The sequence below is a fragment of the Patiria miniata genome, unplaced genomic scaffold (assembly GCF_015706575.1).
Source record: "Patiria miniata isolate m_02_andy unplaced genomic scaffold, ASM1570657v1 HiC_scaffold_29, whole genome shotgun sequence".
In the NCBI taxonomy this organism is placed as follows: Eukaryota; Metazoa; Echinodermata; class Asteroidea; order Valvatida; family Asterinidae; genus Patiria; species Patiria miniata.
The window spans coordinates 11,806,517-11,950,695 of record NW_024037068.1 but is presented as its reverse complement, the minus strand read 5'-3'; the positions used below and the strand labels follow the sequence as shown (position 1 = coordinate 11,950,695).

The following is a 144,179-nucleotide window of genomic DNA, read 5'->3' as shown; positions in this document are numbered from 1 at the left end:
TTGTTTTTCAACCAAGTGTTAAAGTTTGCTGAATTTACCTTCCCCCTTTTTTTATCCCTGTGGAATGTTTTAAAAGAAACTTCTAGCCAATTACCGAAGTTTGCCGCGTTGTATAAAACAGTTTTCCCCTCGTTTATATACTTCATTACAGTGTTTTACGCAATTTTCTAAATAGCTTAAACTATACCGTTCATGGTCTACCACGCAGGGGATAACACTATCATTCACTCGATGGTCTATATCATTATATTTAGCTACAATTTCGTTATAAATATCTAGGGGATCAACGGGGTTTTTTACCCTTTCAGGCTGTTGATCTTCTTCTTCCATTTCATTGCTTGTTAGAATTGGTAAAGATGGTGGCTGATTGAAGTTTGGCGTTACAGACAAAACTTCTAATGCCATGTCGTGGCGGTGTTCCTCCAAGTGGTGTTTCGCAATCTCCCACTGTTGCATCATGCTGCCGATCTTTTCTCCAATCCACTTTCTAGTCTCGTTGACCATACTATTTGCCAAGATTAATGCCCGAATAAGCGGGTCCAGGGCCCGCTTATGGGCTCCGGAAATAGTTTGATTCTGGATGCATATTTGGCAATGTTACATGAAGTTGTGACCCCCTCCCCATTCGGCCCTGGAGGACCACGCTGGTATGTCAATATTTCTGGCCATCCAGCTCCTTGACAATTTATTATGTCTTTTCTCCAACTCTAGTGCAGTTGCTGCTGCAGTCCTTTTTGTTCCAGGTCAGGTTTTGTAGCCCAGACCTGAGGGCGGATTCTGAATTTTCCTGAAACCCATGGAGCAAATTGGTAGTTGCCTTGTCCATAAATGACACGCTGCATGTCAAGGTACTGCAGTTTTCCAATGTCATGTAAATGATTAATCAACTCGGGCAGTTTTAAAGGTTTCCAGTTTAGTATTGAGCTGTATTGTATGGCTCATACATGTAGCCTCACAGGGATTGTTCTTCCAGTTCATGGGTACAGAATTCTTACTCAAACGGGGAGCAACAATACAGTGATGTAACAGTGGCACCAACCTGTTCCTAAAATAGGAAGCAAATAATGGTAACTCTACTTTATACATTTCACTGACGTGTACCACTTCAGCTTCAAACTCTACAATGTCATTAGCACTGAGTGGGCCATTGGATCCGAAGGAATCTTTCAGTATCTTTTTAGGTCATTGGTACAGAATTCTTACTTGAACAGGGAGCAACGACGTAGTGACTTAACAGTGGCACCGACCTGTATCCAAAATAGGAAGAAAATTATGGTAACTCTACATGTACACTTCATACATTTCACCGAGATGTAACAACAACAACCACAACCACCACCACCACAACCACCACCACCACAACCACAACAACTGCAACCACAACCACCAACACAAATACCACAACAACCACAACAACCACAACAACAAAACAACAACAACAAACAACAAACACAATATAGAGCGCCAAATCCATTTAAATCAAATGTTCCCAGGCACTTTACAGATATGATACAATAACTGAAAGAATAATAACAGATACTATTTAAGATGAGGTATACCACTTTGGCTTCAAAATCTACAATGTCATTAGCACTGAGTGGGCCATTGGATCCGAAGGAGTCGTTCAGTATCTTTGATTTACATTTATCGTCCCACACCAATTTTTATTAGACTAAATTCTTCTCATAATTTTCCTGTAAATGTCTGGTACACAAAACAAAAGTTGCTTCTGGAAAGCATATTGCTTTGTCACATTTGTTAAAGCTTTCTCTTCATCTCTGAGCCGAGAATTTAATTATTATCCAAAATGAGTCTTGCTCATTCTTATGTCTAGTACGCTCTGCAGATGGGGGGAAATATGATGTGTACTATAGCTACCATCCCAGTGTAAGTAAGCTGGCCCTAGCATAATTGGTGAAGTATGTGTTGCAGTCCTAACAAGATTTGGATATTGGAATACAAGTGAGGTTACAAAACAGGATCCTAAATTAAGTGTTCTGTCAATACTACTCTTGACTTATCGTTGTTGCCAATATATTTACCATATCTTTTACTTGCTCTTTATTATGCAGTATAATTGATGGTGGTTTACCCTTGCCTCGAATGATTTCTTGTATAATACATGTAGGTCTGTCACAAATCATATGAATGACTGACTGCACATCAACCGCAGTGTTGGTTCTTCCTTTTTAAGTGCAGCCATGACGACAACAACTGGTGCCAATTTCATGGACATGATGGAGCTGCCAATCACAAAAATTTGCTAAGCCCAAAAAAGTCTGGCTTATAAAAGCAGCTTATTAGCCAATACTCAATGTGATTTTCATGCTAAGCAAACAACAGCTAAATACCAATCAATAGCAATATACATCACATGGAGTTTTGGCAGGTAACCTGCTATTGCTAAGCCAGACTTTTTTGTGCTAAGCAAATTTGTGTGCTTAGCAGCACCGTGAAATTGGTCCCTAGTGGTTCATAGTAGGCCTGCAGGGTTTGATCGGCAGGTCTCTCTTCTTTGCTTACAGCATACAGGTACTACATATTTTGAACCTTCTTCTTCAGCGGCTGGGTTATTGTTCCCGAGACCTTGATAAATATTCCTTGGTTTACCATTACTTACACCTTTCCCTATTTCATCATAGGTTGGCTTTATTGACCTACATGACCTGACATAATTCACATCACCATGTTTACGATTGCTTTGGCAACAAGGTGCTCTTGTTCAGTGTATGCAATGTTACCCTTTGCACTAAGTGGCTTGACAACAGCGGTGGATTTAGGCTTAAGTGGATTTAGGCTACCCCAAGTGTCTGGAAATCCTCACCCTGGACATTAATGTTGATCCGCCTCATCTTCTTCTTGACCGACGAAACAGACAGCATCTTCGTTCGCCTTGGTTGGCTTGTTGCAGATCCAATGTCCTTTGGGGGAGGAAGCGTAGAGGGACGCAACTGCGCTGTTTCTGCTGAAGTTGGTTTGGGTTCTTCACCCGCATTGGTCTTCGTACCAGCCTATGCAGCTCCGGAGGCACAAACCTTCCAATGGTATTTGTATGGTTGGAGGAGCATTTTCCAGGAGTTGGTGAAAGCATCCTGGCATGTCTCTCCAGATGGCCCCTGAACCACTACATCAAGTAGGGAGTTTCCGTCCCAATTTAAGTGAGTGCCATCCCTGGCAAAATGCTCAACACTGAAATTCATCGCTGCTGTCAAAGAAGTGACAATCAAGCTGCCCACAAACGCTCCCCAACTGAATGTTGTGACACATTCGTGAAACATCCAAACTTTCACTGTCCTGCCGAGGAAGCTTAGCATTTAGAAAGAGCTCACGTACTGTGGTGATGAGGTAACGGAATTTTCGCAAGTTGCTTTGCAGGAAACCCCACTCTAGATCATTTTTCCCGACATGAATCACGACAGTGTCAGGTGTAGTTGTGTATATGTCACGACACTGAAGCAGATACTTTCGAAGGCCCGAAATTGTAGTACCACGATGAGTCACTACCTGCACATTAACTAACTTAGTAGTGATGTTCTCTTTGAGATACTTAGTTAGAGAATCTCCAAGGATAAGAGCTTTGGCCTTTCGTACATGTCGTATAGGCTCCCGAAATGATGGCGCTGGCTGTGGTGGGACTGGCCATGGTGGTGGATGGCCTGACCTAAAAAAAAATAATGGAAGATAAAAAAAGGAACTATAAAGTTTAGCAGAAACTTTATCGCAGACAATGAACTAACCAGTACTTCATTACTTTACTGTACATGTACAAACTTTTTATGATTTTTTTTTCTCTGTGTATTTTTGCCCAAGTTCTTTTTATCTTACAATTGTTTTTCAACCAAGTGTTAAAGTTTGCTGAATTTAACTTCCCCCTTTTCTTATCCCTTTGGAATGTTTTAAAAGAAACTTCTAGCCAATTACCAAAGTTTGCCGCGTTGTATAAAACACAGTTTTCCCGTCGTTTATATACTTCATTACAGTGTTTTACGCAATTTTCTAAATAGCTTAAACTATACCGTTCATGGTCTACCACGCAGGGGATGACACTATCATTCACTCGATGGTCTATATCATTATATTTAGCTACAATTTCGTTATAAATATCTAGGGGATCAACGGGTTTTTTTTACCCTTTCAGGCTGTTGATCATCTTCTTCCATTTCATTGCTTGTTAAAATTGGTAGAGGTGGTGGCTGATTAAAGTCTGGCATTACAGACAAAACTTCTAATGCCATGTCGTGGCGGTGTTCCTCCAAGTGGTGTTTCGCAATCTCCCACTGTTGCATCATGCTGCCGATCTTTTCTCCAACCCACTTTCTAGTCTCGTTGACCATACTATTTGCCAAGATGAATGCTTCTTGGCTATACGTTATGTCAACTGTCTGCGTTTGGTAAGCCATCGTCTAAAAAATTTTAAAAAATAAAAAAATTAAGCATTTATACTCAACTCTGAAGCGTCCCCTTTAAGTTTTAGACTACACCTTTAACGCACCTTATAAAAGTGTTAGTTCAAAGGAAGGTCAACCCTTGTGCTGGCCAGACTGCACAGAGCTTGCGATACAGCCAGACGCAGTTGGACTCCCATTGTGCATGAATTTTGTCACACGCAATATAATAGTGTATTAGGGGGCGGGGAATCATTGGGAGGGGGAGATGATGCGATTTGGAATAGTGCCTGTCCATCTCCCTACTAATGATGTGCCGGTAAACAAATTAATGGTGTTTCAAGATGCAGTGTCGGAGGAGACACATGTTCACTCCAAGATAAAGTGTCTCGTCACCGGACATTATCAGCTGCAAGGAACTTTTTTGTGGCAGGTACGCTGATGGAGCTTGTAGGAAAGTGGCGTGAGGTCCAGGGCCTGCTTATGGGCTCCGGAAATAGTTGGATTCTGGATGCATATTTGGCAATGCTACATGAAGTTGTAACCCCCTCCCCATTAGGCCCTGGAGGACCACGCTGGTATGTCAATATTTCTGGCCATCCAGCTCCTTGACCGTTTATTTATTATGTCTTTTCTCCAACTCTAGTGCAGTTGCTGCTGCAGTCCTTTTTGTTCCAGGTCAGGTTTTGTTGCCCAGACCTGAGGGCGGATTCTGAATTTTCCTGAAACCCATGGAGCAATTTGGTAGTTGCCTTGTCCATAAATGACACGCTGCATGTCAAGGTACTGGAGTTTTACAATGTCATGTAAATGATTAATCAACTCGGGCAGTTTTAAAGGTTTCCAGTTTAGTATTGAGCTGTATTGTATGGCTCATACATGTAGCCTCACAGGGATTGTTCTTCCAGTTCATGGGTACAGAATTCTTACTCAAACGGGGAGCAACAATACAGTGATGTAACAGTGGCACCAACCTGTTCCTAAAATAGGAAGCAAATAATGGTAACTCTACTTTATACATTTCACTGACGTGTACCACTTCAGCTTCAAACTCTACAATGTCATTAGCACTGAGTGGGCCATTGGATCCGAAGGAATCTTTCAGTATCTTTTTAGGTCATGGGTACAGAATTCTTACTTGAACAGGGAGCAACGACGTAGTGACTTAACAGTGGCTCCGAATATCCAAAATAGGAAGAAAATAATGGTAACTCTACTTCATACATTTCACCAAGGTGTAACAACAACAACCACAACAACTACAACAACCACAACCACAACCACCACAACAACAAAAACCACAACAACAAAAACAACAACAACAACTACAACAACTGCAACCACAACAACCACCACCACCACCACCACAAATACCACAACAACCACAACAACAAAACAACAACAACAAACAACAAACACAATATAGAGCGCCAAATCCATTTAAATCAAATGCTCCCAGGCATTTTACAGATATGATACAATAACTGAAAGAATAATAACAGATACTATTTAAGATGAGGTATACCACTTGGCTTCAAAATCTACAATGTTATTAGCACTGAGTGGGCCATTGGATCCGAAGGAGTCGTTCAGTATCTTTGATTTACATTTATCGTCCCACACCAATTTTTTTTAGACTAAATTCTTCTCATAATTTTCCTGTAAATGTCTGGTACACAAAACAAAAGTTGCTTCTGGAAAGCATATTGCTTTGCCGCATTTGTTAAAGCTTTCTCTTCGTCTGAGCCGAGAATTAAGTTATTATCCTCAATGAGTTTTGCTCATTCTTATGTCTAGTACACTCTGCAGATGGGAAAAACTATGATATGTATTACAGCTACCATCCAAGTGTAAGTAAACTGGCCCTAGCATAATTGGTGGAGTATGTGTTGCAGTCCAAGTTACAAGATTTGGATGTTGGAAAGCATATTGCTTTGCCACAGCTTGCTCTTCATCTGAGCCGAGAATTAAATTATTAACCACAATGAGTCTTGCTCATTCTTATGTCTAGTACACTCTGCAGATGGGGAAAAAATATGACGTGCATTATAGCTACCGTCCCAGTGTAAGTAAATTGGCCCCAGCATAATTGGTGAAGTATGTGTTGCAGTCCTAACAAGATTTGGATGTTGGAATACAAGTGAAGTTACAAAACAGGATCCTAAATTGAAAGTTCTGTCAATGCCCAAAGCTGTCCTGGATTTATCATTATTGCAAATATTTTACTTGCTCTTCATTATACACAGTATGATTGATGGTGGTTTACCCTTGCTTCGAATGATTTCTTGTGTTATAGGTCAGCCATGAAACAAGACTGACTGACTGCATATCAACATCAGTGTTGGTTCTTTCTCTTCAAGTGCAGTTGTGACAACGACAACTGGGGCCAATTTCATGGAGCTGCTAAGCACCAAAATGTACTTAGCACAAAACGTCTATAAAAGCAGGTTACCAGCCAAAACTCAATGAGATATTTATGCTAAGCAAGCAACAGCTAAAATAGCAATCGCTAGCAACATCACATGGAGTTTTGGCTGGTATACCTGCTATTACAATAAGCCAGACTTGTTTTGTGCACAGGAAATGTTTGTGCTTAGCAGCGCCATGACATTGGCCCCTGGTGATTCATAGTAGGCCTGCAGGGTTTGATTGGCAGGTCTCTCTTCTTTGCTTACAGCATACTTCATCTTTTGAATCTGCTTTAGATTTTTGGGAGGTGTTGCTGGGTTATTGTTCCTGATGAGACCTTGATAAATATTCTTCGGGTTACCGTTATGCACACCTTTCCTTATTTCGTCACGGTTTGAATTTGTTGACCTAACATAATTCACATCACCATGTTTACGGTTGCCGTGGCAGTCATAAATCACCAAAAAGGCGAAAGTACGAGCAGAGTTTGGAATGAATACAAATACATACGTACTGGTACACTCCCTACGAGCCCACGCTCACCCACGGTATCACCGAAACATGCACAATTTGTGGTGTGATAAACCATTCGATTCAATATGATGCATCCTGTACATGCATGCTCTGTCCTGAGTTGGGGAACCTATCTCGGTCGCTGCAAGTCCAGTGCTGGTGGAGTACTTTGAAGTGGTTTCTCGTCATAGTGCTGCCGATAAGGCAGTTGTTGAGCCTGGGAGTGTTTACCAGTACTGACGATAGGAGGGCCTTTTTGACAGCACCCATGAGATAGTGAATTCCCAAGAATGCCCTCATCTCCTGAATTCTCAGCATGTTTTGCTTGGCAAGGCGGGAGCTGTACATGTTGGTACACTAGAGACCTGTATTCTCCGCAATGAATATAGCACGGTTCATACCCACAAGCATAATACAGCTTTTCTATATGGTCGATGCAGTCATGGTCTTTCACTTATACCTGTATCCCTTGGGGCATGTCGATGTCATCTGCAAAAGAGAAGCACAATATCTCAAAAATTAAAACTATTAAATACACAGATACCCAAAGATGATAAAAACCAGACAAGTGCATTAGTGATTTCACAGGATGCACTTTGTCAAGGTCGTGGGCCGGACCTTGCGTTGTATTTGCTCAGCCATGCATAAATAAAGTCCTGGATTGATAATTCATTGTTTATTTATTACAGTGACTGTACTGTTGACTCTTGTGCCTCTTGCAGTTAAGTGATGTTCAGTGGTTTAGTCAACTTTCTTTCCCAGTTCCTCACAGTCGATAACACATTGTTCCCCAAAAAGTTTTGCCTGAAAGCTTGTGCCACAACATCATCGACGCCTTTCGATTCTGTGTGTGTAATAAACACCTCCCAATGAGATGGGAATTTGCTCATTGGGTGAGCCAACCCATACTTTTCCATGCGCTGAATTGTTATTGTTAGGTGCACCTGTGAGATTGACAATCTGCCCGATAGCAGGATTGTTTGTGTCCTGCAAGGACTTTTGACTGCTTGTGTTCATTACGATCGTCTTTGATATCTTCATGCCGTGGATTTTCGAGGCTATCTTTACATAATAGTAGAAGGTATCGGTTAACTCCTTTGGACCCTCTCTGAATCTGTGACGAAGAATCTGTCACTGTCACTGGAACAGCTGCAGAGAAACGGAGGGTTCACCCTTTCCTCCACCTCTTGTAGTATGCTGGTGGTAGTAGCACATGTTTAACACTATCATTCACTCGATGGTCTATATCATTATATTTAGCTACAATTTCGTTTTAAATATCTAGGGGATCAACGGGTTTTTTTTACCCTTTCAGGCTGTTGATCTTCTTCTTCCATTTCATTGCTTGTTAAAATTGGTAAAGGTGGTGGCTGATTAAAGTCTGGCGTTACAGACAAAACTTCTAATGCCATGTCGTGGCGGTGTTCCTCCAAGTGGTGTTATCGGTTAACTCCTTTGGACCCTCTCTGAATCTGTGACGAAGAATCTGTCACTGTCACTGGAACAGCTGCAGAGAAACGGAGGGTTCACCCTTTCCTCCACCTCTCGTAGTATGCTGGTGGTAGTAGCACATGTTTGCATAATGACGATGTTCCCCAGTCACTGTGCATAACCACCCTTTACCAAAATGTCCAATTCATTCCAACTGGATATCAAGGTTTCTTCTTCTGACCATTCTGGGTATAAATCAAGTGAGTAAACATGGGCTGTCCCATTTCCCCGTAGCACCTACTGACCAGGGTGCTCCCAAAATGAACATCCGCACATGCCTATAAACTGCACCATATTCTGTAACTAGCGGCCATCCCATAGAATGCGAGCTTCTTTCCATTGGAGTATGTCTCAATCATGTGACAAACAGCTCTTGTCCACGTTATCTCTGAATGCACTTACTGTCTGACAGACGCCGATGTGATGGTACAGGCTGAACAACCTCCCTGTTGCCCCCTGCCACCACATTTCCACTCCGACCCCTGCCTGCTAGAACTTGTATACCCTGGGGCCATGTGCATACAGGACGTTTGCAATAATGTTGCTGGTCTTCCCATTCCATACCTCTTGTGCATCTCGTGCAGTGAGATGTCTTCGTTTGAAGGGAAAAAAAGACAAACAACATGACAGCACGGTCATTGAATTTTTTATATTTATATATTATTTTTTGGCAAGAAAAACGGAGAAAATGTATGCACAATTGTTTCTTGACATCGTAATTGGATTCTGCTGGCAAATACCCATAGGCCATCCAGTACTCTTGTTTAGTGTATGCAATGTTACCCATTGCACTAAGTGGCTTGACGACAGCGGTGGATTTAGGCTTAAGTGGATTTAGGCTAGCCCAAGTGTCTGGAAATCCTCACCCTGGACATTAATGTTGATCCGCCTCATCTTCTTCTTGACCGACGAAACAGATGACATCGTCGTTCGCCTTGGTTGGCTTGTTGCAGATCCAATGTCCTTTGGGGGAGGAAGCGTAGAGGGACGCAACTGGGTTGTTTCTGCTGAAGTTCGTTTGGGCTTCTTCACCCACATTGGTCTTCGTACCAGCCTACGCAGCTCCGGAGGCACAAACCTTCCAATAGTATTGGTATGGTTGGAGGAGCATTTTCCAGGAGTTGGTGAAAGCGTCCTGGCAAGTCTCTCCAGATGGCCCTTAACCACCTCACCAAGTAGGGAGTTCCCGTCCCAATTTAAGTGTAGGCCATCCCTGGCAAATTGCCAACAATGGAATTCATCGCTGCTGTCAAAGAAGTGACAATCAAGCTGCCCACAAACTTTCCCCAACTGAATGTTGTGACACATTCGTGAAACATCCAAACTTTCACTGTCCTGCCGATGAAGGATTCCACTGCACACCAGCTTAGCAGTTGGAAAGAGCTCACGTACTGTGGTGATGAGGTAACGGAATTCTAGCAAGTTGCTTTGCAGGAAACCCCACTCTAGATCATTTTTCCAGACATGAATCACGACAATGTCGGGCGTAGTTGTGTATATGTCACGACACTGAAGCAGATACTTTCGAAGGCCTGAAATTGTAGCACCACGATGAGTCACTGCCTGCACATTAACTAACTTAGACGTGATGTTCTCTTTGAGATACTTAGTTAGAGAATCTCCAAGGATAAGAGCTTTGGCCTTTCATACATGTCGTATAGGCTCCCGACATGATGGCGCTGGCTGTGGTGGGACTGGCCATGGTGGTGGATGGCCTGACATATAAAACAAATTATGGAAGATAAAAAAAGGAACTATTAAGTTTATCAGAAACTTTATCGCAGACAATGAACTAACCAGTACTTCATTACTTTACTGTACATGTACACAATTTTTATGTTTTTTTTCTCTGTGTATTTTTGCCCAAGTTCTTTTTATCTTACAATTGTTTTTCAACCAAGTGTTAAAGTTTGCTGAATTTACCTTCCCCCTTTTCTTATCCCTTTGGAATGTTTTAAAAGAAACTTCTAGCCAATTACCGAAGTTTGCCGCGTTGTATAAAACACAGTTTTCCCCTCGTTTATATACTTCATTACAGTGTTTTACGCAATTTTCTGAATAGCTTAAACTATACCGTTCATGGTCTACCACGCAGGGGATAACACTATCATTCACTCGATGGTCTATATCATTATATTTAGCTACAATTTCGTTATAAATATCTAGGGGACCAACAGGTTTTTTTACCCTTTCAGGCTGTTGATCTTCTTCTTCCATTTCATTGCTTGTTAAAATTGGTAGAGGTGGTGGCTAATTAAAGTCTGGCGTTACAGACAAAACTTCTAATGCCATGTCGTGGCGGTGTTCCTCCAAGTGGTGTTTCGCAATCTCCCACTGTTGCATCATACTGCCAATCTTTTCTCCAATCCACTTTCTAGTCTCGTTGACCATACTATTTGCCAAGATTAATGCTTCTTGGCTATACGTTATGTCAACTGTCTGCGTTGGGTAAGCCATCGTCTAAAAAAAAAAGAAAAAAAACAAAAACAAAAACAAATTAAGCATTTATACTCAACTCTGAAGTGTCCCCTTTAAGTTTTAGGCTACACCTTTAACGCACCTTATAAAAGTGTTAGTTCAAAGGAAGGTCAACCATTGTGCTGGCCAGACTGCACAGAGCTTGCGATACAGCCAGACGCAGTTGGACTCCCATTGTGCATGAATTTTGTCACACGCAATATAATAGTGTATTTGGGGGCGGGGGATCATTGGGAGGGGGGAGATGATGGGATTTGGAATAGTGCCTGTCCATCTCCCTACTAATGATGTGCCGGTAAACAAATTAATGGTGTTTCAAGAAGCAGTGTCGGAGGAGACACATGTACACTCCGAGATAAAGAGTCTTGTCACCGGACATTATCAGCTGCAAGGATTTTTTTTGTGGCAGGTACGCTGACGGAGCTTGTGGGAAAGTGGCATGAGGTCCAGGGCCTGCTTAAGGCCTCTGGAAATAGTTGGATTCTGGATGCATATTTGGCAATATTACATGAAGTTGTAACCCCCTCCCCATTTGGTCCTGGAGGACCATGCTGGTATGTCAATATTACTGGCCACCCAGCTCCATGACCATTTATTTATTATGTCTTTTCTCCAACTCTAGTGCAGTTGCTGCTGAAGTCCTTTTTGTTCCAGGTCAGGTTTTGTAGCCCAGACCTGAGGATGTCTTCTGAATTCTCCCCGGCACCCATGGAGCAAGTTGGTAGTTGCCTTGTCCATACATGACACGCTGCATGTCAAGGTACTGGAGTTTTACAATGTCATGTAAATGATTAATTTATTATTTTTGGCAAGAAAACGGAGAAAAAGAATTCTTGTTCAGTGTATGCAATGTTACCCATTGCTCTAAGTGGCTTGACGACAGCGGTGGATTTAGGCTTAAGTGGATTAGGCTAGCCCAAGTATCTGGAAATTCTCACCCTGGAAATTAATGTTGATCCGCCTCATCTTCTTCTTGACCGACCAAACAGACGGCATCTTCCTTCGCCTTGGTGGGCTTGTTGCAGATCAATGTCCTTTCGGGGAGGAAGCATAGAGGGACGCAACTGGGCTGTTTCTGCTGAAGTTGGCTTGGGCTTCTTCACCCGCATTGGTCTTCGTACAAGCCTATGCAGCTCCGGAGGCACAAACCTTCCAATGGTATTTGTATGGTTGGAGGAGCATTTTCCAGGAGTTGGTGAAAGCGTCCTGGCAAGTCTCTCTAGATGGCCCTTAACCACCTCAGCAAGTAGGGAGTTCCCGTCGCAATTTAAGTGTAGGCCATCCCTAGTGCACTTGCTGCTGAAGTCCTTTTTGTTCGAGGTCAGGTTTTGTAGCCCAGACCTGAGGATGTCTTTTAAATTCTCCTGACAACCATGGAGCAAGTTGGTAGTTGCCTTGTCCATAAATGACACGCTGCATGTCAAGGTACTGGAGTTTTACAATGTCATGTAAATGGATAATCAGCTCGGGCAGTTTTGAAGGTTTCCAGTTAGTATTGAGCTTCATTATATGGCTCATAGCCTCACAGGAATTGTTTTTCCAGTTCATGGGTATAGAGTGCTTACTAAAACGGGGAGCAACAACATGGTGACGTAACAATGGCACCAATTTGTATCTAAAATAGGAAGCAAATAATGGTAACTCTACTTCATACATTTGAGGTGTAACAACAACAACAACAGCAACGAAATGGAAATTTGATTATTAATTTATTATTTTTGGCAAGAAAACGGGGAAATGTATGCACAATAGTTTTGTCACATCGTAATTGAATTCTGCTGGCAAATACCCGTAAACCATCAAGAACTCTTGTTCAGTGTATGCAATGTTACCCATTGCTCTAAGTGGCTTGACGACAGCGGTAGATTTAGGCTTGGATTTAGGCTAGCCCAAGTGTCTGGAAATCTTCACCCTGGACATTAATGTTAATCCGCCTCATCTTCTTCTTGACCGACAAAACAGACGACATCTTCGTTCGCCTTGGTGGGCTTGTTGCAGATCCAATGTCCTTTGGGGGAGGAAGCGTAGAGGGACGCAACTGGGCTGTTTCTGCTGAAGTTGGCTTGGGCTTTTTCACCTGCATTGGTCTTCGTACCAGCTTATGCAGCTCCGGAGGCACAAACCTTCCAATGGTATTTGTATGGTTGGAGGAGCATTTTCCAGGAGTTGGTGAAAGCATCCTGGCATGTCTCTCCAGATGGCCCTGAGCCACCTCACCAAGTAGGGAGTTCCCGTCCCAATTTAAGTGTAGGCCATCCCTGGCAAAAATGCCAACACTGGAATTCATCGCTGCTGTCAAAGAAGTGACAATCAAGCTGCCCATAAATGTTCCCCAACTGAATGTTGTGATATACACGTGAAACATCCAAACTTTCACTGTCCTGCCGAGGAAGGATTCCACTGCATACCAGCTTAGCATTTAGAAAGAGCTCACGTACTGTGGTGATGAGGTAACGGAATTCTCGCAAGTTGCTTTGCAGGAAACCCCACTCTAGATCATTTTTCCAGACATGAATCACGACAATGTTGGGCGTAGTTGTGTATATGTCACGACACTGAAGCAGATACTTTCGAAGGCCCGAAATTGTAGTACCACGATGAGTCACTACCTGCACATTAACTAACTTAGTAGTGATGTTCTCTTTGAGATACTTAGTAAGAGAATCTCCAAGGATAAGAGCTTTGGCCTTTCGTACATGTCGTATAGGCACCCGAAATGATGGCGCTGGCTGTGGTGGGACTGGCGATGGGTGGTGGATGGCCTGACCTATAAAAAAAATTATGGAAGATAAAAAAAGGAACTATAAAGTTAAGCAAAAACTTTATCGCAGACAATGAACTAACCAGTACTTCATTACTTTACTGTACATGTACAAAATGTTTATGTTTTTTTCTTACGAAAGCAAATGTGCATTCGGAGAAAAGGACATACTCATGAATTTTCAAAAATCAACCCACAAATCTGTTCGGCAGTTCTGTGTCTATAACTACTTATTTTTTAAAACTTAAAACAAAAAGAAATAGCTGCATTTACTTTCATTGATAGTGGTCACATGTACATGTAACACTTGTTCAAAAGTATACGCTGTAGTAGTCTCCAGTTTTATCACACATTCCGAAATATAAAAAGAAATATTAAACATGTCTTCTTTGGGCTATTCTCATGCACTGTATTGTCATGATTGTCATGCACTCACGGCGCCTCAAATAATTTGGAAAGTAGGCAACAACTATATGTAAAACGTGGGACTTTTTTTGGTTTGTTTAACATCCCGTTCAAAAGTGTATATTAAACGTTGATGTTGCACGTGGCAAACTGTGTCTTTGTTACAGTGTTGGCCCAGACCAACAACTCAAAAGACACAAATCTGCCGAATCGCTAATACAGTTTAATCAACAACATCACAACTGGCTTGACCGGAAAACAGCATAACTTTAAATTGCAAACTGCAGACTGTAAACTACCATAAACCATAGGCTAAACAGCAATCCGTACGCTAAACCGTACACTGTAAACCGTAAACCGTCGTAAACCGATTAGCTGTAAGAAACCAAACAAGTAAAAGAATACTAAATATTGCATAACACTATATAGGCGAAGAAATAAATAACAATTAATTGCCTTTCAGATCACAGTATGTACATGCATGACCAATAAAGAAAGATTTGATGGAATAAAATGTACTCTAATTAATCCTAATTTCATGGGGTGAGAAAGATGAATTAATTGAATGACCAATTATATCAGAATAAATCAAATCCAGAAAGGATCTATTTCTGTGGACATATCAGTTTGCACAAACAAATTATAATGAGCTCCTGAAGTACACAAACATTATGGCTAGCACAATTATTCTTGAAATATCTGTCAAACTTCTAAATCAATGACAATATTAAATATAGAGAACAAGAATGATATCTATATTAACTGATTAAAGTAAAGTATATTATTAACTCACCAAAGGTAACAGCACACAATTGCCACTCTATGGCTGCTTGACCACTATAGCACACACATACAGGGGTACATGTATGTAGCACACACATGTACATATGTTCACTTCATGAACTCATCTTGGCTACTGAGCCACACCTAAAGAAACAAAAACCTATAAGGCAATCCAGCCAGGCACTCATGCACGCCAGGAAAGTACTTAATTTGCATGACACAAGATTGCAATACAATGCTCTACTCTGGGTCTTGCATTTGGGCTTTCCAGTACCGGTGTTCCACAGTCCTGTTCTGTGATCAGTCCAGTCCTGCACCCGATTTCACGAAGCGCTGCGACGCGTCGCAACTCAAGTTACGACGTGTAACACGTCGCAACTCGTCCTATATCTTCCATTTCACTAAAGTTGCGATGTGTTGAACGCGTCGTAAGTTCCTTGACAACGGCTTAAAACACGTCGCAAGTTACGACGTGTCTAGTGGTCATCGCAAAATAAGAAGAGTAATTTCTAAGCCAGTTTTATGCCACAAACAATACATTAACGAGATTATAATATCGAGGCAATGTGTGTAAAGTTGTAAATAGAAAATTCATTGAATAATTATGAATTAGACCGGAATATTTAGAGTTGAAATTTCAAAGTAGCTATACAGTCCAATGAGAGTTTGTTTTCCTTCAAAATTGCATCGCACGGCCGCCATTTTGTTTTACGTTTTAACAAATCTCAAGCTGAGATCCGACGACTGTTTGTTGAATATCAAACGACTATTTACTGTACGCTGACTAAAGACATAAAACAGTCACCGAGTTGTGCTATAAATACACCTACGACGCGTCGCACTTACGGCGCGTTTAGTGAAATGGATTGCAGGACGCGTCGCAGCTGCGACGCATCGTAGAGATGCGACGCGTCGCATTGCTGCGATGCATCATAAGTTACGAAGAGTTTCGTGAAATCGGGTGCTGGTAAACGTATCGCCTCTCTTGCAATGTCTTGATCAGAATGTCATCCTTGCATTCTGCCAAAACTGTTATCGTACGTTTCAGCCTGTAAATCTACAATGCAAAACATCAATTACTATTTCATGCAGTCTTATGAAGGCTGCAATGTCAACAACATGCTAAATATCCATAATTACGATACTAGTCACACGATTCTGGTTCTGTACACTCATTCAGGCATTCATGGATACGATTCATATCACACTTACCATTACCAATGCGATTTTTAAACCAAACTTATATGTGATGCAATCAAGCAAAATGAGTCATTTGTCGGGAACTTTCATTTGGAGATTCAGGCCACAATACATGTAGGGCCACTTCATATCACATCTCTTGAGATTCCAACTTCCATAGTTTTTTAACTAAAGATGGTACCAGCATGCAGTTTTGACAGCAGTAATGCTGAGATTGTGCTCTTTACAAATCTGTAAAAAAAAAAATTGACCAGGGTCGACAAAGGACTCGTTTCGCTTAATCGCATATATGTGCTTACCTGCACTCTGTCCATTGCTTCTGCCTCTAATTAATTTCCTTGGTGTTCCCCTGTCTTGGAGAATGAACTGTAACTTATGCAGTTGCGCTGCCAGTAACTGGTTTTACCATTTACCACACATGCAAAACACAAGTCAGATGGGCGCAGTCCACTTGTGCCAGTACCCGAGAATCAATTGTACTGTTGATAGCGACAAAGATTAAATGACCCATATACTAGAAGTAGCTGGGTTAGGATGCATTTCCGGAGCACGCTTCTTATATGGGGCCATCCTTCTGTTCAGTAACTTTGCTGGTTTTGATTTCTGCTTAGCTGCCGCTGACTTGATACCTGATTTTCAATCTTTTTCTCATCTTCACTGTTCTCAGCAAGCTCTTCTGTCTCGTACTCATCAACTACTTTCTACCAGTGTCCACTTGTGTCCGCTAACTTGATCCACTTCTTCCTTGTGTTTGAAGTCTCCGATTACGGATACCAGAACCTGTGTAGAGTCACTTTTATTCAGCTTTGCTATAACCTTCTCTACTTTGCCCTTCTGTTTCTTTTAGAATTTATATCGAATACGGTTTCCTTTGAATTTCAGAAGAAAAAAAATCCTACTGATGCCCCTGCCTTTTAAGCTTGACAATACTATTATTTACCTCTCGTCAGTTTTCAGCTCATGCCGTTTGCAGGGAAGGCATAAATCAAAGTTTGTTTTATTGGGGCCATCAAGAATGTCATCCAAAAGCTGCCCACATGTACATGAACATGTATACCAGGCATCATTTATAGTTATGAATGTCTAAGAGTAAGAGTTAAAACACTTCCCACTGTTTTCACATACGTGAATGGCTACTTGCTTTGACATGCTGCCCTATAAGAAATCCAACTGTCCCTGGAAATTTAAGGAATATGATAGGTCTGAGGCTATCCTTTACATAATCCTTGAAGGCATCAGCTAACTCCTTCATACCCTCACTGATTCTGTGACGAAGAATCCGCCACAGCCATTGAAACAGCTGCAGAACAACAGAGGGTTCACCCTTTTCTTCACCTCTCGTAGTATGCTAGTAATAGTACCACAGGTTTTCATAATGACAGTGTTCCCAAGCTCTCCTAAACAGCCCGAAACTCTAGTCCGACGCAAACTTGGTATGTCCGGATGGCATAAAGTTCAGTGTTATTTTCTTTTGGCAGCCATGCAGCACTCGCCAGGACATTACAACAACATGAATTTGTTTACATTTTGGCCTGATCAATTGTCACAGTGGAGGTCGGCTGATTCTTCTCACCAAGGCCTCCCTACAACTGTTAATTTATGTTGTGACACTTTTTCTCCCAGTTCACGTGCCAGACTTTCATTGGCGGGTTGTAGTGCCTCCATATCACTTTGTGAAGTTGTTGCTGTTGATCTAGGCCCTAGTGGTTTTGACTGGGGAACTGTGTATGCCGTTTCCTCCCATGTGTGTAAAAGTTCTGGGCTACGGTGGAATCTCTTCATCAGGTCCCGTCTCTTGACATGCATGGGTTCCCACTGTTTCCGGAGAGATTTTGCAGTGGGGAGATCTGTCACTTGTACATTCATACATTGGGCAAGCCACAGCAGAACATCATCCCATGTTAGCACAGAAGACGACTTCTTCAATTCGTGAAACCCTGGATGTGCTTGTTCAAAAGAACAGAAGGGACGTCCTCTAACTCTCTACCAGATTTCAATGTTTCGAGCTGTTCGAAACATGCATGGTTTCCCACTGTTTCTGGAGAGATTTTGCAGTGTGGAGATCTGTCACTTGTACACTCATACATTGGGCAAGCCACAGCAGAACATCATCCCATGTTAGCTCAGAAGAAGACTTCTTCAATTCGTGAACTGATTCTGTGACGAAGAATCCCCAACAGACACTGAAACAGCTGCAGAAGAACAGAGGGTTCACCCAATGTCCGGATGGCATACAGTTCAGTGTTATTTTCTTGTGGCGGCCATGAAGCACTCGCCAAGACATGTACAACAACATGAATTTGTTTACATTTTGGCCCGAACAATTGTCACAGTGGAGGTCTGCTGATTCCTCACCAAGGCCCCAGGAGCTAAAGAAAAGGTGTATCATAGAGATCACTGATGTGGAGCCCTAAGAGAAACACATATGCTCTTTCATCAGGTAATTGACCTACTGGGGATGGCCTCACAGCACACCCCGAAGATACGCACTCCCCGAAGATACGCACTCCCGTGATGTTGGGAAGTAGATGGGGAACTCTCTTTGTGTCATGTATCATAATAATTTCTATCAATTACAATAATTTCCTGCCATCTTGGCCCTTCTTTAATCTCCCCGGAATCCACATTTCTGGATGCAACTCAAGTGGGTAAAACATGGATTGGCCCATTACCCTGTGACCAGTGGTGCTTCCAAAATGAACATCTGTACATGCCATTAAACTGAACCTTATTTTGTTACAGCGGCCATGCAACAGAATCAACAAATGCAATTTAGTGGTATGAACTTACTGACAATCACTTCTCCTTGAGGAGAAGTCCACTGACTATACCTTCATGGGCCAACACAGTAGCATCTTCTACAAATGGGTGTAAAAACAAACTCGTGACTGGGTCCTTGACATCAAGGCAAAGCCTTGCAAGGAGGGTATGGGTGCTTCTCTCTCTTGGAGGTAGTTCATGTCTTGAAAAATGAACTGGCCAAACTGAATATCCTGAAGACTTAAACACTGCGGCACCATCAGTTCGCTATGTAACCTTCTTTCTCATACATACCTTCTTTTTAACTTGAAATCATTTATTCCTTGAACTCACTGCTTCTTCTTTCTTTACATCAGTATGCCCAGGCCTGACAAATGAGGTGCAAAATATTTACAAAATTAATGATGTTCATTTAAATACAACAGTTAATTTTTTTTCAAATACTGTCCTGTGTAACAAGGTTTGCTTCATAACCATCTTTCTTCCTTTTTTTCCCTTTAACTTGCCATCATTTATTCCTTTAATTCACTGCTTCTTCTTTTTTACATCCATATGCTCAGGCCTGACAAATTAGTCGCAAAATATTTACACAATTAAAGATATCCATTTAAATACATATTCCCCAGACCAAAGTAATGATATTTGTTTAAATACATACCGGGTATTGCCCTGACCAAATTGTGTCTTTGTTACTCTGAGGAACGTGAAAGCCCAAGGATGCACTCTTACCTATCTGAAACAATGGTACAGGGCGGTCATTTGCCTCTACATGAATTCCACTTTTAAAGTGGAATTGCCTCAGTGCGAGACCTTACTCACCACCCCAAGGACTACCAGTGATAATACTAGGCCTTGACTCAGAGTCAGAAACGGTGTTATTGTTCATGTTGCCGTGATGCAATTCATCTTGTACTTGAGGAGGATGCACATCCAGGACTGCTGGCTGGGTCATTGGGACCACCTCAGCAAGATCCTCCTCCAGGGCCGGGTTGGGGTGCATTCGGCATCGCCCTCCACGACAAGCTGGTGGCTCTGGTCAGACCTCTTCGGCTGAGGGGCTCAACCTGCATCTTCCACAGGTCTTCGAACCGCTGTCCTCTTCTTGTACAGCATGTCTTTGTAAGATGTCAATATTCTGTGAAATAAGTCAGTGTTCCGTCGTAAACTGGGTTGACGCCATGCAAACTATTTCACAATTTTTCAGAAGTTGTGCGTATCGATGGATGTGTTTTTCCAGATAAATGGTCATGAACATATGAAAGGCGGATTGCCAAACCTTGAATGAGTTGATCCGGTTTCGGGATGGGCTAGGTTTTTTGAGAACCAAGTTGTTCCCTTCCATTGCAAATGTTAGATTTGACGGCTCAGACCGGGAAAATACCGCATGTGCGGTATCGTTGTACAGTGGCGCCAAATCCACATATTGCCCTGACCAAATCTTGCTTGTCTTTGGTACTGGGAGGAACGTGAAAGGGAAAGGATGCGCCCTTATTACTCATCTTGAACAGTGGTACAAGGCGGTCACTCGCCTCTACGTAAATCCCACTATGCCTCAGTGTGAGAAGTAATACCTTACTCATCACCCCCAGGACTACCAGTGTTACTAGGCCTTGACACATTGTTCATGTTGTTGCCGTGATGCAGTTCATCTCGTACTTGAGGAGAATGCACATCTGGGACTGCTGGCAGAGTCATTGGCACCACATCAGCAGGATCCTCGATCGTGCGTGGCCACGTTGGGGTGCATTCGGGATCCCACAATGCACAAGGTTTGCTACATAACCTTTCTTCTTTTCTTTGCTTTTTTCTTGTTCCTTTTTTTTCCCTCCTTGCCATCATTTATTTCTTTAATTCACAGCACAGCCCCCTGCTGATGGACACTGGCATGCAGACTCCTTCCCGCTGTTTTCCTTTCTGGCCCCTCTTCTCGCTATACTCTGCCATGCTGTCCAGATGACGCTGCCTGTAGTCCCGCCGTAGGTTGTCCTGCCATTTATTGCAAAAGGTGCAGCACCCACACCCGAAGAAGACTGGTGGCCCGTGGACTATGTCCTCGTGGACAGATTGCACTGTCTGAATTGGTGGTCCCTTCCTTACATGTAGTCTGTCATTTGAGTCAATTGTTGATGCATTAACCCGTGGCTCTTGGATTTTCTGTTCCTTGGTGTAGGATTAGTGCTACTACACCGTCTTCAGAATCGTCCAGGTTGCTGAGCACATTAAGCTCACTGTCGCAAGTATATGTTGGCCTTACTGTCAAGTCCTTACACATCAGGGGCTTCATTTCCTTCGCCCATTTGAAATGGCTGGGCGAATTGCGTGTCCTTGAAGAAGCCTGTACATAGTTTCTATAGGACCTTTTTAGGCTTTTCACCTTGTCCTCGCACTTGTCTGAGGGAATACCTATTTCTTTTTCTCTTTTTTTTCTACATCGGCTTTTTGCTGAAACTGACCTTGCTGTTAGCGGTATTTTCATGATTTCTCCAACTCTGCGCTTTTATCTAATGTACAAACAAGGTTCGATGAAACAATACAAGTAAAAGCAACATTTTTTGTCATACTTTGTTACATTTATATCAGAACGTTTAAATGTAGTTATATCAGTAGACACCGTTTAGTATAAACCACAAAAGAATGGCACTATTTATTCCTTTACATGTGTATGTTTGTAGTTCGATTTCATATTTGTCACATGTGCCACACACGACTCAATCTGGAATAACAGCTGAAACTTGCAAAGGAAACGTTATATTGCAAACCAACATTGTCCAAATTATTGTCCATGCTAGCTAGCTTGTACCGGTACATCGCATAGCCCTTATTTTAGGAGCTGCAGCTTCCTTATTTAAAAGGCCGTTAACATTTTTCCAGAAGAAATATTTCATTCTTTCATACCTTTTGAAGAAGTCCTGGTCGTACATGATCAAAATTAAAGCTAGTTCAAAAAAAGTGAAAAAATGGAAGAGAAATATATGAAGATTAATGTAAAAAACACACAAACATTTCTGGCTACTTGCATTCATGCACACTACTTTAAACTAAATATAGTTAAAACAAAATCACTGCCACAATGAAAGCATTAGCAAAACAGGTTAAGATGTATCTGCTGAATTTTTGGAAGCACCTAGTTATTGAGGAACTGAAGTCAAGTATCAAGAATGATTCTATGGCGCATTAATTGTTTGTAATATAAATAACAAAGGACGGTATTTAGAATAAGCAATATTATTAAGGGAAAATATAAAAGTATGAAAAAACTACTAACTATCTAAAGGTTAAAGAGGTATTTAGCTAAGCTTTGAGGGAAACAAAGGCACTGATTAAGGGAAATATATACATGTATTGAATGAGGTAAACATAAAAATATAACAAAGTATAGCGCACATAAAAACCGAATGTCAAATGAATATGTATGCGAGTATAGTAGTCACAAAGTGAAGAACAAACGTGAAGAAAAGTAGATATCTATGTTATTGTATTTACATTAAGTAATGAGATTATGCATACGTTTTAGGCATGGTGAGAGCGACGTTTCATTAGTATTATACCTGTTTGTTGGGCTATCGAAGCGAGGAAAATATGTGCGGTGGCAAGACGAATAGGTTTTTGTGGGTTTCACTGAAGTGCGTCAACAAGCTCGAACAAGCGCAACAACGGTCGTTAATTAGGAAAATAAATGTTGTTTTTTCTTTTAAACATGAAAAGTAGTTTTACGTGTTAAAGACAATAAAGAACGTGTTTCGCATATCAATTAAAGTTGAAATTATTGTAAAAATTTGGTTTTTTTAACGCGTAATTTACGACATATTAGTCGAGTTGTGTTGGCAGCTATTTTGTTTGGATGTCGTTGTACAAATCGCGCATGCGTAGTATGGGTCTGTACATTTTTCGCATGCGTAGTAGGGCTTAGCTATTCGTAAACAACATGGCAGCCAAAACTAATTGATAAATTTGTTTTTCTATTTCGCGTTAAATAAAGCAAGTTTTTAAATATAGTTTACTGTATTGGATATGCCGACAATTGTCTTAGTTAAGCAAAAGAATGTACACATTTTGTTTAAACTTGTTGACGACCGTTGAGGCTTGTTGATGTCGGTTACGTATTTTAGTAGGACCCGTTCTTGTTAGTGGCAGTTCTAGAACAGCTCAGCCAACTCTGAAGTAGTCTTCAGGCAGATCTTCATGTGCGACTACGGCTGCTTGGATGTTATATGTGATCTTAACACTGCAGGGAGCGTCGAAGCGTGCGCGGTAGACTTCTTCGTTGACTGTCTGCCAGTCCGTGATAGTGTCCGGGTGCTTCTTGAGGAAGGCCATTTTGGCGAAGGATAACAATTAAGTGTAATTGTCACAGACACATTGGCCATCAGAGAGTATAAACAATGTGCAGTAGGCAAGTTTGTGGTTATATAATATCAATAAAATATTGCATAAAATCCCCAAGAAACTGTGATTTTTTTTTTTTTTGAAACTAAAAAAATATGAGCACTTCATTTTTATCTCTTAATCGACAATGTACATGTATATATTTTGCAGGCAAGTATATGCAACGTTTTTAAAGGTATCCGTAATTGTTCTATTGACAATTGAACCATGCATGCCTAAACAAATCCCAGACCAAAACATAACTTGATTGACCATCAGTTTACATAAAAATAATCCTGGTGAGACTGCATCCATAAAACAAAGTATATTGAGGTGCAAAGTATGTGGGAATATGATGTACACATTTGATGATGATAAACAAACTGCGGAAATAATCCCATACAGCAAAATTCCTATATTTTTCTTCAAGGAAATATATTTTTTGAACAGGTGCTGAGAGAAACTCAAGCTATAAATGAAAGGAGAATATATTTAATCTGTAAACTATAATACACAAATTGCTACTGAAAGTTTGGTTGAGATTACAATGATTCAACCAGGCCGGGCAATAACGGGTTTGGCTTTCATGTTTGTGAGGCGTTCTGGCAAAATGAGACAGAACTGGGCAGATGTCGAAATGTGCATGGGTTTGCAGACATTAGGTATACGGTAATCCTTACTTTTAGGACCCTGTCCCTATATAAGGTTAAAAGAGTCACTAAAACAGCTGACTAAATGACACTCAAAAGTGACATTCTGATGTTTCTTGACACATTTGAAAAGTTGGCAATGACACCTTGAAAATCAGCAGGTTAAATTTTGTAGAAAGAGGGCAGGGCTTTGATTTATGAGGGGTTAAAGACGACGATGACAAACAGAAAATATATTTAAAAAGCAAGATGGCGAACTGCAAAAACGGTAGGAAAATCATATTTTCTTTGAAAGTGCTTTCAAAATGACAACTAATAACATGAGTTTATCTGCAGGAAAAAAGACTGCTTTAGCCTGCTAAAGTCACTTTCGTACTGGACAGTCATCTGCAAAAGTCAGTTTTGAACAGAACTCTTAAAAATAGAGGTGCCCTAAAGATAACGATTACCGACAATACAATCTTCCTTACAATACCTTTTGTTGCACCCCAATAGGACATTCCATTGACAAGTTTTGTCTGTTTAAAGTTCGCTTTTTTCGACATGTCAAAACAGTAAAATGCTGAGAAAAAGGCCTAGAATGTTTGAGTTTTGTATTTGTAGAAATGAAAGATGCCATTTGTATTCTCCCTAAAATACACTAAATCCAAGATTTTTGTACTTACCTTTAAAAATACCAAAGATTACAAATACAGGCATGCAACTGGGAAATCACCAAAAAAAGAGGAAATTCAAATTTTTCCCAATCTGTGTACAGTGTTTTTCTATTTTCAATGGCACACATGGGAAGTAAAAAAAAGATGAAATCAGCTGATCCGGGGAAAAGTTACATGCCTGCAAATATCGGTTAATCTAAAATTGAACCAAAATTAAATCATTCCCTTTATTTTTTGGCATTTTTCTCCAATACGGCCTGTGCCCAGTTCCGTCTCATCTTGCCAGAAAACCTCACATTTGTTGTAAACATCACCAGAAGTGTACTCGTAACAAATCTAAATCTTCTGAACCCTGAACTTCAAGCCACATACCTTAGACCTCAATACCTGTCTTATTAAAGCAGGTGATGATGGCGACTCTGGTGAGGTTTTCAGGGTGAAATCTGCAATAAGTGAAAACTCTAAGAAAGTATTCACTTTCTTAGAGTTTAGGCACCCTCCTGAAGACGGTCAGAGCATACTGACCGGAACGTCCAGTTTATACCTCTGGTTCTTTTCAGAACCATTCTCTTAGATGAGAAATTATTCGCACATGGTGTTTCCGCAAACCTTTCATTGTTTAGTATCTCCACCATGCAAAGCCTCAAATCTTACGTAACTGCAATGTATTATCTATGTGTTTGGAAAAGAGTCACTGACAGCCAGGGCCCAATTTCATAGAGCTGCTTAAGCAGGAAATTTGCTTAAGCACGAAAAAACAATGCTTAGTAAAATTAGGTTACCTGCCAAAATTCCATGCGATGTACATTGCTTGTGACTGGTATTTAGCGGTTGTTTACTTAGCATAACAATCGCATGGAGTTTTGGCCGGTAACCTGATTATATTAAGCAAGACGTTTTTGTGCTTAAGCAAATTTTGTGCTTAAGCAGCTCTATGAAATTGGCCCCTGTTTGTTGAATGTTTGGAGGGGTGTGCATAATGGGTTTACACGAGTGCCCATACCGCATAGCACCGCAGTTCAGGATTATGTGGGATTGCTATGTATTCCTGTATATCTTAACAAAATAGTTAATAATTTCTCAAGTAGTAACAAATATTGGTTTTGAATGGACTTTGTGGGGAACTGCATTAAAGATAAAAATCAGAATATTTGGGCACATGGAAAACCAAAACAGATTTCAAGTTAATGTAAATGCATTTTCATGTGCGAAACAAGCATGAAGCCTCAGTTGCACTTTACAAAGTAAACCTATATCAGACATGCAACTGGGAATTTAGGAAAAAACGAGGAAATTCCGAACCATACAAGACTTTGTACAGTGTTTTTCAATTTGTAATGGCATTCACGAGAAATAAAAAACAAGGAAATCAGCGGATCTGAGGAAAAGTTGCGTGCCTGCTATATGCCCGCCAAAGAACTTTAGAGATTTGAACTTTAGAGATGAGTATATGTACGTACATGTACCACACGAAGAACAAAACAACTGTTACTTACCAACAATGGCATCAACGACTTTCTTATCAACTTCGACCAAGCTACCCTTCTCGGCCAGCTCACCATTCGTAAAAAAAGCATTGAGAAGTGAGCAGGCCATTTTGGAAGGGCTCTTCTTCTTCTTGGCAGCAGTAACGTTCATGCTGTAGACATAAACCTGGCTGCCAGGGGAGAGTTCAACCATCTATGAGGACATGTACATTATGAGCTTATTATCTGTTGAATTTTTTGGTTCCAATTTTATGCACGTCACTCTTCACCCAACTTCGAACAAACATTAGCAAACTTGTCTTAAAATCAATAATATAAAGTCTTTAATTGGTTGAAATATATGCAGAAAATTGCTTACTTGGTGTACTATAGACTTTTATGATAAGACTTATGTTTCTGGATTTGTTGGGACTTTTCTTATGATTTGGGAAACCTTTTTTGACCCTTTGAACTTTTTATTTGTTACTTTATTCAGACAGCACGATATCAATCTCTTCATTGATGATGTGGTGGCTCTGAAAAGAGCCGGTTGGTTTTTCTTGTTTGTCTGGACGTCTGGAAAGCCGTCAAAGTCATCATCCTCGCTGTCGCTATGAAACATAGCCAGCAACTCGTCGTCGAGGTCTGTTGCCCGACGATCGGCTGTCTCTTCCTCCGCGATGTCTTCCTCCCCGTCTCAGTGTAGGAGTGGATTCCTTGGGACATCCACTCGATCCTCCCACTCTTCCCGGATGTGGCTCTTGAACACCTTGTTGACGCTGATGTCCAGTGGCTGCAGCTTCTTCCTCATTCCGCCGGGAATGACTGCCAGGATGGTGTCAACGCTGCTGGTCTTGACTTGAAGCAGCACTCGACCCAGTGCAGCATGACATCGGTGTACATCCACCCTGCATAAAGAAAAAAATCCAAAAATGAAGTTAAATAAAGAGAAGGAAAGAAATTAAAAAAAACTGATTGTTTTGGGGAGAACAAAATTTCAAGCGCCAATGTTTTGGCAATAAAACAATATAATACAACGGACGATAAACTTGTCATTAATAAAAACTGATTGTTTTGGGGATCGGGAGATAAAGCACTTCGTCATCCAAAAATGAGTTTCATTTGCACTTGTGAATTATGATGAATTCGGATTAATAAAAACTTACCTTTCTTGTTGCACATGATGACAACACCGGATGGCAGCTTCTCCTTTGGGAGGGTCACCCGTTTGAAGATGAGCATCGGCTTCAGCTTCTTCCCGCTGGCAGTGCAGGCCAGTACCGCCGTGAAACTGGTCTTTTCGTGGCCAGTTGTTGTGATGGTGACCGTCTTGTCACCTTTGGTGGTTGCTGTCCGTGTCATCGGGGCGTCGAAAGTCATCGGCACCTCGTCCATGTTGATGATCTTGTCATCGCTGAGATTGAGTCGCTTGATATGGCGGTCGGTGAAGAGGTTGAAGCTGGTCATTTTCTCCTCCCAGTCATCTGGAGTTTTCTGCCCCACGGTAGTGCGGGTCCGGATGGAAAGACCAGCCCGTTTCATGAAGCGATGGCACCAACTCGGGCCACCGACAAAGTCCACCAAACCCCGCTCCTTGGCAAAGTGCCTGGCCTGCCGTCTAATCATTACAGTGGTTACGGCCCTCCCACCGTTTCTCCGATCTTTGACAAACTGTGCCAACTGTGTCTCCAGGTCAGGGAACTTGGTTATGCCGATCCGGTTGGCCCTCTTGTTCCGCGGTGTTTTTTCCAATGCCGTTCTACTCCTTCTCCACTTTCGCACCATGGATTCATCTACGCCGTGCTCCCGCCCAGCTGCCCGATTGCCGTGTTGTTCGGCGTACTTAACCGCTATAAGCTTGAACTCAGCCGTGTAGCTCGCTCTTCGTGAAGCCATTTCTTAACTAACTTGTACTTTACAGCAAAGATAACTTTTTGAAAAAAGATAGCACCATTTCATATCCGGCCTTTTTATTTAGAATTGGAGGATCCTGGAAGCTTGTCTTGTTGGAAAAAAATGACCAACCACAACGCAATAAGTCCTGCCTATTACTTACTCACTGTAACGCCCGAAACTACCCGAGCACTCTATGGTTTTATTGATTTTTCATTCAATAAACACAATGTAACTGACAATCTAGTACAAGTGTTAATGTGTTAATCATAGTTATATGTTTAAAAATCACGACACAGTGTTGATTGTAAATTTGATTTCTTTATTACCTTTCTGTACAATTCAAAAACAGAGTGTACAAAAAATTAAATTTTACTTATGATATATTTAAGGTCAATCATCGACCAATCCTGATTTTATTTTTAAACATGACCACGTAGATTGTAATGAATGTACAACAAATAAATTGTCAAATGTTCATATATGGGTCATTCCATACAAATTGGGTCCAAAAGTGTGACTTTTTTGTGTCCCTGTTACGCCTGACCTGTGTAATTTGCCATGCAGGCACGGTATCATCAAACTTGACTTCAAACTATTTTTGGTTTGTTTGGCAGGTACATGTACATGTACTACTGTTATGTAATCAATCTTGGAGATTGAAAGCATTAAAGAATGTACTGAATTTACTAAAATCTTATACAAGTATCAGATCGTCAGTGACATCACAAAGTGACACCATGAAGTAACGCCCAAGTGGACTTGAGTGCTCGCTACGCGCGCGTATTTTACAGAACCGACTGATTTTCGTTTCCACGAAGTAACTTTCATACACACTGTGCGCTTAAACCATTGCTATGACGTCACACTATTGTTAAAAGTGTGGATTCGGATCTATGAATCTCCAGTAAAGTGTGGATTCGGAATTACGAATCCACACTTTGAACATGTCGGACAATAATTATTGTTCTCCATAATGAACATGAATAGGACCGTCTGTGTGAAAATTTGCTTTCCGAAAATTACCAATGCATCTTCACTGTCAGATTTTCCGCCGTCACTGCAAAATCGACTTTTAGTCAGAAAGAAATCTTGTACGGGTGTGTCGAAACACATGCTAAACACTCTAAGAAACAATGTTGCAACCTGACGCCACTTCCGCTCTTGTGTACAACGTCTATGGAGAGTCATTTTAAGTATTTCCTAACAATTTTGGAAACATTTATCAGTCCCAGATTGATGTCTTATCATCATTTTTGCAACGAATGGCCTTCATTAAGATGATATATGAAGAAAAAAAGTGGCGTCAGGTTGCAGCATTCTTTCCAATACTTCTGTTGACGCAATGGTTTAAGTCGAAGAATACACTCGCAAGTGTGGATTCTTAATTTACGAATTCACTTTGTCATTTTTGTGGTTTTCATGAAGTAACACTGAATTGGACTTGGGTGTTATTTCATGGTGTCGGTGACGAGATGTAACAGGGTCCTGAAGGAATTGGCCCCTAAATTTATGGATGACCATTTTACATGCGTACGGGCATGGTTAATTATTCTGCTACACTGGGTTATAGGTAAAATCCATGTTCAGGGGCCACCTACACGAGTACATGTACAGAAAAAATGTGATTTTGCTTACCTGTACACATGTACTTATTAAGCTTGGATTAAAAAAAACTGAAAAGTTTTATTGAAATTTACGAATCAATAGCCATTTCCATATTTGAAAGTAAATTATTGTTCATTCATGTTTATTTAATAATGTCAAATGATTGTTAAGTACTTGTATGTGACATTAAATGGCTCTATTTATGGCAATTGTGAAATAAAACTTTGGCGAGATTAATTTCACTGATTTTATTTTTGTAGACCATGTAATGAACTACTTTATATTAAAAAGTGAAACTGTTGAATTCTTGAAAACCTGAATGTCAGAAAAAGGTGTGGCTTCCTTTCTCCCCATCTGCTAAACAATGTAGTGAAAACCGGGGCCCCGTACATAAATGGTATAGTCTAGCCATGGCTTTCCCCCTCTGAGGATGATGTGGACTAGTCCGGCCAATCAAGACCCTTTTACAATATCCTTTCTATTGTGAATTAGCCTTAACCCAGATACCCATAGCCTTAACAAGTCTAGCCATGGCTTCCCCCCTCTGAGGAAAATGTGTGCTAGTCCAGCCAGTCACCACCCTTTTACAATAGCCTTTGTGAATAAGCCTTAACCCAGATACCCATAGCCTTATACCCAGATACCCATATAGCCGTAACAAGTCTAGCCATGGCTCCCCCCCCCCCCTCTGAGGAAAATGTGGACTAGTCCAGCCAGTACGTCACTATCCTTTTACAATATCCTTTCTATTGTGAATAAGCCTTAACCCAGATACCCATAGCCTTAACCCAGATACCCAAAGCCTTAACAAGTCAAATATGTGCGCATGGCTTCCGATCCCCCCTCTGAGGAAAATGTGGACTCATCCAGCCAGTCACTATCCTTTTACAATATCCTTTCTATTGTGAATAAGCCTTAACCCAGATACCCACAGCCTTAACCCAGATACCCATAGCCTTAACCCAGATACCCATAGCCTTAAGTCAAATGTGTGCGCATGGCTTCCGATCCCCCCTCTGAGGAAAATGTGGACTAATCCAGCCAGTCACTATCCTTTTACAATATTCTTTCTATTGTGAATAAGCCTTAACCCAGATACCCATAGCCTTAACCCAGATACCCATAGCCTTAACCCAGATACCCATAGCCTTAACCCAGATACCATAGCCTTAACCCAGATACCCATAGCCTTAACAAGTCAAATGTGTGCGCATGGCTTCCGATCCCCCCTCTGAGGAAAATGTGGACTAATCCAGCCAGTCACCATCCTTTTACAATACCTTTTGATTGTGAATTATAGCCTTCACCCAGATACCCATAGCTTTAACCCATATGGCCAGATACCCATAGCCTTTACCCAGATACCCATACTTTAATCTCTAGTATATGTTAGTCATGTTGAAATTGCATGATCCCCATTGTCTAAGTTCTAGCTCTGGGTGTCAGCCCAGTCAAAACTGTAGGTGCCAGGAATGTCAGGCTGAGTCCAGCAGCTGAGTGCGTGGAAAGCACATCTATATTATGGAGGGCGTGGCTCTTGGCATCCTTGAGTTTGGAGAGTGCACATGTACGTCAAACTGAAGTACAAATGTAAGTTATTGCCTCCATTCATTTTTATTGAAAGGGAATGTACATTATTGGCTTTTGCTGTAATTTTCAGAAATTACGTATTTGAGGGTATAATGTTTACACTGACATGTTTGAAGTTTTGTGTTCGAAAATGCTGGGGAAAAAAATATAAACCAAAAAATGTTCAAGTAGTCTGGTTCCCTGACTCCACTAAAGATGAAATGAATCAATTTATAGATATGCCTGAAAATTGTAAGGTAAGGGAACCAGTCTAGCTGGCATGCACCTGTTCATGAGCATGTAATTGGAACCAAACAATAGCAAACAGTCTCAACTTTGCTAAGTTGTAGGAAACGTAATTATTTATTTTGTTAATTTACTAATTGAAACTTAATATTGTTACTGCAGCAAAAATTGATTCAACATTGCGACTGTTTTGTTTTCTTGTGGTCTGTCTACGCTACAATACAGTGTAGTTGCTGAAATACTGTATTCGTGGTTTGAACTTTGAAAACATGGTTTTGTGGTCAAATTCCATCCAAATCAAGGACAAAAATGTTGCATCCTGACGCTACATTTTTCATCATGTATTATCTCAATGAAGGTCAATTGTTGCAAAATATGTTGAAAAGACATACATCTGGGACTGAAAACGTTCCAATTTTGAAAATGCACTCAACTCTCCAAAAGACTTTGTTCAACCAAAGACGTGGCGTCTGGATACTACATTCTTTCCCAATTCACCACGTAAAATGTAAAGTTTCAAACTTAACAACCGAGTTTGCGTGTACCGTTTAAAACAGTTCACTCAACAAAATTTCTGACTTTGGTGAATTTCATTCCAATCAATTCATGATATCCTATAGGCTTGGTATTCACATGATGCACTTTAAAAATAATCTACTGTATTATACAACGCCTGAATCAATCACAGTCATCTGATTGGTGGATCGTTGATCACGTCATTGAAGTATTCGTCCAAATAAACGGCCGAACGGCATGGCAAAAATAGAAGTTCCATTCTACGGTAAATAGAACTGCCATGCACGGTCACATATCGGTTGCGCTATAACACAGCTCTGATGCTGTGCAATCAGAGTACCAGTTCATGGGCGTCGCGAGGGGGGGGGGCAAGGGGGGGCACTTGCCGCCCCCCCCCCCCCCGAAAAGCAAAAAAAAAAAAAGCGCGAAAACAAAATGGTGTAAATTAAAGGAGTTGGGGGGGGGCAAAATGTCCCTGCCCCCCTCCAAAACTGATAAATTGAGAATGTGTTGAGAAATACAAGCATTTTTTGGCAAAACAAATTTTGGCCCCCCTCTAGAAAAAATCCTGGCGACGCCCATGTACCAGTTTACAAGTTACCAATCAGGTCAAGTACCAGGATTTATTCAGCTGCTGTTTGAATTTAAAAAACGGAATGTTTGACATTCGCGAGTAATTTGATTCGGTGACAGATGGAATGTTCCATTCCACTCGGCTTCACCTCGTGGAATGGAACAATTCCATCCGTCATCTCGTGAAATTATTCTTACAGCTGCACTCATCAACTGCCCCCATATTACTTGGGCCCTTCTAAACTGCAGCTTGCGAGTTTGCATCCTATCCTATATCAAAAGATCCTAAGCTGTCTGTCTGTTGTCTGTGTGTCTGATGTCTGTGTGTCACGTTTTTTGTAAAAGGCCTAAAGCCCGGTTCATACTCGGCGCGAAAGCAAAATCGAACACGAACTTGTGACATCATGAGGAGTATTCGCGCTGCGAATTTGTAAAAGTTGAACATATTTCACCTCCGACGAATTTCGCAGCGAATACTTTGTGACGTCAAATTCGCTTTACTTTCGCATTCGCATGAAGTATTAAACGGGCTTAAGGAGTGTACACAAGCACAAAATGCAATGGTCTAATAAAGAGGCTTGGTTATGGTAAGCAGGTCCCATATGATGTACATGTATATGCTCCGATATCATTATCCTCTAAGGTCACGGTTGGCACAGAAAAAAAGGAAAACCCTCTGAAATGTTTCTTTCAGACTTTGAATGTTATAAAATAGTACAACATTATCTCTATGAAAATACTCATTATTGTATCTGTTTTTCGAAACCTGACTGTATAATGAACCCCCTTCCAAAAAAATATGTCAATTGAGGGCGCGCTGACCTTGTTAAAACTATTTCAGTACAAAACTGATTATTAAACTTTTTGTTATCAAATCTTCCTTTTTTCAACTCGGCACCACTATGTAGGGTTGGTAAGGCACCATCTTGGATTTCTCAGAGCAGACGTAGATCCATTTGGGACGGACAAACGACAACCCGGGGTGATCTGACAAAGCCTGTGGGGGGCAAGAATAAAATAATCAAAATTGAATCATACATTAACCCATATAACCCAGGCGCGGTTCTAGAGCCAATACTTTTTGGGGGGCTAGCAATGTGGATCAAGATTTTTTTCAGGGAGGCGTGCTAAAATGTACATCGGTTATTTTCTCCGGACACTTAGGCCTCTGAAAATCAATAGGTCGGGGGAGGCTTGTGCCTCGTGCCATGCGATGATAAAATCCTACAATCAGGCACACTATATTAACTCAAAGTGTACAAATGCACCCTTCTCATTCATGGGAAGACTGTTCCAATGTACGTCAAACTCTTACATTTTGCTAGTGCCTTTTTTTTTTTTAATGGAATTTTTTGGGAGGGAGCTAGACAAAATCCCCCCCTAGCCCCCCCCCCCCCACCCCCCGTAGAACCGCCACTGATATAACCATAAAACCGAGTGTGTAAAAAAACACAATTCACATACATAAATTTGGCAGCAAAATTGTTCCATGTATTTGTTCATCAACCTTCAGTTGATGTCTACTATAGTACATGCACATGATGCAAATAATGAACTACTCTTTCAGTTCTAACTCCTGTAATAGTCAATGGAACTTGGGAATATTTCAAACATTATTCAGCAATCATTAGCAATTTAATAATTTCACAAAAAAATATTGTCAAAAATTAAAATCCTTCTGCACACATAATTTATCGATCTTTACCAGGTCACAACAATTTCTGTTTTTCAATCTATGTGGGAGATTATTTAAAGGCCCTATTTTGTAAGCAATAGAAACATCTTGTTTATGTCAAGCAAGGAGGCCAGAGCTTAAAGAGGTTGTGGAATGCTCAAAGACATTTCCGTCATTTTTCAGGTATATGTAGCCTAAGGTGTGATGAAATAAAAACAACTATTGTTTCTGTCATGAAATGAGTACAAAGGGTCCTTTTGAGAGCTGTTTTTCAAGTCCTGTCATGCCTGTTTCGACCCGAACGTGCAATTTGTGTAAAAGTCGTCATTGCGGGCAGCAAACAAAACACAATAAATCGTGACGTAATAAACAGGACTCCCGATGCAGAGTAGCATAAACGAGTCCTGTTTATTACGTCACGATTTACTGTGTTTTGTTTGCTGCCCGCAACGACGACTTTTACACAAGTTGCGCGTTCGGGTCGAAACAGGACCTGAAAAATAGCTCTCAAAAGTCTTCGAGCATTCCACAACCTCTTTAATATTGCGCACTCGCACTTGTTTTTGTTCATACCACAAGGGCATCTTCAAAACGTCCTCAATTGCTAAAAAAAAAACGGGCATTTTAGTGTCCTGTAACAGCTTCCCCTACCTTGTCAAAGTTTGCATCCCACTGTGAGTTGGTTATCACGTAAGACACCTCATCGGTCATGTAGTCCTCCAAAGTCCTGGAAAGATACCAACATTTTGGATTTCTAATGAGGAAGTTACGATGTGATACTCTAACCCTCCCAGTGTGAAGTCAATATTCAGAGCAAAATGTAAAAACCTTTAAAAACGCAAGTACGTTAGCCGCCTGAATCGCATGCAGGCTCGGCAACAACAAAGACTTGTTTTTAAGACTTCTTCAGCGAACAACATTGTGCCGCGTGTGCGCAATCCTTATGTAGGCCTCCATGTACTAAACTCGAGAGCGCTAACGAGGTAAAAATCAATGCATTTCCACCTGTTTTTCTTCTCTTTTTCCGGTTTATTTTGATGGTCGGTAAAACCCAGAATTTTGTGAGAAAAAAAAAAAAACAATTCTGGCTTAAACCGGACAGGTGGCATCTCTGTCACAATAGCAGTACAGGAAGCTAGGCAAATTTAATCAGATACCATTAGCACTGCTTCAGGCCATTAGGCCCAAGTCCATCATACTCCATCAATATTAACCCTAACCATCCCTAATCCTCCAAAATCCTTTTTGCAAATTGGAGGAATTTGCAGGATTGAGATTACATGGCAAAAGTGCGTTGCTGATTTCGGAGGACGCACTGTGTCAAGGTCTTGGGTCGGACCTTGTGTTGTTTATGCTCAGCCTAGCATAAATTAAGTCCTTGATTGTACTTGACATCCTCCGCACTGCTCCAGGATGTCACTGCCTCTGCCTCAGCCTATTGACAGACATAGCCGGAGGATTTTGCAGGATTCAGGCAGTGGTCACCTCTCCACGGACCATATTCAAGAAATAATGGAGAAATTTGCAGGATTGAGGCTATATATGCTATTTTTCCATGAGGCCAATTGGAGGATTTTGCAGGATTGAGGCCACATCCTAGCAAAAAGGCCTTACGCAATGGCGCAACTCTGCTTGCGCCACTATTTATTACCTAAGTTGCGCAACATTCCACGCTGCGCAACAATTCACTATGCTCGTGACACATTTCACGAAAGTCGGGTGGTGCGTAAGTCAGCAACTTGCACAATAAATTATTGTGTAACTTGTGCAATCATTTAAGGTGGGGTAACTTGTGGCCTAGCGACTGAAAATGACACGTTTTACCAGCAAATCGGGACTGTCGTGGAGCTCATTATTGCATAACTTGACAAGGTTGATACAAGACACTTTTGTTTGGAGTAAATGAATTTCTATTTTACTTGTAACATAATTTTTAGAGTTGCCGAACGATTCCGAAAAATTTTCAAAATGGTGGGCTGAGGTGACCCAACGACTGTTTCGCAAAAGAACAAATTCACACACAAACAGCCGTCGTAAATGCTGTTTTTATCCTCGTCCAAGATGTTTAAATTATTTAAAACGTTGCGCAGCTACGCCAAGTTTCGTGAAATCGGTCACAAGTTTATTGCGCAGCAGCGCAACAAATTTGTTGCATAAGTCTTACGCATGGCGTAACTTTTTCGTGAAATCAGCTGCAGGCCTTCTGGACCAAGCCCCCCCCCAAAAAAAAAATGGGGGGAGGATTTTGATGGAGTTGAGGTGGTTAGGGTTAAACAACTCAAATTTTCCAATGTTGAAATAAAAAAAAATCCATCTTACCCTTCAAAAGTAACGATCAGTCTGCTGATCTGCCTCCTTTCCTCCGCATCAAATTTGCCGTACAGAAAGAAAATCTTGTCGGCAAAGAAATCTGGCAAGTCAGGGATGTCGTTTAAGGAAGGTGTAGCGCCCTCTGGCTTGCTCGACGTTGGGATATATGTCTCTTCGTCCGTCGAGCTGTCGTAGTTGTCTTTGGCGGCTGCCTTGGCATTAGTGGCTCCTTTTTCTCGTATCCTAGAAAAGTTGATCAACATCAATCATTCAGATAATTACTTAAAACCCTCCGCTGAGAGATTGTAGGAGGTCATTGGCTAAACATTTTTAACTATAATCAAAGTGATTTAGCTTTGTGTATGCAGGTCTAGGGTGATTGATTCCTGTCCAAAAAGAAAATGTATTGTGGCAGAATATATGTTACAAAATCGTAATCATTGCAACTGATCAAATTTTAATCGAGAAATAAAACAAATTCTTAAATGTATCTTTTTCCTTTGCGTGTGTGCTTAAGCTTTAGCTAAATCATTGCTGGCGTCAGTCATAAAAGTGAGAAGCTACTGAAGTCATTATAATGTGCAATTGTGTGTGTTAATAATGAAACTGATTTCGTACATACTTTGTTGAATGGAAGGTTGAATATTTGAATTTTCAATTATTCAAATCTACTAAGCCCTAGATTGTAACTTAGAATAGAGTCTGTTTTGCTTAATTTTGTAATTACTGTGACACTTATTTGGTCTGAAAATTTTACAAGTTCCTCATTCAAACATAGCCAAATAACGTGGTGAGTGCCCCTTTAGCCTTTGTTGAACTATTGACCCTGTAAATCCTAGCCAAACACCAGCCCCTCTGACAAGAGCCATATGATTGTGTATTAAACTCCTAGTGAGTCTCACTCACCGCACGGCATGGATAATCAATCATCCTGTCAACAAGGCAAGTCAACAAGCTTAAGAGAGAGCTGTTGAAGTTATCTGACCACCAAAACACCCCAAACTGCCGGAAAGCACATACTAGCATGGATTAGGATGTATGTGAATTGTTTTCATTTTGCTGAAAGAGCACTTACCTTTTTTGGATCCTTGGACAGAACTTTAAAACGGTGTTCAAAATTCCGTAACTTGAAAAGTACATGAGTGATTTGAATGAAACTTGTACGAAAAGAAAACTTATTAAGTGGGCGTTCATATCCTAGATTTTGAAAGTGCTTGCAGAACTTCATTACAAAAATAGTCCTGACGACTGGGTTTCCTTTTTATCACTCGCCCTGTATTATAAACTACAAAAGAAAATATTTCAAACAAACAACTCAGCCATCCTTGGATTGGCTCTTAGATAAAAACAAGCATCAATCCTAAGGTGGGTAGAAATGTATTACACACTCGTTAAAGTAAATGACTTCATTCCATCTTCATCAACCGACCTCCTCAGTTCATCCTCTGTGTCGCCTCCAGACGACACGTCGTCATGCCGCTTGGATGCAGCAGCCCTCCTCACTACATTCTCAGTGTCGCTGTCAATGTCTGTCGTGCTGCAATCGTCGTCTCCCTTGACGTCGGGCTTGGAGGGTTTTGTCTGTCAAGAGGAAAGAGACATGATTCATTGGTGCAGCAATGGGCATCACCAGCGCATTCTATTAACCCTAAGGGCCCTGAATCCTTCAAAATCCTCTTTGCCAAAGTGAAGGAATTTGGAGGATTGAGGTGACACGGCAGGAGTACGTTACTGATTTTGTAGGATGCACTTTGCCAAGGTCTTGGGCCGGACCTGGTGTATTTTGCTCAGCCATCCATAAATATAGGCCTGGATTATACTTGAAAACCTCCGTACTGCTCCAGGATGTCACTGGCCAAGCCTCAACATATTGACAGTCACTGCCGCTGGACTTTGCAGGAATTCGGGCAGTGGTCACCCCTCCACGGACCATATTCAAGAAATAATGGAGGAATTTGCAGGATTGAGGCTATATATGCTATTTTTCCACGAGGCCAATTGGAGGATTTTGCAGGATTGAGGCTACATCCTAGCAAAAAGGCCCAGTGAGTAAGGGTTTAATTCCCTCATGCTACCCATACTTTTCTCTTAGGTATAGATGCAACGGACCAGGTCAAGAGGTCATGTGGTGATTAAATCCCCTTTGCGAATAGATTCGCGCCGTCGAAAGCAAGCCAATGGTGGCCACTGTACATGCTCTTCCAAAGTGAACAAGAATGGCAAGGTATGTTTGAAATAAACATTCCTCCCTTCGTCTAGTACTACTAGTGTGAAGTGAAGCTGGGACACGTTTGAATGCAACGCCGCCACAGCGTTAGATGTATCCGCCATATTTTCGCATTGTATTGTGGGATACTTACCTAAGTAACCGGCTCAGCGGGTCGGTTACTTAGGCCAAGCTCGAGTAAGTGCGAGAAGTCACGTGAGAGTTCCAGGTATAGTCCATCATTTGCACTTTGTGCATTTTGTTCATTTGAAGCAACAAACATGCTCAAAATCTAAAGAAGGGTGCTGAACAACTAACCTGATGAAGTTGCGGCTCAGCTTCAGCTGTATATTCCAGAGAAAAAAAAAATGGCATTCTAGGATCTCAATTTCAAATCAAAAGATGCTAAATCATGTTTTAAATTGGGCCTGAATTCAGCGTCCGAGTTACGCGATGTCACGCACAGATCCGACGAATTGTAGCAACCGCGCGGGTGTATGCATCGTGCCAATGCTTACGCATGCTTCCCCAAATACAAAAAATGAACTACTAACAAACATTTACAACAGTGCATCTTAAGACGCACCGTTGGAAAGGCCTTTTTTCGTTGATTTCTTCTAAATGACAGCATGCCAGAAAGAATAATTTCACAGGGCGTTTACTTCCCTTACTATCTTTCAACCAAGTACATGTATGTTTTTCAACAATAATTGTGTCAGCTTCATTTTGGAAAGCTGCAAATGATGGACTATAGCTTTAAATCAAATGCAGTCATGCTTGCTTGGGTGTGGCCTATTTGGGTGTGGCCTGATCGGGTGTGGCACTTTGTAAGTATTTATGTAATATCCTTACTGTTTGAGCGGACTCTGATGTTCCCTGGTCACTGTTATTCCCATCCCTTGCATCTTTGGGAGTGGCTTTCTTGGGTGTGGCCTGTTTGGGTGTGGCCTGATTGGGTGTGGCACTTAGTAAGTTTCTATGTAATATCCTTACTGTTTGAGCAGCCTCTGACGTTCCCTGGTCACTATTATTCCCATCCCCTGCATCTTTTGGAGTAGCTTTCTTGGGTGTGGCCTTTTTGGGTGTGGCATTCTTCGGCATGGCTTTGCTGGGCGTGGCTTTCTGAGGCGATGGTTTCTTCCTCCTGGGTGGTTCCCAGTCGTCCTCTTCATCCGTTTCGCTCTCCTCCTCGTAGCTAGAGTCGTCGTCGTCACTCTCTGTCACCATACTATACCTTTTGACACAACAATATGAAGAACAAAAAATGTAAATACAGAGATCCCAGAACCATATTTGAAGTTTATCAGTGCTGGATCCAATTAATCAATTTCAAGGGTAAACAATGTAAAATATGGGGTTGCGGCCCTCATTTCTATTCTGGTTTTATTGTGTTTTATCACACCTCTAAGTCGTCACAAGTTCTCACAAGTCAATCACAAGTCATCATCATTATCATCATCATCATCATCATCATCATCATCATCATCTAGCGGTCACAACCGAGATCTCCTTCACAACACCACGCCAGGTGTCTTTATCCCTCATTATGTGAGGAAGGTCTTCAATTTCACATTGGGTGTCTCTGTCCCAATTAAGTCAGAAGAAAATGAACAACGACATAGGCGTATTTTTTTGGGGGTTATACTGTTCATCATCTCCTTGACTCGTTTCTGGACTTACTTGAACTTACTCGGACTTTCTGAATTACTCGTAACAGACTCGGCTTTATTCACTTCTTGCAACTACAACACTTCTGTTAATCTACATGTACGTAAGTACATCTACTGGTCATAGGATTGAATTTGCGTCCGGATGATGTAAATAAATATATTAGGTTTTGCCCTTGGCCAACGTATAAACACTGAACACTCAGAGTGTAACCTCCCGAGCGAAAGTTGGAAAAAATTACTCGGGTGGGATTCGAACCCACGACCTCCTGCTTTCTAGTGCAGATGTTTTACCACTCGACCACCGAGCTAACGGGATCGGTTGGCTGGTTCGAATCTGATGTACATGTAGCAGCGGGTACAGTTATTAACTATCCATAAGATTGAATTTGCGTCGGGGTGATGTGAATCCATATTAGGTTTTGCCCTTCACCGATGTATAAACACTGTATACTCAGTGCGTTACCTCCCGAGTGAAAGTTGGAAAAAAATCACTCGGGTGGGACTCGAACCCACGACCTCCTGCTTTCTAGTGGACATCTACTGGTCCAACTAATGTCCGTCATCCACTTGGTCAGTCAGTTATATCTACGTCGGCTGTATTTACTCCTTGATGGATCCATAAAATCATTGGGCAGTTTGAGGCAGTATACTTTTTTACTTTTTTAATGCATTGTTGCTTTCATTTTTAACTCACTTGAATGAATTGTCATCGATTACTTCAAATATATGTATTACCATCCGTTTTTTGCAACTCCTTTTAATATTTTTATACTGTCATCACTTCTCTCCAAATTTATTTTCTGTCATGTGATTTGTTTTTATTATTTTTATTTCTGTAACAAAATTTTTGCTATCTTGTTTTTTCTTAGAAAGTGTATTTTATTCTTACTTTTTTGTTCTGTTTTCTTTTGTTCAGTTTTGTTCTGTTCTGCTTGGTTTGGATTTTTGTTTTTTGTTTTGTTTTGTTCTGTCTTGCTCTGTTTGTTTTTGTTTTACGTTGTTTTCCTTGTCTTGTCTTGTTTTTGTTTTGTTTAGTTACGTTTGTTGTTTTGTTTTACTCTCCTTTTTTTCTCTTCTTTTTGTTATTTTGTTTTGTTTGTTTAGTTGTTGTCTTTGTGTTTGTCTCAAGTATATGTGCCTTAAGTGTCTTCTGTTTTTTTTGTTTTTTTATCCATTACTTTTTAGCATTTTCCAATGAAATCGTCTCCTATCACAATTCACAGTGCTCGTTTCATCCCTATATACATATCATTTGTTTTTCGTTTGTTTTTATAACATCAATATATATTTTTTATAATGATTCTTTTTTATCATATTTGTGTATATATATATATATATATATTTTTTTTTTAATAATTGTATAATATTTTTTAACCAGTCCTGTAATTGGCGGTTTGTTCTGCTGCTGGATGTGGATAATAAATAAATAAATAAATAAAGTGCAATAGGGCAGGGTGTTTTGGGGCACTACAGGGTCTAATGGGGACACCTACCTCCTCCATGGGTGTAGAGACTTCTTCTTGTAGGAATCCAGAATCCAGCCCTTGGTGACTATCTTGCCCTTGTTCTTGACCTGGTTGAACTTTGGTGTATTAGCAAAGGCACAGCTGTGGAAATCACAGAGACAACGTCAAACAACTCTCCATAATAGAATAGGAATATATATAGCCTTATGAGCCATTAAGAGATACAATGACTATCAAACATGGAATGGGAATGTCCGTAGCTTTATGAGCCATTAACAGAGACAACGTCAAATGACTGTCCAAAATGGAATAGGACTTTACGTAGCCTAATGAGCCATTAACAGAGATAACTACAAAACATCAGTGCCAGACTAATTTCTCTCACTAGTAAACATTCTCACATCACTCCTGTATTAGCAGATCTCCACTGGCTTCCAGTATCATACAGAATCAAATACAAACTTGGCCTATTCGTGTTCAAAATCCTCCACAACAATGCGCCGGAGTATCTCATCGAGCTCAGCCACCCGTACTCAACAGCACACACTGGACTCCGCTCCATTGATGAGCTCATGATGCTTCACGAGCCCAGGACCTCCACTCTTTGGGGTGACAGATCCTTTGCCGCAGCATCAGCCCGAGTGTGGAACCAACTCCCTCTGGCTATCAAATCATCTCCATCCATCACAATATTTAAAACAAACATAAAATCTCACCTGTACAAACAAGCTTACTCTCACAACACACAATCCTAACTTGACTTTCTCATCAAGCGCCATGAGCGCCTTTTAGGCAGATGCCGGCGCTTTACAAATGTTCTTTATTATTATTATTAACGTCATATGACTGTCTAAAATAAAATAGGAATTGAAGTTGCCTAATGAGCCACAGAGACAATGTCAAATGACTGTCCATAGTAGAATTAGAATTTACGTAGCCTAATGAGCCATTAACAGAGAAAACGTCAAACGACCGTCCAACATAGAATGCAAAATAACCTAGTCAGATATCGGCTTTGAACAAACTTACTACAAGAAGGCAACTCACATGAGATGCGTGCATCCAGGCCCCCAGTCTGGCCGGTACTTGGCTCCCATCTCCATGGCCTTCTCCCTAAGGTCGCCCCTGAGAGGATTCTGGAAACCACTCAAGACGAACGTCACCCCCTCCATCAGCCTCTCAAAGGGCTTGGACTTCGGCTTCCTTGGCGCTTCCTCTGCCAAGTGAGAAGATCAAATCAAAATGCAAAGGGATATATGTGAGATCTTCTGGTAAAATGAGACAGAACTGGGCACAGACCGTAGTGGAGAAACATGAAGGGAAAAAACGAATGGGGTTGATTTATTTTTCAATTTTCAGATTTTATATTTGTAATCTTTGATATGTCTACTACACATATTTTAACGATTTAGTACAAGTTTACTAGAATAAATGTGTTTCTATAAAGACAAAAACAATTGGTATCTTTCACTTTCACGACCACTTACATGACTAAAGTCAAAATTTATAAAAGGCTTTTCCCTCAGTATTTACTTTTTTGACATATTGATAAATATGCGAACTTTAAGCAGCCATAACTTGTCAAAGGAATATCCGATTGAAGTGCAACGAAAAGTATTATCTTCAAGTAAACTTGAATCCTCGATCCTGATTGGTCGATCCATGGCAACAAGCCGTGCTACACTCCGCGTATTCACTATTCCAAGATGTGAGCGACATTCCAGCTGCATACGCTAAACTGCCGAATGTTCGTGTAAAGTGTGCTCATTCCAACTGTACTGCGCGTCAAGTTTGCTTGAAGATAAATTCTTTATCACGCTCGCGGAACACGGAAAATGTAGTGCGTCTGTGTCCCACAAACCACTCGGTCTTCGGCCTCATGATATGTGGGACACAGACGCACTACATTATTCCGTGTTCCACTCGCGCTCGCGGGATAAGAAGCATTTTATCTTCTTTCCAAACAACCGTAAAACCTCATTTCAACCTCTGTCCAGTTCTGCCTCATTTTGCAAGAATGCCTCACATATTCAGTGTTGTGGTTCATCACAAGTCCATTCAAAGCCATCTAGTTCAACACAAACCCACGGGCTATTCAAATGAAAGGTGACATAGGCATTCCTTTGCAATTATACATGTAGTTCATCTCAACTTGTAAACTGACTTGTGATTTACTTGTGACCGAACCTGTGTTGTACTGGAGGTACATCAGAAGTTCTTCAACAAACAGAACCGACTGTATTACTTGATTAACCCTAACCCTCCTCAATCCTCCAAAAACCTCAAGGTGGTTTTTGGAGGATTTTGGTGGATTGAGACTGAATGGCAAAATTAAGTCTAGTTGTTTTTGGAGGATGCATTGCGTCGAGTTTGTAGGCTGTACTCAGCAATGTTTATGTTCAGCCATGCATAATTGAGCCCTGCATTGTGTTCGGTATCGACCGCACTGCTTCTGCAGGCTTCCAGTCTAAACTCACCTCTACTCTTCTTTGGGGGCGGGGCTTTACTCCTCCCCTCCTCTTTGTCTGCGTCGTTTCTCCTTCCAGCCGCTACCTTACTGTCGGCCCGTTTGGAGGGCGCCGCGTCCTCATCTGACAGTCTCCTCTTCTGGGTTGTCTTCTGGGGTGTGTCACTCCTGGTGTCACTCTGTCTGGGTGTGGTGGTGGAGGGGGTTGTCTTGGGTGCTCTTGGCTGGGTCTGGGCAAATGACGATAATACAAATGAATGACTATGGAAAGAGACACAAATCAATCCCGTACATTGTATTCAGATTATTTGGGTGCTTGCTCTGCTGTGGGCTCCGCATGGGCCATGGGCTCCAAATGGGCTCTGCAGAGCCCATACCGCTGCGTTTGCAAGTACGTTGGGGTGCTAGCTCTGCTATGGGCTTTGTTCACAAGTACCCCCTCACCGGCAAGAAAGAGTTGGGTAGCCCGTTGGGAGGACATTTAAACGCATCGCTGACGACGGCTGACACTCATGTGAAGACGCACATTTGAAATAAACTTAGTTGGATGCAATTTGATGGTGTACACACGCGAATACTAGCACCTTTGTCAATGGTGTAAATCAAGGATGTTCTATTGTTCCTTTTCCCTTTTTCCTGTGTTTGTACTTTAAACATTTCGCAACAGCTCTCATTGGTTTTGTACACGTTTTCCAACCGAGGAGTCCTCGATTTGGATTCTGTTCTCGATTTATCGATGATGTTGTACGTGTTTGTCCTCGATTTACACCATAAACGAACACACCCAAGTGTGTATTTGCCTGCAATCAGGGACCCCCTATTGTCCCTCTTTTGTTTGTACTTCCACTTTTTAGGAAGACCTCCCATATGTTTTGCACATGAATCCAAATTGGGGACCTTCAGGAGATTGGAAGCCCTAATGTCCTCTGTTGTTCAACGTCCCCTATTGAATGCAGAAACAAACTCGCATGCACACGCAGTGTGTACCAACCAAGGGGCTCTCAAAAGTGGTAAAAAGCGCCCTCTCTGTTGGCGCACAGAGCCCATATGCTGCTCTGATGCCCTGCAGCAAGCCATCAATTCTCAATCTCAAAAAACGTTGTTTTCTATGTGAAAAAAAAATCTTTTGAACAATCTAAAACATTTGTCACATTTCACATTTCAAGAAATAGGTATGACAAGCTGGGAATGGTTAAACAAACTTTCTTGCAAAAGATAATTCACATTTGATGAAATCACCAAAACTTGCACATTCAGTCCAGACACAAATTTCCGGAAAATTCTGTCCTTTTATTTGTCATCTTATTCATGTCTTTTTGTACAGACAGACAATATAAATTTTTTCAGAAGCACACCAGTTAAGTTCAACCAACGCATGTACATGTAGATGTGTATCAATCCACATTTGAACGGGTCAGTATGCTGCATATCTACTTCGCCTTGTTATGAAGCATTCATGTACCTGGTTAGATGCCGTTGAAGCGGTAGTCGCCTGTGATGTTGTGACTGAGCTCGTCAGAGATGCCGCTGCTACCGTCGCTGCTGCACGGACTGCTGCAGCACCTGCGAGAACCAGAGACAATTGGAAAACAACAATTGACCACAAGCACTGCGACTAAAACAAATCCAGCACAGCAGAAACCCAAGATTGTGACTGCAAACTACTTAAAGAGCCACATTGGCAAGATTTTTATGTTTTAGGTTGTTTACTCGTCCTATTTCAAAGGTCTAACCTAACTAACCTGATGTCGCACTGTTCCTGAGAAAGGACGAAAAATCCCAGACGCGGCTGACATTTGGTGGCATACGCAAACGTCTTTCCAGCCGTAGATACAAGTCTCCTTCATGCCGCGCAACTGTGTCCATGTCAGACGATTCCATGAACGGTACACGCCGTGCGTGTGTGTCACATTATACACACAGCACCAATATACAAATGCTGTTTCTCGCACGTCCGCAGAATGAAAAGCACTGGTGGAACATGAGCGGTAGGATTCACGACTAGCACCCAAACAGCTGGAGTTTTCAGAGTGAAAATTTGACCCCAAAATTCATTCTCGCAAGAATAACACAAAAACAGCAAATTTTTAAACAACATTTCTGTTTTACTTTTAAGTGCTTTTTCCAATAGGGCTTGTCAATGACGGTCATCTCTGTAGGAAAACTGCAACTGCGTATTTTACGCAATCAAGCACGCATTGCGCAGTGTTGAAGATGCTCCAAACACGAGCGCTTGTTGCTCGAAATGTGTTAGAAATACGAATAGCCGATGTGCGGTATGCAAGTTCACGCTCAAAATGCCGATGCACGTGGATGGTCGATTGGAAATGACGGCATTTAGAACGGTTCTATTAACATCATTTCATTTAAAATGCGTTGTGGAACCCAATTGGGCACTTTCCCTTTGATAGAAACACTCTTTCACATGTTTCTACCAAGGCCCTCCCTGAAATCTCCAAACACTCTTCAAAGTTTCTACCTTTGTACTCAAACTTTCAAAGCATCGGAGTATCAACTTTGATAGGACTTTTCTTTTGGATGTGTTGATCACAAAACTAATCCCCACACTGACCTGTTAGAGGCGCTGGGTCTGCCTTTATGGAGCTCCTGCTTTTGAAGAAACTCCCCGGGGAGATGGAGGATGCTTTGGTGTCTTCCTTCAATTTGAACATGCCCAGTTTGGAGGTAGTCTGCTAATGGCAGTAAACACAGGGAACCAGAAATAAATGTCAAAAGTTATCTGCAACTCTACAGGTAAAGCGTAAAGAATCATAACCCTAAACCTCACCAACTCTTATCAAAATCCATCCCCTGTTTTTGGTGGATTTGGGAGGACAAATAAGTATCCAGAAGAGAGCGTATCCAGAAGAGAGCGTGCAGAATAGTCCTCGGTCCGGACTACGTACGATACTGTGATGCTCTACAAGTCTGCAAACTAGACACACTTGAGCATAGATGAGAACAATTGAGCATTGCATTTGCGAAATCTCTCAAGAACTCAAAACATGAGAGTCTAGGTCCGCAAACAAGGTCAACATCTGGCTACAATCTGAGGAACTCAACAAAATTAACTCAACTCAAGTGCAATACCTCCAGATTTAAGAACAGTCCTGTGCTACATCTGATCAATCTTTTGAATACAACTCAATAGATATCTTTTTATTTTGTCAATGAACATTTTGCGGCACTGCAAAGCAATGAAACTCATTGTACTAAAGTGTTTAGTCCTACTCTTTCAGTATTTTTTTTTTTTGGTAATCTTTTGATATCTCTTTTTACTAATAACCTTGTACAACTACATATTTTCATAATTGCATTGTTTTCTCGCTCTTCTCAATTTTGTGTGTGTCTAACGCTGTGTGTTTATTTTTGGTCGTTTTATATTAAGCCTATTCTACTTTTTATGTAAATTGAACAAATGTATTGTTTTCCCTAATTCAGCCTTTGGCTGCGATGGAAAATGTTTTTAATAAACCATGAAATAATAATAATATAATAATGGTCCTTCTGGCAGCAGGCCGGTTTGACTTAATTTTGATGGAGTATGATGGACTTGGACTGGGAGGCCTGAAGCAGTGCTAGGGAAATCCGATTGATTTTGCCAAGCATCCTGTACTGCTGTTGATAAGCCACGTGTAAAGTCCATCAATATCCACCAGTACTTCAGTGGTGGATTCCATTATGTCATTTATTAGAAAGCAGAGAGAGTGATGGATTTTGTAGGGAGTAGGGAGTTACCAGTTACCAGTTACACTGCCACTTTAGCAATGAAAGGAAGAAGAATGCCAAATTGTTATTTATTTAACATTCAAGGATTAGGCCAAAAAAAAAAGTCTCCGGTTTCTGGTATGTGCGCGCGTCGCCGTAGCCATGCGCGTCGGCAAAATGAAAAAGGTTTTTTTTCAATGAAAGATGATGTCTCAAAACCGCCAAACTCGCTGGTTTGACTGGAATCCTGCTGCTGCACAATTTTAACGTGTTTTTAGATTGGGTTATGGTCGAGAGTAAGCTTTATGTGACCTCTCTGGACTCCCATATATTTGCACTAAGTTTAGTCGGGCACCATTTGCAGTCATCAGCCGACATTTGAAGCAGAAAAATCAGGTTAAAAAAAAAAAAAGCCGCGTTGCCACACCACTTTTTGCGCAAGCTCCATACCAGAAACCGGAGACTTTTTTTGGCCTTGTCAATATTAGCATTAATATTCAAGGATTATGTTTTTCACACTCGTTTTAAATAACTACATGTACTAGACTCTGCTTATAATTTCTGATTTCATTTTTTTTAGGCAGAACAGGAGAAAAAAAACCAGCCGGTTTCAAAGAAATGTTCATCTATTATTCATTTTGTTGTTGGAATTTTAAATCTGAGAAAAAAGCGCTGTGAGTGCACAGACCTGAGATTGTTGGCCGTGCTGTCCAGATGATGTTTCTTCCTCCGTCGGTGGCGCGTGAAACTTGACGAAAGACAGGCCGTATGACAGAAACTGTGAAAACCAAATGCATGGGTTGTGAACATTTTATCTCACTGTGTCACTTTCTTTTGGACTCTCCCTGTAGCAATAGTCAAGGAAATTACAGACTAGGTGTTTTGGATCATTCTCTGAATCTATAATTAGATATTATGGTTAACCCTAACCTTCCCATATCCACCACAATCCTTTTTGCAAAATGGAGAAGTTTGCAGGATTGAGTCTACATGGCCAAAGTGTGTGGCTGATTTTGGAGGATGCACTGTGTCAAGGTCTTGGGCCGGACCTTGGGATGTAATGCTCAGCCGTGCATAAATTTAGGCCTAGATTATACTTGAAATCCTCCGCACTGCTCCAGGATGTCACTGGCTCTGCCTCAACATTCTGACAATTACTGCCGGAGGATTTTCCAAAATTGAGGCAGTGGTCACCCCTCCCAGAACCACATTCAAGAAATAACAGGAGGATTTTGCAGGATTGAGGCTGTATGCAATTTTTACATGGAGGCAGCCGGAGGAGTTTGCAGGATTGAGGTTTCATCCTAGCAAAAATGCCTAGGGAGTTAGGGTTATAAGCTCCGTCACGAACATGACACTTATTTTAATAACGCTGGAATTGTTCAGATAAAAACGCACAGAAAGCAATGGCACATTTTTTTGGATTTGTACCATATGTGCCATAACAAATGAAGAGAGGGAAAGAGAGAGAGGGCTACAAGGCAAAATAAAAAAAAAACATGTTTAGCGTCCTGCCTCTTTGACAAAAAGGAAGGAGGAGGCCCTTTTTTTTTTTTTTTTTTTCAAAATGGCCGCCCGACACATTTTTCAAGACAACCCGGCCGGGCTATTTTTCAAGATGGTTACCAGCTTTTTTCAAAATGGCCGCCACTTGGACTCATTGACTATTTCCACAGCTTTAAACACGGTATAAATGTCAAAAAATATGATTTTTTTCGTCAGAGATCGTTAAAATTTATCAATTTTTGTCTTTAAAAAAAAAAAAAAAAAAAAAAAAAGAGGCGGCCTCTAAAAAGGAAGCGGGCGGGGACGCTAAACATGTTTTTTGTTTTACTTCGCCCAAAATTATCGATATTGGTTCACTGTTCACCAATAGCGCTAGGAACGCTAGTCCGAAAATTTGGACTCTCAATACTATGTTTGATGAGAGTCCCAAAACTTAAGGTATTGAAGACTTACAATACAAGAAAATAGACTGGCACCTGAAACAACCAGTGCAACACAGCTTCAGTACTGCATCAGTCAACTGTGCCAAAAGAATCATGTGGCATGAACCGGGAACTAGTCTCTATTTACTACACATTTCTCCATAGTCAGCCACCAGACTAATGACACTGAATGAAGAGGTCAGTCTTTTCAAACAGTTGGACCATGGTTGGACATGTACCAGTCTAGTCTTTTGCCTCATTTTGAAATCACTGGACTTCCCTCTCATGTGCAAAATATTGAAGAAAAGTCTCCTTTAAAAATTGAATTGAGTCTGCAAACTTGGTCGGTGAAATACTGAGGACCTTTTATTTGGAATTTCCGGGAACTAGTCTCTATTTACAGCACATTTCTCCATAGTCAGCCACCAGACTAATGACACTGAATGAAGAGGTCAGTCTTTTCAAACAGTTGGAACATGGTTGGACATGTACCGGTCTAGTCTTTTGCCGCATTTTGAAATCACCTGACTTCCCTCTCATGTTCCCCTTTAAAAATTGAATTGAGTCTGCAAACTTGGTCAGTGAAATACTGAGGAACTTTGCCCAGTGGAATTTTTGGAGAAATTTGCTGGCTAAAGAGTGAGTGATGTTGGCCTGATTTAGTTTTGCATGTTTCAGAGCACTGCAGGTCCCAGTCTGTAGGGACCCTAGCTCTATGCTTCACCTTGTTGAAGGGTTGGGAGCAGACTATTTTGGCCCGGTCCCACTTCTTGTCCGCGACAGCTTTGGACAGCTTGTCCGGCCCGAACATGCGGACGCGGTTGGTGTTAATGCCATTCTTGCTGTCCATGGGACTCATGAACGACGACGTCACAAGGACCACCTGTGAATTGTACAGAATGACAGAGGGTTTATTTATTTTTATTTATTTAACAACAAAACCTCCATAATAGGAAAGGATAAAATACAATATATTAAAATATGTATAAAAACAGGTCAGAATACAGTAAAATACATGCTAAAAAAAAAATATTTAAGTTAACATCGGAAAAAGGCCAAAAAACCCAAATAAGTCGGTCTCTGGTCAGCGCGCGCATCGATTTTTTTTTTTCCAATATGTTCCGCGGTAGTTCCAACAGCGCCCTCTTTTGCCGCACCTCCTCAATTTTTTTTATCAAAGAGCACCAAGGAATGGGAAATTGCACCAAGGCAAATGATGGAGAGCACCAAGGCAAATTGTGGAGGACACCAATGTACATGAGGACACCAAAAAGCAAAATAGTACCCCACCTTGTCTGTACAATCCAAGCTTGAAGAAAAAAAAAAAAAAGAAAAAAAAAAGAAAGAAAAAAAAGCCGCGTCCCAGCGTCAATTCCTGAACTTTGGTTTGACCAGAGACCGAATTTTTTTTTTTTTGGCCTAATCCTGACGCTAGAGGACAGCTGGCCAGATCATTCAGACAGGCAAGAGAGATTGTCAAAACGACCTGAGCAGACAACCAAGAGTGCCAAGATCATCACAATCAGGAAATGGATTACGATATAAAACTATTTTACACTATCACAAATACCATGTCCACATTCTTAATGGTACCAATGAATCTTTGTCTATCAGTGCAAGGTCTGACTAGAACTTTCAGGGGGGGGGGGGCCGGAGAGGGTGATTTACATTTGTTGCTTTTAACTAAGTTAAGAGGATGCAGAATGTTTTTGTAAAGGTGGGGCAAAAACATTCTTTCCAGCTATTTGATCCTGTCACATGCAGTTGCTGAAACAATTAGATACACAAGGCGCTGGTAACTGTCTATTTATAAAGACAGGTAACAAAGTTTTATGACAAATAGAGACCCATTATGTAGCACCTTTATAAAGGGTATACGAGGTGCTGCGGCACATATAGCAGCCACTGCCAGAAACACTGGGGCAAACTCCTTCTCTTAGCGATAAGTGTTACTGGGTTCGTTAACGTGCATTACACAACACACGGGATGAATGATGAAGCAACAATGGAAAAGTGCCTTGCTCAAGAGCACAAGCATCATGTTCCCCGTCAGGATTCAAACCCATGTACCACGGCACACAAGTCAAACACAGTAACCATTGGAGCCCAGCACCCCATGAATACACGTACCTGATAGTCATCCAAAGCAGTGGAGGTAGAATGACCGACCAAGATCTCCACGAATGCCGAGCTCTCATTGCCAACATCGATGGAATGGATCTGTGAGGCTTTCTCAAACTGAAAAAAAATAATAAAATCAACTGTACTGTACAGCGAGTCAACCAAAGATGATTATGACCTTTGTGAATGAGGCTTCATGGGGTAGGTGGCTTCGCCATTCTGCCCGCTTTCCTCTAGCAAACTAGCGTTTACTTGAAAAGCTGCTGCTTAACCTTAACTCCCTAGGGTGATACTTGGAACCTTCCTCGTCCTTGCAAATCCCAACACAACTTCTGCACATAAACAGTTGGACTCTGTTATGAGGTATGCCTAATCCCACATGAAGCGCAGTAAGTTTACTAGTGCAGTACTCATCCTAACAGATCCCAACAAACCCCGGTGTTGGAGTTTGGCTGGCTGGTGATCGTTAGGGTTAATGATATACACCTCCGTGAAAGCCTCCGTGAAAATAACGCTGCTGGCTAAATATCCACTGCCTTAAAAAAAACTCCGGAATGATAGAAAAGTAAGACCTGTAAAGTCTCTCAAGAAAACAGAAAATTAGAAAAACAAATGGAAAATAGGCTCAGTGTGCATCGTTAATTACCTGCAGGATTACTGATGTGTGTCTTTCGGCATTCTCAGCGCATTTCCATTTGCGGTAGCTTTCTGGCTTCAACAGGTTGTCCGCCTTGTGGGTCTGGGTAAGAAGACAGTAAAAAAAGGGTTTTTTTTTAACTAACACAGACCTGTCAACTGTTCTTTACTCCTTCCTACCTGGACAGCAATTTTTTTTTCATTTGCAGTGAAAATGAAAGAGGACCAACAAAAATAGGGTGGGGCAATAAAAACACAACCTAACCAGCACCCAATTTCATTAAAGTCTTCGTAACTTACTGGTACGATGCATCGCAGCAATGCGACGCGTCGTATCTCTACGATGCGTCGCAGCTGCGACGCGTCTTGCCATCCATTTCACAAAACACGTTGTACATGCGACGCGTCATACAGTGTAGGTGTATTTATAGCACAACTCGGTGACTGTTTTATGTATTTAGTCAGCGTTCAGTAAATAGTCATCTGATATTCAACAAAGAGTCGTCGGATCTCAGCTCAAAATTTGTTAAAACGTAAAACAAAATGGCGGCCATGCGATGCAATTTTGAAGGAAAACAAGCTCTCATTGGACTGTATAGCTACTTTGAAATTTCAATTCTAATATTCCGGTCTAATTCATAATTATTCAATGAATTTTCTATTTACAACTTTACACACATTGCCTCAGTATTATAATCTCATTAATGTAATATTTATGGCATAAAACTGGCTTAGAAATGACTCTTCTTATTTTGCGACGACCACTAGACACATCTTAACTTGCGACGTGTTTTAAGCCGTTGTCAAGGAACTTACGACGCGTTCAACACATCGCAACTTTCGTGAAATGGAAGATACGACGCGTCGCCAGTTGCGACGTGTTACACGTCATAACTCGAGTTGCGACGCGTCGCAGCGCTTCGTGAAATCGGGTGCTGCACTCAAATCTGGAGCAGTCTCATTTCAAACGTAAAAAAAAGTAGTTTCTTGTGCCAAGTAAAAAAATGTAGTTTCTCATCCGGGCTTTTTTTTTTTTTTTTAAAGGCAGGCACGTTTACTCTATTCACTGGCATATGCCTAATTTCATACTGCCTCTGATCTCAGTCACACTGAGTCACACTGACACACTGAGGAATTTTTTGGGGGGGTTGGATTTTTTCCATTTTTTTGTAGCTTTTGTTTTTGACTGGTTATGTTTCGCAACAGGTTGAAAGCACACTTAAACATTAAATTAAGGTTTTCCTTGCAAGTTTATTTACATTTTTGGAAAGATTCTCGTATCTGGCCATCACTTGTCACCCTGTGCACAAACCGTATGAACATGATGTGACTGGTCTGAAAATTTCTAAGTGTTTTCTCAGTAAATACTTCAATATTTTCCCTGCTAAATCTTACTTTTTAGGACATAGGCCTATATTATCACTTTCTGATGGCTGCATGATAAGTCATCACTGAAGGGAAAATTAGTGATGGCCAGATATGGAAATCTTTCCTAATCTTTAAGGCAGTGTATATTTTGCCGGAGACGGCAAACCTTTAGTAAACGTTAGTTTGCCGGATATGCACTGAACATGCGCAGTTACTGTTTTTTTGTACTTTTCCGGTGAAAATTATCGTTGTTACCTTGTATTCACAAGATGGGATTCAGACCATTTTATAATTTCGGACTTTTTTTCCCTTTTATAAAAAATCCTCCAGAGCCACAAATCTGAAAAAGAAAATGTAATACTCTGCAAAAAATGTTTGAGACATGTTAAAATAATAAAAGAAGAATATTCTTATTTATTTGGGGATGAGAAAAAAAAAATTTAAATGTGGTGCGGTCGGAATCGAACGCGAGTCATCCCGCTTACTAGAGCCTTTGCTTAACCACTAGGAAACAGGTCAACTCGTACGCGAGACAACTCATACGCCAGCCAACTCGTACGCAAGACAACTCGTACGCGGACCAACTCGTACGCGAACCAACTCGTACGCCAGGCAACTCGTACGCGGATCGAAATAAGCAAATTTAAATTGAACGATGTTTACGATCGCTAAAAGTTTACCCCAAAACACACGCCAAAGTTATCGATTTATCACAGTACACAGTACGATTGTATGACTGAATAACTATGATTGTAGCCATAGTATTTTCAACAGTTTAAATTCCATAAATGCAACGATGTCAAGTTCAAAAGTTTCAATGATACAAAAAAACATGATCCTGCGTACGAGTTGGTCGCGTACGAGTTGGCTCGCGTATGAGCTGACCTGTATTCGATTCAACCACTACACCAAACGTGCTACACAACTTTTGGTGGGAATTTAATATATCTTATAATTCAGCCCTATTTTAACGAGTACAGCGCCCTCTGTTGATATGGATTGCCGCCGGCAAACCGTTAGTAATCGTTAGTTTGCCGTCATTACCTCCGGCAAAATATCCACTATCTTATTTAATTTGTAAAGTTGGAAATAAAAAAAATTATCAGGAGTTTCTCTTCAAGTTACTTCAATATCAAATCCAACAGAAACAACTCGAATCAGGGAACGGAATGTATGAACTCTATTTCAATTCCAAACCTAAACGATACTCAGCATCAGTGGTAAGTAACAAATAACAGTGCAATTACTGCAAAACGAAATTGTGATTGTAATACCATTACTGGTTAAGGTAAAATCCTATGTCAACTAATGGCAAGTTCGGAAATCACTCCTTACCGTATCTTCGCTACTGCATGACACAACATGCTGCAACTTGATGACAGGCATTTTGAGGAAATTTTGTCAACAGCAAACTGAAGAATGTTTGATTTGTTACAGGCAAAAACGGGAACTAAACTAAAGTTGGATTTCACTTCTCCGAAAAATAAACATCTCAAATCCCGCCGTGCGGTTGAACTTTGACCCTGAATTTCCGTCTACCCTTTTTTAGAATGGTCCCGTCATTTAGGATTAAAAGTTTGTTTTTAAGTGACAATAAATGACAATTTAGACTGATTTATTTGATTGCGATTGCATATAAATTATTCTTTAATAACAAATAGGTGTTATTTTAGACTGTATGTGTATCTAAAATAAGAAAAAGCACAAAATGAATCAGACTATTGTGTTAAGTAGGGGTGTTTTGCCTTTCGGGTCTACTCGTAGCGAGCGCGCCCTCAAGTGGGCAAGTTAGTTACGCGGTAACTTCATAAGTGGCTCCCGACCCGAAGCATCGAAGCGTGACCCGCTCACGGAAATCTCATTTTTTCCATTTCACATAATTAATTGAATTCTGAGGTATGTATCATACATCAAGGAATAATGCCTGGACTTGAAAGGACCGTTTACTACTAGAATGTTGCGCCCTTTCACCACTTTTTTTCATCATATATTTTTTAACCTCATTTTCTAATTTCTCTCCTCTCACTCATTGTCACTGTGTCAGTCATCAGGTCATTGTCACTGTCAGTCTCATTTCTAATTTAAAATGTTATCGTTTTGAGCATTTTTCTCGTACACAACTTTACGGGGGGGGGGGGGGTCGTTACTCTTAGTAACCTCCAGACTGGGACCATGAGTGCATAAAAACGTGCAAAATTACTACTGACATTTGTTTACTCACCATTCGGCTAATTAATGTCCACACAACACAAACATCAAAATGCTATAGTTGCAAGCATGTCTTCTGCGAAATTTGAGACCTGAAATCCAATTTTAAGGCCAGTTTTTGACAGTTCAAAAACCATCCAATGATCCACGTCATTCTCCATGCTTTAGAAATGGTGGTGTGATTCCCAAGGTATTCTGGGTAGGTGTAGGAAGAGCCTTGCAGCTTACTTGTTTTTTAATCGATGGCCAAATGAACATAGCGCCCGCGCCCTCTGTTAAAAAATGAAACATTCTGCATTCACTCAGATCAACAAGAGGCCACTGTTTTATCTACACGATGAAAATGTTTTAGCTGAGGAGTCTTTTTGCACAATGCATTGCAGTACACATCAACGTGATGTTTTGCGTTTGGATTTCGATAACTCCCTGCACAATTAGAATTAAACGCTGAATTTTTGGTGATGCAATGCTCACAACAGCAACTTTGCAGGGCAGAAGTTTTGGGGATTATTGAAGAAACTGTAGTGAGTAAGAAGCTTGCACATTTGATTCACACTGGTTTTATTATGCAGCACAAACTTTTGCACGATATGGATAACTTAAGTTTTGGGACTCTCATACACAGTATACTGCAGTATTGAGAGTCCCAAATTTTCGGACTATGTCTGTGCAGTTCTTATCATACACAATGATGTGGGCGACGATCGTGTAGTACTGTAAACTACACAATTACCCCCTACAGTGTAGGGGGTAATTGTGTAGTTTAGGACCCCCTTCCTATTAGTATAAATGTATACTTCCCTTCCTATTAATTAGTCTATATAGGCCTAGTTTATAAGAGAACGAAAATCCACTTTTTAGTTCTTGGACTCGCCTAGCTTGAGTAACTCCAGCTGACATGCTCATTCATGTGAATGAATATGAGCATGTCAGCTGGAGTTACTCAAGCTTGGACTTGCCTAAAATACAAATGTACTTGTGTGTTTTTTATTCCTGCTAAATAAAATGAAACCTACATGTATTAAAAATGAGCTTGAGTAACTCCAGCTGATAATATTCACAATGTGAATTAACATGTCAGCTGGAAATACTCAAGCCATGGAGCCAAGTGCAGGTCGCAAAAGTTGAAAAGAAGTTGAAAAGACAGAAATTTCAATTTTGTAATTAGCCAATACAGAAAGAACGTTGCATCATGACACTGTCGTGACTGTTCTCATCACGGCATCTCAGTGAAGGTCAGTCATTTACAAAAGAAGTTGAAAAGCCACGAATTTGAGACTGAGTGAGAAACATGTCCAATTTCCCGTCCGTCTCCTGACGATGACCAGAGCAGGCTAGTCAAAATGTTGAGACCAAAGAGAAGTTCTTTTAGAACTTAAAGCAGGACTGTTCGTATCAGAACAAAAACTACTTAGCGAAAGTTGATAATAAGCAGGACAAGAGTTTTCAGAACTAAATATCTTCTAAGCAGTAGTTATTACCACATGGTGTCACCGCAAACCGAAACGATATTTCCAATTTTGTTAGGAAATGCGACATTTTTCCCCTATTTATGTGTGTGTGTGTGTGGGAGGAGGGTAGACCCACTAATTTGGGCGCTAGAACTCCTTTTTTAGAAATTTGGATTAAGTTTGACTACATTGGTAGCATCCGAAATTCGAAAAAAAAAAATTCTAGCATCCCAATTAGCATGTCTAGGAGAAGGTGGAGAGGAAACAGGCAGAAGTGGATGGTGTAAAAAACAAATCCTTTAGGCCAAAACAAAAAAGTCTCCGGTTTCTGGTATGCGCGCGCGTCGCCGTAGCCATGCGCGTCGGCAAAATGAAAAGGTTTTTTTTTTCAATACAAGATGATGTCTCAAAACCGCCAAACTCACTGGTTTGACTGGAATCCTGCTGCTGCACAATTTTAACGTGTTTTTAGATGGGGTTATGATCGAGAATAAGCTTTATGTGGCCTCTCTGGACTCCCATATATTTGCACTAAGTTTAGTCGGGCACCATTTGCAGTCATCAGCCGACATTTGAAGCCAAAAAAAAAAAACAGGTAAAAAAACAAAAAGCCGGGTCGCCGCACCACTTTTGGGGCGAGCTCCATACCAGAAACCGGAGACTTTTTTTTTGGCCTTATACTTCTTCATTTTATGAGAAGGAGTTTTGCTTTTCTTCCCATTTGTAGAAATCGTCCGTGTCTGATGAGCAGCTTTTGATGATGTCAGACAAACGCAGTGACGTGGCGGCCCTCCTCCACAAATGGGCAACGACGGAGATGAACTTTGTGCCCCAGGGCCGGCACGTCAATGCTCCCATGCCAACACCGCAGGAACTGAGAGGGTGAGGAGGTGTCAGGGGAATTGGAGGCAGAAGTTGTGTCCAAGACATCACAAGCTAATGAAAAAGTCACCATGTAGTCTGCTGTCGCGTCACCAGCTATCGAAATAAATTGTGACAAAGACATGTCTCTGTCATTGTTAATCCCGTAGCTGTGACCTGACTTGACTTGTGATTTGACTTGTGATTTGACTTGTGATTTGACTTGTGATTTGACTTGTGATTTGACTTGTGATATGACTTGTGATTTGACTTGTGATTTGACTTGTGATTTGACTTGTGATTTGACTTGTGATTTGACTTGTGATATGACTTGTCATTTGACTTGTCATTTGACTTGTGATTTGACTTGTGATTTGACTTGTGATATGACTTGTGATTTGACTTGTCATTTGACTTGTGATTTGACTTGTGATATGACTTGTGATTTGACTTGTGATTTGACTTGTGATATGACTTGTGATTTGACTTGTGATTTGACTTGTGATTTGACTTGTGATTTGACTTGTGATGTGACTTGTGATGTGACTTGTGATGTGACTTGTGATGTGACTTGTGATTTGACTTGTTATGGATTTAAAAAGACTCGTCAGTTTGGTAAAGAGGTACTCATAATAAGCCAGTTCGGTACCTCGATGACGTACATGTAGCCCAGGTCAAAGGTCATTTGGGATTTAAATCGACAAAGTGATGATACTCGATGACATTACACGGACGCCCATGCTGCTTGTAATCAACACGCAAGCGTCGTGCGCCTTCGATGAGCATTTGATTATGCCGAATGACCCATGCCCCATATCATTGTGTGCATGCACCGAAAGTGGCTTTTAGATATTGCTGATGTGAAACTACGGTGCTTTTTACCAGTTCACGTCAGATGACGTGCATACATGCAAAGGTTTTGCAAAATTTGGTATGGATGACGGATATGCATGCAACAGACGAGGGCGGAAATATCTGTCAGTGACCCGCTCGCAGCGAGCGAGGCCGGAAATATCAGGGTGTGCTACCCGCAGATGACGGCCTGAACCCGTCTGGCATCGAGGTGCGTGAAAAACAATCCCGCACCTGGGTCCGGTCAATGGCAGAATTGGTCAAAACAAGATCGGTGAAGAAAACTATTCAGAAAACTGCAATCCAATTGTTAATTTACAACTTTCAGTGCACAACATAATTACCATGATCATTTGGGCATTACTACCATTCTGGCCTCTGGCACAAGCTCATCACTCGATATTTCAAAATTCACTACGGACCCTTAGGCCTATATTTTTGTTAATAGTCAGCCCTGTCAGTCGTAGCTGTTTCGCCTTTCTGTTTCGTCTTTCTCTTTTCTTCTGTTTGTAGCCATTTCGTTCCGTCTACGCGGTCCACTTCCAGGTTTGTTTTTAACGGTTTTGGTCTGCATGCATTTTGTACATTGAAACCTTGCCCTACTTGTTGAGTTTGCCTAATTTGCCCTTGGACTCGACTGACCACTGCTAATTGTTTTAGAATATCTACTGTTACATTGTAATCTCTTTCTCTCTTCGTTTTTTTGTAGGATTTGCAGAGGCGGTCTGCTTGATATCTGGGAGTTTGTGAATGCAAGGGTTCACTCGGCCCAAACGGCAAGGAAGGTCAAGGGAAACCTAGCACTGTATCCTTTGTCCATAGTTTAAATTAGATAAAACAAGACAAGTCGATTGGTGAATAAAACTGCTGCAAAGTACTTATTAGCCTATTTGAGTTATGGTAGACACAATTGACCTATCGCCATTTTTGAGTTAGCCACGCCCAATAAGACAACCCTATATGGAATTTTTGTAAGCTAAGTTTTGTTTGTCTCAGATTTTGAGCGTTCTGCATCCATTCGTATATCATGCAATTGGACAATATTTCACAAGCTGCGTTGACGCGATTCTAACGCGATTCTACCGCAATTGGTCAATAGGAGGGTGCTGTTTGATTTGTGTAAACTGTTTTGTACTTACCAGGACCAAATAGCGCCCTCGTATTGTGTCCACCGTATCTCAAATAGGCTAATAATGCAGTGCGCCACCAAGATCGACAAAACACGACCCATTTGAACGAGTGTCAGTAGACAACTTCAGCTAATTTGTATTGATTGGGGCATAGGTTCTGCGGCCTTACAAAAAAGCACCATATTGATAAAAAGAAAAGAAAAGGACAAACATACTCAAATCATACGCTTACGAAACTACTGGCCGGAAAAAACTAACAATCTAAAATGTCCTGCGCTGCGAATTTGTCAACCGTCTCCCACAATGCACTGGGAAAAATGAACTCTCCGTGGCAAACTCTTGGTGGCGCACTGCATTGCGAATCGCCTGAATTGACTGGATTGAGATTTAAGTGGACTGTGGCTTTTGCTGAAGATACGAGGCTACCTTGTATTATAGTGGTTTCAGACGATAGCCAAATTTCACTGAAAACCTCAGGCCACTTGTTCCTGAAGTAATTGAGGAAATTCTGGAATTCAACTTGACAATCCTAAAATTGGTCAATGTTTGACATTTTCAGCCTGGTAGAAGGCTCGGAAAATGCAGAACAGGATCCAGCTTGGCTTAGAGTGAGTCGACCAGACGAAATCACGGTCCGACATCAGACATTAATTAAATGACCATTAATGTGGACCTTATTGGTCTAAACCAATTGATTTACATCACCCCGACACAAAATTCCATCTTATGAATAGTTTAATTGCGGTACCCGCTGCTACATGTACATCAGATTCGAACCAGCCAACCGATCCCACAAGCTCGGTGGTCGAAAAATGGGACGTCTGCTCTAGAAAGCAGGAGGTCGTGGGTTTGAGTCCCACCGGAGCGATTTTCATTCGGGAGGTAACACACTGAGTATACAGTGTTTATACGTTGGTGAAGGGCAAAAACATAATATTGATTGACATCACCCCGATACAAAATTCCATCTTATGAATAATTCCATCTTATGAACAATTTTGTTATGTTAACTGGTGCATTTGAACCACATGTGATACTTCAATATTGCTGCATCATTATTTAATTGCTGCTTCATTATTGTGCTTGGCAATTATCGTCCAAGCAGTATTTTTGTCTAATTCCACTATTGGGTCACACATGTGACCTGTAACCAGCTTCAGGCTAATTTTACGATGATGGGTCAAACTGTCAAAACTTTCCTTGACAAATGGAAAACTTTCTCAGCCAAGCCCGGCACAGATCAGGGAGCGGGTATAAAGTGAAGTACAAAGGAGACACCAAGTACTCCCAGGAGAGGGCGGAGTTATTGGAGAGGCAGAGGGGGTTGCGGTCCCAGCTGGAGGGAACCAAGGCGGACGTCAAGCGCCTGGGCAAGGATCTGGGAAGACTGGAGTCTGAAATCTTATCTGCAGGTACGTGACACCTGTTTCTTACTGGCCTACCACAATGCTGTGCATTTTTAATTTGTTGAGTATTCAGTTGTTCAAACTTGGAATTGGTCAAACATTCAAATGTTTGAGTTGCGCTGATCAAGTTTGACATGGTCAACCTAACTAAGGCCAAGATCGGGCAAGGACCATTAGTCGACTAGTGGTTGAGTTGTGAAGTACCTTACACCTGCGCACTGATAGCAACGTGCGAACGTCTCTAGTCAAATGCTGGTCAAAATGTCATCGCAAAACTTCTGGATCCTGGCTCTCTGCTAGCGTTATGAATGCGCGCGGCTATTGGTTACCAGCGAAGCAACCAACCCCAGTAGGCTGGTTCCAAATAGTCGACTAGCGTAGTCAACCACCGTTGACTAGACAGAGTTTGGGCAAACGTTAGTTAACCATTGGTCAACTATAGTCCTTGCGCGAACTTGGCCCTGACTGCCAATTGGGAATTGCTTGCATCTGCACCTACGTCTATCGAAGATTGACAAAGAGCTTTATACAATGATGATGTTTGTCCATCGATGTTGATGATGACCACAACTTCAACTGCTGCTCAAGTGTGTCCGGAGGTGGCTGATGAGTCCTATTTGGGCGCGGAACTCTCTGCCACAGGTCTTGCATTTTGGGGCGGTGGGTGGCTGGGCTGACGTGCTGGCTGCTCTGGCTTTCCTTGCTGTGCGTTTGTTTACAGCTGCAGCTCTGTCACGCTGCTCGGCGAGCTCTGCTCCTCTCTTCGTCAGGCTGCGCCAAGGTGGTCTACAGATTTTAAGGAAGAAATTTCAGCGAATATTCCTCATGAAAGCCTCAAATTATCTGTGTAAAGTGGCTTTCAACAAAAGTGTGGCAAAGTTGACAAATTCAAAGCATGCAAATAAAAACAACCTCGTGGACCTTTTTAATCATCTCCTCAAGATCCCTCACTTTTTTTTCGAATATTTGAATTGAAAACAATTGTATTTGGGCATTCAATGGATGATCGAATATTCAAATATTCGTATATTCATCAAATTCGGTGAAGGGCAAAACCTAATTTGATTTATATCACCCCGGCGCAAGAATTCCATCTTATGATAGTTTATGCGGTACCCGCTGCTATGCACATCAGATTCGAACCGGCCAACCGATCCCGTTAGCTCGGTGGTCGAGTGGTAAGACATCTGCACTAGAAAGCAGGAGGTCGTGGGTTCGAGTCCCACCCGAGTGATTTTTTTCCAACTTTCACTCGGGAGGTAACACACTGAGTATACAGTGTTTAAAAACGTCGGTGAAGGGCAAAACCTAATATTGATTTACATCATCCTGATGCAAATTCAATCCTATGACCAGTAGATGTATTTATGTACATGTAGAGCAACAGAAGTGTTGTAGTTGCAAGAGGTGAATAAAGTCGAGTCTGTTACGAGTAATTTAGAAAGTCCGAGTAAGTTCAAGTAAATCCGGAAACGAGTGACAGGGATGATGAACAGGAACCAAAAAAAATATGCCTTTGTCGTTGTTCATTTTCTTCTGACTTAATCGGGACAGGGTGACTTGTGATTGACTCGTGAGAACTAGTGAAGATTTAGAGTTGTGATGGAATACAACAAAACCAGAATAGATATGAAAGCGTCGGTGAAGGGCAAAACCTAATTTGATTTATACCACCCGGCGCAAGAATTCCTTCGTATATTCAATTTTTTTCGGTTTATTCAGCACAGCCCTAGCATAACAGAGTTATGTCAAACAAAATTTTTCCGAAGTTTAGAATTCAATTTGACGTTTAAAACAAGGAACGACACTGTGAAAAATCGTGGCTGTTGACATACAGCCATTCAAAATGACTTCACAGTCTAGTCAATGGAAAATTAGTATACAAATAATGAATGTTTGTGAATGCAATGGTAAGAATAATTTCATGAGGTGACAGATGAAATGTTCCAGAGGCGAGAGGCGAAGCCGAGTGGAATGGAACATTTCATCTGTCACCGAATGAAATTATTCTTTCCATCGCACGAACGTGAAACATTCATTATTTGTTTTATATCTTTACACCTGAAAAAAATCATTGTCATCTGATTGGTTGACTTTTAATAGCCACTTTATCCAGGTTAAAAACTGTTTAACTATTTATATTAATGCAAACTGTTCAACAGGTTGAGAACAATCATATTGAATTTATCTCAATTTAAAACAGCGCCACCACCAGCAGCAGTGACACCGTGCAATGGAAGTTCCATTCAGCGTGCAATAGAACTTCCATTGCACTGTGCGCTGCGCGCCACGCGCGCGCAGTGGGTTGGTACGATTAATTCAATGACAAGTGATCAACGATCCACCGATCAGATGACGGGGATTTATTCAGGTGTTGTATGTACATAATGGTCACCCGTCTGAAACCAGTCCTTTTTGGGGTCGACTCAAGTCGCTCTAAAAATATTTTGGTTTGGGTGCAACTCTTAAATGCCTGTCTGAAATGAGGGTTAGAAAAATCAACTTATTTTGTTGTCTTTAAAACTTGCGAACACTGTCCCCTTTGTAAGGATAGTGCTTGATTTGGTAATGAACTTACAGTTTTGCTCATTGTTTTTTCCTTTTTTTTTATGTTGTATTTTTTCACAGAACAAGAGTACCAGACGTCCTGTTCTGAGATATCAGACCTCCAGCACAAGCAGACGTTGCTGGGGGCGCATTCTGCCGAGTGCAAGGCTAACACGGCCAGATACGAGGAGTACACAAAACGCATAGCGGGAAAGCTGAACCGCTACAAAGAACTGAAAAGGTAACCAAAAAAAGTGCACCAGACTTTTCCACCTGATGCACTTTGTAGCATCTGGCAGGGTTAGAGATAGAGGAGTTCCAGTATTTGTAATAATACGATTGAGAGGGCACTACTGAACAAGTTTTGTTTGTGTGTGTGTGTGTTATCAGATGCAGCCTAAATTTGACAATTTTGCCTTTTCAAGCCAAGGGTGTCTTTTCAAGCCTTTTCAGGCAATCATCTTAAGAAATTATTGTTTTGTTTAAATTGAAACACAAAGTTTGTACATCTTTCACATCCCTAAATTCATGCTAAGCATTTTTCTAAAAGTTCTTCTGATTTTTCTAAAAGTTCTTCTTCTTGTTTTTTTGATTGTTTGTGGGTTTTTTCTTTTCCAATAGTGGGCACGGCCAGTCATTGTTGTTCAGCAAGCAAGGATCATCACAAACCAACGGCACATCCTCACCAGGGCTGGAGTCTGCATGCACGGTAAGGTTTGGGCAAATGTCACAACATTTTAACCCATTCACTGCCAGAGAGGAACATTTTCTGCTTGAGAAGTTTTCGGTAGAGTTTTACACTTTGAGATCCACAGTTGTGACAATGAAGGCGTCATTCTTGAGGAGAATGCTCGCGCAGGCGTTCCTTCCGTGCTCCTTATTTTTTTTCTAAGGAGCGTATAAAACAGCACTGCAAAAAAATCCAAGAGAGGACTTTTCAAATTTGAAGTGAAACACAATCAGATATGATGAGGACTAGGATTTGAAATAATGTACAAATCTCAAATTTATTCCGCCACGAAAAATGCAATGGCACCACAATTTTGTAAGTATTTGTTAGTATAGTGGTGGGATTTAAATCCAGATTTTTTTTAATTCGGTTTGAATTTCACTATCCGGTTTCAAATTTGGATACCGAATATTCGAAACCAACCTTAAAATTAAGTGTTCAATTGTTTTGTGACAACAGGCTAAAGAAAACAACTGGAACATCCCCAAATTTGCTCCATGGTCTCTGATTGTAACTGCATTCACTTGCTTTTTTGTAAAGTCCAAATAGGCAGTAAATCCTGCAAACTATACCCAGTCATTGGGAGGGCATTTCATGCGGCACCTCACCCGTCACTTTTTGTTGGTATGACTGTGAGCTGGATGGGAACTTCCGATGAAATCAGATAACGTTATTTGGTTTGAAAACAATTAGGATAACTGGATTTTGAAATCTCCGATTCCACCCACCACTATTTTCCTTCTTTTTCCTTAGAAAGTTGTTCGTGAGTCGAGCTCAGAGGTTGCATCGTTCCTCAATCAGCTACTGAAGGGGGACTTCGGCTCGGACTCCAAAGCTTTGTGAGTTGTTGGTCTTTTCACCAACCGTTTGCTTGCACCACACATTGGGAAGTTGATAACAGTGTAGCCAACCAGAACAACTACCAGGAGAGCATACTGGATGGAATGATACATTAGTGTATAAAAAAATTGAGTTAAAATTCTTTAAAAGCTCTTATCTACGAGCGTATCATGTACTTTTTTTTTAACTTATACATGCTTTTGGGTAATTCCACAGTTACATTTTCGTAACGTGAGTAACCGATTTTGTGCGTCTTGTTTATCATACATAATACATTTTTCTGGATGTCATTTTTGGTGCTTAGGTAGGTCTACCATGGGGCGAACAGTTATTAAACCTTTTCAGTAAGGTAATTACAGCCCAAGGAAACTCAAAAGTACATCAAAAATGTAACGTGAGTAACCGTGGAATTGCCCTTTTGATTTTTTTAATCACTTGTTTTCCACTGATTTAAATTGTTAGTTGAAACAATGATTTAAATCAAACAACCCTGCATGCCAATCTATGGGCTAAAAATGGCACCCACTGGAGAAGATGAGCCTAAATATGGGCTCAATGAATAAAATGCCACCCACTACAATAGACGAGCCAAGATTTCGGGCTCAAAATTAATCGCATACTGAAAAATTTTAATCTGTTAAAGATGTTTATTTTCGTACCCAAGTGTCAATACCTCTTATCACCTCTCAGGACCGAGAAACAGAACAGGATATGGGCGAGCATCGAGCATGTGCTGGCAGATCACCCAGCTGATCAAGTTGTCCGATCACTGGCCGTCATCGGCGAGGAATCCGCCCTGTCGCTACGACAGACCACAAACAACATCGACCTGAAGAAAGATGCTGAGCAGCTGAGGTCTGTATCTTTTCATTGGCCTCATTGCTACAATGCTGTAGTAGAGAGTCCATCACAAGTCCAGTCACAAGTTCGGTCACAAGTAAATCTCTTATCAGTTCACAAGTCCTGTCACAAGTAACAGGGTGTGATCAAGAACTGAGGAGTACAATTCGTCACCGTTTTCACAAACTGACACGCACGCGCTGTGTGCTTTCTGTTTGTGAAAACTGCGTAATCAATAATTTTGGTTTCACAAACTGATATGCAGCTGTGTGCGCGCACTTCCTAGACTGAGGTGTAATATCATAATTTGGTTTTCTTGAACTAAAACGCAAGCATGTGGCAGAAAATAGTTCAGATAAAAACGCTTTGAAAGGTTTGACGCAAATTTACTCCATCGGTATACTTGTGGGGTTACAGAAACATTTAATTTCCGACGCAGAAACTCGCCCTTTTGGGGACCCAATTTGGATTACCTTAATTAAAAAAAAATTTCAAACCAATTCTGGTGATCTTCCATCTAATCCTAGCCAGAGACACCCACTACGGATATATGCAGTCACCTTTAGTGTGTGACCCCGGGTCAGGCATATCTGAGCCTGACAACCTGGGCTAAGGACCGACGCAATTTCTGCCCACCCGGGGACCCACCATATACACGTGCACAAACAAGGTCACTTGCGGGTAGACAGTGCGCGGCTTGACCACAGACTATGTATACAACACACCTGTTCAGACACCCCTATGTTCCGACTGCACATATTCCTAACCCTAACCCTAACCCTAACCCTAACCGGGAGTAACACAATCTAGGTTGTCGGAACATAGGGGTGTCGGAACATAGAGCAGTCACCCCTTAGTCCACAGACATGGCAAGATTGTGTTCATTTGGATACAGTGTTGTGTAACCTCAAACCGTGGCGCTAAATATTTGGGTCCCCGGGGGACCCCTTACTGTAAGTGTGTTAGTAAATGGGCTTTCTGCGTCGGAGGGTTAAATCTTTTGAAGTGGTGAAATTGAGACAAATTTCAGTTTGTGAAAACTAAAATGTACAGAGTACTCGAATGTAGTACTTGGATGTCAGTTCGTGAAAACTTAAAAATTACGCGGTTCTGTAAAGTACGCGCGCTTGCTGGGCGCTCACGCACCACCGAGTGTCAGTTCGTAGTGTCGCTGACGATTTGTCAAAGATCATTTGAATAGCTTGTAACTTGACTCAGGACAAGATGACTTGTGATGGAATTGTGATCTGTGATGTTGTAAGGACAGTGCTGACAGTGGTTTTAGTTCAATACGTCGCGTCAGTGCAAGAAGGTGGTAATTCCATTCAGCAACAAAGTCGTAACTCGCATGAATACGCTCTATGCAACAAGGTCGTATCTCGACGTCCATTAACTTTGTGTGTAGATCCGGGTTATTTTAAGTGAGATACGACCTTTGGACATTCTGAAACTTGAATTTCATGTACTGCCCTTTTTAGGAGATACAACCTTGTTGCACGATCGCGACGAATACTGAATTGTCATGTTGGTATCTCTCTTACGGCCGTGTCTTCCGATCTTTCACCTTGAATCAATCCAGGTATAAAAGCATGTACTGTGTCCTTAAGCAAGAGAGTTTACAACAAGCACTCCTTTCTGTTCACATGACAGGAATAACTAAATGAACTTATCAGGGGTAATGAGGCAAAAGTTAAGGACTAACCACTCTGCATTGTGTTGGGTGGTTTCCTTGCTGTTTTTGCGTAGGTTCCATAGAGCTATATTTTCTTACTAGAGTGCTAACTCGCCGTACAAATGAAGCCTGCTGCGCGCATCCATCTTTGTGCACAAACCTGGAAAACTCAAAATTTAGTAGGGCTATTTGCATATCTGTATTTGTATTCTATACAGGTGCGTTATCAAAGGCAATACGCTCAAAACCAAAATGCACAATCAGTAAATGAGCGTTTCATTTTGCTCTGCACAAACAAGACACAAACCTGTGTGCATATTGGCAGATGATTTTTGCCGTGACGTTTTTTTAACCGCTTAAGTTGTTTGCGTATGTTTCACTTGCATGTTGCATTTAGAGTACACTTTCAAAATTCCTGCTAATTTTGTTATGTTCCACAAACAAGCACATGAGTTCAAAATGTCTGCGACCAGGACGGCTTCAAAGTATATCCCCTCGTAAGAATGAGGAGTTTAATATCTATAATTTAATATTGCTCTATGGTTTGAATTCATCCAAGGTTTAAAAAGGTGTGATGTTTGTCTTTTAAATAAGCAAGACATTTTACAAGTACTCCTCTCCTTTCTGTTCACACAACAGGAATAACTAAATGAACTTTTTATATCAGGGGTAATGAGACCAAAAAAGTATAGTCTGCATTGTGTTGGGCGATTTCCTTATCTATATGTTTTTGTGTATTGGTTGCCAGGTTTCAGCACGGTAGCAGCGGTCTACTGGAAGATGCTGCCACTGCACCTGACCTCATGCTGAGTGTCCATCAAATCATAGAGGTACGGTAAACAGGGTTCGACCTTAATTCTTTTTGTTCACTAGCCAGCTTGGCTACTGAAACAGACTCCTAACTAGCCCGCAGGCATTTTCACCAGCCTGCATGTTTTTCTTTTATGGAGTGTCTCATAAACAACAATGTGCAGTATTGTGTATCCTGAGGCAATCTTTTCAGCGATTTTAATAAACAGATCTAATAATTTAACCCTAAACAGTTAATACAATCAGACACAAATTGATACAGGTTTGCTTTCTGAATTTAATGATTTGTTTCTTCCTGTCCTTTCATCTTTGCCATATCCCAATAAGTTTTTGACTCGCCAGCCGGGCTACTTAAGGAATAGTTTGACTAGCCCGCTGCTGTTTTGACTAGCATTTGGCTAGCGGGCTACTTAAGTCGAACCCCGTTACAATGCATACAGATACGTGAAATTGAATAAATGTTTGAATAAACAAATACATTTAGTTGATTTTATGAGTACACCTCACTTTTTCTAAGTGTACAAGTATATATGAAGTATTCATATGAAAATTGGCCAGAAAACTTCAAAACATAATGGAGTTACTGTAACAGTGAAATCTCAATAAGTCAAACTCTGATAACTCAAAACAACTGTCAAGTCAAACAAAGAATCCATTCCCTTCAGTAGTATAACAATGATATACAACCCTGCTTAACTCAAAACTCTGCTTAAGTCAAATTTTGAACCTGTTCCCTTGAGGCTTGAATTATCAAATTTTCACTGTATTTCATAACTTACCTTTATTGAAATGAATTCTCATCAGAATGTTACTTTTAAAGGGAATATACATCATTTGCTTTTACTGTAATTTTCAGAAATGGATGGCATTGGAGGGTTGGAAATATATAGCAAATATAGTTACACTGACTTTTTTTGAGGTTTTGGGTTTGAAAATGCTATAAAAACAAAGAAATACAATCATTTTCCTGTAGTCTGGTTCCCTGACTCCATATAATAAGAGCAGTTTACATACATTGGGGAATTGTAAGGTCAGGGAACCAGTCTAGCTGGCTCGTACCCGTTCATAGGTTTGTAATCGATTGCAAACAAGTGCGATGGTCAACTGGGGCCAGTATTTGAAAAAAGCTAGTGTTTTCCAACGTTGATCGGCCGATCAGCGTTGGAAATTGATACGAAAATACCATTTTTCTTGAAAATGACAGCATACCAGCTGCCATGATTTTACAGGATGCTTTACACTGTCATTCACTAACAGTCCAGCAAGGTATCTCAAAATGATCTGGTAGTTTTATTTTTTGATGTTTGCAAATGTTGTATTTTCCCTTTAAGACCATCAATGATGGATGATGCTTCATCTGATGAGCAACCCTCCAGTAGTGCGTGATTGTCAGCATTGAGCATGTTCGGGCAAGGACCATTAGGCCAAACAAAAAAAATGGTGTGTTTACGGTATAACCCGACCGACCTGGAATTTTTTCGACCAAATTGCCGACCTCAAACTTTTTATTGCCATATGGAAGGTTGATATTGACCATTTTCAATGAACAAATTTCAAACATTTTCAAGTACTTTCAATTATTTGCCACGGCACCAAGCCAACTAATTTCTTCACAATGAAATGTGGTTCCTTTATCTATCAGTGAAGTTATCATACTGATTTGTACAGACACCACGCTGGCTCATGCATGCTTGAACCAATTTCAAAGGAAGGGTTCGTTGAATATTACATGTACTCGCAGGTTGTTGAATCACAGCAAAACTTCCCCCACAGGTTTGAAAAAATCCTGGGGAGAACTCTGCATGGACGGTACAAATTAATTTTGAATGAAAATTTATGTATCGATTGAATATCTTGAATGCTTGAATAATGTTTTTATAGAAATATTTTCGGAAAGAAAACGCACGAGCATGTAGAATTGAAATTTAAAAAAATTACAAAATAAAATTATTCCCCTACCTACCTACCTGGGTTTTTTTCAGACCGTTACCGTAAACACACCATTTTTTTTTTTTGGGCCTTAGTCGACTAGTGGTTGATTTGTGACGTACCTTACGCCTGCGCACTAATAGCAACATGCGAACGTCTCTAGTCAAGCACTGCAGCGTTCAAAATGTCATCGCAAAACTTCTGGATCCTGGCACCCTGCTGTACGTTATGAATGCACACGGCTGTTGGTAACCAGCGATGTAACCAGGCCCAGTAGGCTGGTTCCAAATAGTCGACTAGGGTTGTCAACCATCAACGACTAGACAGAGTTTGGGCTCACTTTAGTCGAACTACAGTTAAACATTGGTCAACAATAGTTCTTGCGCAAACTTGTCCATTGTTGCATACAATTCATACTTTCCTAATTATGTAATAACTTCAATCGGGATTTGAAAAAAAAACAAAATTGACTTAGTCCAATATTTTTGTTTTTGTAGGAGAAGCAGTTGGCCCACATGCGCACATTCATGGTCACAGAGCAGAGTAGGAACAGTGCCTGGCGGCTGGACAAGAGACTAGCTCAGTTAGTCTCCCAGGTCCACAGACGACTAGCGGCATTGCTAGCTGATAACCCAGGCGCCTCAGAAATGGCAAGGTAAGGTCTATATGAACCCCTTAAAGCCAGAGTCCATCATTTGCAGCTATCCAAAAAGTAACTGGCGTAATTATTGTTGATAAACATACTTGGTTGAAAGGTTGTAAGGGGACTAAACTCCCTGTGAAATTATTCTTTCTGGCAAGCTGTCAATTTGAAGAAATCAACAAAATAAGGCCTTTCCAACGGTGCTTCTTAAGAAGCACCGTAGGAAATTCAAATTAGTAGTTTGTTTTGTTATTCGGCGAAGCACGCGCAAGGATTGGCACTACGCACACGCACGCGCGGTTGCTATAATTAGTCGGATGAGTGCGCGACATCGCGTAGCTGCAATCGGCTGTGTGAGAACGTGTCTCGGACGCTGAGTTCAGGCCCAATTCAAGACATGATTCAGCAACTTTTGATTTGAAATCGAGATCCTAGAATGTTGTTTTTCTCGAAATACACAGCTGAAGCTGAGCTGAAACTTCATCAGGTTAGTTGTTCAGCACCCTTCTTTAGATCTTGAGCACTTTTGTTGCTTCAAACGAAGTAAATGCACAAATTAGAAATGATGGACTATACCTTTAACTGGAAGACAAGAATCTGTCAAGTGTTATGGTGTGGATTCCTTTCTAGAATGTTCGGTCAGATTTGTGAGGCGTTCTGGCAAAGTCAGACAGAACTGGGCACAGGTCGAAATGAGGTTTTGCGGGTATTAGGAAAGAATAAAATTATCCTTGCACTACCGTTTGTTGCACGTCAATCGGACATTCTGTTAACAAGTTATGGCTGTTTAAAGTTTTCATTTATCGACATGTCAAAAAAAGTAAAATACTGACAAGATGCCAATTGTATTTTTCTGAACAAGTTCGCGTCGGAGGACGAGATAAAATTAACACGTACTGGCTGTTTTTATACACAGGCACGGCTGACGGGTTAAGGCGTCAAGATTGCCTCGACTCGCCTCCTAAAACATGCTAAGCACGCTAATCCCTAAATCAGTATTTGTGGCGTTTGGCTGTATATCAGAGGTTGGCTTGAAAATTTAGCATTTTGCAAAAATCTGCTTTTTCTTTAAACTATGTGTAGTAGACATTTCAGAGATAACAAATATCAATAAATTTGAAAATTAAAAAAGAAAATCACCCCATTTTTCTCCCCTTCAGCCTATGCCCAGTTCCATCTTGCTAGAACGCCTCACAATTTTGTTAGAACACCTTACATTTAATTAACTAAATAGAAATCCTGCTATATCATCCTTCATTGAACTGCATACCATGCCTGCCTTTAAGGTTAATGTTGTCTTGTTTGAAAAAAATATAAATTATCAGGACCTTGTTCACTACCGAGTTGGAGTTGGTCTCCGCCACAGCCGCTCTTGAGCAGCTCCGGGATTCCTGCAGGGAGCTCCAGGAGTCTGCCTCCAAGGCGTCCAAGGAGAAGGACAGTCTGTACAGCAAGTACCAGAAGATTCAAGACTTCAAGAAGCTGACTGTGAGTAAAAAGCGGCTGCAAAAGAGGCAATCAAAGTCACGTTGCATTGAATGCCATATTTCAACTTTAACCCTTCTATGTAAACGTACATTCTGTGCAAAGTTGTCCTTTCAAAATCAATCAAGTGACTGTTTTCAACAGTTAAGAGCTCCCAGCCTACATAAAGCAGGATTGACTGGCTGTGACTGTTTTTGTAACTTGATACAGTTGTGCTTTGACAGTAGGTGATTGATATAAGCCAGCTGTGCCTACTGTTCGCCTACTTTTGTCTGTTGATTGACTTTGACTAGTCACAGTGCTCGCTTGACAGCTGACTGTTGGTGACTAGCCTGTGTAAAAGGCATGGCAGGGAAAGGGGATTAATTTTTGACTTTCTGTGACTGTTCAGACAGCAGGAGGGTTAATGATCGCTATTTGCAATGTAAAAAAATACTAATAATGAAATGTGTGTACAGGTGATTAATATTCATCTGTTTTCAGACATAAATTTCCATGATTCTCATTGAATTTGTATACAAAAACTTACACAAAAACATATAAAACTTCAAGACTGAATTGAATTTTTTTTTTCTTCGATGTAACATTTGATCACTTCTCATACTCAATTTACTTGAATTTGAATGTCTTCTTTGTTTTTCACATTTTAAAGGAAAAGAAGCAGGACCTGATCCGAGTGCTGGTGCGGCAGAACTCCGAGGCCAAGAAAAAACTGGAGGTTCTTCAGAGAGAGGTGAACAAAATATTGCTTTGACAATTGCAGTTATGAGCATCTATCTTCCACAACATTTTAGATTTCTTTGCCAGTTTTTCAGTTCAGCAACAGGTTTGCTTTTCTGCAATGTCAGTTCTCTTTGCCAATTTCTTGTTGTCATTCTCCGACAGAATCTGAAGTACATGCAGTCCACGCTGTGCAGTCATGAGGCGGGCACTGTCGCCATGGCAACCCAAATGAGGAACGGGGTAGCTGAGGAGGTGGAGCGTTTCGCCCAGCTGCCGCTGCATCTGTTACGCCTCACCTCATTGGACAGGTGTGTTGCTGGTGTTGTGTTCATTGAGTGCATTCTATTACTTTCCCCGCGCTTACTCGTGCAATTTCGACAGCGTTCGAATTTACCTCTCACGTGACTTCTCGCGCTTACTCGAGCCTGGCCCAAGTAACCGACTCGCTGAGCCGATTACTTGGCTAAGGATCCCATAAGGCCATGCAATAAACATGGCTGCCAACGTGATGTCCGGCGGGCGCCTCAGGCCATTTCCGAAACGGGCGGGAAAAAAATGTTGCAGGTCGTTAACAATGTGTGTTATTATTTCATTATGATTCTAATCCAGCGGGCAGAGTGTTCCAGTGAACCAGCTGTCAATCAACCGATTCAGCAGCCAATCAGAGAGCAGCGGGGGCGGGGCTATCATTGAAGTCCTTCAACTGCTGAGGTATCCACTGTACAAGGTAAATAACTATTCATAAATACCTTAGTCAGTTTACCCATTACTATAGGTTGAGTTTTAAACTGCCGGTACAGCACTGCTGCATTCTGCGCCACATTACGCAGTCCATATAAGAAGATTTTTAGCACTACGCGCGCCAGGCACATACCATAGACATGGCCATAGGGATGTTTTACAAAACATGAAGTAAAACTTTTTGTTGAACAAAATCGTGGCAATGTTGTCAATTTTCGACTTATTTTGACTTTTTGTACAAAAAGGCCTTTGGCTCTGGCCATTATCAGTCCTCCTGATTTGAAAATCACAGGTGTGTGGAAAAAAGCACACTTGGATTTTTGTAGACGTGTGATTTTTCTAGCGTGTGATTCTGCAGTCCAAGCGGGGACTTAAAAATCAGGGTTTTTTGTTTATCATATTCATCTTGTTTTACAGTAAAGCCATTTTCTCTTCACCAACGTACTTTTTTTCACAAATTATGTATGAATAAGTTTAATTATGCCGTAAATCTATGGCAAGGTGTGCGGTTCAGAGTGATTCAGGCGTGCAATTATTCGCACTTCTCGGGAAGCTTTTAGGCGTGCGATGGCGTGGGGGTGTGATCGCACGCCTCAAATCAGAAGGACTGCATTATCCACAACCAGGCCCCTTAGCTGGTTATAAAACGTACTTGTTTAAACCAACCAAACACATATTTATTCCCTTATTCATAAATACCTCAGACAGTTTAGCTATTCCTATTGGTCGAGAGCCCGTCACGTGGCCGGTCTTAAACGGATGATAAAGACATGGCTAGCGGGTCTTAAACAATTTTCCAGTGTCACAATAAAATGTGGACTCCTAAATATCCAGTGCCTCTTACCGTTTCATTGGTTGAACGTTCACAATCCTCACGTAGGCATGCGCAACACTACCAGGGAGTTAGAATTTTATAGTTCTAAATTCAAAACGCAACGCCCCAGGTGTGTTCTGCGTGACATCGCGCAGAACATGTTACGCGCGCGTCAACCTCCATAAAAGGGTTGTTTACATCTTACTCCCCAGCTGAACACTCCATTATTTTGCTAGAGGGATGTTTCAAAAAGCATGAAGTGAACTTGCTGAACAAAATCGGGATTTTTTGAACGAATTATTTGATTTTTTTTACGGATAAGGTATTTATGAATGGGAATAAATATGTGCTCGGTCGGTATTTATCACTCTGTTTAATACCGCTTAGAGTCTGGGTGCTGATAATTACCCTCGCCTCCGGCTCGGGTAATTATCAGCACCCAGACTCTAAGCGGTATTAAACGAGTGATAAAAACCTCCTGAGCACACATTTATTCCCTTAATACTAACAACAAATTATTAAAAAATTGCTCATCACTTCCAATGTTGGACCTCAACTCCTGATCATCAGGTCAATGACCATCACACCTCCATGTAGGTACACACAGCTTGATGCTGCCATGTACAGTAAACTCCTGCTAAGTCGGCACTCTCGGGACCCGAGAATTTGTGACGACTTACGCGAATGCCGACATCTGCTGTAAGTCGTCATTTTGCCAACTAATATACATAAGACAAGATAAGTTTGCGGTGACACCATGTGAGTAAATCTCTTTTGTGAGGTTGTGTGGTTCTGAAAAGAACCGGAGGGACTCAACGTTTCGAACAGTATGCTCTGCCCGTCGTCAGGAGAAAGAGGGATTCCAATGATGACGCGATGTTATAAGTCAGGATTTAGCCTACAAATAACACCTTCAAATCTTATGATATACATAAATTGAATCATGGAGTAAAAAAATACATTGAATGGCCTATGCACATCTATATCTGGATCAATACAACAAACAATCTCTCATTATGGGATCACAGGCTTGAATATACCCTGGTTTATTTTTACATCCATGGTTGATTCCAGCAAATTTATCCACAGTGTTTATTGTCGTATACAGGCTGGGGTATTGATCACAGAAAGTCATGCCTGTACGCGTACAAAGTAAGGATGGCCGGCCAGCATTAACACTGTGCTGCAGAACGTGAATGTTTGCATACAAACATATGCAAATGTGTACGTGAACAGTTACGAATTAATGCGTGCGTACGGTACGCACTTTACCACAGCCGTGCGTGGTAAAGTTCATTAAAAAAGGGGACCCACAAAATGTACAAAGCGCATGCGTGCAGGACTAGAGCCTAGAGGGGGTACTGGTTTTGAGTAATCTTAATTTAATAAGGGGACCCCCAAAATGGACAGAGCGCATGCGTGCAGGACTAGAGCCTAGAGGGGGTACCGGTTTTGAGTATTGTGAATTCAATAAGGGGACCCCCAAAATGGACAGAGCGCATGCGTTGCAGGACTTGAGGGGGTAGTTTGTATTGATGTGCTCACAGTATTGGGGAAACCCCTTTTCGATCATGCACGTGGCAGGGGTGCGGATTATTTTTTTGGATGCCGACTTATACAGAGGAATTTTTGTGGTTGTGAGGAAATGGGACCGAAAGTAACACACCGACATAGGCCAAATGGTGACTTACAAAGGCCGACTTAGGAATGAAAATTTCGATGGAACTGCATTAGTGACGATCAGGACTTTCGTCAGACGGCCGGTTTAAGCGATATGACGAGTTATACGACTTATGATATGACTTACAATATGATGACTTGGCCGGAGTTTGCTGTAGGTGAAATTGGATAATTCAAACTCTCAGCCAATTTTACTCCTGGGTGAGGAGAAGCAATAATGTTCTACCGTTATGCACCAGACAACAAGGCACTCCACTTAGATTTGAAATTATCCACTGGACACAACGTCTTGCATCTGTGCACAGTAAAGTGTTCATCCGTCTTCAATGAAAATATTCTTTCAACCGCAAGCTCACGATCGTTTCTTCCATCATTTTACATACAGGCTCCAGAGAATCTGCTGCCGTTCGCCGTCCAGCTGAAATGTGAAATAGCAGCGGTGCAGACGCTACTAGACTCACAGCATCTACTCCATGCTTCCATGGCAGAGACCCACAGCGATGACCTGACGGCCATCCAGCATGTATCAGGTGAGTGCAAAGCTGTATTCTGCACTGTGGGGTGCTGTGGTCCAATGGTTAGGGTGTTCGACTCGTGTGCCGTGGTACATGGGTTCGAATCCTGACCGTGGGAACATGGTGCTTTTTCTCTTGAGCAAAGCACATTACCATTATTGCTTTGTCCTTCGGATGGGACGTAAAGCCGTAGGTCCCGTGTGTTGTGTAATGTGCGTTAGAGAACCCAGTAACACTTATCGCTAAAAGAAGGGGTTTGCCCCGGTGTTTCTGGCAGTGGCTGCAATATGCGCCACAGCACCTTGTATACACTTATAAGGTGCTACATAACGGGTCTACATAAGAGACAAACAAGAAAAGATGGGGGGAAAAACGTAAGATGTTACATGTATGCAGAGATCTTTCATCGATAAAGTGCCCGAGGACAATGCACACAATCTGCAAAACCTAGTGACTTGAGTTATGATACAGAATTGTGTGAATCCTGGCAGTTTAGAGTCGTTAACGTCAGCATGTCTGCATAGTATTCATAAGATGGAATTTGCGTTGGGGTGATGTAATTTCAATATTGGGGTTTGCCCTTCACCGACGTATTAAAATAAACATAAACAGTGTTGCATAAACAGTGTTGTCCCTTGTGATTGGGTTTGAGTCGACCGTATGTGCGTTAAATGGAAAGACAAGTCGTCCTTTGAGATAAGTCGCCCATTGAGAAAAGTCTACTCGCAATTTTTCGGGGAATATTCATGGACGGCCCTACCGGGGATTTTTTGTCGTGTTTGGATCAGGTGGTCGAGTACAGGATGGGGAGACGCCGAGGTTTTGTTGTTTTTTTTGGCCGTGGGGATTTTGTTGCCTTGCCGGCCACGGGTGGTGGGGTACGGGTTGGGGGAAGCCTGCTTGGCTTGGTCGGATTGGGCCGGGTTAATGGGGCTGGTGTAGCTGGACGGGGTTGGCTTCTTTTAGTTTAGGAAAATGATGGCGCTGTCCCATTCATTGGCACATGGGATGGGCGGACATACGAGATTGGGTAGGTTTTGGGTAATGATTGCGTTGTAGAAACAGTTGAGTTGTCCCGAATCGACTTGTCTTAACGGTCGAGTTGTTTCAACGGTTGCGTTGTCTCAACGGTCGAGTTGTCCCAACGGTCGAGTTGTCTCAATGGTTGAGTTGTCTCAACGGTCGAGTTGTCTCAATGGTCGAGTTGTCTCGAGTTGAGTTGTCTCAACGGTCGAGTTGTCCCAACGGTGGAGTTGTCCCAACGGTTGAGTTGTCTCCACGGTCGAGCTGTCTCGAGTTGAGTTGTCTCAACGGTCGAGTTGTTTGACATTCTTTGAGTCCCACCCAAGTGATTTTTTTCTCAATGATTGCGTTGTAGAAACAGTTGAGTTGTCCCGAATCGACTTGTCTTAACGGTCGAGTTGTTTCAACGGTTGCGTTGTCTCAACGGTCGAGTTGTCCCAACGGTCGAGTTGTCCCAACGGTCGAGTTGTCTCAATGGTTGAGTTGTCTCAACGGTCGAGTTGTCTCAATGGTCGAGTTGTCTCGAGTTGAGTTGTCTCAACGGTCGAGTTGTCCCAACGGTGGAGTTGTCCCAACGGTTGAGTTGTCTCCACGGTCGAGCTGTCTCGAGTTGAGTTGTCTCAACGGTCGAGTTGTCTGACATTCTTTGAGTCCCACCCAAGTGATTTTTTTCTCAATGATTGCGTTGTAGAAACAGTTGAGTTGTCCCGAATCGACTTGTCTTAACGGTCGAGTTGTCTCAATGGTTGCGTTGTCTCAACGGTCGAGTTGTCTCAACGGTCGAGTTGTCCCAATGGTCGAGTTGTCCCAATGGTCGAGTTGTCTCAACGGTCGAGTTGTCTCAACGGTCGAGTTGTCTCAACGGTCGAGTTGTCTCAACGGTCGAGTTGTCTCAACGGTCTAGTTGTCCCAATGGTCGAGTTGTCCCAATGGTCGAGTTGTCTCAACGGTCGAGTTGTCTCAACGGTCGAGTTGTCTCAACGGTCGAGTTGTCTCAACGGTCGAGTTGTCTCAACGGTCTAGTTGTCCCAACGGTTGAGTTGTCTCAACGGTCGAGTTGTCCCAACGGTCGAGTTGTCTCAATGGTTGAGTTGTCTCAATGGTTGAGTTGTCTCAACGGTCGAGTTGTCTCAATGGTCGAGTTGTCTCGAGTTGAGTTGTCTCAACGGTCGAGTTGTCCCAACGGTTGAGTTGTCTCAACGGTCGAGCTGTCTCAACGGTCGAGTTGCCCCAACGGTCGAGTTGTCCCAACGGTCGAGTTGTCTCAACGGTCGAGTTGTCTCGAGTTGAGTTGTCTCAACGGTCGAGTTGTCTCAACGGTCGAACTGTCTCGAGTTGAGTTATCTCAACGGTTGAGTTGTCTGGCATTCTTTGAGTCCCACCCAAGTGATATTTTTCTCACAATCACTCAAGACAACACTATTATATACAGTGTTTTAAAATACATCGGTGAAGGGCAAAGCCTAATATTTAATGTCTGCATAAATTCCACTGTCGGCCGAATTGAACAGAACATTGTTCCCACTTTTTAAGGACATTCTACGGTTCATCTGTTCCTGTGCAGTGTATATTAGGTACAAACAATGATCATAGTTTCTGTCTTTGTATCTGCAGCCCTCACCTCAGAAGTCAGCGCTCACGATGAGGAGCTGCTGAGGCAAGTCCTGCCTGTTCTACAGACCAGACTCAATGAGTCTACGGACGCGCTTGCCTCCTGCATTTCTGTGAAGGATGCACTTTCAGCTTGGTAAGAAAAAGAAGACATTTTGTCATCGGGTTCTTTTTCATATACAGTAAACTCCGGCTAAGACGGCACTCTCGGGACCAGAGAATTTGTGACGGCTTACGCGAATGTCGGCTTCTGCTGCAAGTCGTCATTTTGCCGACTTACACAAATACACAAATTGAATCACGGAGTGAAAAAAATAGATTGAGTTAATGGCCTATGCGCATCTGTATCTGGATCATGCAAACAAGATTAATGGCTAAAATTCAAAGGCTTTGATTTACCCTGGTTTATTTCTACATCCATGGTTGATTACAGGCTGTGGTATTGATCACAGAAAGTCATGCATGTACATGTACGTACGTACGTACGAAGCAAGGAGCAATGTACAGTAAACTCCGGCCAAGTCGACATCGTGCAACTCATCAAATCACTCAAGTCGGCCGTCTGACTAAAGTCCCAATTGTCTGAAATGCATTTCCACTGAGTTTTTTATTTCAAAGTCAGCTTTTACAAGTCGCCATTTCGCTCAAGTTTTTGTGTTACGGTCCCCTTTCCATAAAAAGCATAACAAAATCCTTTGTGTAAGTTGGCATTTAACTCTTTCAGTGCCAAACTCGTACATGTAGGAGGTATATTTGTTAGTACTAAAGCACCAATCTCGTACATGTACGAGGTAATGTTCGTGACTAAACTCGCCAAACCTCATACATGTATGAGGTAGAGTAAACATGTTATCAAAAGGGGGCACTCTTGCTCTTTGTAATGGTACCATTTTCATGCATCGACGACCTGTATTTATTTTTTATTCGAGTTCTTGCGAGAGGGCGCAACACTGACAGCCCGTCTCTAGGTTTCGACTTGTTGACAAAATGGCGACGCCCAGAAAACGAGCTCGCGTGTTATTTCCAGAGGAAATCAATGAAATCTTTGCTCATTCAGACAGTGAAAGGGATTACTTTTCTGATTCAGAATCATCTTTGAATATTTAAGAACAGGATGGTGAGTCAGAGGACGAAAATGGGGATACCGATACAAATGATAATGATGGTGCTTACGTTAGTGTCAGTAGTGACAATCATGACGATATTGATGATAATGAACAGAGTTTGTATGAGGAGGGGTATCAGACGCGACACACGTATATTCTGCAAAAAGTGCGGAATTCCCCTGTGTTCAGGAGAGTGTTTCAGGGTATATCACTAGGTGCGTGACTACTATTGACTTTTGAAGGTAACAAGAATATTCCAGAGAGCAAGATACAACAAGTTTGGTGATTACAACTTATTTACTTTCTTTACAGAATTTTGAATAATTAGCAAAAAGGCTTGAAGTTGGGCACAATAGGGTTAAACTTTTGAAATGTCGCGGGCACTGAAAGAGTTAAAAATCACGCATTGGCATCGACTTCCTACCTCCATGCTGCACTGCGGTTGGCAAAAATGGTCGAGTGAAAAGTGGTTGGCACGGCCCTTGATCACTGCATTGGTGTCACTGCGTTGCTGCACAGCCAAGCCAAGGGGTTTCCCACTACTGTCTGCATCGTGAGCATATCATACCAGTACCCCCTCTAGGCCTGTACGCTTGCGCTCTGTCCATTTTGGGGGTCGTCTTATTGAATGATGCAGTCAATACCTGCAATGATACAGTCAATGCGTGCGTGGTTTACCACGCACGTATTTAATTCGTAACTGTGCACGTATGTATTACTATTTTGTGCACGTGGCCCGTCCACTATCAATACCACTAACGTGATGATAAAATTCGAGGATTAATTTGCTGGAATCAACTCAAGCATTAAGGAGATAAACCAGGGTAAATCGAAGCCAATTAGTGCAATGAATCATGTGTGCAAAAGACCATTCATGTAAGTTGGCAAAATGACGACTTACAGCAGATGTCGGCATTCGCGTAAAGTCGTCACAAATTCTCGGGTCCCGAGAGTGCCGACTTAGCCGGAGTTTACTGTACTTGTTTAATAGCAGCCAAGCACATATATATTCCTATTCATAAAATACCTTTCGGTCAAAAAGTCAAAACAAGTCAAAAATTATACATAACAAACGATTTTGTTCAACAAGTTTACTGATGTTTTGTGAAACATAAAAAAAAAGTCAATGTTTTATTAACCGTTTAAAACCAATCATGAGCTCTCAACCAATAGTAATGGGTAAACTATTTCAGGTTTTTGTGCATGCTTAATAAAACCTGATTACTAGTCGTAATGTATTGATATTATTGACAGGTGGGAGCAGCCAGCACAGCTTCTCACTCCTTGGGTCAAACTGGACGACCTCGCACTGCAACAGTGGCTGGACAAATGGACGGTGGCCGTGACTAGACTGAGGCAGTTGGGCATCTAGTGGCTCATGTGGGGTCTGCTCATAAGTCCGACGCCTCATAGGTCCGACGCTTCATAAGTCTGACAAAATCGCATCCCCTTAACAAATAAAGGCCCATAAGTCCGACTCCTCATAGGTCCGACGCCTCATAAGTCCGACGCCTCGTAGGTCCGACATATTAAGCGCCTTGTTATTCCGTTGTCGGACTTATAAGGTGTCGGACTTATGAGGCGTCGGATCTATGAGGCGGAATAAATAAATTTTATGCCTCATAAGTCCTCAGAAGTCCGAAATTTAGGACCTATGAGGCGTCGGACCTATGATATGGCCCGGCTCATGTCGGTACCAGACTATGTCAATACCAGAATGTGGTTGTTGGCATGAACATGGAACCCGACTAAGGCTTTTTCCAAACTAGGATTTTTGCGAATTTGGCTTCTGCAAGCTATATACATGTACATGTAAATGCGACATGTAGGTTTGGGTGGCAGACATGAACAAAGAACAGAAGGTTTTTGGTATCACCATGTGAATAATATCACTTTTGACTTGAACCAGTTGTTTAACTGAACGTTTCAAACAGTGTGCTCTGCTTGATGTCTCATGATGTTGATACCCAAGAACTACCCATATAGGCGAGCGGCGGAATCCACATTTTGGTCGACTTAATCGCCCCACCCTACACACACCTACATCATACATCGTTAGAAAGCTTAATATTTTTACTTTCAGATTGGGCATGATGTTTAAGTGGTAGGAGTGTGTTTTTTGGCTTATTTTGGTCAAAAAGTCAAATTTTAAGTCAAAAATATGATTTTACAAATTTGGTATTTTACATATCTATGGGACCAGCCTGAACTGTCGACGTAAGTTTTAGCACATGAACAAAGAACAGAAGGTTTGCGGTAACACCATGTGAATATCTCTTTTGAGTTGTGTCATTCTGAGAAGAACCAGTTGTTTTAACTCGACGTTTTGAACAGTGTGCTCTGCTCAGTGTCTCGTGATAGCAATACCCAATAACTCAGAGATGCCACTTTTAAGGTTTTAACCTGAATTCATTTTTTTTTTACAAAAAATCTGATAGATTAAGTGTGCTGGATTTGGTCTGAAACATCCAGAAAACACATTTTTGAAAGGGGGTAAGGGTAGTTTCAGGTTTTTTAGTAATGTTTCAGGCTTTTTATTGATATATTGGTGGCATCTCTGATAACTACCCATATGTAAAAATATTTTGCAGTATGTATTACGTAATATTTAAGTACTCCAAGAATAGTGGGTCAAAAATATTAATATTTCTCAAGTTCCTCTTTCAATTCATAGCCAAATAAAGTTATGATAGCCCCTGTATAATAACCAGAGTTGAACTGTTGACAGCAAATAGCGATTTTTTTTTACCCATATATTGTAATGTGAATTACAAGCTATATAAAAATGGCCCTGGAAGTATGCCTTGGAAAATGCCATACCAACAGGGCATGAATTAGTCAATCATCCTGTCAACAAGACTAGTCAGCAAGCTCAAGTAAGGATCCATGTTTCATACACAGCAAATAGTGAACTTTGACCTCTATTATAAGTTTCAACGTGTACTACAAACCCTGGAACAATGGAATTTTACATGCATTGTTCCAATGAACGCATGACAATGCTGTTTTGTATAGATTTCTAGACATTTGTTATCTTCACAAACTCGACCAAATACACCCACTTGTATTACATGCATATTTTGGGAGGTTGTAAATTTACAGTTACTGATTCAGAATTGTTCAAAACCTCAAAATGGTCAGTTCCCACCCAAAATGACTTCACATGCACATGCCAAAACAATTTCTGCAACTTTGTCCGGGTTTTGTGGGTACAGGTCTCATATTTTAAGTTACAGGCAACTGTGGGACCGTGGGTAGATCAAAGCAGTCCAAAAAAATGTAACACTTAGCGTTTTGCAAAATAAAATTGTAAAGTATCTATAAAATGACTTTTTGGTATTCGCTGTAAATAAAGTGCCAAGGCAGAGCACTGTTTCATTTCAAAAAAAAATCATCTTATACATAGATTGTTGGCTGGCTGGCTGCACCGTGTAACGCCCATAAAAGGGAAGATACAGGGTGAGTACAAAAAACAGAACCCAAACCCCCAAATTTATATTTCATATTTACAAAAATATGTAGCACCAAAAATAATAATGACTGGAAAGCCAATTTCATAAGCTACTTTTACATGAAAACTTTTGCTACTGAATTTGGTCAATCCGTTCAAATAATATCACCATTTAAGCGCAATGACCCTAAAACCTGTTTCGTCCACACACACACACACAAAATTAAAATTGATTGTGTATTCTGACTGTTTGGAACACCAAAGAAAATGACACAGAATACTTGTTTCCACAACTGTCAACAACTGAAATACACAATATCTGTATTTACTACCCTGGTTAGGCAAACAGTATGATTTATAAAATCTCCTCTCTTTTTTTTAAAAAGATGGGCCTTCAAAAGGACTTTTTGAATATTATTAATTTTTAAACTGAGGTTTAATCGCTGGTGATGTTTGAAGACAATTATGATGACGATTCTTGAAATCGCATTTTTTTTGGACGAAAGAGGTTTCAGGGTCATTGTGTTTAAAAGGTGATATGATAACGGATTTAGCAATTTCGGAATTATTTTTTTCTAAAAGTAGCTTATGAAATTGGCTTTCCATTCATTGTTATTTTTGGTGCTACATATTTTTTTAAATATGAAATATAATATTTGGGGTTTGGGTTCTGGTTTTTTGGACTCGCCCTGTACAACATTGGCAAGCATTAAAAAACGAAATGATCAAATCATCACACAATATCTAACTGGATTGTTAGGGAATGACAGTTCAAAGCATCCTGTAAAATCGAGGCTCCTGGTTCGCCAACCTTTTTAAGAAAACTTGTATTTCTCCAGCGTTGGAGAAAACTGGCTTTTTTTTCAAAAACTGCTCCTAATTATTCATATTTATTTCTTCCGCATTTTCTTTGCAATAGACCTTTCTTATGTTTGTACATTTTGTAAACATTGGCGCCATTTTGTATGGGCTGCCGTAAGCGCATAAATTGAAGCCGTGGTTGGCAACTTATTTTTCCAAAAAAGTCCTCATAACGCCATCAACACATAGCAACAAGGCATGTGTAGGAATTATTTTGTAGCTTTTTTAAAAATGTTGTTAATAATTATTTTGTAGCTTTGTTAATAATATTTTGGTGATCTGTAATAACTCTTCTTCATTTTTGCATTGTGTGGCGAAAATGGCGGGGTTTACATGCACCATTATTTTCAGGACACCCTGTATGTAGAACATCAAAAGTCTTCTTATTTGATACATACTATTAATATTATTATTTAGGCCCATTGTTGTAAAAAAAATACCGAAATGAAGTAAATGTTCAAATGTCAGTATGTCCATCTACTTAATATATGGAGCTTACAAAAATAACCGATTGGTTCTCATCAAATATTATCTATAAATCTCTTGAAAACTAATTATATAATTTTCAGGTCAAGACAGATTAAGTATGACTGTGGCACCCCTTGTTGCTAAATGGGCACATATATATAGGGCGTCCTGAAAAAATGGTGCATGTAAACCCCTCCATTTTTGCTAATTTACCAGCAAAATTTTCTGCACATGTTTACACCATCTTCAAGGTAATAGATTTAGCTTGAGAGTACCGTTTGTTTCATTGAGATTGCTTTTGTAAATTCAAAGATATGTTTGAATAACGGCAAAGCCAAGAAACCCATTTTCTGCCACTTTCTGTGAAGCAGTTAACATCAGTAGAGTCCTAGTCTAAAACATTTTTAAGCAGAGTATGCAAAACATGTATTTATTTATATTTAATTGAACTATTTCATTGAAGTGTCAGTACTATTGAATTGTTTCAACATAAGAACAAAACCCTATATTGATCTGTAACCTTGAAGATCGTGTAACCATTTGTAGCAAATTCCCGTTGCAAATTGGCGAAAATGGCGGAGTTTACATGCACCGTTATTTTCAGGACACCCTGTATGTTGAACATCAAAAGCTTCCCCAATATTGATGGTTCCAGTGGTTTTGTTTTTATACAATCATTAATGTAACCCTGTCTGGTCTCGCTTTACGTAGTGTCTTGTGTAGCACCCCTTGTTGCTAAATGGGCACATATATATAGGGCGTCCTGAAAAAAATGGTGCATGTAAACCCCTCCATTTTTGCTAATTTACCAGCAAAATTTTCTGCACATGTTTACACCATCTTCAAGGTAATAGATTTAGCTTGAGAGTACCGTTTGTTTCATTGAGATTGCTTTTGTAAATTCAAAGATATGTTTGAATAACGGCAAAGCCAAGAAACCCATTTTCTGCCACTTTCTGTGAAGCAGTTAACATCAGTAGAGTCCTAGTCTAAAACATTTTTAAGCAGAGTATGCAATACATGTATTTATTTATATTTAATTGAACTATATCATTGAAGTGTCAGTACTATTGAATTGTTTCAACATAAGAACAAAACCCTATATTGATCTGTAACCTTGAAGATCGTGTAACCATTTGTAGCCAATTCCCGTTGCAAATTGGCGAAAATGGCGGAGTTTACATGCACCGTTATTTTCAGGACACCCTGTATGTTGAACATCAAAAGCTTCCCCAATATTGATGGTTCCAGTGGTTTTGTTTTTATACAATCATTAATGTAACCCTGTCTGCTCTCGCTTTACGTAGTGTCTTGTGTTCCATGTAGGTAATGTACTTGTGTTTGATAGCTTTGTATTATTTCTGTATGTTTAGGGATCAGCTTAAAAGCTTTTGCTTCATTATTATCCCTACATGTTGGTAATATAATAATAAGCAAATAAGCAAAGATTTATATAGCGCCCAATCCATCGAAAAAACAATGCTCCAGGGCGCTTACAGAGTAACATATAGAAAATCCCTTTAAACACAAAGTAATTATTAGAATTAACAAGAAAAATGTAAAAATCAGTTTAAAATCAGCATGAAATTACAAACAAAAAATGACAAGTAAATATAGAAATATACAATATTTTAAAATACAAAGGTAAGTAGATGTAAAACAGACCAGCTGTGACCGCATATACAATAAAATGTTTGTTAAAAGAGACATACACCAAAACTTAAGTCCTAAAGAAAAATATAGAATGGGAAATAAGTGCTAAAATAAACCTTCAGGGGATAGTAAAAACCACAACAACTACAAATACATGTGTCTATAAGATCATAAAAATGCCTTTCGAAAGAAATAAGTTTTCAGCCCGGATTTAAAAACATCGATACTTTCTGTTTCCCTGAGGCACGAGTTCAGCTTGTTCCATAATTTAGGGGCAATGGCGGAAAAAGCTCTATCCCCAAATGTGCATAATCTGGTGTTACAGTGCTGTAGTCTGGTTTTATCACATGACAATCGTGTGTTTCTACGTGAACTGGAACAAGTAGTATGCAGTAATTCACTGAGATAGTCAGGGGCTAGACCATTTAAACATTTATGAACTAAGAGACACATTTTATACATGATTCTATAATTCACCGGAAGCCAATGCAGTTTCATAAGTACAGGGGTTATATTCTCAAATTTTCTGGTTCCTGTGAGAATCCTGGCAGCACAGTTTTGTACTCGTTGTAATGGTGCAAGTGTGGACTGGGGTAAACCTGCAAACAAGGCATTGCAATAATCAATCTTAGACATGACTAGCATGGTGATAACCTGCTCAGTGACAGAATAATTCAGGTATTGTTTTATCTTACTGATATTATGCAGATGGTAATATGCATTGCGAGATACCTCACGAATATGACTTTGCATGTTTAAATTACAATCAAAGATGACCCCAAGTTTTTTCAACTGTTTGGAGGATGTAATACAGTGACCTCCAATATCAATGTCTACAGCAGAAACTTTCTTCAGGTTCGTAGTCGTGCCAACAACAAGAACTTCGGTCTTGTCAGTGTTGGTAGTTAGCCGATTAATTAATTAATTACCTGTCTAAACAATTCTTATTTGATACATACTATTAATATTATTATTTAGGCTCATTGTTGCAAAAAAATACCGAAATGAAGTAAATGTTGAAATGTCAGTATGTCCATCTACTTAATATTGCATTGGTGGTCCAGAAACTGCATGTACATTAATTCATTCAGTAGACATTTATTTTTAATTCTCCAATAAACCAATATATGAGTGGGATAACAAAAGTACCGTGATATTTAAGTAAAGAACAAAATGAAGGTAAGTACCACCAGCAATGCAATAATACTATCCAATTCACACATTATGTCCAAATTGTAGGGGGTGGGTTTTAACATGCCCCCTTGTGTTGTATTGGTCATTTGTCAGTTTTTCAAGCCTTCAGAGTTTTTCCTTAAAATCTTAAATAAACTCAACAGGTAGTTGTATTTTATATTTTGTAAATGATAGCTCGAGAACAACTCACTCTCTGACAAAAATGAGGTCACAAGCCGTCTATTTTGAACAGTGCCCTTATGTGTTCCAATTATGGTCGTTTTGTTTATCTTTCAGGGTTCGAAATTCTAATATGATACATCTTGAACTATTTTCAAACAACATTTTTCTCAAATTATTTGAACACAGCAAAGTACCATCCAAAGGTAATTTCTACATCAACTGTAATCGTACTTCATTATCAAAGAATAAACTGACATCAAACGGTCTATTGCTATGGAATGATTTAAAGGGTAGATTTGAAGGAGTCAGTCACACTACATTCTTTCCTTAGGAAAATGAAACACATATATGCACATATATAGGGCGTCCTGAAAAAATGGTGCATGTAAACCCCTCCATTTTTGCTAGTTTACAACCAACATTTTCTGCGGATGTTCACACTATCTTTAAGGTAATAGATTGAGCTTGAGAATACCCTTTGTTTCATTGAGATTGTTTTTGTAAATTCAAAGTTATGTTTGAGTAATGGCAAAGCCAAGAAACCCATTTTCTGCCACTTTCTGTGAAGCTGTTAAACTTAGTAGAGTCCTAGTCGAAAACATTTTTAAGCAGAGTGTGCAATATTTATTTATATTTAATTGAACTCTTTCATTGAAGTTTTAAAAAAGTGAACCTGTCTGTACTATTGAATTGTTTCAACATAAAAACTGAACCATATGTTGACGTGTGAATGGAATGTTTGTCTTACACCCATAGGGATAATCTTATCAAAAGAGCCATACTAGCATTGTCTGATCTTTGAAGCACTCTCTTCCTGAAAGTGGCACAGAATAATTTTTGTTGGCTTTGCGGTTATTCAAGCATATCTCTGGATTAATACAAAAGCAATCTTACTTAAACAAACTGTATTCTCAAGCTAAATCTGTAACATTGAAGATCGTGTAACCATTTGCAGTAAATTCCGGTTGCAAATTTGCGAAAATGGCGGGTTTACATGCACCATTATTTTCAGGACACCCTGTATGTTGAACATCAAAAGCTTCCCCAATATTGATGGTTCCAGTGGTTTTTTTTTTATACAATCATTAATGTAACCATGTCTGGTCTCGCTTAACGTGATGTCTTGTGTTCCATGTAGGTAATGTACTTGTGTTTGATAGCTTTGTATTATTTCTGTATATTAAGGGATAAGCTTAAAAGCTTTTGCTTCATTATTATCCCTACATGTTGGTAGTTAGCCGACTAATTAATTAATTACCTGTCTAAACAATTCTTATTTGATACATACTATTAATATTATTATTTAGGCCCATATTGTTAAAAAAAATATCGACATGAAGTAAATGTTGAAATGTCACAGGGATAGCATAATAGTTTTCCATGAGAACACTACTTGAGATTCATAAAAGGACTCGGACTCGGACTCTGATACCAAGGACTCGGACTCGGACTCGTATACCAATGACTCGGACTCGGATACCAAGGACTCGGACTCGGATACAAGGACTCGGACTCGGACTTGTATACCAATGACTCGGACTCGGATACCAAGGACTTGGACTCGGACTCGTATACCAAGGACTGAGACTCGGACTCTAATGGGGCGGACTCGACTGCAGCACTGTTCTTTACACGTGGCCCATCCACTATCAATACCACCAACGTGATGATAAAATTCTAGGATTAATTTGCTGGAATCAACTTAAGCATTAAGGAGATAAACCAGGGTAAATCAAACCCAATTAGTGCAATGAATCAAATGTGCAAAAAGGCCATTCATGTAAGTCGGCAAAATTCGCGTAAAGTCGTCACAAATTCTCGGGTCCCGTGAGTGCCGACTTAGCCGGAGTTTACTGTACTGTACTGTAGCAGCCAAGGACATATTTATTCCCATTCGTAAAATACCTTTCGGTCAAAAAGTCAAAACAAGTCAAAAATTATACATTTTACAAACGATTTCGTTCAACAAGTTTTCTTTATGTTTTGTGAAACATAAAAAAAACAGTCAATGTTTTATTAACCGTTTTAAACCACTCATGGGCTCTCAACCAATAGTAATGGGTAAACTGTTTTTGTGCATGCTTAATAAAACTTGATTAATACTAGTCGTAATTTGTTGATGTTATGGATAGGTGGGAGCAGCCAGCACAGTTTCTCACTCCCTGGGTCAAGCTGGACGACCTCGCACTGCAACAGTGGCTGGATAAATGGACGGTGGCCGTGACTAGACTGAGGCAGTTGGGCGTCTAGTTGCTTCATGTCGGCACCAGACTATGTCAATACCAGAATGTGGTTGTTGGCATGAAAATGGAACCAGGCTAAGGCTTTTTCCAAACTAAGATTTTTGCGGATTGGCTTTCGCAAGCTACAATGTGACATGTGGCAGACATGAACAAAGAACAAAAGGTTTTTGGTAACACCATGTGAATTATCACTTTTGACTTGAACCAGTTGTTTAACTCAACGTTTCCAACAGTGTGCTCTGCTCGGTGTCTCATGATGATGATACCCAAGAACTACCCATAGGCCTATAGGCGAGCGGCGGAATCCAAACTTTGGTCGACTTAATTGCCCCACCCTACACACACCTACATCATACATCGTTATAAAGCTTAATATGTCTACTTTAAGATTAGGCATGATGTGGAGCTGCTAAAGTGGGAGGAATGTGTTTTGGCTCATTTTGGTCTAAATGTAAATTTTTGGTCAAAAATATGATTTTACAAATTTGGTTTTTACATATCTATATCAATCTTGTCAATTGCCCAACACCACACACACCTACATCATACCTCATCGGACAGCTTAATATGTCTACTAGGGGTACAAGCCTGCAAGACTGATTCTATGAGCTTACGATTCCCCAAAGTCTATAAATTGCTCAGGTTTATCTTAAGAGAGGTTAGGGAACCAGACTACAAAACAATGTTGTTTTTTTTTTGTTTTTTGTTTTTTTATATTTTCCAGCATCTCCGAACCCAAAACGTGAAGCAAGTCAATTTAACAGTATTTACTATAACAAACTAATTCACCAAATCCATTCATTTCTAAAAAAAAAAATTGCAGCATTGTTGTTCATTCCCTTTGAAATCCAGACTTTTTGTGCATAGTTCACCTTGCTATATACATTCTTGATTCGTCATTTTCTATTTCTTGCTCAGTAAACAATACTCTGATTAAAAATGCAGCATTCATGTGTATGTTATAAATTGATCAAGAGAAATAGACAAAATTAAAGCATATTATTTTTCCCTGGTATCCGCCATTTCCCTGGTATCCGCCATTCATCACCCCCTGTGCATTTTTGCAAATGACTGTACATTATTTGTTGTGATGTATGGAAATAAAACTATACCAATGCCAATTTATCAATTTATCAATCCAAGTGGTGCAAACAAATGTTAGCCATAAACATTGTTTGCACAATGATTACCATTGTGCCTACAATGGTTTTCACAACGGCGCTATAAGATCTTTGGTCAAGCGTCACATGCATTTTTTCCCCTTAGTCTGGGGACGTTTGGGAACATTACTCTTCTTTATTTAATGTAATCTCTGACTCCTAATATCGGCATGTTTGTGAAAGGAAGAGCAATTGTAGATGTCTTCCATAATTTGGGTGACCCCAATGTGGCCAGGGCAGAAATCCACCTTAAAAATGGGGGAATCAGGTGATATATTAGGAGAGAGCGCATCTTCAAGATTTGTATAATCCAACAAAATTCTTGTGTGCCTGGCACTTTCATGAAAGCTGCAAAAATACCCCCCCCCCCAAAAAAAAAATGTGTGTTTAGGCGCACATTGTGCAAGCAATTTTGACTGACCCGAAACCAGCTCAGTAGCATAAATGGAACTCTTTTGGGGATTAGTCTATCTCAGTTATAACCTAAATATGGAGATTACAAAAATAACCGATTGGTTCTCATCAAATATTATCTATAAATCTCTTGAAAACTAATTATATAATTTTCAGGTCAAGACAGATTAAGTATGACTGTGGCACCCCCTTGTTGCTTAATGGGGTTGCTTTTAATCGAGACAATGTACACAGTTCCTGGGAATTTACATTGATGAAAATCTATCTTGGAACAAATTAACATATAGATATACTTTCAAGTAAGATCTCGAAGAAGATTGGTGCCATGAACCGTTTAAAGTTTTTCTTACCAAGTAACATTCTTTTAACACTTTACAATTCCTTTGTTCTTTCATATTTAAACTATGGTATTCTTATATGGGTGGCGCAACTTCAAAATGTAATAAATTGTTTTTATTATAAAGAAAGCTGTCAGAATAATTACAAAATCATCTTATTTAGAACATACATCTGCCTTATTTGCAGAATTACAATGACCTGTATAACTTTAACTTGGGTACATTTATTGTTTAAATTTAACTCTCCAATACACCAATAGGCATACAGAGTGGGATAATAAAGTACAGTGATATTTAAGTAAAGAAAAAAATGAATGTAAGTACCACCAGCAATGGAATAATACTTGAAGCTAATTCACACATTATGTCCAACTTGTAGGGGGTGGGTTTTAACATGGCCCCTTGTGTTGTACGTCATTTGTCAGTTTTTCAAGCCTTCAAGGTTTGTCCTTAAAATCTTAAATAAACTCAACAGATAGTTGTATTTTGTATTTTATAAATGATAGCTCGAGAATATGACGTCTATTTTGAACAGTGCCCTTAACAGTACAAATTCTGGTCATTTTGTTTATCTTTCAGGGTTCAAAGTTCCAATATGATACATCTTGAACTGTTTTCAAGCACCACTTTTCTCAAAGTACCAATGACAGATTAGATCAAATTAAATGACACTCACATAGCTGATTATTTAAAATGATATCTTGGACATTTTGTATTAATCATTATCTACATGTACTTATTTAATTTATTTTATTTATTTATTTATTTATGTATTAGACAATATCTCAAACACGAGACAATGAAAATTTTAACAAATATAAGGCAGTTTTAAAATTCAGTTACATAAAAATTGCTAGACACGACAACGAATATCAAAAAAGGACAGACTACAAAAGGTTACTTTACACGAAATTATCAAACAAACACATTAAAACACATTCTACATTAAACTGAACCATATGCAGGCCTGAGGGATTGCCTAAAAAGCTATATAAAAAGCTTGTCGAGAGGCTCTCCAACTACAACAGTACAATTTGAAACAAAGGACGACAAATGTACGCTCCAGCCAGACGGAGTTGTGGGGAGACAGCATTGTGTTCTCATTATCCCTTTTTCTAAAGATTCTCTTCTGGGGTGATGTTTTTCTATTGTTAAAATAGAAGGAGAGATGTGCTCTGAAAGGAACATCACCCCACAAGTAGGGTATGGTCAAAACAAACATACAGACAGAGCGCACGCACACACAAACAAGCAAAACAAATATTGCCCTCGATAATGAGCCTAGGTCATGAATTTGCTGCAATTTAAACAGCTACACATACATTAAGAGATAACCACTTGGTCAAAATACAGGAAACTACAATATACAAAAGGGAATTATTCACTGGCGTCCAAGAACTGCTCACCTATACTTAGGAATATGAGCAGTCGGAACATAGCTGTGTCGGAACATAGGTTCATGAGCTGCCACAGGGGCACAAATTTAAGCCGTGGTTGTTTACTTGTTTATCAAATCAAAAAGCTGGGTAGTTTTGCTCTCTTGATTTTTTTATTTTTTTTTATCTTTCTTTTTTGGGGGACTTTTTTTTCTTTTTGGGGGGAATAATTATGGTAAATTATCTTTGGGAAAGAAATGTTATTGTACTGAAAATGACTTGTTTTGTGTGACCTCTTAGATATTTACAGTGCAGCTCTACCCTCTGCTTGGTTGCCTCTTTCACCGTTCAGTTTTTGGCCCTTGTTCTCATTACAGCAGTCAACCATCGGACGCCGTGGAGAACATTTAAAAAGCGGTACCTTACTTAATGAGCCACAACTTAAGAAGTCTTGAACCAATTGAAATAATGTTTCTGTACATTAAAGCTATCAATTTAAAGATTATGGCCAACTCAAAACATATTGGACTCGTGCTTTAAAAGCGACAAAAAGAGGGTGCTTTCTGTGTTGTTGTTTGTGTGTGTGGGTGCGGAACACCCTGCATACAAGCTGGGGTGTTGCAGCATGTGTAACGGGGGGGGGGGAGAATTCGACTTTTAATGAGACGAATCATGCATCAGCTTCTTTTCCAATTAATAATTATGTGGTAGGCATATAACATTTGATAAAATGAAACCATAAATGATAGCAATTAAACACCAATTGTGCGAAAGTCGTTAGTTTGCAGGAATACCAGATTTCACCAATTTCCATATCTCTCAGCTTCTAATAGTGTCAGTCACCAGATCAATGAAAGGGGCTAATATAATTATTTCAAGCGTTTTTGTTTGAAATGTGTTTATTGTATTGTGTTTATCATGTAAATCATGGTTGTCAGTGCTTAGACATGCTTATAATAAAGATAACTTTGATTTAAGTTGGTCGGAAAACACCAACATTATACATCCTCGAGTTCCATGTGGATCACAATGAGTGATTAGGCAATTCTGCTCTGTGTCCACTATAGGTTTCACGGTGCGTAGCGCGGAAAATTTTAGTATATGCCAATTTCATTTCAAGTATTTAATATTTCCCCGTTCAGAGCGCATAAAAGACAGCAAATTCAGTGAAATCCACCGCGCGGCACGCTAGAAGCTAGTCAGTGGGAGATGAGGTCATGAATGTTATGCTAATCCGACTGCCTTGGTCATATGAAAATCGGACTCGTATGTAAAAAGAAGTGTGTGTTTTTCTGTTTTAATGTGCTAGTGTTAAGCTCTTTTTTCAATCCTAAATATTTAATGGCCTTTAAAAATCATATTTTCTTTAGTCACGTGATAATAAGGCAAACAATTTGACCGTTGAACCCCCCCCCCCCCCCCCCGGTGTGGAGACATGATAAGATAGGCCTATGGAAACGCTGTGACAGATAGTATACATGTACATGCTTTCAGTGCATTTTAAAATCGAAGGTTTAAGCAAAATGCAATACATTATCACAATCAGTTGTAGCATTCAATTCATTTCTGTAATTTTTGCAAAGGAAAACTCTTTGATAAACCCAATGCGTGTGTTAAATAGAAAGTGAGGTTATGCTCAGAACAGCAAATGTTATAACATGACTTCGATTTTTTGAATGTGAATATCACTAGACATGCCTTTCTTTGCCAACCAGCTGGCACGCAATGGAAAGCAAATGTTTGAAAACTATAGAATTGTGTTTGGTGTTCCAAAACTTATTATCGGATTATTGAAAAATGTAACTCACCAAATTATTGTTACTTACTCATAGTCTTGGAACGTTTGCATTTACTCTTCTTTATTTAAATGTTAATGTTATCTCTAACTTTTAATATCGGCATGTATGTGAAGAGAAGAGCCATTGTAGATGTCTTCCATAATTTGGGTGACCCCAATGTGGCCCAGGACAGAAATCCGCCAAAAAAATGGGGAAATTCCCATGTGAATCAGGTGAAGTGTTTTTTTTTTTCTCAGGAGAGAGTGCATCTTTAAGATTTGTTGTATGATCCAACAAAATTCTTGTGTGTCTGGCATTTTCATGAAAATTCAAAGCTGCAAAAATCCCCCCCCCAAAAAAAAAAGGTGTGTTAGGCACACATTGTGCAAGCAATGTTGACTGACCCCAAACCAGCTCAGTAGCATAAATGGAACTCTTTTGGGGCTTATGTCTATCAAAGTAATAATCTAAATATGGAGCTTACAAAAATAACCGATTGGTTCTCATCAAAAAAATTATCTATAAATCTCTTGAAAACTAATTATATAATTTTCAGGTCAAGACAGATTAAGTATGACTGTGGCACCCCCTTGTTGCTTAATGGGGTTGCTTTGAATCGAGGCAATGGTACCAAGTTCCTGGGAATTTACATTGATGAAAATCTAAACTGGAGCAAACATAGATATTCTTTCAGGTACGATCTCAATGACAATTAGTGTGATGAATCGTTTGAAGTTTTTCTTAACAAGAACTATTCTTATAACACTTTATTATTCCTTTGTTCTTTCATATTTAAATTATGGTATTCTTATATGGGGTGGCGCAACTTCAAATGTAATAAATAGCTTTTATTACAGAAGAAAGCTGTCAGAATAATTACAAAATCATCTTATTTAGAACATACATCTGCCTTATTTGCAGAATTACAAACACTGAAATTCAATGACCTGTATAACTTTAACTGGGGTAAATTTATGTTTAAATTTAAACAGGAATTACTTCCAGTAAATTTCAATAATATGTTTACTTTGTCTTTATCAGTACATTCACATGACACTCGTGAAGTATCCAAGGGTAATTTCTACATCAACTACAATCGTACCTCAATATCAAAGAATAAACTGACATCAAACGGTTTATTGCTATGGAATGATTTAAAGGGTAGATTTGAAAGAGTCAATCACACTACATTCTTTCCCAAGGAAAATGAAACACATCAATGCACATATATAGGGCGTCCTGAAAAAATGGTGCATGTAAACCCCTCCATTTTTGCTAATTTACAACCACAATTTTCTGCAGATGTTTACACCATCTTCAAGGTAATAGATTTAGCTTGAGAATACCGTTTGTTTCATTGAGATTGCTTTTGTAAATTCAAAGATATCTTTGAATAATGGCAAAGCCAAGAAACCCATTTTCTGCCACTTTCTGTGAAGCAGTTAAAATTAGTAGAGTCCTACTAGTCTAAAACATTTTTTAAGCAGAGTATGCAATACATGAATTTATTCATATTTAATTGAACTATTTCATTGAGGTTTGGAAGAAGTGAACCTGTCTGTTCTATTGAAATTGTTTCAACATAAGAACAAAACCCTATATTGATCTGTAACCTTAAAGATCGTGTAAACATTTGCAGTAAATTCCGGTTGCAAAGTGGCGAAAATGGCGGGTTTACATGCGCCATTATTTTCAGGACACCCTGTATGTTGAACATCAAAAGCCTCCCCAATATTGATGGTTCCAGTGGTTTTGTTTTTTATACAATCATTAATGTAACCATGTCTGTTCTCGCTTAACGTAGTGTCTTGTGTTCCATGTAGGTAATGTACTTGTGTTTGTTAGCTTTGTATTATTTCTGTATGTTTAGGGATCAGCTTAAAAGCTTTTGCTTCATTATTATCCCTACATGTTGGTAGTTAGCCAATTAATTAATTACCTGTCTAAACAATTTTTATTTGATACATGCTATTAATATTATTATGTAGGCCCATTGTTGTAAAAAAAATACCGAAATGAAGTAAATGTTGAAATGTCAGTATGTCCATCTATTTAATATTGCAACGGTGGTCCCAAAACTGCATGTACATTAATTCATTCAGTACACATTTATTTTTAATTCTCCAATAAACCAATACAGAGTGGGATAACAAAAGTACCGTGATATTTAAGTAAAGAACAAAATGAAGGTAAGTACCACCAGCAATGGAATAATACTATCTAATTCACACATCATGTCCAAATTGTAGGGGGTGGGTTTTAACATGCCCCCTTGTGTTGTATTGGTCTCTTGTCAGTTTTTCAAGCCTTCAAGGTTTTTCCTTAAAATCTTAAATAAACTCAACAGGTAGTTGTATTTTATAATTTGTAAATGATAGCTCGAGAACAACTCACTCTCTGAAAAAAATGAGGTCGCAAGACGTCTATTTTGAACAGTGCCCTTATGTGTTCAAATTCTGGTCGTTTTGTTTATCTTTCAGGGTTCGAAATTTTAATGTGATACATCTTGAACTATTTTCAAACACCATTTTTCTCAAAGCATTTGAACACAGCAAAATACCAATGACAGATTAGATCAACTTAAATGACACTCGTAGCTGACCATTTACTAATGGTATCTTGGACATTTTGTATCAATCACTATCTACATGTACTTATACGTATGCACTAAACAATGAGCCTAGGTCATGAACTTTGCTGTAATATAAACAGCTACACATACATACATTAAGAGATAACCACTTGGTCAAAATACAGGACATTACAATATACAAAAGGGAATTGTTCAGTGGCGTCCAAGAACTGCTCACCTACTTAGGAATATGAGCAGTCGGAACATAGCTGTGTCGGAACATAGGTTCATGAGCTGCCACAGGGGCATAAATTTAAGCCGTGGTTGTTTACTTGTTTATCAAATCAAAAAGCTGCTGTAAAATTATTGGTCAATTTGTATAATGCGAGCCTTGCATTATGCAAGCCACGTTGGTGTGTGTGTGTATTTTTAAATTCTATTCGTAATATTGTTTTAATTATGTTAATGCAAATAATTAATTTTGACCCACAATGCATTAAAGGTAGAGTGAACCATTTATCGTGGGTGCATTTTTGGGGGATCAAATTTTTTTAAACGGGTGTTTTACAAGTATCCCGATCAGGGTAGCTACGCCGGGCGGCGGCGGGCAGGGCCGGCCGGCCGTACGCAGAGCGAGCTAGTAGGCACGCAATTGCCGGCTGGGCACGGTGCCGGGTTGCACCATACCCAATTCTATTCGTAATATTGTTTTAATTCTGTTAATGCAAATAATTAATTTTGACCCACAATGCATTAAAGGTAGAGTGAACCATTTATCGTGGGTGCATTTTTGGGGGATCAAATTTTTTTAAACGGGTGTTTTACAAGTATCCCGATCAGGGTAGCTACGCCGGGCGGCGGCGGGCAGGGCCGGCCGGCCGTACGCAGAGCGAGCTAGTAGGCACGCAATTGCCGGCTGGGCACGGTGCCGGGTTGCACCATACCTTCATCGATGCACATGCGTGCACTTGTGCCTTGCGCTCCCGACAATAAAATGGAATATCGAGTAACTACATGTATTGTTTTCTGGGTAATAATAACATGACAACGGCCACAGAAGGATGAAGAAAAGGTACCATTGTTAAAGGGAAAAGGCCAAAAAAAGAGCTCGTTTTCCACATTTTTTTTTACAAAATACATGGCAAATATTGATACATATTTTCAAAGTATAGGTCATTAGCAATCTGCAGCGAAATAACTTTCCCATCAGAAACAAAACCCTTTGGTGGAGTTACTTCCAAAAAAGGCTGCTTATTCATTTTGTCAGTGGTCTTATTGTATTTGATTAAGCATGTACTGGATTTGGAGGGTAGTTTTGCTCTCTTTTTTTAAATTTAAATCGCAGCGTTATAACGTGCGTTATAACGTGGGGAGAATTTGACTTGCAACAAGACGAATCATGCATTAGCTTCTTTACCAACTCAAAAATATGTGGTAGGCCTATAACATTTGATAAGATAAAACCACAAACGATAGCAATTAAGCACTGATTTTACGAAATTCGTTTGCAAGAATACCAGACTTCACAAATTTCCATATCAAAATTTTTTTAAAGGGTGTTTTACAAGTATTCCGATCAGGGTAGCTACGCCGGGCGGTGGCGGGCAGGGCCGGCCGGCCGTACGCAGAGCGAGCTAGTAGGCACGCAATTGCCGGCTGGGCACGGTGCCGGGTTGCACCATTCCTCCATAGATGCACATGCGTGTACTTGTGCCTTGCGCTCCCGACAATAAAATGGAATATCGAGTAACTACATGTATTGTTTTCTGGGTAATAATAACATGACAACGGCCACAGAAGGATGAAGAAAAGGTACCATTGTTAAAGGGAAAAGGCCAAAAAAAGAACTCCTTTTTCACAGCTTTTTTTACAAAATACATGGCAAATATTGATACATATTTTCAAAGTATAGGTCATTAGCAATCTGCAGCGAAATAACTTTCCCATCAGAAACAAAACCTTTGGTGGAGTTACTTCCAACTAAAGGCTGCTTTTTCATTTTGTCAGTGGTCTTATTGTAATTGATTAAGCATGTACTGGATTTGGAGGGTAGTTTTGCTCTCTTTTTTTAATTTAAATCGCAGCGTTATAACGTGCGTAATAACGTGGGGAGAATTTGACTTGCAACAAGACGAATCATGCATCAGCTTCTTTACCAACTCAAAAATATGTGGTTGGCATATAACATTTGATAAGATAAAACCACAAACGATAGCAATTAAGCACTGATTTTACGAAATTCGTTTGCAAGAATACCAGACTCACAAATTTCCATATCTCTCAGTTTCTGAAAAGTGTCAGTCACCCGATCAATGAAAGGGGCTAAAAATATTATTCCAAGCTTTTTTTTAAACGTGTTAATATTTATTGTATGGTGTTAACCATGGAAATGATGGTTTTAATTGCTGAGACATGCATAAAATAAAGATAACTTTGATTTAAGTTTGCCGGAAAACACCAACATTATACAAGGGCGGATCCAGAACACAATTTTGGGGGGGGGCCAAAAAAAATTTGGTCCCCCCCAAAAAAGTGGGTCTAAAAAATTACGGCGTGGGGTTCGGGGCCCGTGAGGGCCCCGAAAAATTTTTGGATTCTAGATGCTCTGTGGTGCGATCTGAGGCAATTTTTGACCACTTTAACCAATTTTTTTTGAGGAAAAGATGGTGGTGTACTCATTGCCTGCCTTTATTGCGATGTCACATTAAAAAAAAAAAAATTGGTTTCGTTTTGGGGGGGGCCATGGCCCCCTTTGGCCCCCCCCCCCCTGGATCCGCCCTTGACATTATATATCCTCAAATTGGATCTTATTGTAAATTGTTTGCCGTTTTTTGGTTCTGAACACAATTCTGTAAGAAGGGAAATATCTATGAATATACGAGGATATCAAGAAGCAGGGTTCCACTTATTAAAAAGATACAGAAATCAACACTTTCAATCTTGTGCTGTGCTCCATGGTCATTATTTAGGTCGTATGGCTGACTGCAGAAGCCGCCTTCACTTGCTTTCGGCTCGACAATGTTTGTAGGCTGATCCTTCGCAATTCAGCTTCTCAGCTGCGAGTAAGGATAGTTAGCCTCCCAAATTATTATTATCATTATTTATTATTAAGATCTATAACAATAATATTCATTAAGTTCCATGCGGATCGAAATTTGTGATAAGGCAACATCCATTTTCACGTATATGCCTATAGTTGTAAAAAGAAATCTGTATGTATTTCTCTGCCAGTGTTCATTAAATATTTAAGATTGAAAAAAGAGCTGAACCGTGTTTTTTTTTTTCAATCTTAAATATTTAATGGCCTTTAAAAATCAAAATGAGTAAATAAAAAACCGCCATTTTGTATAGTCACGTGATTATTTCGATTGCGATGCTATGCTGTATAGGCCTACACTGCTGCCCATGCAAAAATACACAGTGCATGGGCCGTACAACACTGACATAGATTTCTTTCTAAAAAAAAATCGACGACAATTCTTTAAAGCAGACTTCTTTAGCAGACTTCTTAGCGGATTAATTCCATAAAACTGTGAGTATGATTTAACTAATGGATATTCAGTCTTCTTTTAATGATAAGGCATTGAAATAATTATATCCGGTTTGTCTAAATAAAACGGCCATTATCATCGTTGCATTTGCCAAGAGTGCATGTGTAACGTTACATTAGGCCTATGTAGGTCTATACTGGACCCTAGTCCTATTGTGCTATTTTGAAAACGGCGTTTTTACTTCCACTTCCGGGTTGTTTATCAAGGGTTCGGGAGTGGCCAAGATTTGACACCAACATACTTGTGTTAAACGTGTGAAAATCGTGACGATCTTAAAACTTGAATTCTCAAACTACGAAGTACGATTATTTTTGCACAAACGCATCTGGGTACGCCTGGCTGGCCGACGGACGGCATGGTTCTCCCCACGTACAAACGTGCGTATCGGCCCGATACGCTGGAATTGCGGCCGGCCCGATACGCCGACAAAAAAATGCCGATCACATTTTTTAGCCCCTGATACGCACAATATAATTATCATACACGCCATTAAAATGCACAATTTGATCGTTACATACGCCATTATTTCATCTTGACATGCAAAATCTTGACCAAAATCCTGTTTTTCCGATGCATGTGTGATCAAAATGCACACGATGATGTGTTCTGTCGTCGACCACCAGCAGCACCATTTTCGTGGCGCAAATGAAAATAATCCAGGCACAAAATAAACATGATTCCTTGCTCTATGATTAGTACGAATGATGCTCCATTAATCAGCGCCCCCAAAAAATTGGCAAAATAAGTTTCCGACCTACTGACGCTATTTTGAAAGGCATGTAATCGGAAGCAAAATTTGTTTTTTTCTCCACCTTAATTTCTTAATTTGAAATTTACATGTAAATGTAATTCATACTTTTCTAGTTAGGAAGCAATGAAACACAGGTTGTGAAATGTTAATTTTTTATAAGTTAACAATTTTAATTTTTTTTTCTTTAATTACAAAAATATTAGTGACCTACAAGATCTCCTCTGAATTTCAAGTACAAATCTTAAGATAAAGACCCCCAGATTTGCTCTAAAATGCACCAGAGAGCTTCTAAAGTTCAAACATTTTCGGGTTGTTGAATCACAGCAAATCTTCCACCACATGTTTGAAAAAATCCTGGGGAGAACCCTGGCAGACAATACAAATTAATTTGGATTGAAATGTATCGATTGAATATCTTCAATGCTTGAATAGTGGTTTTATACAATTTTTTTTGCGAAAGAACACGCATGGGCATGCAGAACTGAAATGAAAAAAAAATTACAAAATAAAATTATTTCCCTACCTACCTACCTGGATTTTTTTCAGGCCGTTACCGTAAACACACAATTTTTTTTTGGCCTTACTGTATCGACGTCTGAACATCTGCTTAAAAATCCAGTTTTTATGCTGCCATGAAAATGCCGTATCAAATTTCCTTAGTATTTTAAAGCATAAGCCTACATTTTTTACCTTTTTGTAACTAAAATCTTTCTTTTTACTTCCGTATTTGATTGACTGTTTTAATATTCTTCAATAGCTGAAGAGGATCTCTCAGTACTGACAGGGAAATCACTGCATTCGATAGAGGTACGGTAAGCGTCATATCACAGCCACGATACATCAAAACCACTCATTGTTGTACATTATAGCAGTGGCGTTATGTAGCCGGGGGGGGGGCCTGGGGCGTGCCCCCACACATTTTCCGTCCCCCTCAGGTGCCCCCCCCCCCCCACCACCACCACCACCACCACCAAAATACTGATAATGCCCCCGACCAAAAAGGGTTTTTATAAGTGGTATTTTTTCAGTTAGCCAAAGGCTAACTGTTTATAATTTCTTATATCAATGAATATAGCGAGGCATTATGGGGCCCAACTGGGAAATTGAAGCAGCTCATAGCAGGGGCGGCGGAACCAGGGGGGGGGGGCACTTGCCCCCAGAATTGCCCAGGCTAATAAAAGTGCCTCTCTCGCCGTCATAATGCGCCCCCTCGAGATGAAAACAAAACTGCCCTTCAAAGGCACACATGAAAGCATTATGATCACGCTTACAAATTGTCTTCTCTCTTGTATTGCAAACGTGCCCCTCAAAAACACAAATACCCCTTGCGCATTAACATGATTGTGAACCTTCTCTCGCAGAGATAAAATTGTACCCTTCTCAAGACGGGAAATTGGCCGTCAAAAACAAAAGTGCTCCTCTCGCGGTAACTTATCGAGAAGGAAAACTACTTCTCGAAAGCAACCCACTCGCATGCCTCGCAACATTAAAACTGTGCCCCTCTCAAGATAAACAAAAAACTGGCCTTTAAAAAAAAATATAGTGCTCCTCACGCGAATAAAATGGTCACTGAACTGGCCATCAAAAGCAACAGTGCCCCTCTCGCGAAAAAAAAAATTGTCCCTTAGCATGGGCCTAACTTAGTCTAATTAAAGGGCGGACCATGAGAGGTTACTGCCGGGGTGTGCTGGAGGCCGAAGGGCTCTCTAAGGTGAAAAATTATTTTGCGAACAATACGGCTATAATTATTGAGACTATTTCAGGAATAGGCCTACAGTGTAATATTTTGAATATTTAAGGTAATTAAGATTTAAAAAATTTTTAATGCAACATTTTTGGAAGTGTATATCGATGTTGTTACTAAAAAAAAAACCGGGTAACTTCCTTGAAAGTGACTTAATTCACAATTTTCTCTTCTTTCACACCGACGAAAGGTGCCTTTTGTCTGAGGAAGTGCCCCTCTTTGGTTATGCCCCCCCCCCCCCCCCCCCCACAGTTTGAAAAGCGTTCCGCCGCCACTGGTTCATAACTTGTGACTTGATTTGAGACTGGATTATGACATTGACATTGTGTGAAGACGGTTTACGAATTTTGACAATATTATGTTTACACAATTACACATTATTTGACACATTTCACAATAACATGTTTATTATAACGTCAATCATCATCCTATTTATCAAACTATATAGAAACTGGCCCCCTCCAGAAAACTTAACCCAAGGGCCGCTGCGATTGGAACCCTGCACGTGTAGTTAAGCTGCCAGTCCTGCTCCCAGTACTTACCCCAATAACTATTCCTTTCCATTTTTCATCTAGATATATGGATGCCCTGCCGAATATGGTTGTTCCATTTGCAGGTACATATATGTAAATTCAAAATCACTTCTATATTTATACGCTTAAATTATTAGTCCGGTAAAAATTGACGAGGACCCTGACATTATGGGCACATTTTGGAGGTAATGTGTTTATAGGGACTCCGGCTACCCCCCATAAAAATTCAACCAAACTCAACCTTGTGGAAATATGTTAATTAATTTGAAAACAGTAAATAAAGAGATGTACACTATATTTTATAAGGCATGTATTTCCGACTCATAAGCAAAATCCAACCCTTCGAATAATTGGGAGAGGATCCCTGCTTCCTTTCAGCTTTCACTGATACAAAATGGCAAAACACGAACTTAATGAACATTATGACCACCAATTCTAAAAAGAAACAGCATTCTAAGAACGTCACTGTCATCACCCGTGTCATAATCATTGTCATCATCATCATCAAAGTACAAAATGACTCCTGCCCCGAAAAATATTCACAATTTCCATAGATACCCGTAGGGTATTAGATACCGAAAAACTAATTACATTGTTGTTTCTGCCGAATACCACTAGTGTGCGCAAACAAAAGGAGGGAGATATTGGGTCACACCCACCCCCTTTGAGGCCTAACACCCCAACTCTACACACACTGGCTCCCCACCCCACCCATCAGTATTTTGGGAGACATAAATCAGCTTTTTTATCATTACAGTAACAATTATTGAGTGCCCCCTACAATTTTTGTTTTGTCGGGATCTTAAATAAAGTAAAGTTTGTTAAAATACTATTAAATCAGTTATTAAAAGGTATCGCAATAACTGAGTCTGTGCTCATGTAATTACAAGTAGAAACTTGCTATTTAGGTTTCGCAAGCGTTTTTGAAGCTGCCATGCTCTACTGCCCATATTGGAATCTGACCAACTTATATGATGAATCTGTACTCGGGCATTAGTAATTGGCTTGTGGGCATTTCGGGCGCATTTTAAAGAGCTTTTATATCATTTTCCCCCAAGGGCAAAATTGGTTGAATTTTGTGTGTTCATGACAGCCATATAAAGGTTTTTGAGCAAATATTTGAGTTGTTAACTAAAATGTTAGGTTTGAGCATTTCTCATGTCAATTTTTACTAGATTATAATACTCCAATGTTATTTCAAAAAACAATACGTTGATGAAAACCAGGGATTTTACAGCTCTTTAAATACTATTTTTACCCAGTTCTAATGCATATTCCATGTTCCAAGACACTCCACATCCCGAGGGTCTTTTACACATGGCTATATATGTAGTCTTGTACAATGTAAAAAATGTTCAGTGGCAAGTTTTGCCCAACTTCTTACCCTAAATTGGTGTAAGTATCATGTTCACAACTTCGGTGTAAAGTATTAATCGAATTTGGCATTTTGTCGTTTCCACCAAAAGTTGGGGGAAAGACGTACGTAAAGCAATTTGCTAGCTATATCAATTTGCCCAAAAGTCTGGCGAGTGTATTTTGTTAATTTATATAAGTTAACAAGTTTTGAATAACTTTGGGGACAAAAAAACGTTCGTATTAACTGGTCAAGTATACCCAAAACTGCATGGGAAGTTTGGTTCGAGTTGGTATTGGTCTGGTGTTTCAACAGAAATTTGTCACCTTTATTATAATGGTGAACTAAAGGCCCACATTATTATTATAACGGTGAACTAAATGCTATTCGTATTTCTAGGTAGTGATTAGAAATAATTTGTGTATTATAAAAGAATTGTTTAGGTGCCCATTCTCAGCCGATTCAGAGCGTTTGAGGGCGCTGTTTCAGTTTAGTCGTAGAGCAGTACGGATTTTTTTTGGGGGGGGGGTATACAAATAGAAAGTAGTGGGGGATGGCCGCTGTTAATGGGTGCACACCGGTAAATCGATCCGCCAAGCGCATGAATAAAAGTTATACCCTCAAAATATTCTATATTAGAGAGTTCTGAGCGCCGTAAAATTGGGGAATTGAAGAGATATGGTAATGATCCTCTGGCCCGGACTTGGGGCTTCCAATTCTGAGCATTTTGGATGATATTGGGCTCGAAAGTGGCGCTATTTTGCCACGTTGTCGTTTTTCGAGATGGCTACTTTTCCGCTTTGGGGAAAATAGGGGTCGTCTTCTTTACGTGAAAATATCTCGAAAAGTCAATGGTCAACCCACCAAAAATTGAAAAAAAAAATGAAAGATGACACATTGAACATCATTTTTCTGTGCAGCTTGAATACCTGTGAGAGTTTTGAGTATTTTTAAAATAATTTTGAAATATGGGCATTTAGCACTAGTGTCTATGGGAGTTTATTTGCAGGTATGCATCCTATAGGACCGAGTCGAATTAACAGCGGCCACCCCCAACCCGGTCATCATCACACTGTTAACCCTAGTTATGTGCGACTTAGGCCTAATTAATATACAGTAAACATATACAGGTTATGTGTTTATGTAGTTCTTAGTTTTAATTTGTTTAAAACTTTCATGTAGTTAGTTTTTAGTTTTAATTTAATAAAACAAAACTTAATATCGTGCTGATATTTCACATTAACCAAAAATACTGGTATCAGACACATATTTCGTTTGTGCACATTGGAAAGTACAGTATTGTTCAAAGGTTCATCTCCATGGATGGGATGATTTCTTTATGCCACTTTGCCCACTAGTTGCGCTTTACTGTTAGAAATCAATGCATTGATGACCTTTTAATGGGCAGTTCAAAGCTTAAGACAAACTCATCTTAATCGAGTATTAAAATATACAGTAAAAAGTATTTTGTTCACCAATGTAGAACAGTGTGTAGTGCTGAAAGGGAGAAATGGCCAACTCCAACGAATTTAACACTACCCAAAATTTAGATTGTGTTCTTGGCAAAAAAAAACGCAAAATGGTGTTCTTAATTGCCCAACGAAAAACGCAACTAGTATTTTCAGAGCTGTAAAATATCTGGCTTGCATCGTCAAATTTGTATGAAATTTAGTAGACAAGACTATACATGAGCTTAACAACACCACAAAAATTGAATTACCAACTATATTCCTTTTAGAAATCGGATGATTTCTTCTTGCGCAATGTTTACTAGGACACACTGTATACCCGGCCGTACAAAAACAGCAATTTTCAAACTGCGTCTAGAAATTCAAAGCATCTTAATGCATGCCTAATTCATTTTTTTTTATTCCATAATTGATTGACTGCCCTTTTATTTTCTTCATTAGCTGAAAGGGAAGCCTTTGTAGACAAGGAAATTCCTACATTGGATACAGGTAAGTCAAAGGTCATATCCGGGGGCGGATCAAGGATTTTCCAAAAGGGGGGGGGCGTGATGTAACATGCCACAAATGGTGAAGGCAAGTTGTGGCGCCTACGTACGCCGAAGGCTGCATGCACACCGCGCCGGTAGGCCTAAATCCATCCGCCGAGCTCATGAATAAAAGTTATACCCTCCAAATATTCTATATTAGAGAGTTCTGAGAGCCATGAAATTGGGGAATTGAGGAGATATGGCAATGGACCTCTGGCCCGGACTTGAGGCTTCCAATTCTGAGTATTTTGGATGCAATTAGGCTCGAAAGTGGCGCTATTTTGCCATGTTGTGGAGGGATTGTTTTTCAAGATACTTTTCCGCTTTGGGAAAAATAGGGGTCGTCTTTTTTGGGTGAGAGTTGATGAAACAGAACAATGATATCAAGAGTATTGTTGTTATTTAGTCAACCAGTTACCTTTAAAGCAACGTGGTCCCCATGGTGTCGGGCAGTACGTGCCGATCACTACCTACTCTCCGGCATTTTTGCATACGTGTGCAAGATTTTTGAACACGTATGCAAATGAGGAATTGTCTGGTGCCTGCGTGTGCGTTACATTCGCGTTTGTTTTTGAATGTGGTGTCGGTTAAAAACAGAATCAATTCGCGCGCCGTGAGTTACGAAAACACGATTGTTTTCGAAGTTAAAATGTTACAATTATCCCGCCAATATAAGTATGACATTTCGTATTAATATGAGCAAATTAGAAAGGAAAGGAGTATTATTGAGAAGGCGTGGCCGTTATAATTACAATGATCTTGAAAATACGCACTGTACGTTGTAAATAACAACGCCAAGTACACGATACAATTATAAATCCATGTACTAGCCAATTGCGGTATCGAATCAGGATACAGGGGGCCTATCCAGGGCTTACTATTGGAAACGAAGTTGGAAATAAACACTGGGGACGAGGTTGCTTGTAAAGCATTTTAATGTACGGACGTCGTCGAGCTACCACGGTAGTCTAGTGGATAGCGTGATGAGCTATACAAAGATCCCTGGTTCGAATCCACGTCGTTGCTGCTCATTTTTATGCACTATTTTTCTTCTCTGAATTTATCGGGTTTTTTTTTTTATTATTTTAGGGGGAAAAAAAGAGAACGAGAACCTAAGTGTCGTACAACGACTCAAAAGAAAACTGAATTATGCATGTCCTTATTTTGAGCAACCCACCTACGGAAAACAAATTCGCGGCCCGCGGCCTGCTTAAGGGACTTGGAAAAATGTTATCTTTTAAACATCGTTTTCGAGTTTGGAGTCATTGAATCACCGGTACGGTTTTCACCGTGTTGCGGAGACCGTACCGCAACGTTACCCGCAAAGTCCCACACATGCACATGCCCGATTCTGTTCTATAGAAATCGGTTACATTATGACCAGGGTGACCGTAAGGTCAGAGCCACATTCTGCTAAATGCACGTCAAAAATCTGTCAGATTTGCCAAAAATCTGCCAAATTCCCCAGAATTATTCGAAATACACTATAAACACTTAAACTCACATGCAGAGTGGTAGTATTGTCTTATTTAAGGTTCCAATTACATTATAAACAATCTATAGTCAGATAAAGATGTTGGACATTACGCGGATCCACCACGACGAAGTTCCCAGTAAACCTCAGCACCTAGACCAGCCAACCTGCCCCATAATGCAAGGGTTTGTCTGAAAGGATTGAAGTTTTTTAGAACAAATGTACACACTTTTGTTCAAATTTGGTGTTTTTCTGTCAAATAACCATTTTTGCAGAAATCGGCCAGAAATCTGCCATAAAAATTCATTCTGTCAAATTTTCTCTCAAACTCGTTTTTTAACAAATTTTCTGTCAAAGTTAGCAGAAAATCGGCTAAAACGGTCACCCTGATTATGACCAGTCACATGATGGCCAGTCACTGGTGGCAACATGCGGCAGTCAATTTTGAATCATGTGACTTCCTTAGTGAATCTGATTGGTTAACATAAATATCGCGTCCGATGAAATCGGATTGCTGCCAGCACACTATTCCGGTGACATCGGATCCGATGAAATCGAATGCGAAAAAAATCGAAACCTGTTTGATTTCATCCGGTCGCGCAATCGGTGAATGGTAAGATCGGTCCGAATTTTTAGCGTGCACCTACCTCAGTACCATGGCCCGATAATCCGGTGAAGCGGTAAAAACGGAAACTACAGGTGTGTGCCGGGCTTAGCTAGGTTCGACTACCCTTGCCACACACACGCTAAACTACTATCCGTTTTCATAATTATCTAACACTTTTGCTGGCGAAGGTTGGAAGCCAGGAACAGGATTGCGAGCTCGTATGTGAAATTTGAATGGAGTTGGGCCCTGATTGCTCTATTTTTCAATTGAGCGCAGGCATCATTTTTCTAACTAGTGATTGACTATATGACTACATCTTTGGAAGAAATTTCTCCAAAAAAAAGACATTGAACAGAAAATAAGAATTGATGAAATAAGCTTTAATTCACAGAAAACACAAAGTGAGTAATTAGACTCATTATCTAAAAAACAAAATGAGTCGTTTTGTCCGTATAGTGACACGCTTTGGCTCACTACACGGACAAAATGACTCAATTATTACGATATTGAGTCAAATTACTCACTTTGTGTTTTCTGTGTTGGGCGTATTTATCACTGTGGACTATGGCAGTTTATTTACTAGTCTGCATCCATATTTAGACTGTAGATGGCGCTATCCACCTTCTCAATCACACTAATAACACGTAATTCGCATTGAGATCGCGAGTGTCGAAATATTATTGATTGAGCGTGGACTGCACACACAAAACAATATCGTTTTTGGATCTTCAGGTCTGGTCATGCAGTCATTTACGCTGGCATCATAACTCACTATAATTAGGCTTTCCCATAATACTTTGAGTTTCCTTACAACTTCAATCTTTAAGCCTACACCGAGGGTAAAATCTCCCTGATCCACTGTGTGAGGCAGGGGGGGGGGGGAAACAGCAGGGAAAATATTGCGGACGGAAAAAGGGCCAATATGCAAAATGCGATGACCTCGAGGTACGCTAAATCAAAAATATATGCAGTATTCAGGTCTGTTTCAACCAGCATTCTGCTCTTGATATGCCTTATAATTGTCTTTTTTCCTTTATGATTACGTTTAGTGCACGAATTAGATCGACTCATCAAGGACAAATCTTGCAAGATCTGCAAAGTTCGGGGCAGCACTGCCGAAGTGGTCTTCATACCGTGCGGTCACATGGTGATGTGCAAGGCCTGCGCAAAGTTACACCTTGAGGGTTCGCGGAAATGCCCATGGCGCAACTGTGGACGACGCATCACACGTCACATAATTGCGACCTTTCCAGACTCGGGGTAAATTCTAGATATGAGGATAAGTCACTAGACAGCCGTGTTTTGTCTGTCGGCGCCCCTAATATGTACTAGACTAGCACGGGACACTGAGTGTATCTTGTTTGAAGTGCTGGATACAAGATTAGCCTATTTGAAATGTTTCAGACACAATAGAAGGGCGCTGTTTGATTTGGGTAAATTCTTTTGTATTTAACCCAAACCAAATAGCGCCCTCCTATTGTTTCGGCAATAATAATCTCAAAATAGGCATATATCTAGCAACTTGATTATAGTCATGATCGTGCCCGAATATTAGAGTGGGGACATATTTCTCTAAATGAGTGTAGGTCTACGTTTATTTCCTTTTTTAAAAAGATTCCCATTAAAATATTCACTGATATGTTGAGTGCATACATTTATTTATGATCTCGGAGAATGTTCTGGCCTTTTTCTGGGGTGCATTCTTAATCTTTTGACAATAATGTTTAATCGCCACTGAGAATCGGGAAAGTAACCTGCTGATTTAAAAAAATAGTTATTGCAATATACCCCCAAAATGGTGATCCATGCGTTAAAGGTATTTTAAGCTATCAACCTAATTCTATTTTAACATGTTTTCAATATTAGAAAGACTTGTATAGCAAATCGAATGTATAACTTTATAGATAAAATATAATATTTTGTCATCGGCTTAGTACGGCTTTAGAGTCAACTATTCAACTCATTGGCACTTCCACTCATTATTTTTGGCAGGACCAAATATTTGGTACTTCTTTGTCAAGCTTCTTGATCGAGCTTTGTTTAGAATATGTGCGCTCTGTCAGAACCTGCTATTACTATTGATAAAATAAGTTGACGATTCTTTCCATGCAATCGGTCTTTTTTGTATCCCTCAAAGAACAATAGACTATAATATTTTGATGAGCATATGGAATAAGAGGATATTTTTTTTTGATTGTTCAAAAACTTTTTAAGTGACGGGAAATATTCAGCACCACTGTTTAGTGAATATAAAACCCTGTCTGTTTTTGACTTGTGTAAATACCATCTTGGGGTATTAATGTACAAATTTGGAAAAAAAAATCTACCCAGAACTATACATTTACACTCAGGATAAAGTTAATATTCTTTTTATCATCTGCTAGACAAAGGAATGGAATTATTTTTCCCCACAAAAAAACTAAAGCTCATGTTGACAATAAGCCTTGGTTGACAGGTAAAATCAAAGATTCGATTAACGGCAGCCTGCATTTTCTACAGCTGATACAATTACAATGGCGTAAATTAAGAAATCAAATCATGAGAGAAATTGAAAAGGTCAAGACATCACATTTTGCCAATCGATTCAGGAACTTACAGTTAACGGACCCACGGCAGTGGCATAAACAGATTAAAATAGTTGCCAATTTAACTAAACCGGAACTTAACATCGACATTCCAGGGATTGACGTGAGTGATTTGACAGGGAAAGCCAATGCAAATTAATAACAGGTTCACAGATGTCTCAACTGGGCTTCAACCTTTGGATATTTCGCATTTATCTGCTTATTTGCCTGCTCAGTGTCCTCGAATTTATCAATGGCAGGTGTATGTAGCCCTTAAGAAACTCAAAACGGGTAAATCTGCTGGACCGGATCAGTTCCCAGCTAAATTAGCTAAGGAATTTGCTTATAAGCTAGGTATTCCATTGTCTGACATCTTAAATTGCTCATTAAGAGGAACCGTTCCTCTTCAATGGATAGAGGCCATTGTTGTGCCCATTCCTAAACAGAACCCTCTCTGTACTGACAAACTCAGGCCAATATCAGTCACGTCAGTCTTCGCTAAAATTGCAGAAGGTTTCTTAATCAGTTGGATTGTTGAAGATATCGGTGATAATATAGACGTGCATCAATTTAGCAATGTTCGAGGGGTTTCAACTAACCATTAATTGGTTTGTTTGGTGCATTGTCTTTTTTAAGGCGCTGAGAAGAATCGGAACATCTGGACGGTGGTTCTCACGGACTTCTCGAAGGCATTTGATCTTGTCAAACTACAACATCCTTTAAAGAAGATTATTGCCATGGGGCGTGATTGTCCCGTGGATTTGTGAATTTCTCAATGAAAGAAGACAGTGTGTTCGTTATAACAATGTTCTCTCTTGCTATGTTTATCTCAAAGGGGGATCCCACAGGGCACGAAATTAGGGCCGGTTGGGTTTCAAATAATAATTTATGATGCTGCGCAGGATTCTCATTCTAATTATTGGAAGTATGTGGACGATTTGACATTTGCTGTAAATTCAACTAGCACTTGCCAGGAACATATTCAGAGAGACCTAGATGGCTTACGTGAATAGGGTGATAATAACTGTTTAAAGTTAAACCTTTCTAAGTGCCAGGTTCTTCAAGTTCATTTCAACAAATCCAAAAACTGTCATCATAGTAATTTGACTATGGCAGGTGACTTATTAAGTACTGTCTCAGAAGCCAAAATATTGGGACTCGGGATACAAAACAATTTGAAATGGAATACCCAAGTCGACAAGATGTTGGCTAAGGCCAATCAAAGACTTTTCATGCTTCGGTCGCTGAAAAGATTATAGTTGATTTAGTAGGGAAGAACTCCAAGTTACATTCAGTGGGTACATTAGATCGTGTTAGAATACGGTGTTAAAAATCCACGGAATTTTAAGAGCATTACTACCCTTCGGACAAAAACTGATCGTTTTAAACACGGATATTCATTTCCATTATACAAAATCAGCCTCTAACTTTCATCTCCATAAAGCTAGAACATCTCTTTACTTCTATTGTCGAACCACCTCAAACCATTGCCTATCTTTAGATGAATCCTTTCAAAAATACCTTAAGAGTCATTTCGTGTAAATACTTCATAATTATAACTGTCCACGCTAAAACAAAATCGAAAAAAGACCTTTTTAACTTGTATTTTGCCCGTTGCCATGGTAACTGGCCATCATGTGTTTTGGCCATTTTGGTGCAATTTTGAGGCTGCAAGAATTCATTTTGCGTTATTTCTAAAGGTCATCAAGCCAAAAATGAGAAATAATGACACAAAAGTAACTATATGACGACAAAGTATCATCCTTAACCTCTCTTAAACAATTTGGAGCGTGGACACTTATATAAAGGTTTTACACGAAATGATTCTTTAACGTGATACTGTTGACAGATTGTAATGATAACTATCTAGATATATACTCAATTTAATGTCATTTCACGAATTGTTGAAAAAGCCTCATTATTTTATAGTTCCTTGCCACTTTCAGATCCTTTTCTTTTCTTTCCTTTCTTATATTATTTCTTTGTAATTTATAGATACACAAGATTATTAATTATGTATATTTATACCAATGAGAATATTTTCTGTTTATTTCTTTTCAAGTAAATTAGTGTATAATAAAATTGATATCTTCAGCCTGGTGTATGTACATGTTAATTTATTAACTTAATTTTAAATATCCGGTTTCCAGGTCTTGTTGTACCTGGATCCCTCATATTATTCCTGTTGTTCTTTATATACATTATTGTTAATCATGTTTTGTGATTAATAAACCATAAACAATAACCATAAACCAACTCCCGAAGAAGACTCAAGCGACTTCACATAAGAACATCATAAAGGCATTGTCTATGAGATCATAAAGAATAAGTTTCATTGTTTATTTTGTTCACGAGTTGTACAATTCGGTTATTAATTGTTACATTATGACATCATCGTGACGTCACACTTGTAAGCACAGCTCCGTATCAATTAGGTTGATGATGATAATACCAAATTGAAATTCATGCATTGTTCCATTTGAAAGAAAAGCAACAAATAATAGAGGTCTATGTCTGTTCGAGAACGGATCATAAGACTTGTCCGCATTAGGATTGTGTTCATGAGTGTATGCCTTTTTGCCAATGTGCAGTCATGACAATGATAGTTTCGCGTAAATTAATGTACAATTTTGCTAGTAGCCAAAAATATGAAGTAAAAGCATTTATTCAAAATGAGTTGATGTAATCTTGACGTCATTTCTAATTTCCCCTTTATCTACCTTCCTACCAAGTTTCATGCCGATCGGACCTACCCTTATGTGAAAAAAACTGCATTTGACGTTATTATGACGGCACACAGTTTTTTATATGTGCAAATATCTATGGCCTAACAAGCCTATTACAAATAGGCCATCAGCCTCGGTACAAAATTTTGGCAACCGGTATCAAATGAGGGGAATAATCGTCATAGCGATTTTTGGCAAGGTATACACCTCCAGAGTTGGAAATATGTGATAGCATTGCAGCGGTGGCAGCTTTTTAGGTGTTATCACCCTTTTTTTCAAAATGTCCATCAAAATTCTAGTTGCCACTCCAGGGGCGGTATACCTTGGGCATGCGCACTATAATCATTTATTCCCTGATTTGATACCGACCAAACCCCAAAGCTGATGGCCTAAAACAGAATTTCGTGAAAAACGTTGATAATCTTCAGTATTTTAAAAATCGATATAAAATCATGAAACGACGTCACTATGGCGTCACCTCATTCATCTATAGCACATCTCTATCTATTCACACAAAATTTCAATGTAAAAGGACGTTACCTTTTATTCAGTGCGTTCGATTACTCCCCCCCCCCCCCCCTCCCCAGCTTACTCGCGCCTGGCCCCTCGCGTAATGACATGCGCAGGGGAGCTAAATAACCGAACGGTTTCGGATAACGTTTCGTGCAAGAGCCGGAGAGTTGAACTTTGACACTGCACTGCTGAGCGCCAGGCATTGGCATTATTTCAGTACGATGGTACGAACTACGATCATGTATGTAGGAATGGAAGGTAACTGTGATATTCAGACCATGTTTTCATGCAGTGGGGATTACGAGGGATAATTTAGTGGTCCATTACGAATACGAGGGATGTTTGAGTGATCGTTCGTCATGTTCGTTGATTGGCATATGATTGGTACGTGGCGTGGAAAATCAAAAGTGACTGCCACATCACCAACACCATATGCCAACGTGACCATCATGCGTTGAGAACCTAGCCTAGTACAAAGGAAAGAATGTTGCAACATGACGCTGCGTTTTTCTTCATATATCATCTCAATGAAGTTCAGTAATTGCCAAAAAGCTGATAAGACTGTTTTTCTGCGACTGACATTAACAATGACTGGGAAACATTTGAGTGTTATTTTATAGGAAAAACTTAGATATATGACTTTGACAAATGCACAATGATGATGACGTCACATGACCTATGATGACGTCACATTAAATATGATGACGTCACGATGACGGCACTTGTCAATGCACACATTTACAATGTGATCCTGTTTTGTGTCACGTTTGGAGTCCGTCTGAGCAAAGACAGTGTCAAATTTAATGAGAAGAATGAAATAGTATAAACAATTAAAGTCGACTTCAACTAATTTGCATAAAAATAGTGGCCGCGTGAGGTCGCTGTTCGCGCTGTATTTTTACATGCATGTGCATAGCGCGTGAGGATATATGCCGACGATTGACCGCGTACGGGACGAATAACGAGGAGAGCATTGACCAAGGCTACTGTTCGCGCTGTATTTTTAATGCACCTTGACCAAGGCAAGTTTCGTTAGTGCGATACGGCAATGAACTTCGAAATGTCAGCAATCAATATACGTTCATGATAACGTCATCATGACGTCACCTCAATTTTTATCTTTAACATATCCCAATATGTGTACATGCAAAGGTTAGGCCATTAAAAAGTGCACCTTTGAGAAGACATTGTCTGGGATGTAGGAGTTACTATCACCACTAAAACTGTATAGCGCCCTCTGGAGTGTGTTACTATATAAATCGGTTATGGACAGTTCTAGAATACACAGTTGTTAGTCAGAATCCAGTCTGGATACGTGTCGTCTTTCCAAGCCGCAATCTTAGATGAGAACCCCGTAACATGTTGCCAGAAGTGGACTGATATATGCAGAAAATATCAGAGATTCGATGGAGCATACTGTGAGTGTTGGAGTAGCAGCCTTCAACCGCAAAAGAGAGAATTTTCGGAGGTACGCGAGCACCACTTCCGAATTTTCAGCGTGTTTATACATAGGCCTACTGTGCATAGTTATCCATACACACATTGCATAGCGACACACCGACACACACAACTGTGTATAAGATGGCGGCCTGTCAAATTCCCGCCAGAGGCCATGAACTGTAAACTTTTAGATTTGAGATCGAATGTTATGTATTAGCTATTCGATTGGTATGATTAAACCCGAGATCACAATAATTTTGTGAACTTTTATCTCAGGGTAACATGTTTTCAATGAATAGAAGTGCGTGGTATCTGATGGAGCATCAGAACTTCTGAAACATCTTTAAAAAAAATGTTATGCCTGAAATTTAAAAAAAAAAGGTAATACAAATTTGATGCAGCCTTAAAAACGGAAGCGGGTGGGCCGTTGGGGTTTGGTGGTTCTCACGGAATGGATGGAGCAACAAAACATGAATGGGTTCTTAAAACAATATTCAAAATAATAAAAACGGTAAGACGGCTGCAGCTGAAACAAATTGCAGTTGTAATACGGCCACTTAAAGCATCCAAATAGGGGAATATAAATTATCTTTCTCTTCTTAACAAAGTTTGCAAACAGAAAGTGGGTCGTTCAATTTGATGAGACTTTTGATGCATGTTACAATAATTGTGTAGTCGGCCTGTGATGCATAAAATTAGTGCTCATATAGCTCGTTTTAACAGTTGAAAATAAACGAGTAACTTCATTCAGTACAGATTGAACAAACCTATGTCATCTAAATACCATCCTCTTTGTGTGGGTAAAAACTGTGAAGTTTAAAATTGCCCCCCCCCCCAACACACACACACACAAATAAAATAAATAAATAAATGAAATGAAATAATATTATTTTAAATACATTTGTATTTCTTTTGGTGATTACTTAAACCACATTGCGTATGGAAAAAAACAAATACCAAAACGGTATTTGCAGTTATTGCCGTCTTAATTTTGTGGAGTCTTTTTTTTTATAAAAGTGTAATCAAAATTAAAATCAACTTGTTAAGTACATGTTTGAGAACTTGAGATGTCAGTTTTGAGTGGTTTTGTAATAAGACGCTTCAACTTATCTGATACATGTATATAATCCCTTATTCAAATTCTGCGTCACTGCTATTTGAAAGGGGGGGAGTCTGTCTAAAAAAAACTTCACTTTAAGACACTAAAGTTGTTGCCGTGTTACAAACTAAAAGATGTTACTATGAGATTTTCATTTGGGGTACGGTTTAACTATATTTTAATGTAGTTAATACATAACATTCGATCTTAAAACTTGATTAGTTTTGATAAGTTTGACAAACTTTAATGAAAAGGGTTTGGCTTCCTGATGAGAAATAAAAACAAAAATCTAGAATACGAATAAGTAATAAGTATCATCTGGCAAGCACTCATTGCGTTCCATCCTGTTTGCAGGGCGGTGGGTACGAGCAAATCATTGCGTGCGAAAATGACTGTCAATAGAGGGTACTGTTTCTTATGTTTTTTCTCGTGCAGATTTTTTGGATTTTTTTTCCCTAGATTTTCTCATTCCCAAACAAACTGTGGATCAGGGAATAAAGTTGTTTAGATATGGTACATCATAATCTACATGTCTGAAAAGTTTTATAACATTCGGCGGACGAGATCGCGAAAACTAAAGCGTTTTCGGCCTCTCGTCCCATGGACTAATATAAGAGGGCGCTATTTTGCTTTTATCACACAAGGTATTCCTTGTCAAAAGTGCACATGAACAGTACAAAAATAAGTCATTCAAAATTACCTACACACAAAAAATTGATGACATATTGGCCACTTCTATTGTTCAAACAAGATATTTAACATGATAAACAAGAAAAGGTGGAACTTACTCCAAGAAAATAAAGAAAAGTTTGATATATATTTGTACACAAAGCTATGGTGACACTACTGTTCTGCCCTGAATGACATCACACTTTGGCTCATGAATATGGACATTTTCAATAGCATAAAAACTTAAATGTTGAAATTTCTCCCTTTTACTTACTGCCACAAAGGAGCAAGTCACAGTTACATGGCAAGAAAGCTGCTTTAAATGTATTTTAGTCATAAAAATCCTTTTAAATTTTCACTTTAACAATGTGTAATTTCAACACCTCTCACCCATGGAAAGTACATAAAAATTGACCTTAACTCCCACTTTGCTCAAGTTCAGTAGCTGAGCGCGATGTAGGAATATTACCAATGGGTAATTTCAAGACCCCTAGCAATTCTAAATTTGCGCATATTCACACTTTGACCATGTTCAGAAGCAGTGCAATGAAGGAATATTAACAACTGGTAGTTTGGCTGTTTGACATGGGCGCAGAATGCTTTTGTGTAAATGTTCGCATGACTATCATCAAAGTACATGAAAAAAAATCGTAGGGCGTATCTTTCAACCATACCTACCTAAATTAGGTAGGTATGGTTGAAAGATACGCCCTACGATTTTTTTTTGTGTAACCAACGTAGATTAGTAATCTACGTTGGTTACACATTCTACGTCTGGCATTCCTTTATATTTTGTTTGCTTTATTTTTTTAGGCAAACTGTATTGGGATCGATTCAGAAAACGTGGCAAACAAAACACAGTGATTTGCAAACTGTTGAAACAGCTGTTGTTGACCAGCACGTTTCTAGTTTTCTCTTTATGAACTATAGACTTGAGTGAATCAATATTATTGGCTTTTATTATCTACCAAACATTTTCACGAAAGCAAATATTTTCCGTTCATTTCTTTTCAAGTAAATTAGTATATACTCTGTATTTATACAGCCTGGTATGTATACATGTTGTTTTACTATAATTTGAAATCTCGAAGCCCCCCATGAAACCTTGTCGGTCCCCCCCCAGTCGCCCCCCCCCCCCCCCCCCCACTGAGATTTTGAGTTTCTAAAAAAATTATCATTGATCTACATGACGCCCCCCCCCCCCCCATGAAATGTTCCAGCCCCCCCCCCCCCCCCGACAAATTCCTGGCTACGCCACTGGTAATATGGGGACAAAAGATGATGGGGACAGCAAGTCCCCATAACTCGATCCTAATTTCCCTTACAAAAAAACTTCCCCATAACGCGGTGACGGCCCGCCAACATATACCTTGGGTGATTTTAAACTAACCCCAATACTAGAAGTGTCTAAAATCTTCCAGTGACAAACGTGGACGTGGCCGCAGTCAGGAAACAAACAGAAAAACATACATTCCATACGTCTGCTTCTAGTGTCTTCATATATAAATTTTCATCAAAATAGCTGAACTTATTATTCAAGTTAAGATGTATTTCATAGATTAATATTTTATATTACCATTTCCACTTTTCCTTGATATTTCAAGCAGTGGTCGTCAGAACCAAAAGTCATTTATATTGCGCAACGTCGGGTAGTCAGGAGCAGCCTTGTTTGCACAGTGTAATATACCAAAGAACGATAGCGTGCCTCAATCAGTACGTCTGCCTTATAACTGTGGAAAACAAAGCCTAATTTTTGCTTTAAATTACAAGCAAAGTATCAATGGCAAACTGTGAAGAAGACATCCAAATACAAGTTCAGAATCGTGTTACCAATGAACCACGATACTTTTTTTGATAATAAAGCCTCTTACAACTCTTACCTTCATTAACCAAACGGAGGGCTACATCTCTGGACTTTCTTGGCAGAACGCGGAGTGACAAAACCATTTTTTGTATCGGATGGTGACAGCGAATCCTTCCTACGTGTGGCTCAAGCCGTGACATAATTCAATGTACAGGTATTTGCATCATGTAGTAACTAGCCTCCCGTAAATATCAGCAGTCAATAAATTATGCGATATTATACAAATATTGAGTGGCTCAGCGTGGAATGGGAGGAATATTATCGCAAGGTAAAATCTGGACTTTTCCATTTCACGAGGCGAAGCCGAGTGAAATGGAAAAGTCCAGATTTTACCGAGCGATAATATTCCTCCCATTTCACAATTTAAAGCCACTCAATATTTGTTTTATATAACTGACATATAGATCCTTGTCATTTGATATATTTGAACTTTTATTTCAATACAAACCTGGAGGAAAATGTATTTGTCTCTTCCAACCACCCCTTTACGAAAATGTTTTAACCCAATGCTGTAGCGCTGGCTCTTTGGAACAATACGCGCTACGCGCAACGCTGAACGCGCACACCAGCATGCATTTGCACACAAATATCGCGTCATGATCCTAACTGTTGAATAGTATTTCCCATTCCCCATGGGCGGATAGTACTTTTTGAGCCGTGGCATGAATGGGAGCAATAACGAATGCCACGTGATGTGAGTTCCACCAATCAAATGACTAGGATCTGTATGTCAGTTATATAATGATTGTTATACAAATATTGAGTGGCTCAGCGTGGAATGGGAGGAATATTATCGCAAGGTAAAATCTGGACTTTTCCATTTCACGAGGCGAAGCCGAGTGAACTGGAAAAGTCCAGATTTTACCGAGCGATAATATTCCTCCCATTTCACAATTTAAAGCCACTCAATATTTGTTTTATATAACTGACAAATAGATCCTTGTCATTTGATATATTTGAACTTTTTTTCAATACAAAACTGGAGGAAAATGTATTTCTCTCTTCCAAACCACCCTTTCACGAAATGTTTGAACCCAACGCTGTAGCGCTGGCTCTTTGGAACAATACGCGCTACGCGCAAGGCTGAACGCGCACACCAGCATGCATTTGCACACAAATACCGCGTCATGATCCTAACTGTTGAATAGTATTTCCCATTCCCCATGGGCGAATAGTACTTTTTCAGCCGCGGCATGAATGGGAGCAATAACGAATGCCACGTGATGTGAGTTCCACCAATCAAATGACAAGGATCTGTATGTCGGTTATATAATTATGTTTAATACAACACCCGAGTAAATCCTTGTCATTTGATTGGAGGATTGCAGGTCACGTGGCGTCATTATTAGTGCACGGCCTACGTCATATTCGTGTGTTTTTGGTTTCATTTAGTTTCACCGTGCAGTCGTCTCATCCCTTTTGACACTAGAAAGTCCCAAATTCTGTATGGCCGCAGACCCGTATGACCGTACTGACCAACACCATTTGTGGGGTTCTCGTACAAAGGGAACAGTAGCCCACAAGTGAAATCTTTAGAAAAACACTAAGGGACATTAAAAGGACAACAATGCTCCTACCCCGTTAAAGTTTTGAGGATTATTGAGGATTATTGATGGTGGGGGGGGGGGCAAATGCCCCCTGCTCTAGCTCGGAAAAATTATCAATTTAGAATATCGGAACAAGTTAAGGAATTTTTGGAAAAAAAATTCCTTTGCCCCCTTGGAAAAAATCCTGGCGACGCCCATGACTTGATGCATTTTGAATAGCCTGTCAAACACATTTCGTTTTGGTTTAAATTCCGAAAAATCGGCCAATGTTTAGTTAAATAATTGTTCATTTTACAGCTCCAATGGTTTGCTGCCGGTCAATTATTCCGTTTTCGCGGGGTGGGCTGGTTCCCGCCCCACAACTAGTTTTGAAGGACCGAGAGCCAATCTGCTCTTCAAAGCAAATTTGTTGATGCCCTAAACAGAACACGTTTTTAGAAGGTTGCAGATGTCCAAGCAAGGACAATAAAGTATTTCTGTTGAACAGGGATGTGAGTGACCAATGATAAAAATAGCTGAAAACAGCTGAAGAAGGTGTAAAAAAAGCTGAACTTTTGAAATCTCCTATACTTTTGTACACAGCAAGTGAGGAATAAAGCTGGAAAAAAAAGCTGAAATCCAAAACAAAAAAAGCTGAAATCAGCTTTAAAGCAGAGATTTCACACCCCTGTGTTGAAATAAAACATGCAACTTAACAATCGAAAAAAAAAGAGTAAGATTTGTGGAACAGTGCGTTAAAAGCAACGTCCAGATGCAGGGTGATCAGCATTGTAGGTATAGTTCAGTTCGATTATGAATAGGCAGAAGTGTATACTGCGTATTTGACCCCGTTTTTATGAGGAGGATCATGATCCTCATCAAGGATCATATCGGTAACCCCGACGAGGATCATGAAACGGGGCGTGTCCTCGGCGTAGCGACGTCATCATGGATCGATGGATAAATTGATCATGGGGATTAGCGCTGAAAGGTATTATACTCGAAGATAATTATACAGTGCAACAAAAGGGGAAAAGGGCAAACGACTATGCAGACAAAGCCAGCGTTAGTAAATAATGTTATATATAATTATTTTCTATGTATTTTGTTTCAGTAACTTGAAGCGTCAGTATAAACAAAAGAATATAGTAACTCAATTCATGGATGCAGGCGGTTACCGATGGCTTATGGGCATACTCTCGTGAACGAGTTTGTTTTAATTAAAAACAAGATGAGCAGATGAGCAAGAACGGAGAAAGAATGAGCAAGAAAGGAACAAATGAGCAAGATAAGAGCATGAAATGAGCAAGAAAGGAGCAAATGAGCAAGATAAGAGCATGAAATGAGCAAGACAGGAGCAAATGAGCAAGAAAGGAGCAAATGAGCAAGACAAGAGCAAGAAATGAGCAAGACAGGAGCAAATGGCAAGAAAAGAGCAAGGAATGAGCAGATGAGCAAGGAAGGAGCAAAAAAAAGGGAGCAGATGAGCAGGAACGGAGAAAGAATGAGCAAGAAAGGAACAAAATGAGCAAGATAAGAGCAAGGAAAGAGAAAATAAGCAAGAAAAGAGCAAGGAAAGAGCAAAAAAGGGGAGCAAGTGGGCAAGAAAAGAGCAAGGGGTGAGCAAAAGAGCACGAGCAGCGAAATGAGTGAAATGAGTAGCTACATATCAAATGTTTTGATAAAGATGAGTCATTTAAAGATTCGGAAATAGAAAACCGTGAAGCTGAATCTTCGGAGAATCAAAATGAAGATTTGGAGGAAGTTTTTTCGGAATCCAAAACGGAGGTAGAAGAAGACGACTTATCGGATGAAGATGAGTCTAGTTCTGAATTGGAAGACAATGCCGCCTATCAAGACTGGTTGGAAGACGCCAAAAAACGCCAGTGAAGAGATGTAGAGTGAGAAATATGAAAAGTACGTCAACGGGTGTATGGGTGAAGATCAAGCCCAGGAAAAAAGCAAGTAGGAACACTCTCTGGGCAGTCAAGCGATGCTTTTTCAACAACTTCAAGGATTTGTTGTCTAGTTACCTACATTGGAAAGATAATGATACTCATCAAGAAATTGTGGAAGATCTGGAAAGAAAAATGTATAAAGCCACAGAAGTAAACACAGCCCTGAACAGAACAATGCCTAAACACCAAGCCAAAATTGACGGACTGTTCCGAGATCTTGAGGAAGACTAGTGTTGATTAAAGACAGTGATGGCTGAAGACTAGTAGTTTGAGAACGTCTATTGTAATTTTTTAATAATAGTATACTTTGTAGTGCCTTTGGTGGAAAAGAATACGGTACGGTACGTACCTTGTAAAACTCAGTCTGATTGGTCCAGATTCCCTGAAATTCAATCAAAATACTATATTCAGACTTGTAACTACGACACCGCTAATCTCAGAAACGATGCACATCGAACGATATTTTGCTCAAATTGGCTTTAGTGGTCAGAAATTGCCTCAGATCGCACCACAGAAATTGCTTTTCTATAACTGCATGTCTTCTCAACTAAATCCCCCAATTACATTCAACTCCCCACATTTTCATCCCCAACTCTACGCCCTACCCGATCTATGATCAGGTAAATCAACGAAGGATCGATGCATTGTTTCAAATATTGTGATCTTCGAATTATGTTGGGTTGGAATAACGAAGAGTGCATAAATAACAATATCCATTGGCGGTTGTTGGCTGTTTGGCATTGCTTATATTATGGTTGAACCAACTTGAATAAAATAGTTATATCGACTTTTTCCTCGCAGGTCTCGCAAATTGTAAGAAGTTCAAGTTTACGTTTGAAATCATTGTGTGATACTGCAAAAACACTCAGGCATTAGGAATAAGGAATCCTAAGGAACGGCTATCAAAATTCTAGAAAACTAGAAACATCTGAAAAACTCTCAAGTTTAATACACACTGGCATTTTTGCATCTTATGGAGTCATCATTAATTAAGCTGCAGTTGCAATTTCTTCTACAAGGAGGTTTGTACAAACATCTGAACACCAAGTTCTATGAGTTCTCGACGATTTTCCAGGACTAAAATATGGCAATGACATTTAACAAAATTTTGTGGGAAGCAGTTGTTTGGTATATTGATATTGTTGGACTTACTGTTTGTTAACTTTTCAAAAGAAACTGTAATTAATTATCGTTATTCCGTCGTTTCATCCAAAGCAGCCTATTCAAAACAACCTTTACATGATGTGGATTTCCTTGCCTTTTCCATAACTGTTAATGTTTTCCAATTTTCACGACTAAATAGCGAGCAGCGTAGACCCAACTATACGCGAATATTTCATTTATACCTACGAGAATTGTTTGACATGTGAGATCAGTAGCTCTTTATTTATGTAGCGGAAATGAACGAATATCCAAACTTTGGTGTGGGACCACCTTGGCATTACAAAACGATTTTTTTTTAATTTGAATGCTTTCTTTTATATCCTTATCCCATTTATTTTTTAGAATGACGGCATGCAAAATGTAATAACTTCACATCCTTTTTTTTGGTCACATTATAATTGTTTAAATGTGCAGGTATTTGGAAACTAATTGTGTCGGTTAATAATTTTTCGGATTATGACTATGTCGCTTCAACTGCGTACATTCGAGAAGCGAATGCAAAACTGATAATATTTTGACATAATGGGCACACGAACCATTATCATAATCGACTACCAGCAGATTCTAACAGAAATCGTTTTCGCCAGTTTACTTTTCAGTAATTGTTAAATTTAACGCCCAGAAAGTAATTTCGTATATCAACATGGGTCTACGGTGCTCGCTATTTGAAGCACAAGCATGTGACGTGATATAGTGCACTGTTGCTTCCATCATGTGTTTATAGCTCCATGCTTCCACCAAGGCTGAGCGTTGTGAGTTCGCTGCCCGCCACGTATAATTCAGTGTCGCGTTGATAATTTCGGGGGCCTGTTTGGGGTCAACGAAGGATCGATGCATTGCTTCAAATATCGCGATCTTAAAAGCAGTCACAAAAAAATCGACAAAAAAGTGTCATCCCAGCGGAAGACACCCTCCACATTTTTCCACGGACGTGGAGCCATTTTGGCGTCGCGGGAGACCGCGGTCTCGGATCCTTTCAGGAGCAAACATTTCTCAGAGGCCATGTAAAACTTGCTCTTATATAGGTGGTTGAACCAACTTGAATAAAAGTTGAATCGACTTTTTCCTCGCAGACGGTCTTGCAAATTGTAAGAAGTTCAAGTTTACGTTTGTTAGAAAGAGTCCAATACTGAAACTTAATTATGACCTTCCGCCATGATTCAGACCGTTTGTAATTTTATGGTAACACTCAACATTTTCATTTCAAAATGATACCTTCACATTTTATTGCATTATGATTTATTGTCAAAACTGTACAATCAGCCTTCGCCTGTGTACTACAGTAACCTTTCACTACGTTTCCCAAATGCGACTGCCTCACAAAATGCCAATTTAACAGACCAACGGGAACATTTACAGACAGTTGCCATGTACATAATTATCATGTGCGTAAATCGACGGGGGACACACACACACACACACCCACACCCACACCAACGTGGCTTGCATAATGCAAGGCTCGCATTATACAAATTGACCAATAATTTTACAGCAGCTTTTTGATTTGATAAACAAATAAACAACCACGGCTTAAATTTATGCCCCTGTGGCAGCTCATGAACCTATGTTCCGACACAGCTATGTTCCGACTGCTCATATTCCTAAGTAGGTGAGCAGTTCTTGGACGCCACTGAACAATTCCCTTTTGTATATTGTAATGTCCTCTATTTTGACCAAGTGGTTATCTCTTAATGTATGTATGTGTAGCTGTTTATATTACAGCAAAGTTCATGACCTAGGCTCATTGTTGAGTGCATACGTATAAGTACATGTAGATAGTGATTGATACAAAATGTCCAAGATACCATTAGTAAATGGTCAGCTACGAGTGTCATTTAAGTTGATCTAATCTGTCATTGGTATTTTGCTGTGTTCAAATGCTTTGAGAAAAATGGTGTTTGAAAATAGTTCAAGATGTATCACATTAAAATTTCGAACCCTGAAAGATAAACAAAACGACCAGAATTTGAACACATAAGGGCACTGTTCAAAATAGACGTCTTGCGACCTCATTTTTTTCAGAGAGTGAGTTGTTCTCGAGCTATCATTTACAAAATATAAAATACAACTACCTGTTGAGTTTATTTAAGATTTTAAGGAAAAACCTTGAAGGCTTGAAAAACTGACAAGAGACCAATACAACACAAGGGGGCATGTTAAAACCCACCCCCTACAATTTGGACATGATGTGTGAATTAGATAGTATTATTCCATTGCTGGTGGTACTTACCTTCATTTTGTTCTTTACTTAAATATCACGGTACTTTTGTTATCCCACTCTGTATTGGTTTATTGGAGAATTAAAAATAAATGTGTACTGAATGAATTAATGTACATGCAGTTTTGGGACCACCGTTGCAATATTAAATAGATGGACATACTGACATTTCAACATTTACTTCATTTCGGTATTTTTTTTACAACAATGGGCCTACATAATAATATTAATAGCATGTATCAAATAAAAATTGTTTAGACAGGTAATTAATTAATTGGCTAACTACCAACATGTAGGGATAATAATGAAGCAAAAGCTTTTAAGCTGATCCCTAAACATACAGAAATAATACAAAGCTACCAAACACAAGTACATTACCTACATGGAACACAAGACACTACGTTAAGCGAGAACAGACATGGTTACATTAATGATTGTATAAAAAACAAAACCACTGGAACCATCAATATTGGGGAGGCTTTTGATGTTCAACATACAGGGTGTCCTGAAAATAATGGCGCATGTAAACCCGCCATTTTCGCCACTTTGCAACCGGAATTTACTGCAAATGTTTACACGATCTTTAAGGTTACAGATCAATATAGGGTTTTGTTCTTATGTTGAAACAATTTCAATAGAACAGACAGGTTCACTTCTTCCAAACCTCAATGAAATAGTTCAATTAAATATGAATAAATTCATGTATTGCATACTCTGCTTAAAAAATGTTTTAGACTAGTAGGACTCTACTAATTTTAACTGCTTCACAGAAAGTGGCAGAAAATGGGTTTCTTGGCTTTGCCATTATTCAAAGATATCTTTGAATTTACAAAAGCAATCTCAATGAAACAAACGGTATTCTCAAGCTAAATCTATTACCTTGAAGATGGTGTAAACATCTGCAGAAAATTGTGGTTGTAAATTAGCAAAAATGGAGGGGTTTACATGCACCATTTTTTCAGGACGCCCTATATACAGTCGGCTCCCGTTATAGCGAAAACCACGGGACCGGCCAAAATCTTCGTTGTATCCGAATTTCGTAATATCCGATCAATGTTTCCCGTCCATTGTTCACCTTGAATTGGCCCTATTGTGCACGCTTGTGAACGTATGTAATGTAACCAATGACTTTTTCTGTTTGAAAGCCATGAAGAACATGCTCTCTGTGATGTGATTTGTCAAATAAAAAATAATGTTTAAAATGTTTCATTGTGTCAAGTGAAAAAAAAATGTTTAATGTACGAAACGAAAATAAAATAAACATTAGGAGGAAGCGAAGATCTGACGTTTCATTGCTTGATCATCGATGAGGAAGAAGTCAACGGCGGATGACCTGGATCACTTCGATGTTCAAAGTAAGTAATCTCTCCAGCACAAATTGTGTAATGGAGAGACATTTAAATTGTATTGTCCTTTCGTCTTGCAGATTTCAATGTGACAATGTGATAAGCCGAGAAACCTTTGTCATTTACGTTCCAGATTTTCCGGTCCGTCCGTGATCTGAGTAGATTTTACAAATTGGTAGAGCGCCCTCATGAGTCAGTGTCCTAATGAGTGATGATCTCATAATCTTACATTGGATTGGATATTAACGTCTGACGATTTCAACGTCACGCAAGCGGACGAGCTCATTGGCGTGCACCAGTTCATTTATTCATAGCTTTGCATATGTATGCATAATGTCCAGCGTTGATGGTGATCAGTTTCTTATCGTCCCAGCTTTTTTAAAAGTTACAAAATAGCTTAACGTATTTTGTGCTGGTGCTCAAATGAATACGTTTTGTAATAAGACAATTTTGGCAAAGTTTTGATTATAATTTAAATAAATAATTTAAGAAATTTTTTTTTTGGGAGGGGGGAGTAATTTACGGGAGGTCGTGAATAATTTTGAATGAAATTACGTTTTGGAGAATTTTGGGATAGTCTAGGATTGTTTATTTTGTTTTGGATTTGTAATGGGGTGCTTTGTAATTTTTGTTTAACCTTACATTTTTTTTTAAATCAAATCAAATCTGTGCCGAGGAGGGAGAGGGTAAATTATGTTTTATTTAATTTACAATTTTTTAATAAGGGGTTCTATTTGGGGAAAGTGGATTATTTTTATTTGCTCCGGGTAATAGGGTGGGGTTCATTATTTTTATTTGAGTCGGGATTCAAATCTCTTTTTATGCCCCGCGGCGAAGCCGAAGGGGCATACTGTTTCCGCCTTGTCCTTCCGTGGGTGGGTGGGTGGGTGGGTGGGTGTGTGGGTGTGTGTGTGGGTGGGTGGGTGAGTTTGTCTTACATACGCAGTGTGGACTTCCGAACAAAAGACGTCCACATAATGTAGGTAGCACCGACGTTGTGTGGACTTACCCCACGTCCACACAGTGTTTCCCCATTTCTGGAAAACAGGTTTAGAGGCATTTTTGGGTTAGGTTTATCTGTAGCAGAATGAAGAGAAACACTAAAGGGAATCATAGAAAAAAAATTGGGTTGAAAGAGTTTTCACAGTTTGAGAAAAATGAGTTTTTTCACTGGTTTTTCTTAACTGTAGACACGAAAGCAATGGAAAGTCCACACTAGTCATGTGAAACAAGTATGGGTGTGTGGGTGTGTGTGTCCGGACAAATCTTGTCAGCGCGATAACTTGAGAAATACTTAACATATGAACTTCACATTTGGTTTGTGGATTGTTCTTGGTAATCCTAAGAAGCCTTTCGCATTTGGGGCCAAAAGGCCAAAGGTCAAGTTCACAGTGGCTAAAACAATAGAAATCTTGTCAGCGCAATAACTTGAGAAATACTTTACATGTGAACTTCAAATTTGGTTTGTGGATTGTTTTTGACAATCCTAAGAAGCCTTTCGCATTTGGGGCCAAAAGGCCAAAGGTCAAGTTCACAGTGGCTAAAACAATAGAAATCTTGTCAGCGCGATAACTTGAGAAATACTTTACATGTGAACTTCAAATTTGGTTTGTGGATTGTTTTTGGCAATCCTAAGAAGCCTTTTGCATTTGGGGCCAAAAGGCCAAAGGTCAAGTTCACAGTGGCTAAAACAATAGAAATCTTGTCAGCGCAATAACTTGAGAAATACTTTACATGTGAACTTCAAATTTGGTTTGTGGATTGTTCTTGGCAATCCTAAGAAGCCTATTGCATTTGGGGTCAAAAGGTCAAGTGTCAAGTTCACAGTGGCTAAAACAATAGAAATCTTGTCAGCGCGATAACTTGAGAAATACTTAACATATGAACTTCAAATTTGGTTTGTGGATTGTTCTTGGTAATCCTAAGAAGCCTATTGAATTTGGGGCCAAAAGGTCAAGGGTCAAGTTCACAGTGGCTAAAACAATAGAAATCTTTTTTTTATTCTGAGATTATAGGGATTAGGGATTAATTCATATAAAACCTACAGAAGACACTAATGCTGTCAATGAATGTTCCATGTGACCAAGGTACATGTAAGTTGATGTTAAAAGAGTGGTGTTATGTCATGGGAACAGTCACGGTTGCGGGGCATTTGTGTTTGTAAACACACCTGACTTGTTTGAAAATGTGGTGGCTCTGAAAAGAGCCGTTTGGTTTGATTTATCTGGAAGGTGATGTTACACCTTGAAGAAGTCCGTTATCTTCCGCTGTGACATCTTGTCTTGCTGCCTACTGGAGAGGTACTGCAGGATTGCAGCGGCGTGATCGTAGACATCGTCGTCCATGTCGGGCTGGCTGCAGAGATAGTCCCGAACCTGGTGCATTAGGCTCAGGCAGTCGGTGACATTTCTTGGCCGTTGTTCCTCCGTTGGCGGCTCCTCCTCGTCTTCTAGTTCTTCTTCAACTGCACCAGCTCTCTCGGCCGTCACGCTCTCCGCTATCTGCTCTTCGGTGGGTTCTTCCGTACAGTCTATGACGGAATCGGACTGTACGTACTGGTGGAAGGACTTTGAACCTTTGAACCTTTGAACCAACGAAGGAGGGCTTCCTCGACATCCTCAAACGTCGCATTCCGGAATCGCTGCCGTGAAGGTTCGAACTTCGAAAGTTCGAACTTTGCCTTGATGTCTTGCTTGTTTTTCAGGACTGTCGACAAGGTGCTTGGAACGATTCCAAACTCCCGTGCGATGTCTCCCTTCTTGCGTCCTGCTTCAGTAGCTTTGATGATTTCCATTTTTGTTGAGAGGGACAGCCCCTTACGCTTAACCTTGATCGAAGTCATGATGATAACAGTAGTCAGCTCAAAAGTATCAGTAGTCAGCTGTATGTGCATTTATGTGTTTCATTTTCCTTGGGAAAGAATGTAGTGTGATTGACTCTTTCAAATCTACCCTTTAAATCATTCCATAGCAATAAACCGTTTGATGTCAGTTTATTCTTTGATATTGAGGTACGATTGTAGTTGATGTAGAAATTACCCTTGGATACTTCACGAGTGTCATGTGAATGTACTGATAAAGACAAAGTAAACATATTATTGAAATTTACTGGAAGTAATTCCTGTTTAAATTTAAACATAAATTTACCCCAGTTAAAGTTATACAGGTCATTGAATTTCAGTGTTTGTAATTCTGCAAATAAGGCAGATGTATGTTCTAAATAAGATGATTTTGTAATTATTCTGACAGCTTTCTTCTGTAATAAAAGCTATTTATTACATTTGAAGTTGCGCCACCCCATATAAGAATACCATAATTTAAATATGAAAGAACAAAGGAATAATAAAGTGTTATAAGAATAGTTCTTGTTAAGAAAAACTTCAAACGATTCATCACACTAATTGTCATTGAGATCGTACCTGAAAGAATATCTATGTTTGCTCCAGTTTAGATTTTCATCAATGTAAATTCCCAGGAACTTGGTACCATTGCCTCGATTCAAAGCAACCCCATTAAGCAACAAGGGGGTGCCACAGTCATACTTAATCTGTCTTGACCTGAAAATTATATAATTAGTTTTCAAGAGATTTATAGATAATTTTTTTGATGAGAACCAATCGGTTATTTTTGTAAGCTCCATATTTAGGTTATTACTTTGATAGACATAAGCCCCAAAAGAGTTCCATTTATGCTACTGAGCTGGTTTGGGGTCAGTCAACATTGCTTGCACAATGTGTGCCTAACACACCTTTTTTTTGGGGGGGGGATTTTTGCAGCTTTGAATTTTCATGAAAATGCCAGACACACAAGAATTTTGTTGGATCATACAACAAATCTTAAAGATGCACTCTCTCCTGAGAAAAAAAAAACACTTCACCTGATTCACATCGGAATTTCCCCATTTTTTTGGCGGATTTCTGTCCTGGGCCACATTGGGGTCACCCAAATTATGGAAGACATCTACAATGGCTCTTCTCTTCACATACATGCCGATATTAAAAGTTAGAGATAACATTAACATTTAAATAAAGAAGAGTAAATGCAAACGTTCCAAGACTATGAGTAAGTAACAATAATTTGGTGAGTTACATTTTTCAATAATCCGATAATAAGTTTTGGAACACCAAACACAATTCTATAGTTTTCAAACATTTGCTTTCCATTGCGTGCCAGCTGGTTGGCAAAGAAAGGCATGTCTAGTGATATTCACATTCAAAAAATCGAAGTCATGTTATAACATTTGCTGTTCTGAGCATAACCTCACTTTCTATTTAACACACGCATTGGGTTTATCAAAGAGTTTTCCTTTGCAAAAATTACAGAAATGAATTGAATGCTACAACTGATTGTGATAATGTATTGCATTTTGCTTAAACCTTCGATTTTAAAATGCACTGAAAGCATGTACATGTATACTATCTGTCACAGCGTTTCCATAGGCCTATCTTATCATGTCTCCACACCGGGGGGGGGGGGGTTCAACGGTCAAATTGTTTGCCTTATTATCACGTGACTAAAGAAAATATGATTTTTAAAGGCCATTAAATATTTAGGATTGAAAAAAGAGCTTAACACTAGCACATTAAAACAGAAAAACACACACTTCTTTTTACATACGAGTCCGATTTTCATATGACTACGGCACTCGGATTAGCATAACATTCATGACCTTGTCTCCCACTGACTAGCTTCTAGCGTGCCGCGCGGTGGATTTCACTGAATTTGCTGTCTTTTATGCGCTCTGAACGGGGAAATATTAAATACTTGAAATGAAATTGGCATATACTAAAATTTTCCGCGCTACGCACCGTGAAACCTATAGTGGACACAGAGCAGAATTGCCTAATCACTCATTGTGATCCACATGGAACTCGAGGATGTATAATGTTGGTGTTTTCCGACCAACTTAAATCAAAGTTATCTTTATTATAAGCATGTCTAAGCACTGACAACCATGATTTACATGATAAACACAATACAATAAACACATTTCAAACAAAAACGCTTGAAATAGTTATTTTAGCCCCTTTCATTGATCTGGTGACTGACACTATTAGAAGCTGAGAGATATGGAAATTGGTGAAATCTGGTATTCCTGCAAACTAACGACTTTCGCACAATTGGTGTTTAATTGCTATCATTTATGGTTTCATTTTATCAAATGTTATATGCCTACCACATAATTATTAATTGGAAAAGAAGCTGATGCATGATTCGTCTCATTAAAAGTCGAATTTTCCCCCCCCCCCCCCCCCCCCCGTTACACATGCTGCAACACCCCAGCTTGTATGCAGGGTGTTCCGCACCCACACACACAAACAACAAACACAGAAAGCACCCTCTTTTTGTCGCTTTTAAAGCACGAGTCCAATATGTTTTGAGTTGGCCATAATCTTTAAATTGATAGCTTTAATGTACAGAAACATTATTTCAATTGGTTCAAGACTTCTTAAGTTGTGGCTCATTAAGTAAGGTACCGCTTTTTAAATGTTCTCCACGGCGTCCGATGGTTGACTGCTGTAATGAGAACAAGGGCCAAAAACTGAACGGTGAAAGAGGCAACCAAGCAGAGGGTAGAGCTGCACTGTAAATATCTAAGAGGTCACACAAAACAAGTCATTTTCAGTACAATAACATTTCTTTCCCAAAGATAATTTACCATAATTATTCCCCCCAAAAAGAAAAAAAAGTCCCCAAAAAAGAAAGATAAAAAAAAAAAAAAAAAATCAAGAGAGCAAAACTACCCAGCTTTTTGATTTGATAAACAAGTAAACAACCACGGCTTAAATGTATGCCCCTGTGGCAGCTCATGAACCTATGTTCCGACACAGCTATGTTCTGACTGCAAACAATTTACAATAAGATCCAATTTGAGGATATATAATGTTGGTGTTTTCCGGCAAACTTAAATCAAAGTTATCTTTATTTTATGCATGTCTCAGCAATTAAAACCATCATTTTCATGATTAACACCATACAATAAATATTAACACGTTTAAACAAAAGCTTGGAATAATAATTTTAGCCCCTTTCATTGATCGGGTGACTGACACTTTTCAGAAACTGAGAGATATGGAAATTTGTGAAGTCTGGTATTCTTGCAAACGAATTTCGTAAAATCAGTGCTTAATTGCTATCGTTTGTGGTTTTATCTTATCAAATGTTATAGGCCTACCACATATTTTTGAGTTGGTAAAGAAGCTGATGCATGATTCGTCTTGTTGCAAGTCAAATTCTCCCCACGTTATAACGCACGTTATAACGCTGCGATTTAAATTTTAAAAAAAGAGAGCAAAACTACCCTCCAAATCCAGTACATGCTTAATCAATTACAATAAGACCACTGACAAAATGAATAAGCAGCCTTTTTTGGAAGTAACTCCACCAAAGGGTTTTGTTTCTGATGGGAAAGTTATTTCGCTGCAGATTGCTAATGACCTATACTTTGAAAATATGTATCAATATTTGCCATGTATTTGTAAAAAAAGCTGTGAAAAAGGAGTTCTTTTTTTGGCCTTTTCTTTCTAACAATGGTACCTTTTTTCTTCATCCTTCTGTGGCCGTTGTCATGTTATTATTACCCAGAAAACAATACATGTAGTTACTCGATATTCCATTTTATTGTCGGGAGCGCAAGGCACATGTGCACGCATGTGCATCTATGGAGGAATGGTGCAACCCGGCACCTAGCCCGACTGCGTCTGGCCGTACAGTACTATCGCAAGCTCTGTAGTACGGCCAGACGCCCGATGCTTCCACAGAGACTGAATTTTGTTGGCCGCCGATGTAGCGATTTTGCTACATCTTTCGATCGCTATTATCTTTTCATCCAGTACACACATTTCCAAAGTTAAGGTTCGTAGTCGTAGAGCAACTCATACCTTTTCGAAAAAACGTTGTTTGGTCTCAATATTTTCATCCATCTGGCCACAAGACGAATTTCAGTCATCAGATTCCACAAATATCGTCCCCAATGCGATCCCCCATGCGATTTCAAAATGGCGGCCGCGCTGTAATGTATGCAATATGCAGGCGCGCCCGCGCAAACTCATGAATATGCATAAACAGTCTGTGACGTATGACCTCGTGTTTTTGGACGTACGGCCCCGCTGCACGCACGTCCAAAAACACGAGGTCATACGTCACAGACTGTTATGCATATTCATGAGTTTACGCGGGCGCGCCTGCATATTGCATACATTACAGCGCGGCCGCCATTTTGAAATCGCATGGGAAATCGCATGGAGGACGATATTTGCGGATTCTGATTACTGAAATTCGTCTTGTGGCCAGATGGATGAAAATATTGAGACCAAACAACGATTTTTCGAAAAGATATGAGTTGCTCTACGACTACGAACCGTAACTTTGGAAATTTGTGTCCTGGATGAAAAGATAATCGCGATCGAAAGATGTAGCAATATCGCTACATCGGCGGCCCAAAAAATTCAGTCTCTGTGGAAGCATCGGGCGTCTGGCCGTACTACAGAGCTTGCGATAGTACTGTACGGCCAGACGCAGTCGGGCTACCCGGCACCGTGCCCAGCCGGCAATTGCATGCCTACTAGCTCGCTCTGCGTACGGCCGGCCGGCCCCGCCTGCCGCCGCCCGGCGTAGCTACCCTGATCAGGATACTTGTAAAACACCCGTTTTTTAAATTTTGATCCCCCAAAAATGCACCCACGATAAATGGTTCACTCTACCTTTAATGCATTGTGGGTCAAAATTAATTATTTGCATTAACAGAATTAAAACAATATTACGAATAGAATTTAAAAACACACACACACACACATTCTGGAATTTGTATTCCTGTGGAGACATTTCTTTGTTCTTGTGTAGTAAAGTTTTCGAGTGTGAAATTGAAGTTTCAAAATGCTCTTATTTTAACCAGAATTAATTTCCTGGGCTGAAATTTGGACTAAATATCCCTTTTCTAAAACTCTTCCATTTGCGACGGATCAACCTACCTTGGAAATTCCTAGTTTTTGAGTAAAATCCATATATCTATTTCGTGAAATTCCTTTGGAGACGTATTCATCTATAGAAATTTTCTTCTGGAGACGTATACAATCTTTTGTTCCCTATTGTGTTCATGTCTCCGTATGGTAGTAAATTCCAGCACACCCACACACACACACCCAGACACACCCATTTTAAAGCGGGGGACATTGTTTGGTCCCCCCACTTTTTCTTCCCCGAATAAAAATTGTAGCCTACTATAATCATTCTATTGCTCAGAATACATGTAGCTGATTCAATTACTCCAAACTCAAAACTTTACAAGATGATATTTTGCTCAAATTGGTTTTAGTGGTCAGAAATTGCCTCAGATCACACCACAGAAATTGCTTTTCTATAACTGCATGTCTCCCCAACTATATCCCCCATTTACATTTAGCTTCCCACATTTTCATCCCCAACACTACGCCCTACCCGATCTATGATCGGGTAAATCAGCTTGTACTCCATAAAGCTGTATACATGTAATTATACAGCTTTATGAATGAGCTCACGAAGTTCATGAAGTTACTCTCCTCAAAATCATTCCAATTTCCAGGTGCTTGTTTATTTATGTAGCCATTGTTGCCTGACTGGGTAAGTCCCTTGAAATAATCATTATAATGGTAATCTTTACTTTTAGGACACCTCTATTTTTTACGAGTTTTACTAGCTTGAGTAACTCTAGCCCGACTGCGTCTGGCCGTACAGTACTATCGCAAGCTCTGTAGTACGGCCAGACGCTCAATGCTTCCCCACAGACTGAATTTTTTTTCACTCTGATGTAGCGATTTTGCGACAGATTTTGATCGAGATTATCTTTTCATCCAGGACAAAAATTTCCAAAGTTAAGGTTCTTAGTCGTAGAGCAACTCATACCTTTTCAAAAAAACGTTCTTTGGTCTCAATATTTTCATCCATCTGGCCAAAAGACGACTTTCAGTCATCATCTTCCATAAAATCACTTCTCAAAGAATTAAAGTCTGTGATTAAAATAATTCATGGTGGCGGCCATACTCCTTTCCATTTAATTTTAGATGTAGTGGCGGCATGTATAATTACGCCCCTTCCCAATAAACACGACTGAGTTAAGATAACTCACAAATCGAGAAATGGATCGTTCTATTAGACAGTTGCAACGCTTTCGACAGAGGAGGTTAGGTCGTGGATTTCATGAAAGAAACGTAACACAGGCGAAGACTTTGGATATAGAATAAGAAATAAATAAATTAACTTAAAAAAGGGGGGTAAGGGAGAGACATGGGAGAAGTTTTATCGTTCAGATGCACAGTTCTAAGCTCTTCTATGGAAATTTGGTGGCTCTGAAAAGAGCCGTTTGCTTTGTTTCGAGTGAATACAGAACTATTTGATGCCGGAAACAAGCCCTCTTTCTGCCCTGCAGGCTGATTCTGCGAGGATGTGGAAGACTGTCCTCAGGGCAACTCACCATCGCTATCGCTAAGCATCATGAGGTCTTGTTCGGCTTCTTGGTTTCTTGAGCCGGAGGTGGGTGGGCCAATGAGTTCTAGGTTCTAAGTTAATTTCTTTCTTTCTTATTCTATATCCAAACTCTGGGCAGCTCAATTGTGTGCCTACACTGGTATACACACCGGTGAACTCATGGGCGTCGCCAGGATTTTTTCTAGAGGGGGCAAAACATATTTTTCCAAAAAAATTCTTGTATTTCTGAACAAATTCTCGATTTGAACAGATTCTCAGTTTTAGACGGGGGCAGGGACATTTTGCGCCCCCCCCCCCAACTCATTCAATTTACACCACTATGACTTCGCGCCTCTTTTTTTTTTTTTTTTTTTTTTCCCATTCCTTTTTTGTGTGCTATTCCGGGGGGGGGGAGCGCCCCTTGCCCCCCTCGCGACGCCCATGGGTGAACTAAGTCTCAAATTAACGGAACTCTTCTCTGCATGCTAATCGGAAGGGAAAAAAAACTCTTCAAGAAATGCATCAGCTTTCAGAGCCTCCCGTCCTCCCTAATTGTTTGCATCCCACGAAATGTAAAGAAATGAGGAACGGCCCTGATGGTGCTGATAGTGAGTTCCACTCCTTTATAAACTCTGATTCACGGCAGCAACTCTCTTGGAATAATAATTATACTACAACAAATTAATATCGACGATCTTTTTCCTGAACGTTGCTTGCACTGTCCGGTTTTCCTTGGCCTTGCTATTTTCTCAGCCATAAAATCACTTCTCAAAGAATTAAATTCTGTGCTTAATAAGAATTCCTGGTGGCGGCCATTCTCCTTCCCATTTTATTTTTTTGATGTAGTAGCGGCATGTTTGATTACGCCCCTTCCCAATAAACCCGTGGCGCTTTTGCTTTCGCCGAGGCGCTAAAATTGCGCTTGCCGTGGCGCTTTTGCGCTTGCCGCGGCGCTTTTTGTTTTGCCGTGGCGCTTTTTCTTTTGCCGCGGCGCTTTTTGTTTTGCCGTGGCGCTTTTTCTTTTGCCGCGGCGCTTTTTGTTTTGCCGCGGCGCTTTTTGTTTTGCCGTGGCGCTTTTGCGCTTGCCGTGGCGCTGTTGCGCTTGCCGTGGCGCTTTTGCTTTTGCCGTGACATGTGACAGTTGTGGGCCACCGTAGTTTCAAGTCGATAGCGAAGGTGAATGACTGCTGAATGAATATTGTGAGGGGGAAATCTTGTGAGGTATGCAAACTTATCGCGAAAATTCACCTATGCAAATTGGGGTCAACACGCCCCTCATTATGACGTCAACGTTGAGTTCGTGCTTGCGCTCATGCCATCAATTTCAGCCCGACTCACTTCAGTTTTATGAATGAAATCATTATGCATCGGAGAGTGAACATGCCAGAAATTTACGATGCGACGGGGTTGGGCGGTGGGTTGGGGTGGGGATGGCCCGCGGGTGGGGCGGGGGAGGCCTGCAGGTGGGGTGGGGGAGGGGGAGGGGGAGGGGATGGGGTGGGGGCGGGGGAACAAAGACACAGTGGGTGGAATATGCACATTCTTTGGGTGAAGGGCCATTGCATATATCCAAACACCTTGAGGGGTGGGGTGGGGTCCCCTGGGTGGGGGGAAAGGAACGGGAGGGGGGTACTGAGAACCAGGATAATGGAATATTTCCTGTCTTTCATTTCTAACACCTGCACCATATCAGGACTCCATGGAAGGGGAGTGCACATAAGGGGTTGCCGGTGGAGGGGGGGGGGGGCGTGGGGGAGGATGCCTCGTGAGTGTAGAGGGGGGTCGGGGGTAGAGTACTCAAAACCAGGAAGCTTAAAATCCGGGGGGGGCTCAAAAGGAGGAGGGTGGAATTTCACATTTCCTTTTCTTTTTTTCGGTCCTTGCAACATATCCCGACCCTAGTGGCCGGTGGGTGGTGGGGGCCCCCACCAACACAGAAATCTTGATATGCAAATTAGGTAAACAGCGCCGCTCATTATAGCATCATCATGAAATTCTTGCTGACGCGCATGCCATCTACTTCGGCCAATTTTCGGCCAGACTCCTTCAGTTTTCTGAATAATATCACTGTAGGCCTACATCGGAGGATGCACCTGCCAGAAATTTACATGCTGAAAGCAACAGACTGATGTCCGCTTCCTTTTGCCGAAGACAGCGTCAAAATGAAAGGGTGAGTTTTGACGATTAAAATATTGTTTTCGCGTTTTCCTTTTTGGAACTCAAACTTCGTATTGTCCAAGGGAGTCCATCTTTTCAATCCTGTTTTTCTTCCTTCCAACATTTTGTTTGAAATCAAATGAATTAATTCCGAGTAGTTGAGTTTTTTAGCTGGTGAATGGTGTGGCCTAAGTGGGTGGTCGGTTTAATAGTGCGATGGTCGCGAGCAAAATGCATGGAAGTTTATCACTGGAACTGCCAAAAATTGCGAATGATTGTCAATTTATTGATCACGCCGGCTATATCCGGCCCGCCGGCACCGCGCGCGTTCTAATAAAAACCCAAGATTAATAAAATGATCGGTTACACCTCTATGTTCCGACACCCCTATGTTCCGACTGCACATATTCCTATTCCTAACCCTAACCCTAACCGGGAGTAACACAATCTAGGTTGTCGGAACATAGGGGCGTCGGAACATAGAGCAGTCACCAAATAATCAAGATGTTTTGTTTTCTGATAAATGATGTGACTTTATTATTGGGAATACCACTTTCTTTTTTTCCTTTCCCCTGCCCTGGATACCATATTCCGACCCTGGGGATGGGGCGGTGGGGGGGGGGGGCGGAGCGTGGTGTTCAAACCACGCCAAGAGGGCTGAAATTGTTTTTTCCAACAAGTGAAGTTTGTCTTTTAATTTGGTGCAATGACGTTCCCGACCAGACTTTCTTTTACTGCGATATCATGGACCGGGCCGGGGTTGAGGCGGGACCGTATCATAAGTCCGACGCCTCATAGGTCCGACGCCTCATAAGTCCGAAATTTCGGACTTATGAGGCGTCGGACTTTATTTATTCCGCCTCATAGATCCGACGCCTCATAAGTCCAACGCCTCAAAAGTCCGACAACGGAAAAACGAGTGTCGGACTTACGAGGCGTCGGAGCTATGAGGCGTCGACCTATGAGGCGTCGGATTTATTAGGCGTCGGACCTATGAGGCGTCGGACGTATGGGCCTTTATTTGGTTAGGGGATGTGATTTTGTCGGACTTATGAGGCGTCGGACTTATGAGCGGACCCCGTTGAGGCCGGGTAGGGGTTGTGGGGCGGGGGGGGGGATTTCCCAAAACAAAGAGGGTGGAATGTCCTTTATGTTCTTTTAGTTATTAATCTTAAGACGTGCTGCTCTTGGGGGGAGAGAGGTGGTGGGGCCACATGAGTCGGGGGGGGGTGGGGGGTTAAGGTACTCCAAACCAGGAGGGTTGAATATCCCGGGGAGCATCAGAAGGGGAGGGCCTGGAATTTCCCAATCTTCTTTTGTTTTCATCATCATCATCATCATCATCATCATCAGACGTCGTAGGCTACTGCCCGTTGACGCAACAACCGTCCACTTCTTCTGGGTTGTGTGACTGGTGAAGGGGTGATTTCCTTCGCTGAAGGGTCGCCGCAGTTAGTTTATCCACGCTGAGACCGCTCCATCTGGTGAGGCCGTCGATCCAGCGGAGTTTGGTCATTGCATTATATCCCGACCCTTGGAGACAGAGGGTGGGGGCCCCGACAAACTATTCACAGAAACCTTCGTATGCAACTAGGCGAACAGCTCCGCTCATGATGACGTCATTGTCAAGTTCTTGCTTCATTACGCGCATGACATCGTCTTCGGCCAATCTCACTGGGAGTCCATCTCTTCAATCCTATTTTTCTTCTTTCCAACATTTGGTTCGAATTCAAATGAATTTATTCCAAATAGTTGAGGTTTTCAGCTGTCGAATGGTGTGCCACATGTGGGTGGTCGGTTTGATAGTGCGATGGTCGCGAGCAATATGCATTGGCATTTTTCGATGGAACAGCCAAAAATTGCAAATGATTTTCAATAAAGATCACGCCATCACCGCTTGCGTTCTAATAAAAAAA

General features: G+C 40.2%; 2 protein-coding genes across 6 annotated transcripts; one reads left to right on the top strand and one right to left on the bottom strand.

Annotated features, from left to right (window-relative positions):
- Positions 1 to 32,668: 32,668 nt before the first annotated feature.
- Positions 32,669 to 55,889, bottom strand: LOC119735614 (DNA repair protein XRCC1-like). 3 transcript variants are annotated; one of them, XM_038209389.1, is made up of 15 exons: positions 55,618 to 55,889; positions 52,925 to 53,017; positions 52,288 to 52,395; positions 50,882 to 51,040; positions 48,918 to 49,007; positions 47,094 to 47,178; positions 45,984 to 46,084; positions 44,532 to 44,751; positions 43,102 to 43,270; positions 42,082 to 42,195; positions 39,912 to 40,152; positions 38,142 to 38,293; positions 36,722 to 36,955; positions 35,054 to 35,129; positions 32,669 to 33,724 (listed from the first exon to the last, which is right to left on the bottom strand). In XM_038209389.1, exons 1-15 carry the CDS (start codon positions 55,666 to 55,668, stop codon positions 33,614 to 33,616), a joined length of 2,004 nt encoding a protein of 667 aa, XP_038065317.1. In that variant the 5' UTR covers positions 55,669 to 55,889; the 3' UTR covers positions 32,669 to 33,613. The 3 variants fall into 3 exon arrangements, with proteins under 3 accessions (XP_038065317.1, XP_038065315.1, XP_038065316.1); XM_038209387.1 differs by having other exon boundaries at positions 47,094 to 47,214; positions 55,618 to 55,888; XM_038209388.1 differs by having other exon boundaries at positions 47,094 to 47,211; positions 55,618 to 55,882.
- Positions 55,890 to 56,055: 166 nt separating this feature from the next.
- LOC119735613 (HAUS augmin-like complex subunit 5) lies at positions 56,056 to 92,017 on the top strand. 3 transcript variants are annotated; one of them, XM_038209385.1, is made up of 17 exons: positions 56,056 to 56,178; positions 58,669 to 58,823; positions 60,364 to 60,459; positions 62,009 to 62,196; positions 64,819 to 64,978; positions 65,359 to 65,446; positions 66,221 to 66,306; positions 66,998 to 67,162; positions 69,568 to 69,649; positions 72,056 to 72,213; positions 73,527 to 73,689; positions 74,339 to 74,419; positions 74,572 to 74,717; positions 75,019 to 75,136; positions 78,030 to 78,174; positions 80,797 to 80,929; positions 91,821 to 92,017. In XM_038209385.1, exons 2-17 carry the CDS (start codon positions 58,699 to 58,701, stop codon positions 91,936 to 91,938), a joined length of 2,052 nt encoding a protein of 683 aa, XP_038065313.1. In that variant the 5' UTR covers positions 56,056 to 56,178; positions 58,669 to 58,698; the 3' UTR covers positions 91,939 to 92,017. The 3 variants fall into 3 exon arrangements, with proteins under 3 accessions (XP_038065313.1, XP_038065311.1, XP_038065314.1); XM_038209383.1 differs by lacking the exon at positions 91,821 to 92,017 and adding an exon at positions 83,154 to 83,364; XM_038209386.1 differs by lacking the exons at positions 80,797 to 80,929; positions 91,821 to 92,017 and adding an exon at positions 83,154 to 83,365.
- Positions 92,018 to 144,179: the final 52,162 nt, after the last annotated feature.

What these genes read in the sequence shown, in the direction of transcription:
- LOC119735613 (XM_038209385.1), top strand. Translation starts at nt 58,699, where the DNA reads ATGATGTCAGACAAACGCAGTGACGTGGCGGCCCTCCTCCACAAATGG. An exon ending in GTCAAGGGAAACCTAGCACT is followed by an intron (nt 60,460 to 62,008) that starts GTATCCTTTGTC and finishes AAACTTTCTCAG; the next exon opens with CCAAGCCCGGCACAGATCAG. An exon ending in TGAGGTATCCACTGTACAAG is followed by an intron (nt 75,137 to 78,029) that starts GTAAATAACTAT and finishes TTTTACATACAG; the next exon opens with GCTCCAGAGAATCTGCTGCC.
- LOC119735614 (XM_038209387.1), bottom strand. Translation starts at nt 55,668, where the DNA reads ATGCCTGTCATCAAGTTGCAGCATGTTGTGTCATGCAGTAGCGAAGAT. An exon ending in ACACATCAGTAATCCTGCAG is followed by an intron (nt 52,396 to 52,924) that starts GTAATTAACGAT and finishes ATTTTTTTTCAG; the next exon opens with TTTGAGAAAGCCTCACAGAT. An exon ending in TCTCTACACCCATGGAGGAG is followed by an intron (nt 40,153 to 42,081) that starts GTAGGTGTCCCC and finishes TTGTGTCAAAAG; the next exon opens with GTATAGTATGGTGACAGAGA.